Here is a 119,774-nt window from a genome sequence, read left to right on the forward strand (position 1 = left end):
ACGAAATTGTAGCTTGGGAGCCATCGACTAATCGGTGTTTTTGGTTCTTGGCAATGGCGGACAAATATAAAGTCAAAGTCAAAGTCAAAATATCTTTATTCAATTTAGGCTATAACAAGCACTTATGAATGTCAAAAAAAATCTACCACCGGTTCGGAAAAACCTCTGCTGAGAAGAATCCGGCAAGAAACTCAACGAGGTATAATATATATTTTTTTTTAAAACAGATTTTACAATATTATTAAATGATATGTATACTTACATCACAAGTATTTAACACAACTTTATTTTTAACACAGTAGGTTCGCTATTTGAAGGGATGCTAATGCGGATCGGAATTATTTCCAAATATCCCTGTCCATGATATAATCATTAACTTTATAATACGCCTTTGATATTAATGTCTTCTTGACAATAGATCTGAATTTTTGTATCCGTTTCATTTATAATATTTTTTTGGAATTTTATTATAAAAACGTATGCAATTTCCCAGAAAAGACTTTTGGTTTTAGCCAGTCTGTAAGATGGAACTTTAAGCTTCCCTGTGTTTCTAGTAGCCTTTGGCTTATCGACGTTAGTGGGAAAATCCAATATGTTCTTCCTAACATACATGATTATTTCAAAAACATAAAGCGACGGCAGGGTTAGGATATCTGTTTCCTTAAAAAAAGATCTTAAAGAATTCACGCGTCTTCAAATTATAAATTGCTCTAATTGCTCTCTTTTGTAAGATAAAAATTGACTCAATGTCTGCAGCAGATCCCCATAAAATAAGCCGTACGAAATAATGCTATTAAAGTAAGCAAAATACACCAACCGTGCCGTCGCCACATCGGTTAGCTGCCGTATTTTCCAAACTGCAAAAGCAGCAGAGCTCAATCTACCCGCGATTGCTGTGACGTGAGGTCCCCACTGTAGTTTAGAATCGAGCGTTATTCCTAAAAATACTGTTGATTTTACAAATTCAATAGTTTGACCATTTAACTTTATATTAGAAAACTGAATTCGAGCTAGATGATTTATCAACGAGAATTTAATACATTTAGTTTTCTTAGGATTACAAAAATTATTGGCAGCAAACCATGCGGATATCACGGACAGGTTTCATTGGGCCTCAATGAAGTCGGTATCTTTTCTACTAACTTGAACAGTAAAGACGTGTCGTCAGCAACATAACTATACCCGACTTTTGGCTTACCATATAAGTAAGGTCATTTACATAAATAAGATACAGGAATGGGGCAAGAATGGATCCTTGAGGCACTCCCATTCGACCACAGATCCCTCCGATACCGTTCCGTTAATCGCTACCTTTTGCTTTCTTTGTGTGAGGTAAGATTTAATGAGTTCTAAAGCGAGGCCACGAATGCCATAAAATTTAACTTACAAATTAAAGTATCATGATCCACACAATCAAAAGCTTTCGAAAGGTCGCAGAATACACCTATAGCGTCATGTGATTCTCCCAAGCTTGCAATATGAATTTAACTAAACTATGACCCCGCGTCTGTAGTAGACCTGAGCTTTTGTGAATCCGAACTGCTGTGGATGCATGATTTTATGGGTATTAAAATGCGAGATCATATTGCGTCAGCATTATTTTTTCGATATTTTGCTAAACGCTGATAGGGATGGACACAGGACGATAATCAGAGGGATTATCTTTATCACCTGATTTAAAAATAGGAACTACTTTACTATAATTTCATCAAATCTGGAAATACGCCTTCATCTATACAGCTATTAAATATAAATGCTTAAAGTTGGAGCAACGACATCTAAAATGGAATGTAGAACCTTAACTGAGACGCCCCACAAGTCTTCCGTTTTTTTTTAACTTTCAATAATCTAAAAGTCGTAATGATGTCACAGGGAGAGACATGCGTGAATTTAAAATTACTTAAGTTTGGAATAGATACATTTTGTTTTAAGAGCGATTCAGCTAACTTTGAGGAAGACGCGAGACATTTGTCGTTTCGTGGGGATTTTTACGTTGTCGTTTTCGATGGGGATGATCGAAAGACACCTAGTAACCTACTCGTACCTTCCTTCGAAATTAACCAGTTTCTTCTAGTACATTTTGGCAATAACATCAAAAGTGTTTTTTTTTTTTCGATATATCGCCTTTATTTGTAAAGCGCAAATGTCGCAAGTTTCGTGAATGCGCGTTAGGGGTGCCGAAAATTTGCATAAAGCTGTATAAAAGTAACTGGATCTCGCTTGAAGCGCCTAAAAATCGTTATGGCCGTTTCCGAGATCACTGAAATAGATAGATAAATAAACAAGAATTACTAGCATAGGTTTGGTTTTAACAGGTTGAAGTACGCTGGCCCACTGGAAAGTGATCCTAAAGCTGAAAACTTACAACTAAATATTAGAACTGAGTTAAATACGGGCGTTCCAAGCAGAACTGCTCCAACGATTGTCCAGAGCATGGCAGGTGAAAATTTATTTCATTTTACTTTAAAAGTAGATAAATATATTGAGGACATCAATATGAAGAATTCCATAAAAAATTATCTCTTTTTATTATTGCATCAAACTAAAACTGAAATATGCCAACAATAACGTTTTAAAGTTTTAAAACTACAGACGTGGTTTGCTGCTTAATTTTTTTAGTCTCTAGTTGCCGGTTGAGCTTAGCTAATGCGCGACATTTCCGGGTGGGAAACGTATTTCATGCGATTATTTAGCAATGTTAACGTAGGTATATAATAAACGTTCTTTAACCCTTTGAACGCTTTCTTATTTGAATGAAGTGATCAGTCATAGGCCAAGAACTGTCGCATTTTCGAAAATGACGAATCTCGCAGTGTTGTTCAAAGTAGGCCCCTTAAGTTGTCGCTGGCGTGGCCGTCCAAAGGTTCCTACCAGGTGCCTACCAAGGCACGACTGTACAGAACACCTTTAGGTGTTCTTGGCGTTCAAAGGATTAAACCGTACGATCATAAATGTGAGGTGCTTTTTATTTAGGTACTATCGAAGACAGTGCCAAGCACCTGGCAAAGGTGGGACACGAAAAAGGCGAGGCGGTCGAACATTTGGTGCAGATGATGAAAGAAGAAGGCGACACGCCGTTAGCGAACTTCAAGGGTACGAGCAAACGTACAAAGATGGCGCTCGAAGGTTAGTTTTTTTTTTATATTTGAGAATCTATCGATAGCGCAGGTCAAAAGAAATGTGAGCCCTATGGTGCCTAGGACCAATGACAACCTTGAACAAAAACCTACAACCGTTGACATTAAACCTATTGTTGTGCTTTACAATACTTTCAGGATTGAGATAGCTGACAGTCTTGTTAATGAAAAAGTAGACAAAGGAGCCTATGAGGGTGTCCGAAGCAAACTCACTGCAATGAGCGATAAGAAATCTAAACCCGAACATGCTAAAGTTATGCCAGGTACAAGGTTATAGCAGCGTTTCCACGAGAGATGTGCGAGGATGTGTTGCGAGGAATATGATTTCATTAACCAATAGAAACGCTTCATTTACCTCGCCTCGCCCCGCTCAGCTGTTTCCACCAGAGATGTGCTGTGCGAGGATGTGTAAATGAAGCGTTTCTATTGGTTACTGAAAAACACATCCCTCGCAATACATCCTCGCACATTATTGGTGGAAACGCTGCTTATATAATTAATAGGTACATAATTTATTTATTTTTATTCAATAAGTCATACTAACTCTGCTACTTTTTTCTTTACTAGCTGTTATCGACGAAACGTCAAAATTTTTGGCATCGCCATTCCCCGAAAGTAAGTAGTATTCGTTCTACTTGCAACCCATAAGAAATAGCCGAAAAGGATTTTTCGGTTTCTTCTGCACAAGTATGATACCTAACCTACATGTACGAGTATTTAAAGTAGTTAGGAGGTAGAGGAGGAGGAGTTAGTTAAGTAGTTATAAAAGGAAAAATAAACTATTCAACCCACGATTAAGTCCGGAAGCTCGGTCTGACTAGTTTTGATCTTCGTCTCTCGAGAGCCTAAGTAGGATAAATGTAACCATAGTTAAGGGTTTATCAAACTTATGGCTCCCTGCGAAAGTTTCTAGATGACAGTAAACCCCATCCCCCCCCCATAAAATTGGCTGTTGCAGAAACTAAGGTTTTTTTATTTCAATCATGATAATATAATATATTATTTATTTCAATAAAAGGTACAACAGGTAAGAAACATGTTACCAGTCTTGCAGCCACCATACGTAAATCTTGTCGCGAACCCGTGAACGTCGAATGGCGAACTTCTAGCTAGGGGTTCGCGTACCCCAGTTTGAGAAACCCTGCATTAGTTGAACTATTTTAATAATGTTTTTTTGGTTTACTAATGTTTCGGCGAATAACGTTTGGCAACCTGTTTAATTTCGCAACTTTTAATTTCCCAACTGTTTAATATTTCTCTCTATCAGTGAATACTTATTTCAGATTTTTTATAAAACTAACCTAACCTAACCTAAAGGGTTCTACACGATGGCTCTGAAATAAATCCTGAAATATTTACAGTTTTAAAGTTGGCGAAATAAAAAGTTGCGAAATGAAACAGGTTGCCAAACGTTACGTTGCGAAAAGGCAGTACTCGTTTTTTTTTTACAATTTAGCTACTGCTGAAAAACGTCGTGTTCTCGCCGACTTAATGGCGAGAAAAGGCACAACCGAACTGGCGAAAGAAGGCGTCTACAAGATTGACTACACCGAGGGCGGGAAAGAGTATGTTTTGCTTACCTACTACTGAGTTGCCTAACAGTTTCACAGTCCCGAAGCAATGTGCCATCCTTCTTGCGACACGTCCCCATAGTATTGATGTAATGAGTTAATGACATGAAACGCGAATAAATGTTCGTTTTGAGATACTTACGTCATTGCCATGAGGCATATGTGCCGCATGGAGATAACCGTACCAGTGGAACCACCCTCGAGGCACATGTGCCACAGTGGACACTACGCACGCACCAAAAGTATGCTGTTCCTGTGGAGATACGCACTTTTATGTCATAAACTTAGCGTTTTTAATAGAAATTAACTCTTTTGAAACGCTTTATTAAACGTGATCCTACATGGACTTGATCGGTTTTTACAAGCTTTTGTCTTCATGTCATAAATTTACCTATTTGTTTGTTTCAAATCTTACCAGTTAATTTTGACCCACTTCTATTTATGTATTAAAAATTAGTATACAATACCTGGTTTTTAATATGTTTCAGAATAATGAACGCACCAGTTGGAGTGACCGATTCCCATAACCCAGGAAAGAAAAAAGAAATGGAAGGAAAAATTAATGCCGCCATACCGGATAGTAAACTGCAGGATATGCTCAAAGGTAAAGAAGAATGAATGATGATCAGAATGAGGAAGGTAATGAATTAAATTTAATTAGAAATAACAATTTACACACACTGACTCATTAACTGGTTGCACTCTCTTTTAAGTTAAAATCTGCGATGCTTGCTATATCTACCAAACGGATTTCTTCTTCTAAGTTGCTACACTCTTGACAGTGGTTTTGGTCGTCGGTTGTCAATCCGATCAGTAACCTTCATGACGATTTTTTTGGGAAAATAGTGTGATGGTGTCCCCTTGCTTTCCATTTTGCAGTCCTGGAGTCTTGAGTTCATAGTTGGCAACAGAAAACACTGCTGCCCAAGTCCCCACTCTCACATTACGTCCCTTAATCTCCTGGTTACACGCAATGAACAAAATAAGTTCTAAGGAAGTAAACTTTTTGAATGCCGCTTATGTAAAATCACCTGCTTTAATATCTCCCACAGCGGAGCGTGCAAAAATATCTGACACATCTACTGGCCCTAAAAATAGAGTCGTATCAGATATTTATGCACCCTTTGTTGTGTCAGACATTGGTGCTGGTGACTGTACATTAACACTTGAATGCATAAACCTTGCCTTGCAATAGGTATAATGTATTCAGTATATTGCATTCAGCATATTACACGCAGAAGTTACAAGCGTTTATTAATAAGGAGGTAGGTAAATTGAAACTTATTTTTATTCAGCAAGCCGACATTCATTTATTAATTGTTTTGTAGATGCTGCTTCTGAAGGTGCAGCTCATTTAACTGACGTTGTTTATGGCAGAGGCGAGTAACAAAAGTTTTTTAAAGTTTTTACTAACTAAATAAATCTTAGCTGGCTTTACGTTAATTAATTTTCAATTCAATATTGCTAATTTAACTTTATGATTAAAGGCGAAGCTATGGGAGTCATTAAGCGTGGACTTGAAAAGGAAGGAGATAAAGAATTCTTAAATATTGGCAAATTTAATAAGACGCACAAAGGAGCTGCAGATATGTACGAAACTAATGAGTTTTTGTTTTGATTGATTTCTTTGTTATTAAGAGATAGATTGAATAACTTCTATTTATACTATGCCGTAAATTGAGGTTACTTTGCCCCCCACTGGGTAAATTGGTCCAATTGTGTATTTTGTTTAAATGTCTTGCAAGTCGAAGTCCCGGTACCCAATACGCTTCCCAATAAAGTGGCAACACTTAACTTTAATTTCTGCTCCAATATTTTCTTTTCTTTTCCTGTCAGACGCCACTACAGTGATATGACGGGAGTGAAATGATAATGATGGTGTAAAAATAAACCAAACGCCTTCTACGAATTACAAAATTAAAATTTAGGCAGGAGCATTGACATTATTAAACACGCCGGAAATATTGTTCCTATTAAAATTTTAATAAATATACTTATAGTCGTATTTAAAACAACATTATGACTTTAGTTTCAGCAATCAGCACGATAGTAGGAGTGATTTGAACTTTACATAAATACATGTGTGAACATACACACATCATCTTAAATAATTTTCAGCAATAAAACATAAGATTTCGAAAATTTAGCAAAATGAGCAAATAGTAATTCATTTTACTTTGTTCGTTTTCGTGACGTGTAAATAGGTACTTACTTATTAACCGTTCCTCATAATAATATAACTATTCGTAATAAACTATTTGTATCTAACAGTCTACCTATGTTCTACAATAAACATTTTTTCTGATATACGTAATATACTCAGATGCAAAAAATTTGGCCCACCCTTCATACAAAATTACCGATTCTGCATGCATACATTTGAGGGCCAGATTTTTTGGCGCTCAGTATATAATAATAATAAGTAATAATATTTATTACTTATCGAAAGAACAACTGCATTTTTTACATCACATCACTGGCCATGAGGCACATGTGTCATGGACGTACAGTCACCAGCATTAATATCTACCACAGCGGAGCGTGCAAAAATATCTGACAGGTCCTTCCAGCCCTAGAAATAGAGTCGTGTCAGATATTTATGCACGCTTATTGTGTCAGATATTGGTGCTGGTGACTGTACCAGTAAAGTCACGCATGAAACACACGTGCCTCATGGGATAGGGAACCTGTTAAACTAGTTTGCTAATGTCGTTCGGATCTTAAACCAACGGATGGGTTTTCTTTTTCTTTCTCATTTGAGCCTTCAGGAAAACGAAGAAAACCGACGAGTCCCAAGCTACCTATACATTAACATTATGGTTGTACTGTACTTTGTTTTCTCGTGTTGATATCAATCGTCCCTGTGATTACATACTGTGCGCGTCTTTTTCTCACAGATGGTCATGGTGCATTTCTTTGTGTATATCAAACCAAAAAGTTGCATCGAGCTTACGCTTCCCATATTTTTACTTTTGATTAATTTAAATGCTTCAGTGAATTGATTTAATTTTATCCACGTACAGGTTGGACAAAGCACCTGGGTTTGGAGGAGAGAATCCTAATGGAATTATTTTAAATGAGGTTTCTGACCGAATCGGTAATGTGGATAAAGATGCGGCATCTCCAGTAGCCATACAGCATATGGATAGTAAGCAAATACCCTGTCTCTTACTAATAACATTCACACTTTTTAATTTTATCGATTAATTATCCGCTTCAACTGAGCACACGTCATTGTTATTAACGGGCAAATAAATCTAAATTAATGTTCATAGTAATAAAATTGTATATTGTATATTTAACTCAATGCATGCATGAATGAATTGATAATTTTCCCTATTTAAGTCTAAGTACGCAAAAGCCAAATTGTCTATTATGTATTTTCTCTGTAAGTGAACTTTTATATCTTCAAACCTAAAACCTAACATCAAAACTAGTGTTATTAGTAACTAACAATAAAATTGCTTTTATAGCTGCCGTGGCTCTTTCATCGGGTTATATTGCGGACCAGGCGACTAAAGAATGTAAGTATCTACGAGTACCTACCTACTCCATTATAATATAGTAATATTAGAAGTAACGCTTTGTCCGACTGCCCTTAAAAATCTTTTAAGAAAACTAACTACAAATGAAATAAGTTACACAATTGCAAAACAAAAACACAAAATCGCCCATAATTCAAGAGTCAAGACTCTACCATTTCGCTACCTCCCGTTCGCGTGTGTTAACTTATACCATCGACATCTATGCGCATGTGCCGTAAGGTACAACGTAGATGTCAATGACTTAAACTAATTGCAAATCTGCAACTGCAACTGTACACCACACGTGGTTGCGATTTTTAGTTGATGGGAGTATTAGTCGATTTTCGTAACACACAGGAACCGGCGGTTGAAAGTTTCAGAGCCTCGCCCAGGTATACTGAAGAAGCCGTTCAAACCCATCGACATTACAGTACCCGACCATAAAGATTGCACATCGGTTTTTAGAAAGAGATTCGGCTAATTTCGGCTTCGTAGAACGTTGTCACATGGTTGTCACGCACTACTTATGTGACGTTTGTTAGTCGTTGTACAGATGCAATAGAGTAAAGAGTTGTTGAAACCTCCCAAAACTTTAAATTGTACGATGGCATCTTTAGAAAAGAGGGAACTATCCTTTTTCTAGTAGTTGCAATAGCTCTCTGTAGATATCCGAAGTTTACAAAGCCCATAATGGTGCAGTATTTATTTTATATAAAACGTCACTTAATAAATACGATGATTGATGGACGTTCGCCAGTGTTCGGATATCGTCGTGAACAGCCAATTGTCTTTTTCCGAAGACCGATGTGCAATCTTTATCGCCGGGTACTGTACGTTCTTTAGTTTGTTTAAGTACACTTTCAGCGCATTACTGAATGAATATTCCCATGACCGACTTTGTTTACTGTAGGTGGCCTGGATGCCAAAGGAATTGATGCGTGGGGTGGCGGTGGTGCGGGCGGCGGGTCACGGACAGGGATATCAAGTAGAGGTTCAGGTACCAGCAGGTTAGTACAGTGCTTTGCGGTATCTTTAAATATGGAACTACCGTGAGCCTCCCTCATAATGAAATAAACCCGGATAACTTTAGCTCAACTTGTTTCGGACTAATTCGTAGCCCTTCCTCCCGGAACACACGCCATGGCGGCGACTGCGGCGGAGTCGGCTAGTGTGCGTTTTGCAGCAGCCGCTGTGGCGTTTGCTCCCGGTAGAAGAGCTACGAATTAGTCCGAAACATATAGAGTTATTTGGGTGTTGACTGGATTTATTTCACTGTGAACTTTAAGGTATAAGTAGTTACAGATGTAGTGCAAAATGTTTTTCCATCGGGAAAACTCGGAATACGACGGCACCCGAAGTGTCAAGCTACTGTTACACATGCTAGTTACTAATAAGCATGCTCATGAATTGTTTACATTTGCTAGTAATAAGCATGCTAGTTTTAAGTATGCTCCTAAATAAGCATGCTGAAAACAAACACCTCTATACACATGCCTTTTGATAGCATGCTCTCTACCGGTTCAAAGACAGTGTTGCCACGGCAATTACCGTGTTCTACGGCTTGCAGGGCAAAAAATCTCAAAATCCACGGCCTACGGCTGCAACCCTGTGGCCGCTTACGGCTTTTCGCAAATTTTACGGTAATAAATTAATTAATTTATAACGAATTCACTTTTAGTAACTTTTTTTGCTTGCAACTCTCGTGGCACTACCAATTACTAGCATGCTCACGCAACACGCAAGCGCGTTCACACTTGCTTATTACCTTTTCCACTTCTACCCCCGCATCAACTAGCATGGTCAAAAATAGCAGGGTCTGCTATTAGAGAGCATGCCACTAAAATGCATGCTCGACAGCTAGTAGCATGTCCTGTACACACATGCTAGTAGGTAGAATTTGCTCGATAGTAAGCATGCTCTCGTGCTACTAACGAGCATGTGTAACAGTAGCTTTAATCAATTTGTATTAAATGAATGACATCTGCGTATTAATTCTATAATATGGAACTATATTATTCAGTGCCAAATGACAAAGTGACAAAAGTATATTTTTTATCGAGGGACTAAAATAAGCCAATATATACCCGAGGTCTTTAGCCACCCGAGCTTTAGCAAGGGTGTATATTTATCCGAGGGTCCGACGTTTAGATTGCGAAAAAAAAATAGTAATTTCTGTGAACGAATTAATGCGTTTCTTATTCCTCCAGCCCATAAAACTCATAGGTTTTAATAAACCTTTCTAGATTTCGGCGATGCGGATCATAATTTTCACTATCACTTGACGACATTGTACGAATAATATATTTCAATCGTTTATGATTTACGCTCTACAACAATTTCAAAGTTTTCGCGGTAAGTACTTTTTTTTCCAACCAGACACAGATAATATAACAAAATCGCATCGGCGAAATGGTCCATACACAAACTGGAATAAATAGAATGGCGCCACCTTCTATGCGGAAAAAACATAGAACTAAGACCACGTAGACTAAGAACGTAACATTTTCGTCATGAAAATGGTCCACACACCATTTTGGTATTTTATGCCAAAAACTAAGCAAGTACTGGCTGTTTGAGTTTATCTAAGTCACTCGAAATAAATTAAAAAAAAATAATTACATTTAAGTACTCCCTAGGGACTAAAGTACTCACTTTACTCCCGCCTCGTAAGGCTATATTGACCTACTTATAGAGCATGAGGAGTGAAAAAATGATTAGTACTGAGGCTGATTGAGAGAGCACGATAAATATGAACTTTTCCGATAAAGTACGAAGGAAAATAATATTGCACTACATCTGTACTTCATGGGGTAAAAGTCTATAGACCTTGACAATGATAGATCTTGACAATGGTTCTTACACGTACTAGTTCTTATGAATATCGATCCTTATGTATTTTTTGTACTTTCGAAGGAGACAGTTGGAAGAAGATGAAGAAAGACGAAGAACCGGTGGCAAGCGTTCCGTTGCAACTGGTAAGTTGGTAATTAAATGTGAGAATAATAGTAAATCATCACTTTGAAAAAATCTCGTATCTCAAATCAATACGTCAACAATATTGACCTTTGAACTAATGTTCATAAAGTTCATTTAGAAAAGTATCAATTTTGAGGTACGAGCTTTTTTCAAAGTTGTGACGAAATAATGTACTTGACCCTACATTATTTCGTCACAACTTTGAAAAAAGCTTCCACCAATGAAACACATAAAATTCAAAATCTCATAAATGTTTTGTTTTGACAGATAGAAGTCTGAATTTTTTACTGTACTTAGGTAATTTTATTGGGTATCGCGTGACATATACGGTACTCTTTAAGAATGTGTAGGTCATAAAAAAATAAAAAGTAAAAAATGGGAAGTTTTTGACTGTGTCCACAGCGGTGTGCAGAATGAAAGACTACATTATTTAACAATGAAAAGTGAAAACTAACTAATACAATCTGTTTCATAATTTAGGGACGTATTTATGTAATAGGTTTGATAATAATTAAATTCTATTCTATTTTTTATTCTTTTCTAAAAAAATGCACTAATATAATCAAACAGTTTTAATTACTTTAACTTTTATCAGTCTTATTAAGTGTGTCCCATGCGTAAATGTTTCATTGGTGAGTACCTAAGGTATTTTATATTAACGTCGAATTTTTGCCTACTAAGTAAATTGTGCCACTTTAACTTGTGATCTAGTCCGCTATAATATCAAATATATTGCATTTATAACCATAATTTAATGAAAAATCTACAAAAAATGCTTAAAATCCTTATTTTTGTGTCAATAATACTGAAAAAGCTCCGTAGACACGTGTTCCTCTACGTGACGCCAATGGAAACTGGGGTACAGTGAGGGGTTTTCAAGGGTGTCCTTACGCGATATAGTGCACGATCTGGCAACGTGGCACTTTAGAAATATCGCAATGTTTCACTGTGTACCTAAGTTTCATTGTTGGACACATACCCTACCTATTCGTAAATATTTATAGGATCAATTTTTGCCGCTGCAGGATTTTGTCCTGCTACAGATATTGTTTGAGTAATATCGTCTACGGTCAGTATAATTCGCTTCTTTGCGATAAAATTGTGCTATTTTCAAAGTTATGATATAACCAGAAGTAACAGTTTTGACGCAAAGGTGCGAATTATATTTGTACCGTGTCATGTTTATATTCGGTTTAAAGAAATTTAATTCTCTCAAAAGAAATTTACATTTCACTTAATGAGAAATCATGCATGTTAGTATTGAACGTTATTGATTTATTATATATTACCGTAGTATTTATACCGTCAGTATATAATTTTGCAATAATTGTTTATCTACCATCTATACATTTTGCTATTAGTAACGTCTAAGCATTTAGACATTTCGTACAACTCTGCACCGTTCTACTTACTCTTAAATAAAGTAATCCGTGCACTGTGGTAGAAATAGAGCAGGGACTCGCTTAAGCATAATTATTAATTTTCACGGTTACTTTTGTCGTGTCGTGTAGAATCGTATGACTCGGAGCGCGAGCAGGCGCTCGGCATCCTTCACAAGCAACTGCGGTCCAAGGGCAACGAGACGTTCTACAAGCAGCCGAAAACAGATCTATCTCACTCGCTGGCTTCCGATTGGTATTAACACCTCAACTCTTAATCTACGAATTGGGAATAGGTATCCTGACCGTATAATTTCTCGACCACAAGCTGTGCCATACTACCTACTTCTTCATTGTAGGTACATATTAACGGACGTCCCAAGAATTAAAGTTGACAGATTCCCATAAAGGTACCAATGCTTAGGGTTCGTTTTTCTAAGTGGTCGTGGTGTCTGCATTACAGCTTTCATTTAACGTTATCGACCTACCTACACTACAATCAAAAAGCTCTAAATAAGTATCTGTAGGTACTCTAAATCTAATGACTTCTACGGAAAACCTATCTGAGGTATATTAGTTCTCATTATTTTTTTTAGGTTATCGATGAAACCACCGATGAATGTGGTGAAGTCAGTCAAAGAATCGGGCGATACTGCTCGATTACACCAGAAGTTTGAAAAGAAACTGAACGCGCTCGTGGCCAAGAGCACGCCAGCCGCAATGAGAGACATTATGCAAGGTAACCTTGCAAAGAAACGATTTATAATAAGCCTTTATAACAAATTTATCCACCGAACGTTAAACGAATTAAGATAACATTTTTGTCTTTATTCAGATGTCGTCATTGAATCTTCACGGATCCTGTCGGAATACTTTGTCTCTAAGAGTAAGACTTGTTTTAGCAGATGTAATAGTTCACGAGAATAATTGAAGATGCTTGTTCATTTCTTGCTTTCCAATTTAGATTACAAAGCGCTTGTAACGGAGGGGCTAATAGCAGAAATGCAGAAACGAGGCAACGAAATACTTATTGAAAAGAATGGCAAGACCGAGAGTGCCTTCTTCAGCGCTCAGAGGTTTGGTTACAAAAAGCACCATAAAAATGTACAATAGGTAATATTACACCGACATAGTTACAGCTCCTGCAAAACACACGGTAGGTACGTACTTGCTAGTCAAAGGGATCAGCACTTAGCATGCCAAAGACTGTTCATAGAAAAATAAACAAATTCTTTAAAAACAAATAAACCTGCGAGTATTAAACGCAAGTTTCTGTCGTTTCTAAGGCACAATTTTCCTAGTTTTTTTAAAGTTTGTGCAAAGAGTTGGTAAGTGACTGTTAGAGCTTCGATTCAATTAGATCAAGTTTCCGTCGTCAGCTCACTAAATAATTATTTTTTACTATATAGATTGAAAAAGGCAAAGACGTTAGAGGTATCAGAAACTAATACCGCAATCGTCCCAACGTTAGTCAGAAAGATGGAGGATATAATTCGATGTCGTTCTATGGCTCGGAAATTAACAGCTTCAATGAAAGGTAAACGTTACGCGTTAAATTGAATAATTTAATAATTATATGATTTATGTGTAAAGGGCGGACGATGGATGCAATATGGTGACGAAAGCACAAGATGGATAAGACTTTTATTAAACTTCGATTAATATTGTTGTATAAAAATATACAGAAATTTGAGTAATGGTGATAATGTTGCTAATAATAGTGAAGTATAACTTTATGAATACGCACCCCTTGCGTCTGTAGATGTAAAGAGGTTATTTTCCTTACACATTTGGATAGTGAAATATAAAAGGAATGCACTGAAAATATGTTTTATAGAAAAAAAATACGATTATTTTCTACAACAATAAACAATTTTTCAATAATGTTCTCTTTTTAAAACCAATTGTAGTCATATCCATATTACGTACATCGTTTGACATAATTTTGACGTAAATTGCATAAGTACGTCATCCGCCCACTGTTTATATGTTAAGTATCCCTACCTAAATATCTAGGTACTTACTTGTAAATCATTACTATCTAAAAATGGAGATTTTTATCCTTATATTAAACATTTTAGTGATCATCGGCCAGTGAGTTTGATGTTGCCAGAATATAAATATCTCCTTCATACCAAGGTGTATGGTATCCTCTGAATATAATTTGTCCTTTGCAGATCACATCAAAGACGCGGCAGACTATCTATCAACAGTTGTGACCGAAAAAGGTGAACATTTTATTTAAGTTCCTTTATTTATAGAGTTATAGTCCGCATATCGAATCTAACTTTAGTATTTCAGCAGCTCAATATATGGAACATCAGATAATCGAACGAAACCATGATCGTTTGACATTTTATACTATACTGAGCGGAAAAAATCTGGCCCTCGAATGTATGCAGTAATAGGTAATTTTGTATGGAGACTGCGGGCCAGATTTTATGCCGCTGAGTAGGTATATATCTAGCTTTTGCTCGCAACAACGAAAATATAAGTTACCCTTTTTTTCCTATCGCGTGAGTACTTACTTATATCGAAAAATGTCTTCAAAGTGCTTCCCTATGACTCAAGTTGTGTCTGGTGAATTAATAGTACATTGTGTCTTAAGGGCGGTAAATAAGGAATTACGAACGAGAGTCTATTATGAAGCCCGCGATCGAAGACTGAGGGCTTTAGTGAGTCGATGTTCGTAATTCTAGTACCGCCCGTGCGACATACAATGTTTTTCATCACATTTCCGAGTAAAATTGTATATTTGTAAGAAAAACTAATATTTTTAAAAAAATTGCCGATACCGCTGATTGCGCTCTTGGCAGCACCGTTAACTCCGCAGCATGTGCATGGCGTGCGTGTGCAGCGCGCGCACGAGGCAGCAGCACACCACGCAGTAACAAACTCATAAAACTCATTTACCGACCTTGGGCTTCATGACATGAAAATTAGTACGGGAAATGACTCATTTACCGACCACGGGTTTCATGATAAGCACGTTAAGGTCGAGGGTTTTATTTGGGGGGTTGCAACCAAGGTAGCCTGCATGTTACGGCACTGTTTACGAGCAAGTGTGATGAAAAATTATTTTGTCTTTCAATCAGTCAGTCTCACTATTCTTACATAGGTATAGTATAAGAAAATTCTCTGATTTTATGTAATTTTTCAATGTGGACTATGAATCGAACGCATTTAATTTACCTGTTTTATAATAGCTATCTTTAGTAAGTACGTTGTTATGTTTAACAGATGAGCAGATTCAGGCTTACGAAGCATTGATTATCGAGATGGAAGCTCAAGGTGACGAGTTGCTGATCCAAGGCGATATTCCGAAGTCTTATAAAGATTGTGCGAAATAGTTAGTAACGCTAGTCTCTCCTAAATAACATCATAGCAGGTATATATTATAGAAAACAAATGTCCCGAAGAGGTGCTAAGAGGTAAGTCGTAGACACAGAAAGTATACCTGACAATCAGAGTTTTTCTCAATTACTTGATAGCAATCTGATGAACGCTTCAAAATTGGATTGTGGTTCTTACAACAACAAGCTTTTACAGAAACTTAGTTTGTCTGAAACTTGTTTTTCTATTGGTTGTTGTATGCGACAGAGGCGTGAAGACGGAAGCACTGCAGGTCGTGATAGAGCAGTTGGAGTGCGCGGGCGACGGTTTGTTGCTGCGGCATGGCGCCGCGTTAATGATTAAAATTTTGTTGGTCTTTTTCTGTCCCGGGCCCTGTTGGTGTTTCTTATGGGCATTGAGACATTTTTTTTTATTCCAGTCTTCGGTCGTTAACTTCGTGTCAAGATCTGATCGGGCTTTCGAATAGCTCACTGCAATCTACGACTGTGAGCAGACTGCAGGCTATAATGTCTAAAATACATACAACTGAATACTCGCAATCCGTCCTGTCAAGTAAGTTTAACTAGGACTATATATACGCTACTATAAAGTTTTGGTGCGTTATCGTGATAATTAACACAAATAATATGTAATTTGTAACATCTAAAGGCTCGTTTGTGATTATTGTAAGTTACGCAGTTTTGTTAAAAAACATCGAGGTTACGTACTTATTGCCAATTTATCGCTTAACATTTTTAAAACAGAATAGTTCTGGATAAGTATTAGACTAGAAAAAATTTAAATGTATATGAAGTAGGTATGCAGTACCTCTAATTCACCATTGCCGTAGATGTCCATGGGCAACAGTGATCACTTACCATCAGGTAAAATACTTTTCTTGAATTAATAGACCTTTGATTAATTCCTGTTTAATATTTAAATTACTGTTCCCAGGCGTCATAAGCGAAGCAACACGGTTGTTGGTGTCTTACATAATGCTGCAAGGTAAAAACAATATTAAATTTATTATTAATTATTATTATTATTGCATTTTGCGAATATACTTTTAGCTTTTTGTACGTTCCACGTGTTTCACAATGTGCGTTGTGTACATTTTGCGTATTTTAAATTTCGTTTCGAAGTGATAAATTCTATTTGACCCACTTCCGGTGGTCGGATTGACTTAAAATTTGCGAGTACAGTCAGCAACAACAAGCTTTTACAGAAACTTAGTTTGTCTGAAACTTGTTTTTCTATTGGTTGTTGTATGCGACACAGGCGTGAAGACGGAAGCTCTGCAGGTCGTGATAGAGCAGTTGGAGTGCGCGGGCGACGGTTTGTTGCTGCGGCATGGCGCCGCGCGGAAATCCAACGCGGACGGCGCTGACTTGCAAGTTTACTATTATGTACCATAGACAAAGATAAGAAAGAAAGAAAATATTCACTGCTTTTTACTTGTGAACTAGGTACCTTACCTGCGGCTTCGCTCGCGTTATCCAGTCGGACTGACAATTGAAATTAAATTCCGGGATTTCAGTAAATTACCAATACTGTTATCTTTTTTTTCGTTGTTTAGCCGCCTTAGGTGCTTTTATTTGCTTGTTTTTAGTTTGTTAATTTTATAAGAGGTGCTAATAATAATAGTGATGTTATGTTATTTTCGAATTTCTATTTTGTTTCAGGTTGCGTGGCAAGAATACTGACCAGTTGATTGTGGCTAGCGCTGATCCAGTTGTGGCGCGGAAAGTACAAATTAAATTAGACCACCTCATGGAAGGACATGTCCCTTCAAAATACAAGGATGTGATGGACGGTAAGAATTATATTCACATCTAAACCATCGTCGCTAGCCAAGATATCTATCAACTTCTGATTATGGCTTTATGAAGAATTATTTTTAGAGATTATGATCATGCATGCTTATTTTCAAGGTTGTTTTTATTATTATATTCGCAGATGTTATTGCTGAGACAACTATGTACCTCGCTGTACATCTTATACAACCACGTAAGTACTACTTCTAATATTTATTTTTATATTTAAAGCCACTTGCACAGTTTATGGTTAAAAAATAAAATCGTTAAGCCTAGATTAAGTAGTATTGATATTTCTATAAATTTTGATTACTCGGTGTGTACTTAAACCCGGGTTAGCAGTTAGGGGGAGTTTGAAAAAGTTAACTCTGGTCCGTGCAAGGCCGCTTCGTGATAAGTACAGGATAACTCTGTCTCTCGCCTTCCAGACGTGACGAAAGTGTGTAAATGCATGAAGAGCGTGTTCGTCCAGTGTGAGTTGTGGTGCGACGAGATTCTGCGGCGCGTGGCGCGGCCGTGCTGCACGTGCTCGCGACACGTGTCGGCGCAGGCGCTTTCCGACCTGGCGCCCGGCGAGCACGTGGCCACCGCGCCCGGCTCCATGCACGCCTCGGCGCCCGGCACCGACATAGCGCTCCGCCCCTGCCCCACCCGCTCCCGCATCTCACCCTCGGCCCCCTGCCCCGCGCGCAAACCCACCAGCGGCTGCGACCCCACCACCTCCTACATGCTATACTCGACGGAGTACGATCGCGAACGCCAGTACGTCATCGGCCCGACGCGACTTCCGCGAGTTCCATCTCACGAGTCTGCAGACGATTCACAAGGCCATTCCCACGTTCCCCATTCGTTTGTATCAATTTTCTCGCCCCAACGATCGGAAACCGACTGGTCCACCGAGTTTCCCCAACCAGGCCCCAGTACCACAGACGTGCAGCAGGTGTCCCGCGAGTCTTCACCCTTGTCTTTCTACACGCCGCTCGGCAGCACGAACCATTCGGAGGATTCACGTGAGAATAAACATTCGAGCTTGTTCTGGCAGACGCCCACCATGATGTATGCACGGATTAATTGGAATGATTCCCGCACTCAATTGGAATCAAGCAGTGACTTACCAAATGCATCTTCTCCAGTAAAAGAGGCATACAGCTGTCGTAAGAGATATTTAAATGTGTTTAATCCTTTTATATTCAAATGTACCGTTGTCCTTGTAAATGTATTAATTTTATGCAGGAGCACCAATCGTATCGACTGATCAGATGTCGGACTGGCACTCCATGATGGTCAGCTTGACTTGGAATGTACAGGCGTGGCGCAACTGGATACAAGAAACCATAGACCGCGCTCTCGAACATCACCACACAAGTAGTGATTCTCCAGGCAAGCAGAAATACACAAGTCTAGCTATTTTACCGAAATATTTTTGAGATAAAGAAAATCTATGTTTTAGCTATAACAGATGAGAGTTGGGGTAATTTCCGAAGGAGAATAGCTACAGAAGCACTTCAATGGCGACAGTATAACCTTTTCAGTCGTCAACTCACTTTACGTCTTGCTTTACGGTATAAAGATAAGCGAGTACGTTTTTTTTATTTAAAATAAATCTTACTGTCTCTTATACTCTATTATTTATTACTATGCCATTATTTTACGAAATGTGTGCAGATTGTGTCTCCCACTCGAGCAACGGTGAAGACTAAGGTTTACATGGAATGCCAGAAGGAGATGTTAGAAATCATTAACATGTTCAACAGATGGACACATTGGTTATCCGTCGTCGTAAGTAATGGAATGTTTATTTACCTACCCTTATATTGCGTGTGCGTGCGCGTGCGGTGTTCTACAGGAATGCTAATATTGGTAGCTGCTTTGTTACAGGTCAAGGAAACAGATTCATTACAATCTCCAACCAATGAAAACAACCCATCAAACGATACGTACGTGAAATATTGAATCCATTAAATATTCAACAATTAGGTAAGTACAACAATTAATTAGTGCCTGATTATTTTCTCTTCTACTCTTAGGCGATGGAATTATTTCAAGAACAAGGTGGAGGAGTATGCAGACGATTGGCTAAAGTATAACATGCATCTCAAAATCTGCTGGGAATACCAATACATGTCACTCATTAAAGGTAACTCCGAAATCACTTCACTTAAGAACTCCTTGAAATATTTACCACAGTTTTTCCTCGTATTGAAAAGTCATAGAAAAGTCAACTTGATTACCATTAATGTAAATTTATACTGCATTGAAATTATTCACCGATCTCTGATTAAGATTAATGTAAATTTATACTGCATTAAAATTATTCACCGATCTCGTTTTCATCGAAAAGCACAAAGGAACAGTGAAAGTTTGCACATGCATTTTGTCACCCTTAGGTCACTTATGACCTGAGGCCGTTTCTGACGCTCGCAATCGTAATCAAATGACAGATTTCGCCATTTCATTGCAAACGCGAGCGCCGTTAGGCAATACGGCCTCTGGATTGTGTCTGCGTATAAAAGGGTTTTCAACGCAGTTTTGACTCCTGACAAAGTTGACGAAAGTCGGCACTATACCTAATGTCGTTTGGACGTACAGTCAAGGGCAAAGATATCGACACGGCCAAAGTTACAAAAATATGTATACACGTCTTTATGCACTTAACATTAAGGCCGTGTATACATATTTTTGCAACTTTGGCCGTGTCGATATCTTTGCCCTTGACTGTAGGTACACGCGCGTTTGCGGTACTCGACGAAATGAAATGAAATGAAATGAAAAATGAAATGAAATGAAATTTATTTGCGGTAAATGTAGTACATTATAGTTAGGTATATGATGTTATAGGATTTTTGTTTCATACATTTAGTTTTTTTTTTTTTTCGGAACTAGCAGCCCGGTAATAAATGCGTTGATAAATAATTAATTTTCGTTCTTTATTGATGGGATTCAATAGATTGGTTGCCTACGTGGTGCAAAGACGGTCCAGTGTGGGTGGTAAGTGCGTGCGGTGCGGTGCCGAGTGGCGCGGTGGCGGCGGGCGCGGCCGACGGCGAAGCGCTGTGGGTGGCCCGCACCACGCACCGTTGCCGCGTGCTGCCCGCCGCGCTCAGGCCTTCGAGGCACTGCTGCGTGCTTTATGCGGACGGCGCGGTGCATCACTACACCAAGTATCAGGTGAGAGGGTAACTGCAGCGAGGTAATAGGTGTCCCGAACCATGCACACTATCAGATAAATGAAGCAGAGGATGCCCCCCTACCGGAAGTATCTACTGAGCGGATAATGTACCCTGCACACCAAATTTACTCCCTGTTTCACCATCCATTTATTAAATTTATTTGACGGATAAATGTGATGCTGTCTCAGTTTCTTTTATTCGAATAGACGGAGATCACATTTATCCGTCAAATAAAATTAATCAATGGGTGGTGAAACAGCCCCTTAGTCACTGTGAATGATGAGTAGTCGTAGTGGGTGATGGAAGAGTCACCAATCACCAATTAGTAGGTTTCACTCTGGTACGCGAGTGAGTTTCCTCCACTGAACAGTGATAGTGCAACGAGTTAGTTTTGAATTCCAAAAATTCACAATAATAATACAAATATTCTTTATTGATCACCAAAAGCATTACAGTGACATTAAAAAATAAAAAAAATCAGGTAGACAAACCACACACATGGCAACACACCACACACACGAGTGTTATTGACGCATACGCCATATTATTATACAAATGGATGTGTCCATAGGTGCTATGCAACGCGAACGTGGCGTGGGTGGCGTGGCGCGCGGGCGAGGTGGGCGCGCGCGCGGTGCGCGTGGCGTGCGGCGTGCACGTGGGCCGCGTGCTGTACCGCGGGTCGCACCTGCTGGGCGCCGTGCACGCGCCCGCTAACCGCTGCCACGTCGTCATCTTCGGACGACCCTTTGCATTCAACTGCTATGAGTTACTTGTCCTCACTGAATAGTCCACCCTTTCGAGGGCATTGGGAGACTGCGGTAAAAGTACTCAAAAGTTGTCTAACCTTAATACTGCGAGTGCCAAGTGCTTTCTATCGAAAGTTGTTTTTTGAAATTTCTTGTATGAAAACGAATAGTTACGTTTTAGCTAACTTATTTGATTATCTATTATGCAAATGCGAATCGCTTTGCATTATTTCATGCTTTTTGCTTGTGTGATGGCTAGAAGAGTAGGTATGCGAAGATATCAATCTTACGGGGCTTAATCTTATCGCTCAGTGAAATAGCAATTTACAGTGTTATTCGCAAATGTAGTGAAATGCACATGGTCAATGATTGCCGGTGTTTGTAAGATTGTTTTGTGCAGTGAGTGTTGCGTGAATGTTTAATTTTTGAGTTTTTGTTGAATTTCGGAAGAATATACAGTTTTCCATTCAATTGTTATTTTATTTCAATTTATAAAATCCCTCGTTACAAGTAATCAAGTGCAAAGATATCCACACGGCCAAAGTTATACAAAAATACGTATACACGACTTTATGCACTTAACATTAAGGTCGAGTATACTTATTTTTGGAACTTTGGCCGTGTCGATATCTTTGCACTTGACTGTACGATATAATAGTATCATCCATCATTTATCAGAAAAAAACATTAAGAAAAACTTAGTAAAAATAATATACCGTAATTTTAACTACTAATTACCTAATTAAATGTATCACGTTAATACAGCTAACTTTCGCCATTTTCTTCGGGAGTTAGTTGAACTCGCTCCAGAACTCCTTTTGTCCCGGACAGCCGGACCATGTCTCCCGTTTTGAATATCTCTGTTGCATTAGTGGCGCCCACTATACAGGGTAAGCCGTATTCTCGCGCTATTACTGCACCTAAGTAACATAAAAACAAAATATAATTGGCCTCTATTTAACAAAAATGGTGAACACACCTAGTTTGAATGACAATAAACATAACAATGGTAAGTAAGTAAATAATAGAGGTAATATGGAATGAAAACTTCATGTATGCAGATCATAATAATGGTGTTAAATGAAATCAAAACAATAATATCTAGGTAAAAAAAAATTATGATAAGTTACGCTAAAAATTAGTAGGTAATCGTTAGTTCATAGTTTACTAACCTGCCCCTAAGCTGTTTTAATTTTAAATAACTTGCCTTATGTTCAGTGTTTTAAATTGAAGCATCCTTTTTTTTGTAATTCTGTTTAAGTACAAATCACTGGCGCATAGATCTGCGATGCCGACTTGTGCTAATCGTCTTACCTACATAGCTTAAGTTTAATGTACCCACTTTGGTTTAATTTTTTTAAGTCGATATCTGCTGCTGTACGCTTATTAATTTTTGTAAATGTAGTGTTCTCATATAAGCGAACTGTTATAATTATTTATGAGAATAAAGTTCTTAAACCATTTTAATGTCTTACCGTGTGAAATGAGGCCTCCAAGTTCTGTGACGATTCCTGTCACCAGAGGGAAGTAGGGCGACCATCCAATATCAGTAGAATGTGTAATCAAAATGTCTCCTTGTTGAAGCTGACTAACCTAGAAAAAAAAGTAATGCTTAGTAATATTATAAAGTACCTAATAACTAAACGAATAAACATACTCAATCTAGCCGCAAACCTGTACCCTAAATCTGTAGCAGCTTTTACCTCGACTGTTACAGTCTTCAAAAACCTTACAGCGGCTTGTCCAAAACATGTGAAAGGTTTTGTTGTGGATGCTTATGGCAATCTTTTGGGTGGTTCGGCAGAACGCCTTCGTGCCGACGTCGTCCACAGTTCGTGTACATAACCACAAAAGGCGTCAACTGGTCAATAATGGTTGCCCCGCTACAAGCCTACTTGGCGAACGGTCCCTTGATTCGCATCAGCCCGAATCTGCCGGTGTTGAAACTCCGTTGTTAGTAACCCTGGAATGGTCTATCTAAGTGACTTACCTCAGAAAGCTCTTTAACTACACATGCCCTCGCGATGGTTTCACCGCCACACACTGAAGTGGCCTCTATCCGTGCATCGCCGCTCGTGACCGCGGGCCCTTTGGCTTGGAGGGGGCATAACCAGCCAAAGTTGAGCTCCGCAAATTTTAACTTGGCCCATAGCGGGTAGTATTGGTAGCGCTGCGTGGCTCTGGAATCGCATAATTGGAGATTTTGTAAATTTAAATTCAAATTAATTTATTTCGCAAGTTGGGCTATTTTGGAGGTAAGGTAATGGTAGTGTAGGTAGGTACGTAAAGGCGCTTGGGGGTAGGAGGACGAAATTTGTACTGGGCTCTGCTCTACATTTTATACACAATACAATTTAAGGCGAGTCGGGGCAAGCGCGCCGCAGGGGGTAAGCGCGAAAAGTATTGATACTGCACTACTAACGACATCTTACGGCGCGTTTACCCCTGCGGCGCGCTTGCCCCGACTCACCTTATAGTGGTAGTGGAACATCTTATCGCCTCGTAATTACCTACAACAGTAGGATAACTTCTTGAGACTAACTTACTTCTTCAACAATGCCGGGTTTCTAGTCTTAACGTACTCCAGCAGCTCTTCTACCCTGAAGTAATAAACAAGGTCGGGATGCGGCAGGTACCACTGTTTAACCAGCAGGCGCGCCATTCCGCGCACGGCCAGCCGTATCTTGTGGATGCCCAGGATTAGGTGAGCCTTGGTGCTCTCTCTGTGTCGTACCGTGCGACGGCAAAGAGGTAGAAGCCAGCCTAGCATCGTCCTGCAATGGAAATGTACATGTATACATCTTCTTCCTCGTTGAGTTTCTTGCCGGATTCTTCTCAGCAGAGGTTTTTCCGAACCGGTGGTACATTTTTTTGACGTTCATAAGTGCTTGTTATAGCCTAAATTGAATAAAGATATTTTGACTTTGACTTCTCCCTATTTTTGAGTGGTAAGGCATTTCCCCAAACTCGTTAATTCCGCGTAGCAAACTTTCCATTCGCATTTTGCCCCACTCGAATTTGATGTCGTTCGCGTTTTTCCCCATTCTTAATTTACTCCAGACGTATTTATTCCGTACATGATTTTTCCATTCGCATATTTTCCCACTGTATTTATTTATCGATAGTTTATTTTCTTGACGGGATTTTAAACCATTCGCATATTTTACCACACAAACGGAGAGGTAGTTAGGTATCTTCAGATGCCCGAAGGGCAAACTGCTCAGAAATAGGTTGCCCATTGAGACAAAAAGTGGTAAAACATGCGAATGGTTAAAAATCCCGTCAAGAAAATAAACTATTGATAAATATCGAAAATATTTGTTTTGTATTTTTTATTTCAACTCCAAATTTGTTACTTTTACGGGTATCCCGTGAAACCATATCGAAAATACAAACTGAGACATGGACCTAGTTTAACTTTGATGAATACGCGCTTTCGGCCAGTTAAGCTTAGTGAATTAGACAATAACCCGGACGCTTAGGTATTACCACGGTATCACAATAATACGTATAGCGTTACCTTGTTAATGATTTCTGAGGCGTTTTGAGTGAATCTATGATTTTCTTGTCAGTCCTGGTCTGCCGGACCTGTTCCTTAGCAGGTCGCATATTTTGCAGTACTTTCATAAGGTCGTCAGGCTTGATTACCCAAGGCTTCTCGGCTATATCGAACTATAAAATATTAACAAACATATTTATGTACTTCTTAAATCTACAAACAAATAATATTGAAAGGCGTTTACAGTAATGTCGTGTTCATAAACTTGTGAGCAAAAATTTGATCAAAAATATCTGAACACGAGTCTATTCTTAACGGCGTACGTGTTCAGATCGTTTGCTCACAAGTTAATGAACTCGACTGTACAACCAGAATATTAATGTCGCTCGGGAGTCGACAGTTTTCCTCGTTTTCCTGAAGATTCATATGATAATTAAAAGAAAACCGATTTTTGTTTCGCGTTCTACTAGTTCAAACAAGTTTAAATACAATTTTATTGAGGCGCTTTTTATTTTGGCTGATCGTGATTTTTCTGTTGAAGTAGGTATCTATGTCATATCTCACTCGGATACTTCCCTTACCTCCATAACGCATCTATGGCCGTGTTTTTCCAAAAAGTCTACAACCTCCTGGTATATTCCGGGAAGGTTTATCTTTAGCCAATCGAAAGCATCATCTGGCTTTTGTGCCCGGAAATCGTCGGCTTTTCCAGAGTCTACGATCTTGCGGGCAAAGCTGTCCAGGTACTGCGGTACCTCGGCTGACAGCACGTCTCCGGAATTGAGTATCATGCTGATTTCGTTACATTGCTCGGTGGAAAAGTCTGCAAAGAACGTGAATGTATTCATAATAGTGAAACCAATAGAAAAATAGGCTTGGATGTTTGTTATAGTTCTTATTTTAGACGACTCCGTGGAGTTTTGTGCAGGCAATATGCTTCCTTAGGTAAGTAAAGCATAGGAAGAAGAAGAAGTGAGTAGTTAAAAGAATTGAATGGCGATACCTTGCGCCCCCTCCAACAAAACGGTCATGGCAATAAACTGGCTAACAGTGCTGGCCGAACTCGTGCTCATGTGGTTAAAGGAAATCCGTTGTACATGATCGTCCAGCGCCACTAACTCTTTGATGTAAGCCGCCGCGTTGTCGGCCTCGAACATATCTATGGTCATGCGATCGACCTGCTCGATTGTGTCATCCATGTGCCATTTGGTAAAGAAGAGGCCCTGAAAATTGACAATAGGGAATATTACAGCAGTTCAGAGTGTAGCACTAGCACAAACCGTAAACAGTTTTTTGAGTATCTTATATGTCCGTAGGACAGAATGCGGGTGTTAATTATCCTAATATTGCATAACAGTTTTGGCATAACATAATTCTACATAACAGCGAACTTGCATAATTATAAAGAAGCATAACACTTATTTAGCATAATAATGAGTCCACATAATTGAGATATGCATAACATTATTAACTATAACTTAAACCATTACCAAATGAATACGCATAATTTTATCAAGCGAATGAATTAGCTTATTCAGGGCAAAACCGACTCTGTTTGGTTAGGTTCAAAAGGTAGCTACGTACGCTTCGCTCCCGCTTTAGCCTTCGATGTTTATTCTGAATGTGTATTTTTTATAATAGCCCAATAATGGATATTTTCACATAGTAGTTCACTTCTCAGATCTAATTGAATTAAGTAAATAAAACAATAATCAATTTTACTTTTAGTGATAATTTTTCACTTAATGTAACACTATATTGTTTGACAAATAAAATATACAATCTAATTAAAATAATCATATATTTTAACTCTTTATGTTTAAACTCTTTTATACTAATGCAAAGTAATGTTATGCTAATAAAATTAATGCCAACTTACCGTTATGCCAATCCACATTATGCGTATTCAGTTATGCGAATTAATGTTATGCGAATTAATAATTATGCGAAATAACGTTATGCTAATTTCAATTAGGGCAATTAATTTATGCGAATTAATATAGAGCCTCTTTGGCCACACAGCGTACTGATTACAATGAAAGAAGGTACCTTGACCATGCTACCGATCATTTCAATCTTGTCCATCCACTGTGGCTGGCGGCGATGTAACGCTACGCTGAAGATATGGTCGTCAGCTACTTTATGCCCGTGTACTGCCATCTCTATCATACGGATTCCCAGGTCGATCTCTTTCGACACACGACGGTACACTGACTGTAAAAAGGGTAAACTTATTTAAATTTCGATTTACATTCATTTCAAAAATAATATTTTCTCTGGAAATTGATTATCTTAATGAAAGCTATGGTGCTGGCATTTTATGGATAGTTAGTTTTAGTTTTTATACTAGCGTTTTCACCGCTATCAGTTTCCTGCAATACGTTTAAGAAATGAGCAACAGTTGGCATCAAATTGTTTTAAAAAAACCTTTAAACTTTTACTAAGTAGATTACGCGACAGGCCTAGTTGAACTCTTAGCTCGCTGTCCAGAAAAAGGCAGGTTAGTTTGTGTTGCATCAAGCCAGACCACAGGAGCTCTATCGGCGCCTACTACTAACAATTTGTGAGCTTGTCTATTCTGTGTACCTAAGGAATTTTATCACACTTGCGAGTTACGAGCGTGTTTTCTTTACAAATATCAGTCGCGGCGAACGTTACGTGATCGCCTTCATACAAAATACGCTCGCTACTCTCAAGTGTGATAAGGCCCTAAGTGCTACACAAAACAGAGATCACAAATAATAACTACGTCTTTACTTACGTTGTACAACGCCATGGCGCAACGCGCGTGCGTCATGATGATGGACCCGTCGTAGCCTTCGTTGTTGCTGCCGATTATGGCGTCGATAGACTTCTGCAGTGGCCGCTGCACCAGGTCGTAACTCAGCGGCGACAGCGGCTTTGGCAGAACCTTTCATCACACAGAAGGTAAGTTAACACGAGAAATATATGGTCAGCAAAATTTAAAAAAAAACGTTTGTGTTTGTCTATCCTTGTAAGACCCGCGTCAAATTTAAACCACGATTGAAACTAAATGTCGGATTCGATTTGTAGCATTCGAACATGGCGGATGTAGACATTATCTAAATTTGCTATTTCTGTTTCTTTGGCTAGTTGAAGTATAATTTTGATAGTGTTTTATGCGGCGATTAACCTTAACAGTGAACAGTGATCACAAAATTCTATATTGCTCTCGTGTCTGGCATTTTTTAATGCGCAAGTTGCCTCCACGTGGTTTCTGAAATTTTACTATCAAGTTGCAAAAACTACAATCACCGTACAACGTCCCTCTCAAAGAGAGTTTACGGTCAGAGTACTTATAGTAACCTTACCACTACCTTGACACTGGCGAAATTGTCCTATATTAATTAGGACAGGAAAGCCAAATTTTAAAAGAGAAGAAGAAACTAAATGTCAATCAGTAGAAGTTGACCTTAGTTTTGACGAATGTCCTAAATTTAGTACAGTGAGTCTTACGAGGCTAAAATAATCTTATAGGTTTCACTTGACCTTCAAAAGGTCCACAATTGCTAATATCTAGAAAGAAATTTGATAGGTAGGTACTTACCTCTCCAACGTTTGCGAAGGTGAGTAGTTCGTCATCCGACATGATGGGGAAGTCCAGTTCGTGCAATAGCTCTTCTTCCGTCCAGCGTTCCAGGGATGTGATAGGGCGCGCTTGCAACAGATAGATGTCATCCTGAAATATATGGTATTAATCATCATTAACGGCTCATAGCAACACACGGGTTAGACGTAGACCTCCCCTAAAACGTTCAATTATAACCTATCATGAACCTATGATGAATTATTCGGATTTTTGCCTGCAGCTAGGCTAGGTTTCACTACCGTACTTCGCGCAGGCGTCAGTCATTTCATCCTCACCACCTTGATGATTGGCAATCTAGCACCGTCCGCTTAAGCGAAACTTTTTTCCACGCACGACTAAAGTATGGAACCAGCTTCCTGGGACAGTGTTTCCGGAGCGGTACAACTTAGGGATCTTTAAAAAACGAGCCTATCAGTCTCTCAAAGGGCCGGCAATGCACCTGTGATACCCCTCGTGTTGACAGGTGTCCATAGGCGGCGGTGATTGCTTCCCATCAGGTGACCCGCATGCTCGTTTTCCCCTCTTATATAAAAAAACATTGCAGCCAATCGCATCCACCTCTCGCAAATCGCGTCGAACCATAAGGCCAATCGTGTGTGCTTAGGTATATTTTATCAGATATCTACGGTTTCAATGCTCGAATAGTATCTACTTAGTAATGCGCAGTACCTATCACCAAAAATCTATCTTTTTCTTTTTAGCAAAGTCTAATTCGTCGAGCGAACGTAAAAACTAACGAGAATACGAAAATTTATGTCAAGTAGGCTATGTAGGTAAACCAGTTTTTTCTGTTCCGTGGGTATACCTAATCCATTAATATCTGCGAATTGGCACGATAACAGGGCGATACTTGGTGATTGTTTGCATTAAAAACCATACCGTATAAAAAATAGTTGTGTGTGACATTACACAATTTCAAAACCATATCCATTTCTGACTATAAGTAGTGTTACCTTGCAAATAGCCCACTCGATGTCCCTCCCAGCTCCCCATAGCTCCTCCTGCGTCACTCCTAGTTTGGCCAGTCTTAGCGCTTCGCTCTCAGACATACACGGCACTCTGCGCTCTGTCTCAGGAACTTCCTCCATAGTGACGCCTGTCAAAATCGGCGCATAGGTATATAAAATTACTTTGTATAGCGATGCCTGGTGGGTGTTAGTTAATACAGTATGTCTAACGACTGTGTAGTTAGTTTTATGTATGTATTGTTGTTTTCTGTGTGCGGTCTAGTGTGAGCCTACTTTCATCATGTCAGCCGAAAGACGTCCACTGCTGGACATAGGCCTCCCCCAAGAGCCTACTTTATAAATGAAGAGCCTACTTACTTTATGAATAATTATAGTGACGACGGCAAGAGGCCTGACGGAATGCCGCTGGTGCCTTGGAGCATGGGTCGGCCGCTAGTTTGGGATGCCACTTGCGTTGATACCCTGGCACCGTCCCATGTTCCAAGCACCAGCGTCACCACTGGCGCTGCGGCATCCTCGGCTGAAAGCCTTAAACGCCGCAAATATGCCGAACTAGGAACCAGCTACATGTTTGCGGCGTTTGGTGTTGAAACCTTGGGGCCTTGGGGGCCAAGTGCGCGTCGGCTATATAAAGATTTGTCGACGCGCCTAATCGAGGCCTCGGGCGACCAGAGGGCTGGCCACTATTTCGCACAGCGTATAAGTATCGCTATACAACGAGGAAATACGGCCAGCCTTCTGGGCACCTTGCCCATTGACGGCGATTTAGGCCAAATTTTATACCTATAGTTTAATTATGTTTTATTATGATTGTTTTTGTTTATTCTGTTGAAAATAAAAATTTTGCAATAGTTAATTTTTCGGCAACCGTAATATCTCATTTTTAAAAAGCACAAAATGTAAAGAATGAATTACAATGTACCCACAAATTCTGTGAAATATTATAATTTACCATTTCCTATAGCAGATACACGCTGCGTTTTGGATCCGAGCTCAATGCTCGATATGGTGAGACTGTCGCCGTCGCGAGACACGACTATCGTGTCGGGTTCAACTGCGCCAGACACTACACTCTGAAATAAGTAATTACTAATTAATTTACCAAAATGACTTATTACAAAAACATTTTAAACGTATCATATCGGCTTTCCCCAATTTTCCTAAACTTTACCAAAAATATGGTCCTTTGTTCCGGACATCAAAAATAGTCCTTTAAACCGGATATACCTCTAGAATACGGTACTTCGAACTGCATTATTACTTGCAAAGTGTTGTTTTTATTAAGTATAAATACTTCATTCTTTTTGTAAGTATTCTGCCTTTCCGCATAATTATTGTTTGCCAAATGTTTCATTTGCCGATTGTTTCATTTCCCAAATCTCAATTTTCTCTGAATCCAAAAATTGTTCTGTGTATATTTTCTTATGCTTTTATAGGTTTATAGGTTAGGTTAGGTTTGTTTTATGAATGTTACGAAAAAAATATAGTTTCATAGAAAATCGTGTGTGGGGATATGAAAAAGTTTGGCAAATGAAATATTTGGGAACCGTGAGACCGTGTTTTTTTTTCTATTTTGCTATATACTTTGTCAATGAACTGACATAATTACTTATGTCGAAGTTAACGGAAATCGAGAAGAATACGGTGTACGTAAACACTCGTAAGGCATAAACTGACCTCGCCCAAGCCGTAGTTGGCAGTGATGAGCAGGCGTCGCGGGTCCCCGGCGGCGGGGTGCCGCGTGAACATGACGCCGGCGGCGCGCGGGCGCACCAGTGCCTGCACCACCACGCCGCCGCCGCACAGGCACTGCTGCCCGTTTAGCCTAAGAACAATGAGGGCAAATTGACACACGAAATATCGCAACGAGGGCTACTTGGCAGGCAAAATATCGCTAGATGGCATTAATTTCGCGAGGTTTTTTTAACGTCACGGTCTTGCTTGCAATCGGGTTATTAAATTAAATTAAATAACTAAATGAGCCAATAACAAGCAAGACCGTAACGTAAAAAAACCTCACGATACTTACGCCATCTAGCGAAATTTCGCCTGTCAAGTAACCCCCATTTGCTGCCATCTTAGAGCAACACGGGCTTCATATCCTACAGAATTGCTCTAAGGCTGCCATAAACTGTGACCGTATTTTTTTACGCTCTGACGTTTTCGATCGCATTCACCATGTCTTTCTACCTACCCTCATCTTACACCGTGTGACAGAAAGAGAAAGAAGAGGTGAAAACGATTGTGATTTCAAGTGTGTTAGACAGTAATGTGAGCATATTTTTTTGTTATACGCTTTCATTTTATATAGAGATAACATTGAAGTTCCCGCAAGCGCGCGATACACGAAATCTTCGCAGACATAAACTAATTTTTAAACTAAAGTACAAATTAACAAAACAAGAGACTTCGATATGCAAAATCAGCAGCCGACAGTCAGGCCGTGGTTTAACACTTTCACTCTCCCTCGCTTTCGCCACTGTCCACGGGTCGATACCTACGTCCGTGCCCGTGCATTACAGGTAATGCACATAAATGTACAGAACATTTCTGACGCCACGACGTCTACGTGACGTCAGACATGTTTGAGAACAAGTTTGCAGAAATGGCAGAGCTAGTTCGACGGTGCGTTACAATTAATTCACGGACAATTAAAGTATTAATAAATTAGATAACTAATATAACATCGCCAGAAATGGAGAAAGTAAGTTGATGAAGAAGACGACTAGGTACGTCTAATTTATGAGTCATTTAGACAAGTCTTTAGACATAAACGACCATAACTCGATATTACGTAAGAACAACACCTATTAGAATTAAAAAAAACTTTGTTATGGAGTGAGTTCACGTAATAATTAGGAACCTGCGGTAGGAGGCACTAGTGAACGCAAACATAGAGCCCCAGCACTTCTGTACGCCACGTAACACGTCTTCCGCCGCGCAGCCCAGCACTGTCTCGTTCTGCCCTGCAGCGGATAATGCTTCGCTGTCCTCTCCCACCGCTGTAAGAAAATAATAACGATAAAGATCGTGGTATACATACAATCGGCCTCCTATAAGATGTGCTTGATTACCAACTTTAACCTGTTCATTGGTATCTAGACAAAATATTTATTACCCATAGTCGGTGTCTTCAAACACGATTTTTAAGTTAATCCTTAATAACCACTAATTGCTAAAAATTAGTTAATCAATAATTATTACTCTTAGCTCGTTCATTGTGACCCTGCGACTGTAGAAGAGTTTGTAGGAGAAAAGTAATTACTAAAATTGCAAGATCTGCTAATGTAAAATTTTACGACCACTATCAGGCTCATACGTACCTGAAGATCTAACTGCAAAGCGTAGTTCAGGACCTAACCCTTGTTCTAAAGCTTTAGCTTTCAATTCATTGAGCTGCTGTAGGATTTCTTCCTTAACCTCTCCTAATATCTCTGTAGCGCTGAACAATTCTGCTGTCCTGTGACAAAAATATTAAGAATATAAAAAAAATGTTTTTTTTTTTATAGATTAGACACAGACTAAAGCTTCGCAAGTACAGAGTAAGTAGGCTGTTGCTAAACCAGTGAGCCTTTGGCTTTATCTGCACTTTTCATCGTGAAGTCACGGGGACAATCGCTGATAACTTTATTGTAAAAAAAGTGTTTTTTTTACTCAGGTATGTACCTAGTGCAAGTTTCTTTAAAGTGTGCCTCATCGTAATCTTCACCAGCTGCCTCGATTTTTAAAATTGCTTCTTTGAGATTTGGATTCACTTCGAGGTGCCTTTCCAGCGCTTTCGTAGTCAAACAAAAACCAGGAGGTACTTTGTAGCCCTGAAAAAAAAACGTTAAATATTATACACTAATTTCATAATTTAAGAAGTTTACAACTTAGTTATCTTATTTGACACATTCATTTAACATATACAGCCTACTAGAAAATTTGCAGCAGCATCTTCTTGGCAATGCATCGTATATGCTTGCCAAACGTGGCGAGTATTGGCAACCCCCTATGGGGGAGGCGTATGTCAAAAAGTGGACGTGCTACGGTAGATATGATAATGATGATTAATTTAAAAACAAATAAGCGGAGGTGCACTACACTATACGTTCAATAAACTATACGTAAAGTAAAACTTCAAGTGAAAGGGACAACTTCAAAACACGCACCTAGTTGTCTTCAGGGGGGAAAAGGACAGAAATTGTCAGAATGCTCTATATTACTAGGTACAGTACCTTCTCCTTCTGCGTGGAAGCCAGCAGGGCCAGCGAAGCTCCTTTGCCACCAACGAGATCAGCACAGGAGGCTGGGCGTTCCTCGAAAGCAGCGCAGAATGACACCGGGCCTACTTCGTTAGTGGTGTACCAGCGCAGCAACGGCGACGAGGCCAGGCGGTATAAGGGCTCTCTTATAACTGGAACGATCGTTAAATACATATAGAGGTAGGCCCAAGTTCAGATGGTTGAACGGCAACGGCGTCGAACAGGACACCAAGATCTGGGGGGTGAAAAGTAGGAGAAGGAAAGCCACAAAATAGATCGGACTGGAAAGATTTACTTCACCAGGTCCACGGCTGTAATGCTTCAGATGATAATGAAAGTTAAATGGCATTCTGTGCTTTGAGAGCATGAAAAATCCGTAACTTAGTAGTCCCCGCCCGATCTTAGAACGTAGGTACCTACCGTTGGACATATCCCAACCAACTATAACATGTTGTCTGACGGTGATGCCAAATTAGTCAGGTTAGAATGTGCGTGAAAAGTACAGTGAATTTAAGTATATATTTATCTAAATTATCAAGTATGTTTATCCGTTAATATGCCATATACTAACAAGCTTTGCTTATGAAACTACCGTGAGACTCACTCATATTAAATATAATGACCCGGATAACTCACGTCTTAAATCGAGTTTAGCTCGACATGTTTCGGGCTAATCCGTAGCCCTTCGTCTTCGGAGCAACGCGACTCAGCGGCTGCTGCAACACGCGCACTCAAGCGCGCGCGAGCAAGTGACATATATCATTATATTTAATATAAGCTTTGCTTAGTTCGGAACTATAGGTCAATCGGTGTCAATTGTCCCCATGATATTTATTTATTTATTTGACTTCTAATGAATTCAATTTTATTACAAATATAGTCTTACAACGGTACCAGGATTAGGACTCAATTCTAAGACAGAGCCAGACTCACCTGACGGTTCGTAGCCCAGTTCGATCACGCCGGTTCCAGGCTCTCCGTTGATCTCCACCACGAGAGTCCTGTACACGAACTCGTGCTGGTACGGCACCCCGCTGAACAGCTTTACTCCGTCCGAGTTTATTCTTAGCATTATTTTTAGGTCCCTATTTCTCGCTGAAATATTGCATTCGTGCATTAATTCAATATAAGTACAGTATTTAAAAAAAACATTCCTTTGACATTAGTCAAGTAAGTATTAACTTACTTCCAACATTTATCATGTAACTCTTGGGTATCCCTTCCGATATCTCACAAAAGTCTAGCATAACTAGATCGGAAGACGTAATGCTTTCCACTGTAAAGTCTGGGAACCTGACGCATCCGGAATGGCATCTGTAAAGAGGGTTTACGTTAATTTCTGCTAAGGTATCGACCACAAATCCGAATGGAAGAAGAGAAGGGTTGTTTGTTAGTCGATTTTTTTATGGTCCGGGTGAATAATTATTTGGAAAAATAGCCATGCGGCTACCTAACTCGGGCTACTTCTTGTTTCCAATCCTGAGGTTAATTACTAAATTTGTAATATAATAATACCTAACGATGTTCACTTACTGTGTTAGTACGTTTTTGTAAGCGACGGCTTTCAACTGAACAGCAGTGCCATCCCGCGCGGCGACGACAATCCCTACGGATCGTCTGATGCCCTGGTACTCGTGCGGCGACCAACTTCGCTCCTTCACCCCCCGCACTTGCAGGAATTCACTTGCGTCGACTACCCCGTCAGTGAACACTTCAAACCGACCCTGGACCACACCCCATTGCAGCCAGCTGCCGTCTTCCCATTTGTCTCTGAAATATTGGTATTAGAACAAAATACAGTTGTTGTAAAGTATGCCTGGATTACTGTGAAGAGCAAGTTCAGTGGCAACATTAGACAAAATTTGGGCGTCAGCTATATCACCTTTGCGAGGTCCCTATAGCAGCGCACAAGACCTATGGATGGAATAAGCAAGATATTTTGCAAGGCCCTATGATGGCGCACCACACATTAGAATTAGACGAAGAATTTTTTAATGAGGTCACGACTCACGTCGCTTTTCATTTAGGTATGTTTGTTATGTGTGGGGTACTCACAGAATGTTAGGCCAGTCGCCATCGCGCCAGGGCTCGAGTGCCAGCGCTTCCGCCGCGAGCTGGTTGCTCCAGTCCTCTGGGTGCCGCACCTCGCTTGACGCCGACGCCCAACTGCCACAGGAATGTCAGGATTACTTTGTAATTTGCTAAAGGGGCTCCTAGACGGGCCATATTTTCACTGCAATATGTGGCCGGCAACTATTGGTGTCCCTGTCTAACATGTGAGTAAGAGAGGGACACCAATAGTTGCCGGCCACAAATTGCAGTGAACATGGCCCGTCTACGAGCCGCTTAATACTAGCACTACCACTATCAGTAGTGTGAAGTGTACTGTACATATTTGCTGGGCAACCCGGAGAGAAGCGTGAACTACCTTAGAGGTGGGTACGTATGTCTTGGCGTTGGCGATTGCCCTGCTTCTAGTGGTGTGGCGTCGTAACGTAACACAATTCCATCCGGGATACCTTCAGTTTTACGTGACGGCAGTGATATGACAATTATGGCAAAGGGTTTGTACAATGAACTGTGATGTTCCATCCGAAGACTTTCCTAACTCACGCATACCTTCTCACTCTTCGGATTGCCTAACGATAATGTTCACTCTATATACACCAATACTGTTTAGGTGCCACTCCCTTTGGATGTGTGTGATTATGCGCTGAAAGTTCGCTAAAGACTAACATTTTCGAATATCGTCATGAGCATCCTCACATATCTTTGATGGTGCGTTTCTAAAACAAGGAACCAGGCAAACGAACCAACGAAGTTTAGGTTTTTCACGGATGTGTTTTATTATTTGTAAATAGTACATTGTTATTTATCATTCATTGTCCTCATTAAAATCGCGATTCTTGGTCGTTATAATAATAGACACCTAGTCGTTGAGTAGACAGATACGCTATAATCTCTAGCTGTTATCTCTGCACCTGTGGTTATTATTCAACTAAAAGCCACATTACTCTTATCGACGCATGAAATGGAATGGAAATGGATGAAGTCGCTTAGAAATAGCTAGCTTACAATAAGAATTTACAATTGATTGCTTACAATAAGGAGATGGTAAGTGCCTGTATAAATACAGGGCTGAATTAACTATAAAGTACAAATCAACGCACGTAAAAAGAGCTCCTGGCAGTGAGTACGGACCAAATTGGCGGCGGAGCAGTAACTAACTCATCTTGACAGGGTGGCTCCGATGGACCAAGCTACCCATTGGGATAGGTGCGTCAGAGAGGACATCATTATCATTATCATCTGATATACCTAAGTATATTAGTCGGTGCAATGAGCTACATATTAATGTAGTACGGAAAAATATTTACTAACACTTACCGGGGTCGCATCTCGCAATACGTTCAATTTAATTTACGTAAGTATATCTTTGATTAGTGCCCTTAGTGTAAGTTTTCGGTTACAAAATACGTCTCGATCGCTTTTCGTGTTTCCATACAAATTGAGATTTTAACGTGAACGCGATCGAGACGTATTTTGTAACCGAAAACTTACACTAAGGGCATAGTTCAATGAGTAGAGAATGTCGCAACTTGTCCCACTTCGGAATTTAAGTGTTACTTACACGTAAGATACCATTATAGGAATAGTGGTTGTTATGATTTTTGGAAAATTTCAGTTATTCTATTTACTAGGACGAAACAAACACTCGCCGCACAAGTTTCAGAAAAATAAATGACAGCATTTCATCCGTAAACAAAAAAAATACGCTCTCAACAAATATTTATTACCTCAGTCTGTTTTCTTTTTTAACCGACTTCAAAAAAGGAGGAGGTTATCAATTCGGTTGTATTGTTAAAAAAAATTGCGTTCGTCTAAAAATGCTTTCAATTAGGTCCCATAAGCACCAAATCAGGATCTGATGATTGGATCCTAAGGAAATCGAAGGAACTCTTCAACTGTTGTAGGGACGCCTATGGTAAATTTTAATATATATTGTAAGTTAAGTAACTCGTTAGAAAGATCATCGAATTTGTTTTGTGTAAGTGGAAAACAGAACTGATGAAAAAGACCACAGTTGACCATCGGAGTTACTACTCAGTAACAATTATTTCACGGGTTGAATTTCAATTACTTTAACACAATTGCTAAGCAATTTATGCTCCTCGTAATGCATATGGTGAAATAGAATGGATGGTGAAGCACCGGGACTCCTCAATAATGATCGTCTTTGCATCGGAAAAAGCAGTCTTTCGTAAAAGGTGACGAGCAGTTGATATTAAACTATTGGATCTTAGGTTATTTACACTAAAAAGCGTGATAAAAAAAAATTATAACAAAAATTGAACCGACTACAAAAAACCATGAAAATAATTTTCTACCAGTCTGAAGTCGGTCGGTGCGGTACGAGCCAGCAGGAGTGATTGCAGCCCAATATAAAGTGCGTAGGTGAGGTAGATGACTATAGGTCCACTCCTGCTGGCTCGTGCTGAGCCACCGACCGACTTCAGACTGGTAGAAAATTATTTTCATGGTTTTTTGTAGTCGGTTCAATTTTTTGTTATAATTTTTTTGTACTTACATGCCATTGAACTTAGCATGATGCGTGGTGTCCTCTCCGACTTTGGAGACGAGACCGTTGAAGATGATTCTCAACCGTTTTCGCGGTTCCAGGACTTGGATCTTGAGGCCGCCCGCGGTCCACGTGCCATCAGCACTGTCCCAAGCGCCAATAGCTGTGTCTGGGTGCTCTATGAAAGAAGGCTATCAATTATTTTACTTAATTTGACTTCTCGAACTACACTATACGTACATGGTGTGAGGAGGAGAGGTATTGTGTCCCTCTGCTACCTATAACAGGAAATATCGGACGAGACAAGATTAACTAAAGGTGCTTTTCCACTGGCGAGGCGAGACGAGGCGGGGCGAGACGATAATTGTATTGTATTGTAAAACTCTTGTATTGTATTGTTCTTTTATTGTACATAAAAACATACAAAGGCGAACTAATTAATTGCGAATTAATTGAAGTTTGAAAGTTAAGGTATGGAAAATTTACAGTCATCTCCTAGCGCATCTTTCGTAATAACGAATCGTGTTGCTGGATCCCATAGAGTATTAATAATATTATTAACTCAGCAACGAAAACACGAATCCGCGTGTCATCGCGCCGGTCTGTTCGGTAGCGGAATTTTTGGTGCAATTGGGTCTGTGCAATTGCAATTCTCGTCCCACCTTGTGTCGCCACGCCTCGCTGGTGGAAAAGCACCTCAACCCATTACAATAGTAGATTGTTCAACAAGGGACTAAAACAAGCCATAGCCGATATATAGCAGCATAGTATTTTTTTTTTTTAATAGGAAAGTATTTTTTTTAACTGACCAGATGGTCCCAAAGGAAGACCAGCTCCGTTCGCAAGACCGGCAGATTGCTAATTTGGGACCATTTCGTGACATGCATACTTAACTAAAAAAAGAAAAACATTTTTTTTTATTATTATTTTATTATTGTTGTTGGTTTTAGAAAAATATGGCGCTGTCCATTGGAGGACAATTTTGCCAGTGTCTAGTAGGTTTTGCCGTTGAACGGTAAAAATTCTAGAAAACGAAAATATGAGACGTAATGGTGGATGAACGAAGACAGCGCGAATTCTATTTTTATTATTATTCTTATCCATGTCATGTCACGAATAAATGTTTTCTTTCTTTCTTTCTTTTTCCATAGCAAAACGAGATGTTGCTGCTACCACCATCTTACTCGCTAATCCTGCCCTGAAGCAACAGTGCTTGCACCGGCGTGGAGAGTAAGACAGCCGGTGAAATTACTGGCACTTGAGGTATCCCATCCTAGGCCTCTATGTTGGTAACGCATCTGCAATACCCCTGGTGTTGCAGATGTTTATGGGCGGTGGTGATCTCTTACCATCAGGAGACCCACTTGCTCGTTTTCCATCCAGTCGATTAAAAAAAACTACTTTTCACTTTGAATGCGAGAAAAAAAACAACGGTCTATTCAAAATTGCAATATTACTTTTTAAAAGCGTACGCTCGGCTAATTGCTCGACAGGACCTATTCAAAATACAAATAGCAAAAAAAAATTGCACGTTTTTCTTTTCTTTTATTGTTTATGAAGTGACGCTCTATATGCTTGCATTAGTATTTAGCCAACGTTTCCAAATTGAAAACTATTTATAAAACTAATTGGACTATGCATAATAATATGAATTAATCCTTAATAGAATTGAATGGATTCATATTCGTAATCATTAATTGTTTCACGAAATTAAATCGTATTTTCTTTATATTTTTGCAGTTGTCATTTTGAGGTTATTTCCACGCCCTAAAAAACCTCCGTACACAAACACCGTGATTGGCTGTTTAAGGGTTTCCAACGTAATTTTTTTTAATACTTTAGTCCCTAGAGATTAATGAGAAGCTTTAGTCCCTATATGCAGAGACTAAAGTAGCATTTTAAGAGCATGAGAAGTGAAAATTAGTTTTAATAATTAAGCATAGTAAGTTGGAGTACGGGGTGACGCGTACCACAGTATAAGAAGACCAATTTCTCGTACAAAAGGTCATGACATTAGACTAGACCCATTCGGGTAAAAAAATGCTCGCAAAGTTCAAAGCCTTCATTGGCTCGATGACGCGCGATCAGCTCAGGTCGGCGAGCGTTTTCACTATTTAAGGTTTCCTGGCAGCACAGAGAATACTAGTTTACTATCGCCGTGCTCCAGGCCCTCATGTTCATGTATGCGTTTTACTAAACCTCCAACGGAACTGTTGAGATGCTTCGGTTGTAATATCGACAAGATAATACATAAACATCATCATCATGACAGCCGAAAGACGTCCACTGCTGCCTATGCCTCCCCCAGCTCTCTATGGCTCTCCACTCAGACCGCGGTCTTGTGCTTTCGCGATCTTAACCAGGTCGTCGCTCCATCTTGTTGGAGGCCTACCGACAGCTCGTCTCCCGATCCGTGGACGCCATTCAAGAACCTTCTCACATTAAAAATTAAAAAATATTTTTAGGCACATATTTATGTATTCTTGACAGTATTAGCTTCTGGTGCTGTGTCAGGTTACCCCACTTCTTTACAGCCAGCTGGTAAGTAGGTAAAAGAACTTACCTACTCGTGGGTAGGTACGGTACAGTTATCAACACTCTTTACTAAAAAGTCGTGGTTGGGTCTCCATAATGTTTCTGAATGATCAGATCTACTACTAATACTCTTGTATTGACGACTGTACCTAACTACATGTAACCTAGATAAGGGGCAAGTCAATGAGTGAATGCGACCAACGGCACGTAGCACGTACTTGGGTAGGTACCCAATTGCGCATTGAATACGATATCCTTACAGTGTGTTTATGTATACATAATTAATTATATTGTGTTCAGAATTAGGTAATTCTGGGTTCCTCTTACTCAGAATCACGAGCACTATTGATTTTGGTGAAGAAAAAAAATTACCCATAAAAAATTTGTGTCCATTTTGTAACGACCCATATAAACTGTATGAAAAAGTCTCAAAAGTGACAAAAAAATTAGAGACCTTTTTTTCTTCGTCATAATCAATAGTGCTCATGATTCTGAGTAAGAAGAACCGAGAATTAGGTCAGTACCTAATTAATTCAGAAAAAAATTAAAGCGTCATTTAAAGTGAAAATACCCAAATACGTCCCTTGGAGATTTAAATTAATATTTACTTATTGGGATAATCTTAAAAATATATATTTTCTCATTCGGAATGGCAACCGCATACTCGATCGATACATTTAAACAGGGTATCCCGCGCCTATACCACAACACAAGGTGGGAAAGTATCTTAAATATTGGAGATAAACAATTTTACTAAAAGAAGACTTCATTTTTTTTTTAACAATTTAAACTTCATTTCTAGACATCTACAATTTTATTTATTTATTTTATTTTATTATTTTAAGAACACATACAGTCGTATATTAATGAGTATACAGGTAAACCAAAAACAATATAAAGACCTAGAGGTTCATAAATATTCCTAGGTAGGTACTTAAAGTTATTTAAAACTAATGTGAGTACTAAAATAAATTAAAAATCAACAAAACTAGGTTCATTGAAAGATAAATGTTGACAGAAACACTATACAAAATGTTGCCTGACTAATTTTTTGAGAGTAACAAGCGAACTCGCAAATGGGTCAATATCATACAATTGTTCATTAATTAACCGAGGAACTCTTCTGAAAAAAGTGTGTTTTGTGTAGTTAGTACGAGCAAAACTGACATGGAACAATCTTCGAGGACGCAAGGAGGGACATGGAATACTAAAACTTATACTATTAAGAGATCTGGGCATCTAATTTCATTTTTTAAGATTTTGAAAAAGAACATCGAATCTAAATAAAGACGCCTATTTTGAGTGAAAGGAAATTAAAATATTTTGAAGATTGTAATGAATTATCAAAATGTTTACCAGTCTTGTAGCAGAGTGACTTTAGGAAAATACTTTGAATACGCTCTAACCGATCAATATGAATTTGGTACTGAGGAGTCCAAACCACGGAAGCAAATTCTAAAATACTTCTAACAAATGAGCAAAATAAAATCTTAAGGGTCTGTGGACGCTTGAACGGTTTACCCATTCTAAGTATCATTCCTAGATTTTTGTAAGCTCGTTTACAAATATTGTTTATATGAGTTATAAAATTCAATTGGGAGTCCATGGTGACACCCAAATCTCTGATGGAGGACACACGGGTTAAACATTTATCATTTAAGACATAATCAAATATAATTGGATCGATTTTACGGGTAAAGCTAATAACAAAACATTTATCGGTATTCAAGTACAGGTGATTATTAGAACAATAGTTAAGGAAATTATCAAGATCCTGCTGCAAATAGTGGCAATCAGCAAGAGTGGCGACAGCTTTATTAATTAAATTTTATAAAAGTTTTTATAAATTTTCGTCTCTACTTTAATAATTCCGAACAAGATAACGGTAGAAATGTCATAATTTTAAGCTGTTAAAATACTAGTTTTCTAGTCATTTTCATTCAACAAGAGTCGTTATCAAATGGGTAATTTCGGTCCCCTGAAATCCATTAAGTAATTGCGCAAAAAAATAACGTGCACTAAGGTTTTCTACTCTACCTACTCATGTACAGATAAACTGGATCAAATAAGTACGATACGAGGAAAAATACATACACGCGTGTGATAGAGTCTGGGTGTTATTTAACGTATAGTAGTAGGCGCCTAGCAGTCGTCGAGGCTATTGAGGGCGCGCCACAAATTAGTTCATCAACAATAAGTATGTATAAAATCAAAGCCAACGTACGTAGTAATTTATAGGAGCTCCCATCTCGCAGCTTCACGTATAAAGTTAGTTCCGCCAATGGTTTTCTCCCGAACAACTTGCGTACTCCTACGAGGATGGTGGCGCCCTCAGGAGATGAAGCCTTTATGCTGATGCCGTCCACGCCTTCGGTCGCGTTGTGTGCTCGGGGCGACTCGTCGAATTGATATTTTGATTTCCTCTGCGACTTCCATCGTCTCACTGCCCATCGTGCACCGAGGAGTTTTAAAGGGTAATTCCATCCTGTACACCAAAGAAAAAAAAACAATAACTTTCTACCGTTAATCTAAAAAAAAAAACATTTTTCAATTTAGGGATTCTTTTGCAAATCATTAGGCTTTAAAGTGTTAATTTTTGTTAAGAGGCAAGTGCCCCCTTCCTCCATAAGCTAAACTGTGGACTTAAAAAATATTTTTAAAAAATCATAGTGGTTGTATGTATAAGTATATTAAGTATTTACTTATTGAATTTAACAGGAAAACTATCACAGTCTAGTAGGCGTTACAAGCTAATGAGTACCTAATCAGTCGATCAAAATATTAAATATTTGCCGCAAATTAGTAGGTTTTTTAGCTCTACATTTGCAAATTAGTTTATGTCACTAAAAATGTTTAATAAAGAGCATATAGCCCATTAGTCTAGTCCCATTACTGACTGATGAAACATTTCAAAACGTATCTCGATGTACTAGTATTTATCGATGCAGGAGTTTACTGATAACGTCTTACATGACTACAAACAGATAAACAAATTATTAGTTTTTGCTGCCCATTAATCAAAAAGATAACAAACAATGAAGAATTGAATCGAGCACCTACCTGTTCTAGCTAATTATTCATGATTAAATTGTAAAGTGCAAATCAAAATTAGATGCCATGTTACATTTTATAGTCAAATTAAAAATTAAACAACATTAACATGTATCTATAATACGAGCAAAACATTAAAACATGTAGTTCGTCCTCGTCAATCTGAACAACATTAGTTCAGCTACTTTTAAAAATAATGGAGTCTTTGACTTTTCCTTTTTTTCATACAAATTAAATACTGCTATCAATGTACTTACGCCATCCTAGAACCCAAACCCAACTGACGTCGCCTGTCACGCTAGAAACATCAAGCATTTTTCTATAAATTGCTTCTTCGAATAAACTTAAAAGTGTAATAAAAATTAAAAAACTAATTATTTTTAAAAGTCGCTAAACTATATCGTTGTTCAGATTGACGAGGACGATCTATGTTTTAATTTTTTGCTCGTATTACAAGCCACACCCGGTATATCTAAGCAATGCCAAAAGTAAGTGACCCTACGTACGTACAACCCCCTGTCAAAGTCCATCAGACTCAAAATCGACCCTTCGAACAGTAGGTAAAAACGAGATAGTAGGTATTCGATATTTGTAAGAATCTCCTGATTGTAACAAATTAATATACGTAATTAATCAGCAAATACAAATTAAATTATGTAGGTACTCACCAGGCGATCTATAAAAGCCCCTCCTCGGCGGAGATTTCCTCAAAATTATCAAATACGCCACCAAGGCCGCGGTAGTCAAACCAGCCGGCAAAAGGAGGTCAAAGAAAAACATACTTAATGACCACTCACAATTATCTGGCGCTTGAATTTATGTGATCAATTCATAAAAAGTTATCGCGAGATAAGCCGGCGACGCGGGCGCATGTGGAAACTATATAATAGTTCGTGAATGACTGCGCGAACCGCCGCTACGATCTGATTTAAATGTTGAAGTGTTGTGAGTGATAAACGAAACAACTTTTATATTATACCTAGATGGGTATCTATCTGTGCGTTGTGAATGCATTAGCGCTGTGTGTGGGTAGATGCACAATACAAACAAAGCTGTCGTGACATAATTTTTAATCTGTTACAAACTACGATGGATACTTCATATTCGATGGATACTTTCATTATTAGTTATTGAGTACTTAGGTACATTCCTTTTAATGGATTATATTGACATTTTAATTATTTTATTGTTAAATTTTAATGAATGATTGCTCGATTTTAATGAACATTTGCACTTTAACCTGTCATCTCCCAGGATAACAGGATCAAAGGAATTTGGGCACAAACTTGTGCCTCTGGGAGAGGACAGGTTAAAGTATATAATATTTCGCAAACAGATCACCGGATCGAAAAACCGTCCTGACAACCCCCCAATGGTTTTAAAAGACCTCCAACGACACCCCACACTATAGGGCTGTCGAGAAAAAAAACCATTTCACCCCCACTTCACGTCAATGGGAGGTTACCTAAAGATTTTTTTTTATTTTACAACTGTCGGCGTAACTGAAAGAAAGAAACAAAGAAAGATTTATTTTGGCTCCATAAGTACCACCTAAAACTAAGACTAAAACTAGCACTAAAACTATGTTACTTGTTGACACGGCAGGATACCAAAAAGTGTCTCCACTCAGCATGTGTTGCCGCACATTATGTATGTGCGGGATGCTGGTTGGTACGCTGGTTTTCTGTGGAGCCCAAACTGATTATTATTTATTACTGCCTGATATTATTGAAATTATGGCAAATTAAATTACGCTCTTAAGTCGATGTATATTCATGCCAAATTACAGCTTTCTAGCATTGATAGTCTCTAAGCTTAGCCGCGTACGGACAGACAGACAGACAGATGGACAGACATAGCATGGCGACACTATTTAAGATAGTATATATAAAAATAGTTATCTACCAATTTATTATACTCGTACCTACAAGGGTGGAAGTTACTATATACATGGTGTGAGTTCTTATATTGACACCCAAGGAAGTAATAGACTAGAATTATATTATGTACTCTGTGCTAGAATTAATAGAATAAATAGTATGCGCTACAGGTAAGTACAGTCAACTACAAAGACACGGCCAAATTTCATTCATCATGAACCCATTGATCATGTGTTTGAAGTTTTGTGTGATGATACTGATGATGGATGTACGGTCTTCATCTGTGCATTAATATTATTTACTGCTTACTCGTACCTACTTTGTTTCTATTGTACGTATATTTACGAGTAGTTTAGATATTTTACTATGGTTTAGACTCTAAAATTCACAGTGCTTTAGTTTTACTCTTACCTATACGTAGTAATTTCATTGAATAAATAATAAATAAATAAATCATCATTTATCCCAGCCTACATACGTCCCACTGCTAGGCACAGGCCTCCTCTCAGAATGAAAGTGCTTGGGCCGTAGTTCCCGCGCGGGCCCATTGCGGATTGGGAACTTCACACCCACTATTGAATTGCTTTGCAGATTTGTGCGGGTTTCCTTATGATGTTTTTCCTTCACCGTAAAGCTCGTCAAATGTAATTTCGCACATGAATTTCGAAAAACTCAGAGGTGCGAACCGGCGTTTGAACTCACGATCCTCTGCTTGAGAGGCCATAGGTCAAACCGATAGGCCACCATGGCGGCTAAAGTTACGACAAAGGTCTGTGATGTACTTTCTCGACCTTATGATAAGGTAGATAGGTAGGTATATTGGTTATTTTTGGCCGTGTGGATATCTTTGTAGTTGACTGTACATAAAACCCAGTTAAAGAATTAACGAGTAATTTATCTATGAACTTACGTTTTGAGATCTCAAAAACTTTAAACCTATTTGGCCTTTAAACGCCCTTATGCCGAATTGCCAGTATTAAGACATTTTTTCTATTCAGTGATTTGTTTGCGAAATATTCAACTTTAAAGTGCAAATTTTCATTAAAATCGAGCGCCCCCCCCCCCCTCTAAAATCTAAACCGGTGGGTGGAAAAATTTGAAAAAATTCAGGATGGTAGTATATCAAACTTTCAAAGAAAACTATAGCGGTCAAGTTTGCTTGAGAATTATTAGTAGTTTATTTATGAGTAAATAGCAGCCTAAGGTATAAAATATACCTAAACTTGGAAGATTCCGTATAAAATACGAAATCCTTAGAAAAATATTACTTAATTTTTTCGTAATGGCTACGTAACCATATTTTGGGCGTGTCCGACACGCTCTTGGCCGGTTTTTAGGGTTCCGGAGCCAAAATAGCAAAAACGGAACCCTTATAGTTTCGCCATGTATGTCTGTCTGTCTGTCTGTCCTTCCGCGGCTTTGCTCAGGGGCTATCAATGCTAGAAAGCTGTAAAATTTTGCTCAGATATATAGGTAAACTATGCCGACAAAATGGTACAATTAAAAGTTAAAAAAAATTTTTTTTAGGGTACACCCCATCTAGACGTAAAGTGGGGGTGATTTTTTTTTCCCATCCAACCCTATAGTGTGGCACATCGTTGGATAGGTCTTTTAAAACCATTAGGGGTTTGCTAAGACGAGTTTTTGATTCAGCGATGTGTTTGCGAAATATTCAACTTTAAAGTGCAAATTTTCATTAAAATCGAGCGCCCCCCCCCCCCTCTAAAATCTAAACCGGTGGGTGGAAAAATTTGAAAAAATTCAGGATGGTAGTATATCAAACTATCAAAGAAAACTATAGCGGTCAAGTTTACTTCAGAATTATTAGTAGTTTATTTATGAGTAAATAGCAGCCTAAGGTATAAAATATACCTAAACTTGGAAGATTCCGTATAAAATACGAAATCCTTAGAAAAATATTACTTAATTTTTTCGTAATGGCTACGGAACCCTATTTTGGGCGTGTCCGACACGCTCTTGGCCGGTTTTTTTACGAAGCTTCGAGGTCCCGGGTTCGATCTCCGGCCGGGGCAGATATATGAACAATACAATACAAATTATTCTTTATTGCACACCATAAATCAGTACAAAAAACTTATAATATAAGTAAACACTTAAGATTCAGGGTAGACAATAGGGGGTTTTTAGTATTTAAGTACTATATATCTACTTATATAAGTATGTTTATCCGTTGCCTAGTACCCATAGTAGGTACAATAATAGTCAATAGAGGTACAAAGCTTTGCTTAGTTTGGGACTAGGTCAATGAGGGCTATCGCGTATGAATTCGCCACTAGAGGCGCTAGTGTAGCGTGAGGTCTCTGAAATGTCAAATCTCATAGTTTTTGGGTGAGGTACGCGGGTTTATTTATAATTAGAATACATTTGTGAATATTTTGCAATATCTGAAATTAATTATGGCAAATATGCGTTCCGGGGCAATGAATGTCTGTGTTTTGAGACAGTTTTGTCTTTCGGAAACCTTTGTCCTCCCTTTTTTCCGAACAAAACGGGGACTATACAACACTGTGGCATGCTCGATATTTTTATGGTACGGTTTTAAGGTGTATTAAATATGATTTTAATCTAAACTTTGTTTTCACGCCCGTAATAACAGACTTTGAAAGCCATACTTAAACCTCACGCAACAGTGCGCCATCTAGTGAGACAAAAAACGATAGCCCTCATTGGTGTGAAATGTCCCATTGTAACGTTGTGTTTTCTTCCATGACTCGAACTGCCCGAAATCCGATTAATCTGGCAATTATTTTAATATATTTTTTTCAGCTGGCAACAGGAGGGAGGATTGTGTTGACGGGGTCATCTCTGATTGGAGCATTTAAGTAAATCATTTTGTAGGGATGTCAGTTCAGGAATTTCTATCATGTTTCAGGGGAAATATAATTAATTTCAGACATTGGTGAAAAACATTTATTTAATTTACAATCAGTCTAATCTGATACAGAATCGAAAGCTAATAACATCTAGTGATAATTTGGCATAGTAAATGTTGTTCCCACAATTGGTGGGATTCGGGGGAAATTCTTAGGGGCTTTTCTTAGTCCAAGCTATGTTCACTCAGGCTTTGAGGAGGGCTGTACTGGAGTCTCCATTGTTTTTGACTTGGGCCTCCATCATGCGTGACCAAGATATCATTTTCCATCGAAGAAGAGACGAGGGTGGCAGCCTCTATTGTGAATTATTGTGGCTTCTTTGGCGCAAACGCAGCCCATTTAAATTGTATTTTTGTGCAGCAAGTGAACTGTAAGTAAATTTGGTTACTGAAATATTGGTTAGATTTGCTTTAGTCCACGCGGCATTATTTCTCATCCATATGGTTAATTTCAGCAAACGATTCCTTGCATGCGGCTGAGGGTGGGAAGACCAGCGTCGAGTTAATCCTGGGCTACAGTTGATTTACTCCGGTAAGAATCATACAGATCATTTTACCTCTTTGCCACATGCTTTTGCCTTTTTGCAAGTGTCTAATCGAAGCAATTTCTTCTTCCTTCCAGCCGGTTAGGGTTTATTAGGTTTATTAAGTTTATTATGATTATCAGGATCATTATGATAATTATTGTTATTTAATTTATCTTAATTTTGCACACATTTTCATCTTTCGTTTACTTACTACAGTAAAGTAATTTGTGGCATGATGATGCCAATGATTTGGGTTTAGACCTTGTCTTTTTGCACCTCCATTTGGGAGCTTAAGGTTTAGATAAACTCTAATTTCCGGGCTAGATATTCAATTCTGTGTTCTGAGAACAAGCCAATTTTCTGTAGCATCATTGCCTTGGCTGTGCCTTCTGCAACTAGCTTTTGCCACGTCTTTTCTTCCGTTGCTGAGACCAGAAGACTGTTTTGCATCCTGTGGGACCCGCGCGGCCAGCTAAGGGTCAGCACATAGAGACGACGCCCCAGAGCATCGCGCTTGTCTCACTCCAGTGGTCATCCTTCGGCTGCCGGACTGGTGTCACAGAGAGGTAGCTTCTGGCCAGGTCTGTAAAACATTTATAAATATGAATTAGGGAAGTATGATTTAAATTCAGTAGTTGAAAATTGAAATTGATGGCAAGTTTTGATTTCCTTAGGGACTAACACCATTAAGCTTAAATAAATTGTGAAACTAGCATATAAGAACCGCCTTCTGCATCACACCCGCTTGCGGCTGAGCTAAAACTATATTTGTAAATTGTCTGGTAATCTACTACAAGTGGTTTCACATATTTATATTACTTTACGCTGTATAGAGTCAAAAGAGCAATAAAGATTGTGTTTACATACTAACATTTTTCCTTTACATCCTTTAGATAGAGCCCTAATTATTCAGAGCACGCCTCCAGACAATATTTAAGCATTTTCAGTGTAGCAACAGCTACTTTCAGTTTTATTCTGTCTTTCCGCATTGCCCCTTGGCTGTTACCCACACCGGGCTTGTTTTCAGTACGGCACAAGGTGGCAATTGGCGCCCAACCGTTAATTTTGCGTTATTTTGAGTGCTTTGAGTAATTTTGGCTAATTTTTTTTGTGTAGAAATCAACTGCCATCAATTTTCAATAATTAAGATTCAGTTTGTCAGGTTGAAACCAAATATTACCTTTGAATGTAGAAGTCTAGCACATTTATGCCTTATTTCATAAAAATTTCACTGTTGTAGTTATTGTTTTCACTATTTTCACCACAAATTGATATTTATTAACATTTTTAAAGTAAAAGTAACCTATAAACTTTGTGAAAGCGAACAAACTTTCTTTGACAGTTATAAAGTGTCACTTCATAGCATAGCTTTCTATACTATACATACAGCTATATTTCAGATTATCTATGAAAGGAAACTTAGGTTTGTTCAACAAACTTCATTTTTTTTTAATGGTGAAAAACCCACTTTGGGAAACAAAATCATTGTGAAATATTGAATATTAAATTATAATATCATTTATGCTACAACATTATGACAAAATTATGACCTAGAATTATAAATTATGTGTGCATAGTGCTTAGACAGTTTGTAAATTATCTAACTGCATTTCATACCTAATAGCAGTGTATATAAACTACTACCTTTTATTTATAGCAGCATTTAATTTACTGCCATTTATTAATTACTGCCATTTTATGCAATTTAATTGTGTTTATTGCTACATTTGTGCCAGCAAATTGTGTTATTAATAAGAATTTGGGGAATGAAACATCATTCATAAATTTTGCTATAAAACTTTAATAAAAACTTATATTTTGTAAAATAACAAACATAAAACAATTTTATTGTTGAAACAAATTAAACAATAGTAATTAAAGTTTGTAAGCCATTAATTTCAATTCAATTTAGTACACAAACATCACTAAAATATGGAAAGAGTTATACAATTTTATTCACTTTTGAAAGATGAGTTGATTTATGAAGTTAAAATTAGGTCAGAAACGCCACTTAGTACTGTTGATGGTTTGAGAAAGCAACTTAAGAAGTTATTTGTTGAATGTCCTTCGGAGGCTATATTGGAAACTGACTTTGCTATTGATTCCGAGCTAAAAACAATTTCTGACAAGTTGATTGAACTGAGGTCATGTGTTGACAGGTATTCATCAACATCTGATAGGTACTCATTAAATAGGTCAAAGGCACTGGGTTATCATTTATATCATCGCTTGTTTAGAATAGATGTTGACTTGGATGTCGCTAAGCTTAGAGTTAAATCAGACCTTTCATCAGACTTAGAGTCACTGTTGGCTATTGTTGAAACTCCAATAACATCTCCAGGTACAAATGAGGACAACCAGATGTTTTCTTCACATTCACAACAACAATCACAACAATCACAGCAACAATTTGAGTGTTCCGGCGATAAGAATGTTTCAAAATGGGGTGTTAAATTCAATGGCATCACGGACGTCAGGTCATTCTTAGAACGCATAGGTGAACTTCAGTTGGCTTTTGGTGTTTCAGATTGTAAGTTATTCAACTCAGCGGCACAATTGTTTGTTGATAAGGCACTATTTTGGTTTAGAGGCATAAGGCAGGAAGTTTCAACCTGGAACGAATTAAAAGAGTTATTATTGAGGGAATTTGATCCAATTGATTATGATTATAGGTTATTAAGTGAAATTCAGTCTAGAACACAGGGAGTGGACGAACCTATTCACATTTATTTTGCGGTTATGTCTTGCTTATTTTCACGTCGTAAGGTACCGCTTTCTGAGGAAGCCAAGCTAGAAATATTGCTGCATAATATTAGGCCCAGCTTTTCACAACAGCTAGCGTTGGTTAACATTACCTCAGTAGCGGAACTGAAAGAAAATTGTCGTAAGGTAGAAGCAGCGCGTCAACGAGCTGAAATGTTTTCGGAACCTTCCGCGAGGTCATCCTCGAACCTACTTGGTAGTGAGTTTTTGTATAAAGGCAAAGCCAAGCCCATAAATTCAGTTTCTGTTCCCACTGCCAAGAGTTCCGAAAGTAAATCGCAGTCATGTTTTGCTTGTGCGCAGCGTACGAACGTTTCTGTCAATGTTCCCAAACAATCGAATGTTCCATCCACGCATTCGCGGGAACCCATTTGTTATAAATGCGGCAAAACACGGCATAATTTTAGGTATTGTAAGGCAAAACCAAATTCCGACAAACAAATCAGATGTTTTGGCTGTGGTATGTCAAATGTCAAAATAGCTACTTGTCCAAATTGTAGTATTGGTAATAACGCTAAAAAGGCTGGTTCACACTCTCAGACAAAAAACTGATAGACCAGAATCGTAGTAAAAAACATGTTAATAGTAAATCTATTTCAAAATTTTGTAATTATAATTCGATCGCTACGGTTCTGTTTGCACCAAATAAAGATGATGTTCGGCCATATTTAAAATTTAGAGTAAATAGTTTTGAAATTTTCGGATTACTCGATAGTGGAGCGTCAATTTCGATTTTAGGTAACAACGCTCATCTCGATTTTGTGAAATTTGGTTTTAGCATACAAAATACACAACCAACATCGTGTCATGTTGCAACTGGCGTGCAGGTCGAAACAATTGGGTACATTTTTGTTCCGGTAACATTTAATAATGTAACACATGTTATTAAATTTTTTGTCATACCCACTATTGTTTCAGACGTCATTTTAGGTGTAGATTTTTGGAAATGTTTTAATTTAGCGCCAGAAATATTCGACAACATTGACTACATTGTGACACCACAGACTTACTTTAGGAACTGTGGTATTAATTCAGAACCTGTACATACAATTCAGTCATACGATCATTTGACTACGGCACAACGTGAACTAGCAGACGCAGTAGTGAGGAAATTTAGGGACATTTCTTTTGAAGAAAAAGGGCTAGGTAGAACCAGTTTAGCTGAGCATATTATCGACACTAGTGATGCGCCACCGGTAAAAGTGAAACAATACCCACTATCACCGGAAAAACGAGCAGCTTTAAGTGCCGAGCTCGATAGGATGCTTCAGTTGGACGTAGTTACCCCTTGCGAAAGTCCATGGAATAACCCTGCGTTATTAGTGCGTAAGTCAAACGGTGACTGGCGTTTTTGTTTAGATTGTAGGAAATTAAATTCGGTCACGAAGGGGGACTCGTATTCTATTCCGTATATTCCACAGATTTTGGACAGTTTAAAAGAAGCGAGGTACCTGACGTCGATCGATTTAAGTTCCTCATTCTGGCAGATACCGTTAGCAGAAAGTTCACAGGAAAAGACTAGTTTTTCCGTACCGGGTCGCGGACTTTTTAAATTTAAAGTCATGCCTTTTGGGTTATGCGGAGCACCTGCAAGACAGCAGCGGCTCATGGATAGGTTGATCGATCACAACATTACGAGTGACATCGAAACCGGTTTAGCCTTCTGTTACATTGATGACATTGTGATCTGTTCATCAGATTTTCAGACCCATTTGGTACTTTTGAATAGAGTTTTGGAAAAATTGAAAATTGCAAATTTGACAATTAACTTTGCGAAGTCCAAGTTCTTCAGAAACTCCTTGAAGTATCTTGGATATGTCGTGGATGAGTTCGGGTTGCGTACTGATCCCGAAAAAGTCGCGGCAATTTTGAATTTTCCCATTCCGACCACTTCTCGGGAAGTCAAGGTATTTTTAGGGACGTGCTCGTGGTACCGTCGATTTATTCGAAACTTTTCGACTATAGCCGCCCCTTTAAATAAGCTTACGGCGAAAGGGAAGAATGTTCCTGCCTTTCGGTGGTCTGAAGAAGCAGAACAAGCCTTCAATTCATTGAAGAATGCATTGGTGTCGGCACCTATTTTGGCAGTGCCAGATTTTGATAAGCCTTTCGTTGTGCACTGCGATGCTTCTTCATATGGATTGGGTGGCATGCTTAGTCAGACTATCGATGGACACGAGCATCCTATCGCTTACGTCAGTCGTTCTTTAAATAAAAACGAACGTAATTACAGCGCGACCGAGAGGGAGGCTTTAGCCGTTTTGTTTTCCGTCGAGAAATTTCAGGCATATTTGGGCTCGCGTCATTTTAAGGTCATAACTGACCACGCGTCACTTAAGTGGTTCATGAACCTGGAGAACCCGTCAGGCCGTTTAGCGCGTTGGGGGTGCAGACTGTCTCAATATAATTTTGAAATTGAGCACAGGAAAGGCACCGACAACGTAGTACCTGACGCGTTGTCTAGGCTCATGAAGGTTGACGCTATTAACGCGACGAGCTCTAATGACGTTGTGAACGACCCGTGGTACGAGAACATTCTGAACGGTTGTAGGTCATTTCCTGCGAACTTTCCGAATTTTTGTATTAAGGACGGCTTATTACTTAGATTATGTAAGAGTAAATACAATTTACTTAGTGAATTCGACTGGAAGGTGGTAGTGCCGAAGTGCGACCGATTAAAAATTTTGAAGGAAAATCATTGCGAGCCTACAGCCGCGCATTTAGGAGTTTTCAAAACTCATCGGCGGTTGTCTTTGACATATTTTTGGCCTGGCATGCATAAAGATGTCGTGGAATTTGTAAAGGCGTGTGATGTTTGTTCCGCCTACAAGCATTCGCAGAAACGTACTCCAGGGTTGATGGGCCAGCCAAAAGTATGTCATAGACCATTTCAAGTAGTCTCGATAGATTTAGTAGGTCCACTACCGCGCTCTCGGTCGGGTTACACGTTTTTATTTGTAGTGACATGCTGCTTTTCAAAATATACTCTGATGTTTCCATTGCGCCGTGCAACTAGTGCATTAGTTGCCAAACATTTTGAGAACCATGTTATTTTGGCTCATGGGGTTCCTGAAACCGTCATAACTGACAACGGGGTCCAGTTTACGGGTTCAGAATTTAGGCAACTTTTGAAAAAGTACAGTGTCCCAAAAGTACATTTTGGCCCACGCTTTACGGCTCAAGTTAATTTGGTAGAGAGGTACAACAAAGTTATTATGACTGCAGTAGCTTCTTACGTAGAAGAAAACCACCGCTCCTGGGACGAGCACCTGCACCGTATTCAGTTTGCCATAAACAGTGCAGTAAACGAGTCCACGGGGTTTTCTCCATTTTTCTTAGTACACGCTAGAGAACCAGTCATAAATGGGTCATTCTACCGAGACACTGATCAAGAGTATAGCGTTAGCGTTCCACGGGAGGAATATGCCGGGGAATTTGGCTGTTTAAAGACAATTTTTGAGCAGGTTAGGTCTCATCTTTTGAAAGCGCATAGCACTAACTCTAAGTACTATAATTTAAGACGTCGTTCAGCTAAATTTTCAGAAGGGGACGTAGTTTGGAAACGTTCTTACGTACAAAGTGACGCACAAAAATTTAAGATGGCAAAACTCGCGCCAAAGTACGTAAAATGTAAAGTTAAGAAAGTGTTGTCTCCCTTAGTTTATGAATTGGAGAGGATGGATGGTCATCCTATTGGTTCTTGGCACATTAAAGACCTGAAGGCGTAAAAAACGTTTCCACTCAGCTAGTGAACAGTGGACGCGCGGCCCGCATTACGTTTTTTGATCGCCGCGCCGCCATTGTTGACTACGCAAGAGTAGACGTCACAGTAGCGGAGATGGTTCGAGCGGTGGACGCACGGCCGTTTGCTCCGGCTGGCTGCCGTGCTGCCATGGTTCGAAACACTGACGTTACTTGGATCACTTCCTTAAGATAAGAGCTTAGCATTTGAGTGTTAAATATTACATTATATTTAATCACAAACTGTAAGTTGTGGTGCACAGTCATAACTGTCGCACTACTACTGTAAGCGTGATGTATGATAGAGTATTTAGGTAGATATTGATGGATTCTTAGGGCGGCTCTATCTTAACTCAATATCATCAAGAGTAGTCTTTAATATGTGTACAAGCAAAGTTATGAATACCTTTGGTACCTTGGGTACCTCACCAAGTTATAATAGTTATGTCACTCCGTGTTTCGCATTCAACTTATCGGGTTTCCGTGAATGTGTGGATGCGATGTTTTGTTGCACGGTGATTATTTTGTTTTGGTATCTCGAGCCCGGGCGAGATAGATTTCGTTTCCTCAACAGAAGGTTGCGGATATTTTGGTTTAGTAATTCCTTGGAGACAATGTATTTGTATCCAAGATGTTTAGGTAATCTTGGTGAAGGGTTTTGTTCATATTTCGTAAAGATATTTTTTCCGAGATGTCTAGGTAAAGATATTTCGATACAAAGGTCTTGTTTATATTTCGTTAGGTTTTGATAGTGGTTATGAATTTTGTGTTAGGTTTCGCCCGGACAAGAAGAGACTATATTGAGGAATGCTGAACATCGGTCCTGGCTGTTGGTAATTAGCCTCTTCAGCACAACATTGCCGTTGTGCTGGAGAAGCTAATGGTTTGGTTCACGAATAAGAAAGGTTGCATTTTGGTTATTTTGTTTTTTTAGTATGATACAAAGGTTTTTGGTATATAACTCTACTGATCCATATTCTTGGATGTTATATACATTTTTGTCCTTTAAAATAGATTCAGTAAGCACAATCATAGTCTTATTTTTTATAGGTATTCCTTTAAACATTTGAGTTATGTTCTATAGCTACGCAGGTTGTTCGGACCGTGGGTTGGTTCTTGCATGGGAGATTTCGTTGAACTCCTAGGTTGTAGAGCAGAGCGCTGAGGGCAGCGTACGGTTCACCTACGTTGAACCTTAAGTGGGGAAGGGGGGTATTGTAACGTTGTGTTTTCTTCCATGACTCGAACTGCCCGAAATCCGATTAATCTGGCAATTATTTTAATATATTTTTTTCAGCTGGCAACAGGAAGGAGGATTGTGTTGACGGGGTCATCTCTGATTGGAGCATTTAAGTAAATCATTTTGTAGGGATGTCAGTTCAGGAATTTCTATCATGTTTCAGGGGAAATATAATTAATTTCAGACATTGGTGAATAACATTTATTTAATTTACAATCAGTCGAATCTGATACAGAATCGAAAGCTAATAACATCTAGTGATAATTTGGCATAGTAAATGTTGTTCCCACAATTGGTGGGATTCGGGGGAAATTCTTAGGGGCTTTTCTTAGTCCAAGCTATGTTCACTCAGGCTTTGAGGAGGGCTGTACTGGAGTCTCCATTGTTTTTGACTTGGGCCTCCATCATGCGTGACCAAGATATCATTTTCCATCGAAGAAGAGACGAGGGTGGCAGCCTCTATTGTGAATTATTGTGGCTTCTTTGGCGCAAACGCAGCCCATTTAAATTGTATTTTTGTGCAGCAAGTGAACTGTAAGTAAATTTGGTTACTGAAATATTGGTTAGATTTGCTTTAGTCCACGCGGCATTATTTCTCATCCATATGGTTAATTTCAGCAAACGATTCCTTGCATGCGGCTGAGGGTGGGAAGACCAGCGTCGAGTTAATCCTGGGCTACAGTTGATTTACTCCGGTAAGAATCATACAGATCATTTACCTCTTTGCCACATGCTTTTGCCTTTTTGCAAGTGTCTAATCGAAGCAATTTCTTCTTCCTTCCAGCCGGTTAGGGTTATTAAGTTTATTATGATTATCAGGATCATTATGATAATTATTGTTAGGGCTTAATTTAATTTATCTTAAATTTTGCACACTTTCATCTTTCGTTTACTTACTACAGTAAAGTAATTTGTGGCATGATGATGCCAATGATTTGGGTTTAGACCTTGTCTTTTTGCACCTCCATTTGGGAGCTTAAGGTTTAGATAAACTCTAATTTCCGGGCTAGATATTCAATTCTGTGTTCTGAGAACAAGCCAATTTTCTGTAGCATCATTGCCTTGGCTGTGCCTTCTGCAACTAGCTTTTGCCACGTCTTTTCTTCCGTTGCTGAGACCAGAAGACTGTTTTGCATCCTGTGGGACCCGCGCGGCCAGCTAAGGGTCAGCACATAGAGACGACGCCCCAGAGCATCGCGCTTGTCTCACTCCAGTGGTCATCCTTCGGCTGCCGGACTGGTGTCACAGAGAGGTAGCTTCTGGCCAGGTCTGTAAAACATTTATAAATATGATTTAGGGAAGTATGATTTAAATTCAGTAGTTGAAAATTGAAATTGATGGCAAGTTTTGATTTCCTTAGGGACTAACACCATTAAGCTTAAATAAATTGTGAAACTAGCATATAAGAACCGCCTTCTGCATCACACCCGCTTGCGGCTGAGCTAAAACTATATTTGTAAATTGTCTGGTAATCTACTACAAGTGGTTTCACATATTTATATTACTTTACGCTGTATAGAGTCAAAAGAGCAATAAAGATTGTGTTTACATACTAACATTTTTCCTTTACATCCATTAGATAGAGCCCTAATTATTCAGAGCACGCCTCCAGACAATATTTAAGCATTTTCAGTGTAGCAACAGCTACTTTCAGTTTTATTCTGTCTTTCCGCATTGCCCCTTGGCTGTTACCCACACCGGGCTTGTTTTCAGTACGGCACAAGGTGGCACCATGTTATATTTATTTTATTATATTATTATGCCCGTTCAATATATTATGACAATTAATGTTATCCAGAATAAAGGGCACCCCAACAATTGGCCGCCGAGAAAACGTTGCGTGTCACGTTCTCTGACACGCTCGCTCCGTGCATGGCACGCGACGCGACGTTGCCAAACCGGTCATAGCCGCGTATGGTAACCGTTATAGACGCGGTGCCTTGCTGTCACACACAGCCATCTGTCTGTTGCCAGTTCAACGAGACGTGCTTAGTCGTATACACGCTAACATGGAAGACGAAAAATTGATAGAATGTGTCCGTAAATACGAGTTTTTATATAACCTGCAACACCCAAAATATATGGATAGTGTGAAAAAAGAAATGGCTTGGAAAGAAATTTCGGGGCAGCTAAGACAACCGGGTATGTTTGTTACATGATTATTTATTTGAATACTTACCTAACTTAAAGTAGTTATCCAGTCCAATTGGTTTTGAGTCAATTGCAAGAAATCTAAAAATTGATCGCGTGCCTAGAGGCTGGAACTGTACTTATTTATATTACCTTCTAGGTTATTTATTAAACTCAACAAACATTCGTCATCTCGGCCCATGTAGGTAGGTATATACGTAACGTCTCTCTACAGGGTACAGGTCTCCATTCAGAATGAGAGGGCTTGGGGTGTAGTTCCCACGCGGGCCCATTGCTGATTGGGAACTTCACACACTACTTACATTAAATTTCTTCGTCGGTGTGTTTATTCACGATGTTTTCTTTCACCGTAAAGCTCATGTTCATTTTTAGTTAAGTACTTGATTGCATTATTTTTAATACTTACCTACTTTTATTATTTCAAAAAATGTTCGTGCGTTTGTTTAGCTTATAATCAGTAATTCTACCTTGATCCCTAACTATGTAGGTACTTAGGTACCTACAGACTGACCAACTTATCTGTGAATCGAAAAAGTATTAATGTCGTTTGCTAAGGTGTGGTATTGCTTGGTCAAATTCACAGATAAGTTGGTCAGTCTGTACCTTCGTACACTAGTAATTTTTAATAGTCAGCAGTACTCTTAGTGTAAGTTTTCGGTTACAACATACGTCTCGATCGCGTTCGCGTTAAAATCTCAATTTATATGGAAACACGAACAGCGCCTCTAGCGGAACGTTTGCGATGTTCGTGTTTCCATACAAATTGAGATTTTAACGCGAACGCGATCGAGACGTATTTTGTAACCGAAAACTTACACTAAGGGCACAGGGCTACTACTAAACTCGAAACTCGAAGTTCGAATCGTGCGGTCCCTCTGACACATACTATTTGATACGAGAGCGAGAGGGACGGTACGATACGAACTTCAAGTTTCGTAGTAGCCCTGCAGTTGCGCTTTGCCATTTTTAGAAAAAAAAACTGAGCAAAACGGCCAGTATTAGAAGGCTATGATTTTATTGATCACCTAATAAATGCGTTTTCGGCGACCTAATAAATAACAATATATTTGTTCCTAAAATAGTAGATCTGTCACCTAAATTGAATCACCAAATAATATAGAAATGGCTTCCTAAAAATTAATTATAATCACTGGAAAATAATAATTGATCATCAAATAATTGAACTGAAATTTGACGATAATGATATACAATTAATGAAATAATAATAATAATATCTTCTCACAAATTACACCAATTGACCCAGCTCCAAACTAATCTACATCATTTTGAAATTTACCACGAACTTTACGGTGAAGGAAAACATCGTGAGGAAACCTACACAAACCTACGAAGCAATTTAACGTTGTGTGTGAAGTTCCCAATCCGCACTGGGCCCACGTGGGACTGCTGCTCTGAGAGAAGGCCTGTGCCCTGCAGTGGGACGTATACTCATAGGCTGATACAAGTATTAGCAAAAAATGTTCGGTTCTGGCACTTCGCCGGCCGCTGCCGTGGCACGCTCGCTTCGCTCGCTCGGCTCGCGCACTGAGGGTCGCAGTTCTACCTAACACTCCGCCACGCTTCGCTCGTCGTCGTACCTAACCAGACCTGCCTTAGTAGAATAGGTAGAAGCATCGAATTAAGAACTGATCTATTTATTAGGTGACAGATCTATTGAAAGAGATCTAATGAAATGATAATGATTATGATTATGACATGTATTGATTGTGATTTTTAATTTTAATTTTTAACTGTAAATTGTATGGGTTTAAAAAAATGCCTAAATAAAAAAAAAATATTATTATTATTTTGGTGATCGAATTTTGATGATCGAACTATAATTTAGGATACAGGTTTACATTAATCTGATGACTCATACTTAGAGACAGATTTGATTAATTTGATGACCAATATATTTCTTAGGGATAGATATAATAATTAGGGTATCGCAGTTTAGTGGCAAATCTGAATTTAAGTGACAGAAAATATAGTTCCCGAATTAAAATATCTATAGTAACTACGCTACCTAACCTACCTGTTGTCACCTCGCTACAACTTTTAATCGGCGTATGCCAGGCGTATGCAATCGTAGCATATAGACTGGACACAATAAAAAAGGGATTTAAAAACAACCCGATTAAAACTGCATAGTGTCGGTAATCGACTAATCGAATAAACTCACGATTTTTGAGCAAACCACGGACAGCAGTGGGACGTATATAGGCTGGGATTATGATGAAGACAGGTTCATTAGAGAAAATTTTTTTGCTAGTGTCTTAATGTCAGTATTTAATAGTTATTCGGTAAAAAAAACTAGAAAAATTAATTATTATTTTACAGCTACAGCTTGTAAACAAAGGTGGCAAGGGCTAAGGGATGCATATAGAAGATCATTAAATAAGAAAAAAAGCAAAAGTGGACAGGCAGCAAAATATGTTAAGAAATGGAAGTACGAAGATGAAATGTCGTTTGTAGCTTCGTATTTTGTCGAAAGAAAAACTTATGACTCCGTTGAACCGCCAAGCGACGATGATGAAGAGTCTCAGAATCATGGTGCAGCAACTGAAGACCAGAATCTTAACTCGGACTATGAAATCAACAGTACTGATGCTGTGGATGTTGCTGTTTCTAACATTCCTACGGAAGTTGAAATTCAGTACGAAGATGATACTATAGTCCGTAATACATCCTCACAACCGCAACACGTTGAAGCAAAAAAAGCAAAAATATTTAAGAAGTCTAAATTTCCTGCACAGTCAGCATCCGCTGGGTTGATGTCCAGGTTTTTAGACACGCAAAGTATTATTCCACAACAATGTGAGCATGATGAAATAGATCGTTTCTTTCTGAATATATCTGAAACAGTAAAACAATTTTCACCTTACCAACAAGCAATCGCAAAAAACAAAATATTCAATATAGTTTCCGAAATGGAGTTACAGCAACTCGCTCCACCTAACTTTACTACAACTTCACCTCAATATGCATACGCATCTCCGGCATCAACTTCTTCAGGCGCTCGAGCAACTGCTACGCCCATGTCTACTTCTGAGTGGAATATTCCTGTTAAAGATTTAAAGACCGAATACATTTAGGTTGTTAGTTGCCTTATTATCTATCTAACACCTTCGCAATCACTAATGTTTTCGCCCCTTCTTTTTCTCACACGATGTATGACGATGGTAGAAACAGATGGTGAATATGATAGCGAGCGCTATTGAGGTAGACAATATGAAGGGTCCACGGAAAGAACGTGTCTAGTCACCTAAGCAACCTTTTGAGTTATAGCGGTTTGAAAGTTAGTTATCACGAACAATTACTATGGTTACCATTTATTTGAAAGATAAAAAAAAAATTATATTGTTTTCAGATTATTTAATTCAATGGTAAGTCATAGTACTTTGTGAGCTCTACATTTTGAGATTAAAATCTCAATTTTAAAAAAAGGTGACTAGTCATGTTCTTTCCGTGGACCCTTCATATATTATATACGGCCACGGGATGCATTTTCTACGTCCTTAAAAGCAATTATTAATATGTTCCTTAGATAAGAAAATGAAAATAATAAATTAAGCAATTACTTTAAGATTGTTTCACCGTTTTCATAAATGTAGGTCGTACTTACAAGGTGTTAATTAAATAACTGAAAACCTCATATACCCCAAGTTTTTATTTTATTTTAAGATAGTTTAATATTTTTGTATACAAATATATCTCATGGGATATTTTGTATGTAATTCTACTTGACTTGTAAAGGTATGTATCTACCTACCTAGCTGTGTCTAAGAAACTAGTGGTCCTGCGTTCAAATTCGATCCCAGTGAGGACATTATTTATTTGTGTTAGAGTTTTTAATTAATGTCTTCCTAGATGATAGATAAATATACTCAGCGGCACAAAATTTGGCCCACTCTACATACAAAATTACCTATTACTAACTACTTATGCAAATTTGAGGGCCAGATTTTTTGCCGCTCAGTATATCCCAGAGGTAAAGTAAGTATTCAGAATTTGATTTCAATGGTTTTGCCCTTTCTAACAAAACTGAGCATCGCATCTCGCATAATCTCTTTTTTTTTTTTTATTCCACTGGATGGCAAACGAGCAAGTGGATCTCCTGATGGTAAGAGATCACCACCGCCCATAAACATCTGCAACACCAGGGGTATTGCAGATGCGTTGCCAACCTAGAGGCCTAAGATGGGATACCTCAAGTGCCAGTAATTTCACCGGCTATCTTACTCTCCACGCCGAAACACAACAGTGCAAGCACTGCTGCTTCACGGCAGGATTAGCGAGCAAGATAGTGGTAGCAATCCGGGCGGACCTTGCACATGGTCCTACCACCTGCAAATCTACGTTGCTCTAGGTAGTTAGTGTTTGGTATTTTAATATTAAAAGCTCACGTATAAATAAAAACACTTCTATTAAATATGCTCATTTAATAACACTTATTTCAAAACTACTTATTTACAAACACCATTATTTACAAAATACCTACCTACGAAGCTTAGTGGCATCCAGCTACTTGACCGACAAATCAAAATGCCTGCCCTTGTGCGGACTCCGCGGAGTATAAAGTACCTAATGCTCGTTGTGACAAATTGGTTTTGAGCGAAAAGGCGCTAAACCCTCACTATTATTTTTAACTGCTTGGAACGGTGTCATGAGTTTTCTTCGCAGCCCAGCCTCAGCCGATGGTCCGTTTCTATCATATACTATATAGTCTTCGCGCGACCTCACAAATGGAAATTAAATGTCGTAAAATCAGGGTATCTAGCAGGCCACTGGACTGGTGCTCCACGGCCGGTCAAACGCCGGCCGTACTCATCGAAGTGTCTCCTGACGTTAAGTTGGTAATGAGCTGGCGCACCGTCGTGCTGGTAGTACATGTGCCTTGCTCTCTCCAATGGAACGTCATTGTCTTCTCGCCCCTGAAAAACAATTTTGGAAGAGTACCTATCCCTAAGAAAGTTCTAATAAGTATCATCATTTAGCCGTAGCAAAAGCACCGGCCCCAGAACGTAAGGTCTATTATTCCCGCCCAAACATTCAAAGAAAACCGTTGTTGGAACCACTGACATTAATTAACGTTGCAACGCAGCATCCGGGCCATTTCACAATATATAATGTTCGTATATCTAAATGCTATCTTGATAATTATTGCAAGAAATGAGAAATTACCTTAGAACCTCGAGTTTGACAGAATCCTATAAAGCCGGCCACACTCGCTAGGTTTTGCATGTGCAAGCAATACCGACTGAGTTTAGGGCTCAAACCTGCACACTCAATTCAAACCATCATGGCACCGGTCCGGTAGAGCAGGCCACACTAGGTACGCTAGGTAATAACCGATGGTTCATCATCATCATCTCAGCCGTAGGACGTCCACTGTTGGACATAGGCCTCCCCCACAGACCTCCAGTTGCTTCGGTTGGCAGCGGCCTGCATCCACCGTACACCTGCGGCTTTAACCAGGTCATCCGTCCATCTTGTTGGTGGACGTCCTACGCTGCGCTTGCCGATCCGCGGCCTCCACTCGAGAAGTTTTCGGCCCCAACGGCCATCCGTTCTCCGTGCTATATAATATATTAATAAAGCACGTATGACATGACCTGACGTGACTATCAACTCAAAAAATCAAAAAGAACAGAAAAACGGCCAGTTAGGTATGCAACCTCGCCAATAAATTAAAAAATAAAAATAATGTCTTCTCTTTTTAGGGTTCCGTACCCAAAGGGTGCCAACGGGACCCTAGTACTGAGACTCCGCTGTCTGTCTGTATGTCTGTCCGTCTGTCACAGGGCTCTATCTCTGAAGCCGTAAAAGTTAGACACTTGAAATTTTCACAGATTATGTGTTACTGTGGCCGCTATAACAACAAATACTAAAACTAAAATAAAGTTACAAATTAAAGGGGGCCGTCATACAAGAAACGTGTTTTTTCAGCGTTTTTTGGTTGCTAGGCATTATTAGCCGTTGCTAAGGCGACCGAGTCGCCTAGCAACGGGTAGCTATGTCGTTTGAGTATTTACCTTTAAGTTTGCGATTTTAATGATGTTTTATAAAAGCTTCGATAGTATAATATAGTGACTGTCTTATTGTGTGGTTTATTCGTTTTTGTGCAAAATTAATAAAGCAATTTATGAACCACAAACCTTAATGAAGCAAACTGTGATAAAGCGCTCGCCAAATCCATACCGTATTAATCACTATGTTTACCTATTGTTTTTTACTAAAAAAAACATACTATGTATTTAACACTATTTACAAGGTATATAACCCAGTTTAAAATTTATTCACACTAGTCGAGCTTCTTATTATTTGTTGTTGTTTCTTTAAAAAAATATGGCTCTGTCCATCGGAGGACAATTTTGCCAGTGTCTAGTAGTTTTTGCCGTTGTACGGTAAAAAAATTCTAGAAAACGAAATATGAGAGGTAATGGATGAACGATGACAGCGCGAATCCTCTTCTTATTATTTAATTACACTACATACGAAGTCCGCCGAATTTCCCGCGAATGAACAGAGTTGACTGACAGATATATTTTTTAGCCGCGCGCGGCAAGTTGCGGGCAATGGCTTCAGAAGCAAACAGCCAGAACCAAAGAGGATGAGAATACAAATTGTTTTTTATTCTAAATACCTGCACAAGTGCTTAAATTTCGACGATATTTTTAGAAGCTTTTCTGTAACTTGCCCTGTTTGTTTATTTATTTATTTATTGTTTGTTTTGCTCAAATCTTGGAAGCTAAATTTGACCCACTTCCAGTGGTCCGATCGACTTGAAATTTTGCGTACTTATGTAAATTTGGTGAAAATACAATAGTCTAGTAGTGACATCTTGGTGGTCCTGCCAGGATCGTCTCTGCAGGAGGGAACTCCTCAATAGCTAATAGTACCGACTTGAAATTTGGTACAGATATGAAGTTTAGACGACAGTGCAAGTACAGTCAACAAAAAGTACATTCGGCAAAAAAAGCTTGTATTAAAAATGATTTTTTTAAGAAAAACTTATTACAAGCATTATATTTATTTGCAGTGTACCTACCTAATGTTTGTTAGTGTGTTTGCTCGGGTGGAATCTTTCAACTCAAATTTGAAGTTCCAATCCAATCTTCAACCGATTGAGCTGAAATTTTACATGATGTATAAATCCGATGACAATGCAATATTATTATAACATGGTGTTGATCTGATGATAAATAGCTAGCGCGGGTGACCATATGAACACTGTGATAAACTACACGACCGCATCGAGTTTGGACTCGTTTGTCGTCTTGACGAGTCTGTAGGTACTTTGGTAACCAGAGGCATAAAGTACAGTGAGCAAAAAAAAAAACATATATTAGAAGAATTTCAAAAAAAACTTATGCTGAACTGTTTATGGAACCCATGAATGTACGAGTCCGACTCGCACTTGACCATTTTTTTATATTATATAAAACTAGCTTTTGCCCGCGGCTTCGCCCGCGTGGAATTCGGTTATCGCGCGCATTTTTGTGCATTTTTCGGGATAATAAAAAGTAGCCTATTTGCTATGTCACTCTCTGGCCCATAAACTATCTTTATGCCAAAAATCACGTCGATCCGTCGCTCCGTTTCAACGTGAATGATGGACAAACATACATACAAACACACACTTTCGCATTTATAATATTAGTAAGTAAGTAAGTATTCTCGTATACTGTAACCACGGAAAAGAAAAAACTAGTGTAAAATGGTATGAGAAACATTTTCCGACTTCCGATAATAGGACTTAAAAAGTTAAGTAGGTACTTATGTGAAAAAATGCGCACCCTACCACAGACCCTACTGACAGTAACCAATGGTCATAATTATCAAATTAAATACTTAAAGTATGATATATTAATTTCTGGATTTTATTTGGTTCGCCTATCTAAAATAAACTATAACTCAGTTTATTGATAGAAACTAACTGGTAAATTAACTTCAAGACCAAATCATCGACCTTTTTAATTATACCTACATACTTAATTTGTTATAGTACCTATCACTTCATCTAAATAACAACTGGCCTAAGGCCCACTTGCAGTAGGTAAACACATAAATCTCGAGTTAGCGTTAAGCTCAGTTTATTAGTCTCAAACTGTATGGAACTGTCAAGCTTAAGCCTGGATTAACTACTAAATCTAGTTTTTTTTTTCTTGCAAGACGTCCTAAGTAGGGGAAAACAGAGTAGAAGGCAGATTTTTTTCAAACTGCACTAAAAAAAAAGCTTTAAAAAGCTCAGTTTTTTTTCTTAAAACACGCTTACTATCTATGTTTGAAAAACAAAGACAAAGACGCTTGGGAAGTTCAGTAATAAAATATATACATGTACAAAAAAAATGGCCCATGATTCACTGTAACCCATGCCTGGATAAAACTGAATCAGGGGTCTGAGGTACAACGGATCGTACGGGATTCACTAAATTATAACTAAAAACAGCTAAAACTATGGTTTTACTTTAGTTAAATGTTTTTTTATTAAACATTATAAACTAATCGTGATCCACTGTGACCAAATTTAAATTGATCCGCTGTTCGCCAATGACAGAAGTTGTATAAATAAAAACGCATAAAATTTTACATTCGACGTAAGGCTGAAAGGTAATAAAATCCCACTTTATAAATCAAAGAATCAAAGTCAGAAAATAATTTAAATGATGTAATGGTGACATAAGCAGAAGCCAAACATGTTTGAAAATGGCGTAAAAATATACTTTTGTACTTACTAGGTGCCCGGTGCACCGCAACGTTACCTCTCGTTTCGATACTGAGACGATGACTAGTTAGGCAAGCTGGGGGATGTAAGAGCAACAACGTCGCAACCGCTCACGGGCGTGCGAGTAATGTGTATTACAAAAAACTATATCAAAAGATCCACTGATACCCATGATCCACTGTACAAACCCACCTTCCCCTTCCAAGTGGTCTAAGAAGAAACTGGTTTACATAGCAAGTGGTCTAAAAAGCAACATGGTCCTAACCCGTTTGTTTCGGAAACTTGAAAAAATACAGCTTAGGTTAGAGTTGCGCCAAGGCGCCAAGTGCCCCAGCCACGCGAAATAGAAGCTCCACGATGCTCCATCAACTTTGAGTCAATTATTTTTAGACCACTTGTTACTTAGACCAGCTGCTTTTTAGACAAAATGATAATAAATAACCCCAAAATATAACTTCACAGTTAAACGTTGATGTGACACATAAGAGAGGCATTTTTCACCTGCTTTTATTAAATATGTGTTAATTAAAAACACTGAAGTAAAAAAATAAAAAAAGCCTATCAAAAAACTTTGCACTATTTACTTCTTTCTATATTCTTGATTACCTTTTAAACAGTAAGTTATATTGAAAGTCAAATTTCACCCAATTAGGTACGGTCAAGGACTTTAAATCATGATCCACCATGGAACCATTTCACAGTAAACGTCATAGTGACATCGCATAACAAGGAAAATCGTAATGACTCTTCCTTTGAAAAGGTTCCATGGTGACTCTTGAATTAATTAAAGTTCTTGACCGTAGGTAGGTACGTGGTTTGATAACTTGAATTTTGTATTATGTAGATTATATGGCAATACAAGTACAGTCACTGCGAAAGCTTACATGTATCAAAAATGCAAATTTTAACTAAAACACTTAATTTTAATTTCAAAGAATGTAGTTGTTCCTACCATTATCCAATCATTTGGCAACGAACGTTTCAACAAATATTCATTTAACAAACAAATTGATCATTTCACAAACTCTTTATTTGACAAACCATCATAGGTACTTATAACAAATTATTTTTTATATAACGTTTTAAACTTTCGTGATTTTCACTCATAGTCAAAATATCACCAACGGGACTTATCACGCTAACACGAGTAATATTTACCTCGACGATTCGGCAACATTACAGTGGCCGTGGTCTTAACCAGCGTGATAAGTCCCGTTGGTGGTATTTTGACTATAAATTTTATTTATAAATTTAATTTTATACTTATATAAATCATTATTTGGCAAACTATTCATTTATTATTTTCGTCATTTGGCAAAACCAAGTTTGTCGTATCAATGTTTGGCAAAAACCTTTATTAAGAATAATTAGAGGCGCCTGTAAGTCAGGTAAACTTGGTTAAGAAATAGGTTAGGTTAGGTTAGAACTGAGACCCTAAGAAAAACTTAACTTCGGCCAGTAAGTAAGTTTGGTAAGGTTAAGATAGAACTTTGACCCAAAGAAAAAACGAACTGCTGCCAGTACAGTAGGTTAGGTTAGGTTAGAACTGCGACCCATAGAAAACTAACTACTGTCAGTACCTACAGTTGGTTAGGTTAGGTTAGGTTACGAGTATGTTAGAACTGCGATCATAAGGAATGCGAAACAAAAACGAGCCACGAGAAAACCGAACCCTACCAATTTAAAGATGTTATAAATGTAAATAGTTTGTCAAATGATCATTTATAAATTGATATTTTGTAAAATAACTAGTTTGAACTAACCTAACCAACAAAAAGTTGGAAAACCCCCGACTTTGTCACTTCAAAATTCAATAGGTATCTCAAAAACGGCTGAAATGCAGTATAAATAAAACAATTTTATGACTGATATAGATCTATAATATTAAAATAATCAGCATAAAAAAATAAAAATATTCAGGAAGTCATGTCACCAAGTTAAAAATAACAATAAAAGTTATGCATTTTGTTGAGCAATAGCAATAACATTATTCACTAGTCAACAACGACGAATAAAGCCTCAATTTAAATTAATTTACTACAAGTAAAATAAATTACTATAATAGTATTAATTTTGTCACACATGTATAAGATAATCAATAATAACCACTTAGCCACTAGATACTGAAGTTGAATTCCATCGTCCCATGATTGCTGGAAAAATTACACTTATTTCTCGACGTCTAAAGAATTCAGAAAAAACAGTACGCTATAGCGTACGCGTATCTACTAATTCCTTTTCATCACACTTGCTCGTAAACAGTGTCGTAACATGCAGGCTACCTTAGTTGCAACCCCCCAAATAAAACCCTCGACCTTAATGTGCTTGTCATGAAACCCGTGGTCGGTAAATGAGTCAATGCCCGTACTGATGGCGCTGCGCGGGCTCTTGCTGCAGGACTACATGGACCACATGCACACGCACGTGGTATCGCCAATAGTTGGAAGAATTATATTTTTTCTTTTACAAATATAAAATTTTACTTGCAAATGTGATGAAAACCATTGTATGTCGCACGGGCGGTACTAGAATTACGAACATCGACTCATTAAAGCCCTCAGTTTTCGACTTCGGGCTTCTAATAGACTCTCGTTCGTAATTCCTTATTTACCGCCCTTAAGACACAATGTACTATTAATCATAAAAGTATACATCAATTCATAAATATTATGCCAAAATCTTCACCAAACCAGTTTCAACAGTCATACCTAAATTGGTATAGACTAGTAAATCATTAAACACATTTTTACTGTATATATCGTAGCTATAAATACAGAAAGCAATCACTGAAACTGATTTCATGAGTTGTCATTAATAATTAAACCAGTAAAAATAATTGTAAATTTCAGCGTTATAAGAAGCAAAATGCATATTATATCTAGGCCGGTCACACATTGCATACGAATTCGATTAGTACAGTCAACAGTAGAAGTGGATGAGCAGTTATGGTGCTGAAAATGATGTACACGACTACTGCCGAGGTAATAAGAGAGTACGTAGATCATCTACTTTTGCTGCTGACTTTACGTAAATATATTGGGGGTTTATTGACGGCAAAATATCGCTAGATGGCGGCACCATTAACGAGAAATCCTTCAACTGTAACTTCAGTTACAGTCTTGCTTGAGATTGGCTCATCCTACTAATAATATTTTAAAAAGAATAGCGGGCGCTGTCCAAGAACGGTGACGTACCGTTAGTACCGTACCTTGGCTCTCAAGATGACGGGTTAATTTATTCGGTTCGTTTGCAATCAATAGATGGCGTTGTGCGAGCGAACGTTGTCCTTTCAAATTGATACCTTTTTAAAGCCAAACTCTAACTCATTTATTTATTGCGTTGCCATGATGGATAACAAGAATCGTGTAAGTAAATGGTTGTCATTGTATATTTCAAAAAATTGCACGGGCATAATTTACAACAGTTGAGTTAAGACGGCATTAAGCTATTTCTAATGCGGGCGAAGCCGTGGGTTATGGCTGGTTTAGTAATCAATTAATCCCAAACGTGATGCAAATGTCAAACAGAGTAAACGATACTTACGCCATCTAGTTCTAGAGTGTAGCGATATTCAATCTGTCAAAAAATCCTCATTATACTCATAACATAATAATAAAGTGCACACATTGAATAAGTTTACCTCCGTCAAATTGGCAACATTCTAGTGTTTTATTGGCAATTGGCAAGGTACGAATGTATTCGAAAATCTCATAAAGTTCGAATGATTTCGAACTATGGAACGCTACGTGGGTACAAATTCGCATCCAGTGTGCGGGTTCGCCAGCGGCCGGGCGTTAGGCAGTATGACCACAGATCTTACTGTTTAATGTTGTAATATTTTATATATACTGTTGATTTATAATTAAAACTTATACTATATCTTTCCTTTTCGACTAACCACGGGAAAGGCATAAGAAATAATTTGTCTTTGCCGTCACATCATATCTTTTAAGTACAAGTCAGAGACAGAATCGACTACCTATGTTGAACCTTTAAAAAAATATGATGACGTTCTTGGCAAGCATTAGCATTTCATGATGATAATAAAATTATTATCACAATTTTGTGAAACGGTTTCAGTTTATTTGACGGTACTAGTTTAGGTCCTACACCTTAGGAAAGACAAGAATTGCTTTGGCTCAGAGACATTTCTGTTGTTTCCCAAACATAAGATAGCTTACACTTACATTTTATTCTAGTGATTAAGTGGTCTGCAGTGGAATATCATAAATACTGAGTCATGGCGCCGACTTGCAGCACCATGGACAGCCTCGTTGCACAATAACTAGCTTCTTTACTACATTATCTTGTGTCTCAGCCTTATTCTTCTTTCTGCTTGAGAGGCTCGAGCTCCTCTGGGTTTTCATCCATGCTCGCTGCTGTGTCCGTGCGAGATTTATCTACTGGGTATAACCTAGAAATTAACAAAAAAAAGAATATGAAAATGTAACCATATTTTCAAAGTAAAGGGGGCAAGGCAAGTAGTTGTTCGGTAAAAAACATTTGTTCTGTCATGCAAAACAGGCCATAAGTACATCTGTTTGGAGTAAAGTCTGCTCATATTTCCTCATAAGTCCCTAGACTAATTCCTTATAAACTGAGGGTGGAGAATTAATTGTGTCATATTTTCTTCAATCAGTATGAATAAAACAAATGCGCATATGTATGTGTATCTGTCTGTCCGTTACCTCTTTACGCTTAAACTACGGAACCAATTCAGAAGAAATTTGGTATCGTGATCCTGGGAAAAACATAGTATAATTATGTAGTTTTTATCCCGGAAAATTGCCTAGTTGTAGCGATAAACGAATATTTGGCAAACGAATTCGCAAGCAAAAGCTAAATAGTTTCTTATAAAACCATCAACTTCCTTAAGCTATTTTCAATCTGCGTCTTGCAAACACGAGTGTCAAAATACACGTAAAATGAAAATTATTAGGTAAAGTCGAGGAAAGTGAATCAAGTAACAGGGTGCCAAAGAAATCATAGCAAAATTGTTCATGAAAAGGTTTCGCCTTGGTACGTGATTCAGTGTCCTCGACCGTACCTACAAATGTCATGACTGTTTACAAAAATGCCCGTTAAGTCAAACTTCTGAACAACGAACAACTCACCATCTCTGATACAAGTAGACCAGGAACACCAGATCGTCCCTGAAGCAGGCAACCCGGTGCGCCGTGGGCATGGTGATGATGAAGGCGAATATGTCGTCAATGAACGTGTTGAAAGCCTTGTACATGAAGGCACGCCACGGCAGCGCCGCCACGGAGCGCAGCCGGTAGTTCACGAACAGCTGCGGCAGCATGAATAGGAACCCGAACGCGTACACGCCGTTCACGATGCTGTGCAGCGCCCAAGAGTACCAGCTGGAAAATGGGTTGGTAGCAAGGTTAATGGAAGTTAATACCTCGCCACACAGAAGACACGTGAGATGGGGCGCGTCGTGGACGGGGCGGACACGGGGCGAGGGCGTCTCCACCTCCTCTTTTCTGTCTGTTTTGGATCGCGTTTATATAGCTGCGACACGCCCCCGTCCCTTGTAACTTCTGCCGCGTGGCTTGCGCCTTAGTAACTTTTACCGTTTCGCCTATTGACTAAGATTTACATGTGTATATACTGGAGCCCGACATAAGCTATCACCAGGGAGCGAACTTTTGGTGCGGCTAACGTAAAAATTACGTAAATTTGTATACAGAATGATATTGGCATTTTTTCGGAACTGCGGTATTGGAACCCCGGGGTCGCTGTCTGTGATATTCGATCCCGAACTCACGCGACGTAATATTGTTCGATCATCTCCTGCTGAACATAAACCTTTCCCATGACAAGTCACTAAGCTTGATCTTCAGGTCTTCTCTTGTACGAGTATTATCGCCCACGTTTGTCGGCACGCGGACACTTAAAACCAGTCTATGGGTCATTCATTATCATCATCACGGCCTATATACAGTAACAATCGTTAATTTGGGACCCACTTAAGATCGAATATCGGTCATTTTGTATGACAATTCAAAGGACTTTTTCACGAAATGGGTCCCAAATTAACGATCGTGACCGTACGTTCCGCTGCAGTGCACGGCTTCTCAGTAAAGATTGGGAACTTCACACACAACTAAGCCTTATCGTGTGGCTGACAAATAGCTTCTAACACTATTTATGATTTTTGAGAGGCGCGCTGCTAGCTACCCCCATCAAACTCAGCGGTCGGAGATGGGTATGATAAGTAACGTATGCACAATACGTTTCTGCATCATACCTCGCCACTTCCCAAGCCAATCTGTGCGTCTAGTCTACGGTAAGACAAAGATGTTATATCAAGTTCCACTGACCTCTTGTGTGGCTCATACACGAGCGAGTAGACGGCGCCGACGGCGCAGAGCGGGTACAGCAGCAGCGACAGATACCGCATGGCCTCTGCGTCCGCGCGCGCCGTGCTTCGCTCGCCGGCGTCCGCGTCGCTGGAACGCCACACGCGCACGCGCCCGCCCTCCCACGACACGTTTATGTGGAAGATCTTCGTTACCTTCCATAGCTAGAATGGACACGATTTGGTTCATACTGAGGATTAGAGATAGTACATTTTGCGGCATAACTCAACAATCACAATCTTCTTAGGGCTGGATGTTTTTAAGTAAACAATGTCCATAGATCTCCATCCGTCGTTAGTCAGTCAGTTACATTTTGAAAAAATATCGGATACGTATTTTTTCTTTTGTCAATCAAACAAAAATTATAGACATTTAGCCGGGTCCGTGTGACGTCACACCTACGTACCTACATTTTTTACTAAGGAGTGACGTCACGGGTCGGCACTCCGCAGGCCCGAACTTTGACGCGCTTCATTTTAGTAATTTTTGATTGACAAAATAAACAATATGTGTCCAATATTTTTTGATAATCTAACGGACTTGATAGAATATCATTTTAGGATTCTGTAGTCAACTAGGAACCCTTATAGTTTCGCCATGTCTGTCCGTCTGTCTGCCTGTCTGTCTGTCTGTCCGGGGCTAAGCTCAGAGACCGTTAGTACTATTTGGCATGAATATACATATCAGTCACGACGACAAAGTGGTAAAACAAAATAAAAAAACAAAAAAAATGTAGGGTAGGTACGCTCCCGTAGACGTAAAGTGCAGGTGAATATTTTTTTTCGGCTAACTATAGTGTGGGGTATCGTTGGATAGATTTTTCGATTCAGTGATGTGTTTGTGAAATATTCAACTTTAAAGTGCAAAATTTCATTAAAATCTAAACTGTTGCGTGGAAAATTTAGAAAAAATTCAGGATGGTAGTCAAGTACCTATATCAAATTTACATGGAAAATTATAACGGCTAAGTTGCTTGAGAATTATTAGTAGTTTAAGAGTAAATAGTAGCCTAAGGTATAAAATATATCTAAACTTGGAAGATTCCGTACACAATAGGTACGAAATCCTTAGAAAAATATTACTTGATTTTTTCGTAATGGCTACGGAACCCTATCTTGGGCGTGTCCGACACGCTGTTGGCCGATTTTTATTACCTCATTAGCTTAATTCTACTAATAACATAAATGCAAAAAAATGACAGTATGTGTGTGCGTCTTTGTTAAGTAGTTCCTTCACGCTAAAACAGCTAGACGGATTTAGATGAAATTTGGTAAAGAGATACCTACTTGGACATAGGCTACTCTTTATCCCGATATCTCGATTCCTGATGATACTCTTGAATGACATTTTATTTTTGATTTCTGGGACGAGACTGGCGGCGATTAAAAATGATACAAAACCATATCTCAGATTGAAGGTATAACAAGTTGCCACCTTTATATGTAGTCATAAAATAAACAATAATAATTTATACCGTTTTCGTGTAGTCCTTCCTCGAGTTATCTTATTAGTTGACGTAAATCATAAAAAAAAAACTTATAAAGTTCTGATTTCACGCTTCACTACTTGAAAATGTGTTATCACGATCACAGACATAATATTCCATTCTATCGTATTAAAATGGCTCATTATGGCTCAACACGTTCAATGGATACGTTTGAGCTGTTCTCGGTGTATTTTATAGGGCATAGAGTGGTTACATTTACGTAATAAATTTGAAGGTTTAAGTAACATTAATAATTAAATACAACTTTATGAGTTTTAACAAGAAATACACAGGAAGCTCCCTGAACCTGTTTATATATGTACGAAGAAGGTTAACTGGTTTAATTGTAGGTAGAACCGCTAGTAACAGTCTAACAATTGACGCGTGACGAGCTTGTGACGGGTGATTGCTCTAGTGCAATAACCTCTTAGCACTATGTTCAAAACTAAGTACTTAATATAAATAGTGTAACTGTATAATTTACTGCATCAGGAGTAACTTTATGATGGTTTAAAATAAATAAATAAATATCATGGGACACTTCACACCAATTGACCTAGTCCCAAACTAAGCAAAGCTTGTACTATGGATACCAGGCAACGGATAAACATACTTATATAGATAAATACATACTTAAATACATATTGAACATCCAAGACCCGAGAACAAACATTCATATTATTCATACAAATATCTGCCCCGGCCGGGAATCGAACCCCGAACCTCAAGCTTCGTAGTCAGGTTCTCTAACCACTTGGCCAACCGGTCGTCAATATTTATCTATAACAATGATTGATTTATAGTACATTAGCGTAACAAATACGAGTTTCGCTTCGGCCACATAATTCAAATATGTAGTAAGAAAGTAGTTAATCATGAACTGGATGGAATAAATAAAATGAAGCAAATTAAAATAATATTGCTGGTTTTTTTTTTTGCTTCTAATTGATTAAATGAGTGCAAATTACTGTGTTCCATGCCGTGGATGGTACACCAGCTGTCAGAAAAATATTGGCATAAAACACAGTTCAGCTACACACACTACACCGTATCATACCGTGATCGTAATAGAATAGTATCAGGCACGAAATGTAATGCAACACTGACAACTACATTTCAACAGCGTGTCATACCTATAAGAAGCGTCTTGACACCCTTTTTGACGCTCCTTGCATGGCATGTGACGGTGACGGTTGGTTAAGAAACTGCTGGTAGGCTTATAGTCTCATACTCTTCAATACAAAGAATATATTTTTGCCTAACACATTGCTATTATGGTCATGGTATTATACGGTGTAGCAGGTAGAGGCAGAGACCTTGACGCAGCAGGCAATACAAATCAAGAATATAGGCTGCGCAAGCTGCAATGAGGTTTCTGAGCATTACTACTTATCAGCTTCATTTTATATTATGTAGAGGGGTGATGGCGCATTCCGCATCCCTCTCCGTACCTCGCTACGTCCTCGTGAGATGTAAACGTAATTAAGCAAAAAACTACTTCATACTTCTTTTCAGTTTTAAAAAATATGCTAGACAAACACTTCCAAAAAAAGACTAAGAGCTCAATTGCAGTGATATACACGCACCAGCTCCAAGAGCTGCTAGTGTATTATTTCAATAATTATTATTAATAATAATACCTTCAGCTAGGTCCATGTCGAAAATAAAAATCTTTTCTTGGAGCGGCTCTATTAAGCTTCTAGCTCTAAGACTTTTAAGCCTATAGCTCCAGTGGTTTAGGCTTTGTGTTATCTGTCTTCTCATAAGTGAGTCACATTATTCTTTTAAAAGTATTAGGCAGTTACTTTATAAACAAATAAAAATACTAACCTCTATAATAGCACTAACACCAGCAGGAACCAGCACCAACAGAGATGTATGTTCGTCTAAAAGGTAGAAGAATATGACGAATTGCGAGAAGGCGCGCCACAGCACCGTTCGAGTGGACAGCCCGGCCAGTGAACGCTTCCGACGCCAGAACGATACGTCGTTTTTGAATGCCAAGAAGTCAAAAAGCAACTGAAATTAAAAAAAAAAATAGATCCTACTAATATTATAAATGCGAAAGTTTGTGAGTAAGTGATTACGTTGTAACTTTTTCACGCTGAAACGGCTGGACGGATTTGGATGAAATTTGGCAACTACGAAACAGAAATCTGTAAAATTTTGACAGTAGATGCTAGAACCAAGATTTTTTTCCCACTTTTTGCATATGAAGGGTTAATTTTGAGATACAATGTATAGTAAAGATACAACATTACTATGACAAACAAATCACAAGTGAACTTACATGACAACTGGCTATTAGAACTGTTGCTGACAGCAAGTACAAATTAGTATCAGCAAATATTCCTTTGACATCATCTACATCTTTCTCACTAAATCCAAGGCTGTGGAGTTGTTCTAAAGCCAAGCGTACATGCAGGGCTAAACGGAACGAGCCATAGGATGCCGGTGAGATGGTCACAGTGATGTTAGCCTCACTCATGCTACTATTTAAAAGCTGCAGGTTCGATAATCGGGATTTGAGGACATTGTGCTGAATTATAGGCAAAAATTTGCGATTGCGTAATCTGTAAAAGATTTTTGGAAATTACAAAACAAATAGGTACCCTAACACAGAAAATGAATGAATAATAAGACACATAAAATCATTCTTTAGTGCACTTAATGGCATAAATTTAAACTACTTGTGCAAAAAGTTACCAATTATAACCACATAAGTCCTCACATACATACATCATGAAGTACAAATGAACTGTAGAAATAACTGCCAAACGTGGAGAAAAATTTTTTCAATAAAATATGTTATATGTTAAATTTATTGAAATAATATCCAAAATTAAAAAAATATATATATTCAGCTCATAGGCATAGCTCTACGTAGAGCTATTAATATGTGTTGAAAAAAGTCAGGAGTTACAAGGTTAAGTGCATAGTACACTAAATATTAAAAAAAAATATACATAATATTTTTTCTCACCTTATATATGAATACAGTTCACCGGGAATTTTATTAGCTGGGAGATCCAAATCATCAGTTAAAATAGACAATGGTGCCACAGTAGTTATGTGGGAGAATGGCTTAACATGTTGCACTTTGGGTGTCTTCTCATCTGTCTGAATATTAAGAAAAACAGTTAAGTTATGAGTTTGTACCCTCACTGTATAATAAAATGATCAAGAAAAACATTACTTCTTACATTCTGATTCAACAAATTAAATGTGGCTGCTTGAGGCTCAGTATATGTGATCAGAGGCAGAGTGTGCATTGTTTCTGTGCGTAGTATTTCATCAAAGTTTTTATAAAGACGACCTTCGTCCAGTAAAACTGCATGCATGTACAGGGTCCCATTGTTGCGAGTCTTACGCGGAATCTTCAATGTGACTTCTCTGGAAATTTCAATAATATTAAAATTCAGTCGGGGGGCACAGAAACGAAAATCAATGTAAGCTGGAGCTATTATCACATATAAAAACTTTGTGGACACTCACATAGACGCCGGATTTCTGTAGTCAAAGTTTAAAGTAGTATGAACTTTCGTAACTGCTTCTGACGCGGGATCGCCATTATGTGGATGTTCTTTTACAGACGTGTAAAGTACTAAATGCTGAGTAGGATTTGAAGCTAAATATGATGAGAAACATCGTTCGCCACGACTACATTCCGGTGGAATGAATATTTCAGCTAAAGTCCATATAGTATTAATAACATAGCCAGCGAATATTAATATCAAAATTAAACTAACAGAAATATATTTCATTACGAATTATCTAAATGCGTAAATAATTAGCAATATTGAATCTTTTTCCTTTTACGTTTGAAAGGTTTCTCTCTCGATTTTGGTGCACCAGTTGTAATTTTACTTGACAGAATTGACGTTTAGGTTTTTGTTTGACGGGTGACACTATTTACCGGCAGTACCGGCACGGCTAATATCGACATAGAAATACCGACCCAATATTTAGTATATACGCCCCATAGACCTAAACACCTATGGACTAGAAATACCTACAAAATACGCGTGCATACCAGGGATTTACGGAGATCCGATTCCGTTTCCGTTAAGTCGGAACTTCCGTTTGATATTAAAAGTTATATCGGATGTCAATGCTTACCGCGTTGACTGGACCTGAACGGCGTATATAAAAAAAACAGAAGGCTAATTATGTAACGTTACTGACACTCGCGATCACAATCTAATGACAGTTTTTGTATGCGAAAACTATCATTTAATTGTGATCGCGAGTGTCAGAAACGTTACGCAATAGACCCTTTAGTGGACCTACCTTTAACAACTCGTCCATCTATCATTCAGGCTCCGATTCTGGTTCTGGTTCCGTTTCCGTTTCTGGTTCTGATAAACTAAATTAAAAACATCTGGTTCCGCTTTCGGTTCCGATAAAACCACATGCGTTACATCCCTGGTGCATACCTAAACAAGTCGCATAAAATTATGCATTTCAAAACCAAAATATTTGATATCGATATTCGAATTATTAGCGGCTAAGCTATTCCATGCTAATCTAACTTTGTTTACACAAACCTATTTGTAACTTGATTCATTATTCCATTAACCTGGTTCGACATCATAGCAGCATAGGGTTTGAAAATAGAACAGTGGAAAACTGGTATTTATTGGCATATACCGCTCTTTGTCGGTACCTTGAGCAGCAATTGTACCAATATTTTGTGTTTCTTTTTGGAAAAATCAGTTTGAAATTCACTTTTTTCATAATTACTTTGACTGCATATAGGTACAAGGAGATTGTTAATGTAACATTCGTTTGGAAATCATAAGGGGTAGGTAGAGGTATCTCCAAATCAGTAGTTACTGAAATATTGAAGATAAGGAAAACATTTAATATGTGCGACTATTGGAAGAATAATAACAAAGTTGAGGTTTATTAATTACTTTGCATTGTCTATTACCAGGAGGATAGAAAAAAGTAACAGCAAATTAAACATTTTTTAGTATGGCCACAATAATTACAAGAAAAAAATTGATTGGGAGTGAAAAGCACCTGCCAAAAACGTGTATATGGTGTTGAAAAAATCCTGTACGATAATTTAAACCACGTTAAGGCTACTGATAACTAAATACGATAAAAGTGGAAAAACATGTAACCGAATGTGCCAAAGAAAGTTAGGCTTGTTTCAGAGACTTGTACGAATTAAGCAGCGCGTGATTACCTTGTGCTGACTAAATTAAGCAACAACGTTTGAAATACCCTTTATTTGTAAACATTGAAAATAATACATAATTTTTTAAATTTACAAATTTATATCGCATATAGCGAGTCTGATAACGTCTAAAGTTCTGTTGAACTGTGACTCTGAATAATGCAACAAAACATTGTCCAGTTTCTTATGTCGTGGATTTATTATCTGCGCCTATGGCGTCGAACTACTTCCGCCGTAATACATAATTGGTGTGAATCTATCAACCATAAACGTTTACCTGTAAGCAACCAAGAGCCAAACGATTCTAACCACTCCGGCCCGCTGGATTTGCTCCCTCTAGCGTACGAATATTAAAGTGAAGCGATATGCCTGCTAGCCGAAAATGTATATTGACGAGCATGTCAGGGTAGGAATTCAGGAGGGTGATGATGTTCTCACCGACGACCTCGACGAGTAAGCGATGGCGACTTTGCCCAACCCATCCAAAGGTGCTTTCCATCTTACCAACTGCATGGCTGATAAGTTGAACGTGCTCTTTGCATAATTTTACTCCTAAATACCTGTGTATCACTTTAGATAGGTCGCTTACTTTTCGTGCACATTTGACAGAAGTGAAAACCGAGTGAACCTGATAGGACGTCTGCTGGGACTACGTGGGGTGCTCGCGCTGAACTTCCACCCTGGCCCTGGTATACTCCACCGCAGAATACTGTGCCCCTCGGAGCGCTCATACAGGCAAGGTCGACGTTCAGCTGAAAATGCGGATAGTCACGGGGACATTGCGTCCCACTCCATAACATACACCTTGGGGTAAAATCGGTACCCAACTACAGGTTTTACTAGAACTTATATACGATAATCGGATCCCGCGCAATAGTCAGCCGACTAGTAAGTGGAGAAAATTCAAAGCCAGTCGTTTGAAAAAATCCGCTCGGGTGTCGCTAATACTGTCAAGTGGGTTAAAGAACTGCTGTGCATTACCGTGGACTAAAACAACGTTTGCTATTTGTAAGAAACGCAGGACTGTATCTTTGAAAACCGTACGTTAATTATCTGCGCCTATGGCGTCGAACTACTTCCGCCGTAATAAGTACATCATTTTTAGGGAACCTGTAAAATTAGAGCAGCCATCAGTCAAAAACCATGGACGAAATTTACAGTTATTTCAGTTCTACTTATGTCGATTATATCAGCACAACACTAAAGAAGATTGTCAATTTTATTAAATTTAATGGAACCAAAAATACAACGTTAAATGGTGAAAAAATCTGCATATCTTTGATGGAAATGAAAAAAACCTTAAGAAAATTAATTATCAATATGTAAATAATAAATAGCATGAAATGGCACTATTTGTTGAAATAACGGCAACTAGCTTATGAAGAGTCAAAACCGGTTGATTTCTCGTTTTCCGAGAACTACACTGTTGTATGGAACACAAAGGCATATTGCGTTTGCATCACTTGATGTCCACAACACAAACCAAATTTAAAAGTATTTTTATAACACTGAAAATCACCAAAAACTCCGTAGTATTAGTTTACTTGACAGCTCACGTACCACAAAGCCTCTATCGCATAAGATGGCGGATGGCACGATGAAACGTCACTTCCTCGTAATGAAAAACCATTGGCGAGTATAGAATAAATAAATGTCATGCAGTCTTTTTTTATATGTCGACACATCTTAGAAAGAAAAAGATAGTACTTGTTTATTTTTATTTTTATATCGATTTTACACATATTTGCATAACAAAATGTATCTATAGTGGAATAGGGCCCATGTGTTTTTACTTGCTCTTGCTCTCAGACACGCCCATACAAATACATTACAAATACAAAGCCCTATACCACGAAGTGCAAAACTCGAACTTCGTATGTTGCCGTCCCGCTGACGCTTATGTCATTTAACACGCGAGTGAGAGGGATGGTGCGATACGAACTTCGATTTGCGAGTTTCGTAGTAGCCCATCTGGTGTCTAACTGGCAAAAGTTTCTATGGGCGTGAACACGAAATATTATGTCGGTTTTTCCAAGTCGGTATTGTACGGCTGGGAAATAGTGTCACCCCGTTTGACATTTTTGTTTTTTTCGAAAAATACAAAGGGATGTAGCTTATACATCTATACTTTAAAAAACCTAACATTAAACTATAAACTTTTATACATAATATACGATTAGTTAATGATATTGAACCGAAAAACAGATGTCTGGGATTATTAAATATAGCAATAGGATATATGGTGGTAAGTAACAACTAACAAATGATTCTATTTTAGTACTCATAAATTGACTGTCTTATGCTCTTAGTGCATTTCAAATAGTTGCGGCATGGCGATTAAATTTTTAGCTACAGCAGCAGGGCTACTATGAAACTCGAAACTCGAAGTTCGTAATAATTTGTATCGTACCGTCCCTCTCGCTCTCGTATTATGTAGTATAAGTGTCAGAGGGATCGCACGACACGAACTTCGAGTTTCGAGTTTCGTAGTAGTCCCTGGAGTACTTTTAGCGAGAAACGATAAACGAACCTATAGTTGATATTTCGTTGGGTTGGTACCGACCTTGTACCGACTTCGCTTGTTTCGGGTATAGAGAAAAGCGCTGGCAATATAAATATAATTTATGGGGGGCAAATGTATATTAATCTCCTGACTTATAAATTACGGTTTTCACTACTTCGTTGCTTAATGTGTCCCTATTTTATGACTTTCCATGCGTATTTGTTGATTTGCATAACTTAAAAACTTTAATAAAATGCTGACAGTTCATTTACTAATTTTCGTGACAAGCAACACTTACTAACACCTCTGCATGGGCGACGTAGGAACGTAATAAATCGGTGTCTCCTAGGAAATAATATTGATGTTTTGTAATGTTAAGGTAAATCTAGAAGTGAATTAATATTTCAGCTTTGTAACAGTGTATATATGTGTTTTTCAATGTTTAATTTGTGTAGTCTATGTGGCAATTGTGGCACAGTGTTTTGACAGTTGCCAAAGTAGTTATCAGGATATTGATTGATATTTTGTTTATATTTGCAGGATGAACGATATTTCTATTATAAAAAGTTTAAAAAAACAGAAGAGCTCGATTTGAATTATACGTAAAAGATGGTAGCAAGTGAGATCCCGTGTGGAACTCGCGATGGCCATGGACGCTAAAGACTTGAGGGCCGAGTCAGCGCTGGCAGAACGTAGCAGCGATGGCGGCGCCAAGTACACGCACACGGCGGCCGCGCTCCACTATGAGCGGGGCAAGCAGGGGCAGGAAGTCGCTTCAAATTCATTCAAAGTGGATGGGCAGGGCACGCGGCCGTGTGCCGTCATAGGCCCTGACCGGGTCGCACCGCCCCCGCGCGATGCCTTCCCCAAAAAAGCGCCCGTCGAGCCATGGCTCGGCCAGGACACCGTGTATCGGCGCCCACCTGAATACCCACACAAGGTAGTGGAATACCAGGACCCTACACGAAACATATCGCCCAGACAAACATTCCAAGAAAACATGCAGCGCATTATTATGCCCCCTGGATACAATGTAGTTAAACTTAATGAGGATCCTACATATGCATCCAAAAGCACTAAGTTAAATGTGCCTGCTGAGGTAAAGTACTATGATGTGCCTTATAATGTTAATCCAATGAGTAGTGACCAAAAAAATTCAAGAAATGTTGATCATAGTGTATCTAATGTCAACCCTCTGCTAGTAAAGAATATGCCCCATGGTTGGCCTCCCGGCAGTGTTAATGTGCGGCCCTTGAGGCAATATGGTGCTCCTGAAATTTACCAGTATTCAGACTTTGGTAGCTGTGCTGGTCCCCGTCCAACACTGACCAGGCATCACACAGGCCATGAAGAACCATCACAGTTGTATCCAGACCCGTACTATCATGATGCAAACATCCGTTTCAAGCCATACCCTAACATCAAGGAGAGGTATCCTCAAGCCAGGTATGAATATTTAGGCAATTTTCCTAACCCTTATCACCCACCCCATCCTTTTGCAACACATAAATATGAGTTGCCAAAATCAATGCCCCCACATCCATACCCTGGCTATCCCCAGGCACCTCTCAAGTATACTGATAGGATGTCAGAACCAGTCATGGATGGTTATCAAAGGTCTTTTAACCAGCAAGGCAATTATGGTGTTCCATTACGTAATCCGGTCATTCATCCAACCTATAGACCTGGACCAGGTAATACTCTTCAAAGTAAAATGCACCCATATCCGCCAGATGGGCCAAACAAAGCAGTGATTTCAAACAAACTACCTTATGACCCAAATAATAAAGTGCATGTTGATTATGACACTCGCCCAAAAGCCTATCCTGTAAGTGATAACTATTACCTCAATGAAATGTCTAGGCCATATCTTTCGAAAAACCAAATTATTTTGCCCAATTATCCACCTGGGAATATTCATGGAGTTGGTCCACCTCCACATCCATATTATTTAAAAGAAAATATACAAATGAAAAACTTTGAGTATGCTCAGTTGAAAAATTTGGATCCATCCATTTTAAATAACTCATTAACAAAACTACCTATGCAATTTTCGCCAAGCACTTTGGCAATTTCACCAGCAGATTCAAATGCCAGTAATGAAACTGGACAAACTCATGGAACACCTCAGGATGATTGTGGATATTTCAGCCAATCCTCAGTAACAAGTGTCAGAAGTATAGATAGTGTTAACAGAATACCAATGGATCCTTATGGCAGACCCGACTATAGGTATGGTCCTATAATTAGATCTTCCCCTCAGTATAAACCTGATCCCAATTGTAACCAAGTATCTAAAACTAAAAAGGATATTAGGCAGTTTATATCATCATGGAGTGAAGGAGATGATGAAATTATTGAAAACAGTTCCAGTAAAGATAATGTTAAAATTGTTCCTGTTGACACATACAATTATTCTAAGCATACCACTAAAAATCAAGAAGAACTATATGTCCTGGGATTAGTCAATGTTCCAAGGGAAGAGCTAAGCAAGTATGAACACATTCAAAAAGTGTCCAAGTTGCCAAAAAATATCAAGGGTTATAACAGCCTTGAGCTTCTTAACCAATTTGAAGAAGCCATTGAATCTTCAAACATGGCCAACATAGAGCCTACTAAAAGAGATGGACAAATTCAACAAAAAAATGTGGCTCACAAACAAGACACATTACCACGCGCCGTGTCACCACTCGATGTGGAAGCTAAGATAAGCCAATCAGTTATCCACAAAGATGTTGGCTGCAACTTTGAAATCAAGCCATGTAGTCCCAAAATGTTAAATGTTGAAGTAGCAGCCCCAGTGCAAACTGTATTGAATGAAAGAGTTATTGAGAAAGTGGCAAATCCACTAAATGTAAATGTAAAATCACCATTAGTGTTACAAAGTGTAACAGATGAAAATATGGAAAATATTTTGAATACTAAAACTATAAAACATCCTCTTGTAAGTACATCTTCCAGTTGTAAAATGATTAATAGACAAATGTTATCAGAGCCATCTGTAATAGATAATTTGAAGACATGTTATAGTTTGCATGATTTGGAAAGTAATTCTGGAGTGTGCTTAGCATCATTACCTAGACTTGACAATGATATTGAATTAAGTTTCCCTGAAGTTAATCAACAGTTCATTAATGCAAATAAAACAGAACCCCTACTGAGTACAGCTACATCCTTCTCAAAAGATCTTCCTGCGTTAGATACTGAGCGGTCAGAGAGTAATACTACTAATAATAGTGTTGCTAGTGCAGAATATGATATTCATTATCAGTTCTCTCCAAAAACCAGAATGGAAACCGATAAAGAATTTTCTAGACTGAGCAAATACAGAAAACTAAAAAAGAATATTGCAGATGGCAATGAAACAACACAACAAAGAGCTCAAGCTACAAGAGTAGACAGCGTTATTATTAAAAATCCAGATAATGTTCGAATACACGAAGAAAGTACTGATGCTTTATTTTCTGGGAGCTACTTAAGGAAAGATGACCAAGAATTTGCTATTAACTTAGCCTCACAGGCTAAAAATTCTGAAGCCATGTGTCAAAGTGACATTGATAAAAAATGTGTTGTTTCCAATAAACATAAGGAAATAGAAAACTACTCTGCAAATAATGTTGAACTATATCCAAAGGCGGATAATTTATTGCACAGAACTTGTAGTGTTGAGACAATACAAAATAGTGAGTTTGAAATGCAATCTCAAGACTTGAGCATGACTTACAGAGATTTATCTAATCGCTATTTGGAGAAAGCTGCATTAGAAATGCCGATGAATTTATCTCCACAAGCTAGATATTCGACGATTGATACAGAAGAAGACGCAAAAAGTGGTAAGCATTGTAGTAATAAACACAAGAATACTAAAATGGATTCCGAAAAGAATCTGGAAAGTTCTGACGATAATCAAACAAAAAAAGAACTTAAGCGCAAGATCGAGACTGAAATCAAAACATGTGAAACATTAAAAGAATCACCGCTTAAATATCAAAATGGACCATCATTATCTACTACTCAACTTACTGAAACACTTACAGTATCTAAATCTGAGCAAGAGAATGATGTTACTTGTAATAATTTAAATTTAAGCAAAGAAAATAGCGAGATAATCATTAATAGCTTGAGTTATACTGAGAAACAGGATTTAAACGTTTCGAGCTGTGATAGAACTGATATTGTTCCAAGTGCATTGGCACTCGACGAAATTGAAATGAAATCTTCTTCTGAACCTGTAATTGATAAAGTCCAAAACGTTCAGACTTTAGACTTAAATACAGAAATAAATCATGTAAGTAATTGCCTTCAGGAAGATAAGATTGTATTCGAGGGAAAAATATCTACTAATGAGAATTGTCAACATATTGACACTTGCATAGTAAATAAATCATTACAGGGAGAAATTAATTTAATACCTCAAAAAGATAAAATAAAACATAAAAATGAATTATCCATACCTAAACTGAAAAAGAATAAAAATAAACTAGATGGAACACGCCGAAAGCGAAGCACTGAAAATCATTCTTCATATTCTGAAAATGATATAATAAGTACTGGTAATAAAAAACCAAAGTTGAAATTACCTTCAAATAGTACAAATGAAATGGTTAGAAAATCTAGACTTTTTGGATCTAAGATGAAATCATTAAATGCAACCGTTGAAAAAAAAACTGAAATAAATACACTGGATGTATTAAATGAAAAAGATAATGAGGTTATACAGCGTGATATCGACTTGTCTGTTCAGGTTGAAGAAGAGAATATGGAGCAATGCGTTCTTGACTCAAATAAAAATGGCGAAAATACTACTCCTGGCATTAAAAACAACCAAGAATCACTAACAGATACCCTTAATAAAGAACTGTCACCAAAAACAATTGGAAATGACAACACTGACATCGTCAGTAAAAAAGAAAATAATGTTATGTCAGTAAACACTGTTAACGCAGTTCATGAGAATCATTTTCTGACTGATCTCAGTTTAAGTAAATCACTAATAACAAACAATGATAGCTCTTTCGAGGAATCAATTATGATGGCTGCAAACCAAGCCAGCAAAAATGAAATCGTTCAAAAGTTAGGAACTTCTCTTTTATCAAATGTATCCTTAACTGAGGGCGAACGGGGCCCTACAATTTGTCAAGAATCAAACCTAATGCAATCTAAAATTGAAAAAACTTTTCCTGTACTTGATACGTTAAATGAAAAATATAACATTTCTGATGAACGTTTCGAAACTGATAGTGAAACTAATACCGATCAAACTAAGGTCAAAAAAAGAAATGATCTTCACTTTTATTTAAAAGGTTATGTAAGAAAAGAACTTTTTTCACCTAGATTTCAAAACCTGCTTACTTTTAATGAAGAAGTTAGCACTCTTGCTAGAATCAATGTTTCAGAGAGTACTCGCGAAGAACCTGAAACGCAAATGAAATGTACTAATTCTTTAGATAGTACTTCAATGTTATATGATCATGACCAGCAAAATCGTAATTGTAGTGATCCGACTGATAGTGTAGATGTTATTGAAAATAAAGAAAATAGAACTAAAGACTATCTATTACCTGAAACAAACGAGCAAAATTTGAATGACCAACACCAAGAAAATGTTTTCAAATCTGATATATTAGAGCATTTTGGAAATGAAACAAAGGAAAATATAGAAATCCAAGATGAAGATGGTAACTGTAAGAAGGATCATGATGAAATGTTAAATTTAAATATTGACCATGAGAGTTCAAATTGTGTCATTGTAAATCAAATTGGGCAACAATTTAACAATCGTGAAAATAACGTTTTAAATTTCACCACGATGTTGAATGAGAAACCAGTAATTAGTGAGTCTGGTATTGAATTACATGAAAAAAATACTGTAGATCAATCATCAAATTTAGAATTTAGTATTTCTCAAACAGATATTAGCAAAACACATATAAGTGCTGATGATAGTCAACTTAAAAGTCTCATACAAGAAAAAGCTGTCTGTCAAAATAAAATTGAGTCTCCTAACATGGACCTTGCTAACGTTGACGACTCAAAAAAGGAACAACGTTATAATTTATGTGAAAGACCTCGCTTCTCACTTAAAAGATCTTTATCTGATTCTGCCTTAGACGCATACGACGGTGATGCTGATGAGTCTACGATGAAGAGATGTTTTATGTTGCCTAAGAAGCGTAATAAGTGTTATAACAGTAGTAATATAGATGAGTCCCATTTACTAAATATGATTCAGAACAGTAGACGAAATTCAATATCAACTACTTACAACGAAAACAATATTTCATTCTGCATATTAATTGATGACGACTGCATAATTGCAGAAGAAAATTTTGAACATGAAGAAAGTAATTTCACAGAACTCCAAAATGAGCCCTTAAATCAAACCCAAGCTGGTGATACATCTGATAATGAAAAATGTGGTTCACCGATCGTCAACAGATTAGGTAGTGAAGAAAGAAACTTAGATACAGATGTTTCCGAGTGTGATTTAGAGAAATCTTGGGTTGAAGATGTTGGCTATGAAGAAGTCATTGAGACAGAAGATATTGCAGAAAATATTGTTATTGGTGAGCCAGCAACTCCTAAAGATACCGATTCGTCAGATTATGAATCTGATGATGGAGATATGGGAATTTTAAATAGTGCTGCTGTAGATCATACCAATAAAGTTAAGCACATTTATGGTGACAATATGTGCATCAATGACGCCCAACTTGTTGATGCGTTATACCGCACACCTCAAATGGACGTAAATAAAAAACTGATGGATAGAGAATCTCAAAAAACTGAAAAGAGCACTAAATATTATGACAGCGACTCACTTGAAATGTTGCTTGCAGAGCCAATAAATAATTACCAACGTTTAGGATCTGAGCCCGAGAAAGAATTTGACAAATTGCCAAGTTCTATTCAAATTAATGAAACTCCTTCAGATAGTAAGGAGAATGATACAAGACATTTTGACGAGTCTGCGAATTTAGTATCAGACTCAATCATTCCAGCGACCGTAAGTGATCCAAATATAGCGTCACCTCGTCAAAAACTTTATGACATTCTTAACGATAGCAAAGTAGATTCATGTGAATCAAGTTTGGATAATGTGTTTAACTATGTACAAAAAGAAGATAGCTCATACACTAGTTCTTCGCCAGAAGTCTCATCAACAACGTCCGAAGAAAAGAATTCAAGTATTCTTTTAAAAATTTCTAGCTACAAAGGGTCCAGGATTTCCGAAGTGAAAGACTTAAGGTTTGATAATCGTAAAGAAAATAGTTGCAAATTTACAGAAAAGGAATATTTAAATCCTAATTATAATACTAGTTTAACCTCACATAGACCACTTATTACCAAAGCTGCACAAAAATATATCCCTCCAATAAAAGAACCTATTCCCGATTTGCGAGTGCAACTGCCGTTGCCTCAGCAAAGTCTTATGAAATTCCAAAAAAACAAAGTATCCAAAGAAGAGCCAAAGCTAAGCACTCGCAACGTGTGTTGTAATAATAACAACGTTCATCTAAATAAAGACATACCAAAGAAAGTTAAACCCAAATTTGAAGATGTTCTAAAAAACATTGATAAGGTTCAGTTACAAAAACATAAAGAAAAAAATAAAAAATCTAGAAAATATGTTCCGAAAGTAGTTATTAAGAAATCAGAGAATGGATCGCATTATGCAAGTACTTCCGCTAAGGATCCATTTAACCCTGATTTAACAGGACGAAAGTGGCAGCCATGGGTTTTCATTGAGAAAAATCACCTTATTGATAAAATGGCGCTCAGAAATAAAACAATGGCTGTGTTTAGTCATAGAAAGAAAACTTATGTCTTAGCTGAAAAATTTTGTAAATATAAATCGATAAGTAGCGCGAAATTTATTATATCCCAACCCTCAATAAACGATTTCCCTAAAGGCAACCTTAAATATACCATCAAATTGAAGCATGGTCACTGAACTAAGGTAGTTTGTTTGAAGAACGATGTCTCAGGGCGCCTCACATTATTTCTGACCAAGTAGTTTGTGCTGCCATTCAGCTGTAAAACCCACCTGATATAACTAACATTCCTTTGATTCCAATAATTTTTAATTTAGTTAAGTAGTTAACCACTTAGTTCACAAACTAACAAAGCCAAATTCTCTACAGTGTGATATGGGAAATCAAAATATTTAGGTATTTAATATATATTTGTGAAAATATTTTGAAGTGCAATTTGATCTGATCTGTATATATTTCGTTACAATGTTTTAAAGTTTATTAAAAATTGTTTTTCCTATAGTCATTCCATTTTGTATAGCAGGGTTACAAAAAACAATATATTTCAGATAAGTACCTGCACATATTATGCACTTTGATAGCCATAACTAGTATTAATTGTTTATTTATTACTTTACTTTAATATTGTTATTTAAATAATTGCGAGTTTATATAAAATATAGTTTGGAAACAATTTTATCATTGAGTTGTGCTACAGGGACTTGTTAATGAAACATATTGAAGTAATTAGGTATGTTTAAATGAAAAGTGTATTATTACGTAATGCGAATTCAAAGATTAAGAAAAGATATACCAGTAAGTAAAAAAATATGCATTTGTTTGAAGAAATAAACCATTATGCTAGGGTTGTCATATGTCCCGGTACGCCGGGACATGTCCCGGTACGCCGTCCCGGTTGGAAGCATGGTGTCCCGGCGTAATAATTAGCTGACTTTTATCTATCTAATAAAGTTCTATACTAATAAAGTAAAGAGAGCAACTATGGGACGCACACATGTTGCGGGAAACAGATAGTATATTATTTATAAAAGAAATATTATTAATAAATAAATTAAAATTTGAAGATTAGCCCTCAAATTGCGCAATTTTTTTATGCTATTTGTCACCATTGATATTAAAAATGGCACAGTAATTAAACGAAAAGAAATTTTACAAACTAACTTCTCGTCTTCAAATATACCTACTTAATATTGTATCTTTGCTAAAGTATCATGAAAATCAACTATGTAGCATGTACTTAGTTTAGTTATCAGTCTCAATTGATCAGTGTTTCAGCAACCTAAGTCCCTGAATTTTTTTTTATCAGGAAAGATATTATTTGTGTATGTTTGATATGGTCATATCTATGTTATGGAAACATTAATTAAGGAGGTATTCTTTAAACAAGTTATGTCATAACAGAATGGTAGTTAGTAATATTTGTTGATTTAGTTACTACTGTAAGAACTTAGTACCTAATTATTTATATGATTAAAAAACCGTTGTTGATGTGGTTAACAATTGCTCACGTAACTTTTAAGCACCAATAAGTGTTATGCGAGAAATGGGTGTTATTATTTTAGGCTCAAGTACAAACAGTGTGTACCGCTATTATTACTATATTATACTACCACTATATCATATAATTATGTATGTATATATAAAAAAACTTGATATGCTTGTTGTTGCGATGTTGTTTGTAAAGTTGTTTGTGATGTTGCAGCGCAATGGCATAGCGTAATAAACTTAAAGCGTGAAATAACCAACACTAATACTCAGAATTAATATTTTGCTGGAAAACACTCGCTTTTCTAGAAAATATTTTTATACTTACAGTTCTGTTTTCACCCTTTACGTAGCCATTCGCAATATATGGGATACAGTTTAAAAATTAAAATATATTAATTTTTAAATCTACTGGAATAAAGTGCCTGATGTAACCTGATGCCTGTCTAATAATTTGCAACAGCTATATTTTCTCGTGAGAATATATCATAATTATATTAGCATAAAACTGAGCTATAGTGCCTTTAACGAGCTGAAATTGTGCACCAGTACATTGTGTACCTACCTATTGTTACTATGTATACACTGACTATTTTAAACATTTTGGTGTATATCCACTGATCTCATAATCAAGGTACTCGCATTGAACATGTTAGCCTGATTGTGCCTAAGCCGTATTAAAGTAAATAATACGCTATTTTTATATCATGTACAGGGTGTTAAATAAAAAAATACCAAATAATGTGCTTTTATTAGAGTCCTGCATATATGTAATAGCAAGTGTCGCCTTTTAGAGCTATATATCGTACCTAGTTAATAAGTTTAAAAATGAAATGATTTTTCCATGTATCGAGTGATTTGTTTATATTAAATGAAGTGGGTTAAAAACTGATATATGTAAGTATGTTTTAAGTATAGATATATCTATTTAACTAGATTAAGCGGGGTAACTTTATTATATTAAAGGTCATGAAATGTACAAACGTATAGGGTTAGGAGTGTTCTAGTATCTCTTCTAGATAAAAAAGCATAATTTCATAAGTATGTATCTTTTGAGGCTGTACCTATTGGATAAATTTTTAAAATGAAAGTCTACTGTGGATCAGTCCAACTGAATGTGACTTTAGTTTGTCCCTTGTAAGTGTATATGTTTTTCGATATCCTCCTGGTGTCTGTAATAGAGCACTATTGAATGTATGGTTTGAGTTTTATTTTGAGCACGTTATTGGTAATTGTTATATTTTAGATTAAATACATTGTAACTAACTGTGGTTAGAACACTTTATTGTGTTAATGGTTATGGACTAAATTATTAGGAAGTCGTAAGAATTGTTTTGCGTTTTTAATGTTAAATGCATATCGTTTTATGCCAGTAACGCACGTGATAGTGTTTCGTGATAGATGTAATACCAAAAGTCGCACACTCGCTCTGCATAGTGTTATATCGTGAAGAGGGCGGTGTGCGGAATTATTGTTAACGGGAAATATTAAGTTTTCGAGTGAAACCTAGTTTTGAGAGTTGTTCTAATATTGACCAAATAAATGTGTTCTAAATAAAAAGCTTGCGTATTAATTGAATCTCTTTATTTTTCAACACTTATACAGGGATATTAACTTTAACAGCTTCCTGGCGGATAGCGCTGATGAGGTCTTGGTTTATGAGGAACACAAAGCGCAGGCCCGCTATCTGTAACAAACAACAATAAATAAACTTAGGAGTAGGTATAGGGTTACCAGGTGAAGAAAAAAAAACCTGATCTTCTAAAAGCCCTGAAAATTTGTCGTAATTTCAGATTTTTTTCTTAAGTGTCTGGCTACAGCTAAAAAAAACATTTAATAATTCGAGCATTCGCGCGTTTCAGGTGTGAATGAATGAATACATGGAGTGTATTCATTCACCTCCCGCGCATTATTTTATGTCTTCTGAAATTCTTCAGAATTCTTGAGATAGATAACCCGGCTGTGATCCTTAAAATAATCAAAAAAATTGAATAAAAAAAGCTTTAGTCGATCAAAAACTTGCAAAGTTTCGATTATTTTAATGCTGTAGGTACATCGCAATGTGCCACTGTAGGTTGCATGGGTGGGTAGTTAGGTGAATTGGTAAGCGCACTAAATACATTGATTCATTTTTAATTTTCGTGTAGCTCGTACAAAGTGAGGAGGTCAGTGCCGGTCGGCATTATTCAGTCGCGAGTCGTTAAGCGTCATTTACACATGCGAGAAAAGTCTGTAAGTAGCATTTACTAAGGGGGTTTGCACTGGGCGGAGCGAATGGGCATACCGTTTTATGCTTACCGCTTGGCGCCCCCGTGCCGCATTGAACGCGCATATAAAATGCAAGATGAAACGCATTAGAAAAAACTTTAGCATCTTATAATTGAGTTATATAACATAGAAATAATAACAAGCATTGGATTTTTTTAGACAATCAATTATTTATAGACTTAAACCTATTGTGAATTGTGAATAGTCGAGCGCCGCAATGTAGCGCTTTAAAAATGACTTAGTTGTAACCTGAGATATACATATCTAACAGACATGGCGAAACTATAAGGGCTCCGTTTTTACCATTTTGGCTACGGAACCCTAAAAAATTGATTTTTTTTAAACCGTCATATGGCACTAAAATATCTAGAAAGGTTGAAAACCAAAACAATGTAATTGAGCATAAATCATGCCAAGTTGGAATTCGCTAAAATACAGATTCAACCTCACCTCAATGACGCTGTTGTGATTGAGTTTCACTTTGTTGCCCTGTAGCACCGGCCGGCCGTCCACGAATATCGGCCGCTTGCCTTCCGAGGACATAAAGAAGTCCCCGGTGTTGCGGAGGCGGATGGTGGCCTGTTTGCGAGAGACCTTGGCCGCTGGCCCCTCCAGAGTCAGGTCCACGTCGATGGTGTGGTCACGCGTGCTGCGCCCCACTGCTATCTGATGACAAAATAATTAGGTATATATAAGTAACATGCGCTATTGAAGATGCCATTCTAAAACGGTGAAGAAATAGCTAAATAACGCGCGTTTAGGTAGCTTAGTATTCCAGCTTTAAACGCAGGTTTGAACTGCACTGAAATCACCATGTCGCTAGCTACACAAACAAAAATAATAACCAGCACGAACCCGCACCAGAAAACAGGAAACAGATTTGTTGCAATTTTATTTGACGCAATAGTTCAGCTTATGTAGGTACATTAAAATTAATACACTTGACGTTATTTCACCTGGAACGTGTTGGCCTAATTAATGCAGCAGCTTGTGAACACAGCTGTTAATTGATATGCTTAATTAAACCAGCTTAGTTGAATAGCACAAACAAGCAATCCACAACCTTGGTCGACGTACCGATGTGCCTACGTATGTCACAAGGTTCAAGAAAGACGACTAAATAGTGATGTACCTACTCTTTCTTCTGTAACTGATATGACGGGGCAGCGGGACCGAATCAGCACGTTTTCATCGCCAATCTTTTACTTGCTTAACAATTACGTGCTATAGGTACCTACCTAATTTGATAGGCTGAAACAAAACTTTAAAACACCAAAAACAAGGTTTATTGGTAATTTTAACGCGCCTTAACATTGACTAACATTGTAAGTGCAATATGCTGAAACCAGAACTCTATCGAAAGTAGTATCTAGTTAAAACAATTGTACATATGGACCTGTTTTCGTAGTCAGACTATGTAGCTACCTATTGGTAATAGGTAGTTGTAATTGAGGCGCAGCGCAAAATATACCCAGCACCTTAATTATCTATATAGGCAACGATTTTCTACCGTCAGCACATAACGCGGTTTTCAATGATTTGGTATTAACAGTAGAGCTGCACTATGATAATAATTACGTACGGTAATAATATCTGAGTCATATTTTAATATAGTTGATGAAATATGTCACGTTCGTTCGTAATACAGAGTTCATAAATTCAGAAAAATATATTTACGAAGCAGAAATACTTAAGCGTCCGTTTTTGCAGACTGTCTTGTAAAAAGGCGCTCATTATTGTAGTTGTTGAAACAAACCAGATAGTGTTGTTGACATGACAATTACAGTGATATGATAACGTGGCAGAGTTCTACGTTGTGCGTTTAGTACCGACCGCAAACCGTTAGCTAACCACCTCTAAGATTTAGCTCTTATTTGCACGTAATGTTACGTTTTCCGGTACAGCGAGGCCGTGAGGTCAAGCGATGCGTAGACTAACACAATTTTCGTTTGCTATTGAAAATATTCAGAATTTTCGCATTGGTGATTTGACATTGAGCGCTACCTACAAAGTATTTGCAGTGGTATTTGTTTTGTTAAGCCGCCCGCCGAGTTATCACCAAGTTATCACAGGCACGTGAGGTTTTGTAGAGTAAAACATCGGTCGTGTGCGGGTAGGTACCTATATAAAAAACATTTTTTAATGCCAAAAGGGTTGACCGCTGTGCTTAAACATTACATTTTATTTATTGTGTACAAAGCATTAAAGAAGAGAAGTAAATGTACGTATATACATTATGAAACTCTTTATTGTATAGAAATAGAGTAACAAACACAATTTACAAAACGTTGAGATACCTCTACAAAGGCTAACTAATATATTTAAGGGATCTTTACCTTTGAGTGTATGAAAGGAGCAATATAAAAAAAAAACACTGATAGATCACATTAACGAAAAAAAAAGACTAGCGCCTAGAGTTAGGAAATCCGCAATTATATCCGGGATATTTGGAAATAATTCCGATCCGCATTAGCGATATTTCCCTCAAATAGCAAACCTACTGTGTTAAAAATAAAGTTGTGTTAAATATACTTGTGATGTATAGATATCATTTAATAATATTGTAAATCTGCTTAAAAAAAAATACCTCGTTGAATTTCTTGCCGGATTCTTCTCAACAGACGTTTTTCCGAACCGGTGGTAAATTTTTTTGACATTCATAAGTGCTTGTTATAGCCTAAATTGAATAAAGATATTTTGACTTTGACTTTGAATTATAGGTAGTTACAGTTAATTTCATGAAGTCAACAGACAATTACCTACTCTAAACTAGAATATTTATAAATTTATAAATATATAAGTAATATAAACCCACCCAGTTGGCGTTCTAAATTAGTTTGGGTAGGTTAGGTCTACTTTCTTTTACATTTACTTACGCTACAAAGTATTCAATGGTTGTTTAAAACTTATTTTTTTAGTACCACCGTCGGCGCATTGACGTGTAGTAGGTATAGTCGAGGTCAAATACTATCTTTACATTTCAGTACCTCTTGTCACTCCACGCATTCTGGCAATTTTATACAAAAGTTCAAACACGAAGTGACAGCGATAAGGTAGTAAGGTGTAAACATGTCTTAGACTTCGAAGACACCTACATATGACAACATTTAAGCAATATACACAAAATGTTAATTAAATAACTGAAAATCTCAAACACCCCAACAGCCTTTTCTATTAGGTATAAATTGGTTTATTGTATTTATTGTCAAATACCTTAATTATTTAAAAAAATATTCGAAAGTTTTGCGAAGTCAGTTAATTCTATTTAATTTCTAACTCTTCTCTTACACTCATAATGTCATAATTTGTACCTACTTATCAGTTGCGCTTCGCCGTTTTTAGAACAAAATGAAACTGACAGAAAAAACGGCCAGAATTAGATTATGTAAATAGTATGCAACCTCGCTATAACTTTTAATAATAATAATAATATATATTTCTTTATTCAGAAATTAATCCCATTACTTATTACATTTCATTACACATTATTTTACATAAATTGAATAAAAAAGATCGGTTTTAAACACCACTTGTATTTTCATTGTAATTGTAACTAACCTCTATGGATTCTGTCCGAAATAAATGGCTTATTATTATTATTAAAGGGGGTTTAAGGTCTCTCCCCATTTCACCGTATCATGCCATGACCGTAATGGGAACGTATCAGACGGAGTGTCAAACGGAATGTCAAACGCATAGGTACATGAGTACATGACGCAGGACGGCGACGGTTGGTTACGAAAAGTGATAGTGGGCATATTCTCATGGTCTATTCCATTTAACTAAGGAATTTTCGTAAAAAAACTATTTAGGTACTTACTAAGTAGTATTTATATACATAAGTTTGTAATACCTACATTTATTTTATCTGTAAAGAGTTAAGTTATCAAGACCTCTTATATTTCAAAAAATATTATTAAAAGCGTTATAAACATCATTATCTTATGTTATGATTTATGATGTTTAATTTTTCACTTGCTATATCAAACTCTGAAGCAATTTTAGACTATCCTGCTAAATATTTCATTATTATCATTTTATTCTAAGTTATTATGGAAGTTAAACTACTATTTAATTTTATTTTTTTATGTTAAACCTACTCAACTGAGTCACGCTGTATACGGACACATATCTATAGAGCAGTTGCATGTAATATTATAATGTATTTAGTTGTATTTTCTATAGCAGCCTAAGGTATAAAATATACCTAAACTTGGAAGATTCCGTATAAAATACGAAATCCTTAGAAAAATATTACTTAATATTTTCGTAATGGCTACGGAACCTTATTTCGGGCGTATCCGACACGCTCTTGGCCGGTTTTTGTAATGCAAATGGAGAGTGAACCAGAAGTTGTTTATATAAAAAATAAAGTACATTATATTTGCTCATATCGCTCTTTTTATTTATCGAATGTACTCTTTAGTTATGCGTTTAAATTAAATTCCATCCTTATCCCAGCCTATATAAGTCCCGCTACTGGGCACATGCCTCCCCTCAGAATGAGAGGGCTTGGGCCGTAGTTCCCACGCGGGCCGAGTGCGGATTGGGAACTTCACACACACAAAAGCTCGTAGTAAATTTCAAATCTAATTTAATTTCGCACATGAATTTCGAAAAACTCGGTTTGGAACTTGAAACCCTACTTTCGTCATACTTTTCGATACCAAGAATATATTTTGGCCAGACACGTTCCTATTACAGTCATGGCATGATAGGGTGTAGTGTAGGTAGATAAATTTAATCGGCGTATGTATTCGTAACTTTTAGACAGGGCATGAAAAAAAGCAACTTTAAAATATGGGTCCATATCGGCTCGCATACTTATTGAAAGTACGATTGTAATGTTTATCAGAATGATCGTTTGTCATAACTGTTTTTTCTCTGAATCCAATAATTGTTTAGAATTGTTATAAAACAAACCTAACGAACCAACAGTTTTCTATAGGTGACCATTTAAAAATTTCAGGTTTCAGTGGGGAAAAAATATATTATGATTCGAAACGATGATTCGAAAGTTTGCGAACTTTTCAACTTCGGCGCTCCCTTAAAATATACTTAGTGTAATCGATTCTACTCTCGATTCTCAACAAACTACTTTCAGGTTTTCATTTATTTACTTACCACCTTTTTTTTTAATAATAAAACAAACTTTATTGGCGACCAGGGTCCATAGATTGTAGTACATAAATCTTATTTTCCAGGAATTAGTAACATACTCGTACTTTTTATACTCAAACATAAATCTTCAAAAAAATCAACATATTAACTTGGTATAACACCATAATATTTTTTTTTTGCGAAATCACAAAGCAGGGTCATTTACTTACCACCTTGTATAGATGAAATCTCAGTTGTGAATCGGAAAATATTGTTCTCTAATTAATCCCATAATATGGAAAAAAAATATTTCTATTTACTCATAGGCCAATAAAGGCTAATAATAATTGTGTTCTAAGTAAAGTAAGGTGATGATGGGTGACAATAAGAGCACTACGCCCGACACGAATCCGTGAAAATACGGTCCGGAGTAGACGTAGGACTATTTATTTGGTGGAATAGGATTACGGAAATCGAATCTAGTGCGTTAACTACCATACAAATACCTAGTTGTACGACCATTTCAGACAATATTTTCTCGGAAATCGAATCGATCGTAGTGTGAAATCGCTCTAAGTGTGTATATAGGTAGTAAAGAATTGTAATAAGCACTAGTGCTCACTGAAAGGTCAATTTTGAAGCTTTATAGGAAAACCAGGCTTCGATTAACAACTTAGGGCCTGTTTCACCACTTATGTCAAATTTTAAGAGACGAATATCTGTGAATGCCGTCCCTGTTTGTTCTATCCGAATAAACAGAGACGGCATCTCATTTAAAAGTGATCAGTAAAGCCCGGTTCTCGTTTATCTGTCGTGTTCTGTGTTGTAGTCGTCACAACACACTGCATCAGATAAATTTGAACCCATATAAACTGTATGGAACCGATACCGTTCTGATGCGTTACGCACGGCACGACACAACACGACAGATAAATGTGAACCGGGCTTAAGAGCCTTAAGCACACCTATTTTCAACGCGCCGTCGACACGCGCGTTTTTTTATAAAAGTTTTTCTTTCTTTAATAGAGAAGCTGTAGGTACAACTCGCATATGTTTATTCGTAGCGTTTAAAAAACGCCGCGTGCAAAGACCCCAAATATTGTCAGGTGACAAGCAATAGTTACTAACTACAAAAAAAGATTAATGGAACATTATCCTTATGATGCTTAGTTTGATTATCCCTCTTGACTTTAAGTGGTCATTATATACGCACTAGCGTCGCTATTTTATGAGATCTGTGGCTTTAAAACCAATTTTCATACCTCTTGCTCGCTCTTGGGAGGTTATTATCGGTTATCGGATCTCTTGCTTACAAGTCGCTGTAAAATGCGAGCGAGAGATCCGATAAACTCCCAAGAGCGAGCGACAGGTTAGACAACGACCTGACCTGGGTGGCTGGGTGAGGACCTGGGTTCGATTCCCAGCGCTGGTCTCTTTTTCTGGTTTTTCTGTGCATCCATGTCTCAGTTTGTATTTTCGATTAGACAACGGAGTTTTATTTATGACTCCAGAGCTCAGATGATAGTAATGCTGGTATACTTAGTGACCTTTGCTTGTCATCCGACAATAATATGTAAAAGTACTTAAGTAGTGAAACAGGTCCTTAAAATTTATTATTGCACGTGATATTACCAGTGATTGTAGTAAATGGCATTACTAGGTGTCATAAATTAAACTTTTTGAGATATAGTTCATACAACCATAAATACCATCATCAACCCAGCCTATATACTTCCCACTGCTGGGCACAGGCCACCTCTCAGATGAGAGAGCTTGGGCAGTAGTTCCCACGCGGGCCCAGTGCGGATTGCGAAGCGAACTTCACATGCACAATTGAATTGCTTCTCAGGTTTGTGCAGGTTTCCTTACGATGTTTTCTTTCACCGTAAAGCTCGTGGTAAAATTCAAATGTAATTCCGCACATGAATTTCGAAAAACTCAGAGGTGCGATTCGGGGTTTGAACCCACGATCCTCTGCTTGAGAGGACATAGGTCAAACCACTCGGCCACCACGACTTATTAATACCATACGTGACCATACTGATACATTAAAGATACTTATTGTTTGTTTGTTTGTATCCTTGGAACCACTGAAGCGATTATAAAAAAAATACTACAGGAAAACTACCTATCTATCCTCTATGAGCATGTAACCAATATACATTTTTATCGAGGGTAATGCAAAGTTCCTGCAGAACGGATGTAATTTATAATTATTTTTTAAATTATATAAAATATAATTATTTTTTATTTAAGGCCTTCTCTTTTTTATAACACATAATTTTCTTCCAAACAAATGTGTGCAATTGTTAAAAAGGTATTAAAAACAACTCTGGGTGTTAGACGACCTTACTTCTTTCACATTTCAATAAAAACAAATTCGTTTGTATTTTATCTTAGGGACGGGTATAAAAATAAGCTTAGGTATATAATCGAACGACTGAAATTTCAACATTATAATATTTATGCAAAATTTATAAACTGATCCGTATAAAAAATATCAATATGTAATATCATTTAATGAAAATTCCCGAATTCGTGAGGCATATCCATATTCAGGTAACGGTCACCAAACCAAAATGGCGGTGCTAACTTAATGCGATCACTACACATATACTCCATCCCCCTCCCCTTTAGGCTGGCAACGCAACGGCAGTCCTATTAATGCTGTAGGTGTGATCGCTTACCATCAGGTGACCCGCATGCTCATTTGTCAGCAATTTGATTTAAAAAAAACGCAGCGCTTAAAAGGCTTTCAAAGTGCAATAATAAAATCAACTCGAATGATTCAACAACTCAAACTCAACTACCGAATAATGAGAAATTATAAACGTATCGAATTAACAGCAAGATAAAATTGCGTAGCTACCTACCGCCCATCTGCAACTTAAATATACTTGTGTCGCCAGCTACATAGTAAGTATTAGCACATTAGTGCGAGGGACGTGTTGTTATCAATAATTTATTGCGTTAATTAAACATTTAGTTATCAAGGCACCTACTTGTGCTTCACGCGCGAACACATTGCATCGCGACCAAGTAAAGACGTACACGTATGTATCGGATTCCACGTGATGCACGACTTTTTTTTTATTACAACTTTTTATCTTATTATGTAACTAATGAAACTTTATATTGGCATATGGGAAAACATTAATACGAATAGTTTATCTGAGCGTTAGTTGAAACACCTAAATATGAATTACCTATAAATAGCAATCCCTGATTATTATTTTAGTCAAGGGGACACAGAACTGGGCCCAATTGAATAACAAATTACAAGCAAATAGTATTAGTGAATTTCAATACAAAATCGCTAATACTGTTAGTTTGTAATTTGTTATGCAATTGGGCCCAGATTTAGTTATTTTATTAATACTTTGCGGATACATTATCTCATAATTAAAAACAAACGACTGCCTGACAGAATAAACATTTGGCTTTGTCTACTAAGTAACGTGACAAAGTTGAAGAAACTTTTCAAAAATTTCCTGTGTGAAGATAACGGTTGCGTCAATTATCATGTAGTTGTAAATTCCAAGTAGGTACTCTGAATTGCGGAGCACCTGAATATGAACTGTGACGGCATCCGGCTACCACAGTTAGCGGAGGCACTAGCTTGTAAACACGGGCAAGCATTCGAAGAAAATAATGACGCCTAAAATGCAAAACGAAAGCTTGGAGTGCAGTTTACACTAAGAGCGCCCGTTTGAATTGTTTAATTTTCTGTAATACCAGCATTTCTATATTTATGCATGCGTAATCTACATACCGATTTTGGTAAATAAATATTTGCAAGCACATAAAGATAATAGTTTATTTTAAACGCCCTTCCCTTACGATATTAATATTTTCTTACTCTACTAAAGACAGGGGTTAAGCGTATGTTATGTTGTCCTCAATGTTATCAGACGTTGCTCGCAAGTATTTGTTTGCACATAACATTTACAATTTACAATAATACATAATTGTGATTATTATTTAACTCCAGGCGAGTTGCGGGAAAAATACCGATCGATTTACTTGTCCCTAAATAACTGAGTCAGTAGTTACAGGCACTAACGACGCGTGGAGACCAGCATTGGATATTATAATGATATTAAATTACGTATTGTACAAATGAGCAGCTTGATGTGTTTGCACAGATATTGGATTTGTTTGCCATCAGTCAATGTGAATTCCATAATTTTTATTTTTTGTAGAGAAATCTAATGTGGTCGAATTAACTGTTGCGGATGTTTTTGCTGTTCTTTCTCACTTAAACATATTTAAAGTGTATTTATATTAGTTGTCTATCAAATAATATATGGATGAATAATATATCTAGTAATATATTATGGATCTTTGTTGTCTGAATAAATAAATGAATTTATTATTATTAAATAGAAATCCGGTCGCTATACTATTTCGTTAGTGCATTTTATCCTACGAAAATCATCCATCATGTTTTAGTCAGGTTGATCTTAACAATCGCATGTCGCATAACGCTACGTTCCGTTATCAAGACTATAAAAAGCCACATGCGCAGAATTCGACAATTTCGAAACGGCAAATTGATTGAAACTGAGATGACTTTAGGTAATAAAATTTGTAGGATCGTATAACAAAACTGCATATGCATAAGTACCATGAAACTAAGTAGGTAGGTACTCGTACAAAAGAGATCTCCAGTCCATATTTGTGAAACTCGAGTCTTCGTTATGTTACCTACTTACGAATGGCCATGGCAATGTGAAATATAACGTGTTAATGTTAAAATAGAATTTTTTAATGTAATTTTTATCTACTTCTTTAGATCAAAATATAAGATTCCAGCGAATCGTTCGTTGTTGCGATATGCTATCCTGATAATAGTAATAATAGATTCATTATCATGTCATAATTTATAAATTTGTTGCACAAACGTTGACAAGGAAATAGCTGGTACAGTCGAGTTCATAAACTTGTGAGCAAAAATTTGATCAAAATTATCTGAACACGACTCTATTGTTAACGGCGTAGAAGCGTGTTCAGACATTTTTGAACAAATTTTTGCTCAAATGTTTATGAACTCGACTGTACTTAAATATGACTTATTGTTGCCATTAAACAAATTTATTGATTTTGAGTGGAGGTACTAGTTTAAAACGAATAAAATAAAAAGGTAAAGTAAAGTTGTGTAACAAGTCGATTAAAGAAACAGGAGGTAATAGAAAACTACGAGTATACTATACTAGATTTACAGATTAACATAGGATACTTTTTAACAATGGAAAGAGCAAAGTTTCCGCGGTATGAAGGCGAAGTTGCGGGTAACAGCTAGTTCACAAAAAAGATCAAAATAATATTTGTAATTTATAAGTTATACGGTAAGATACTCAGCTATTGTCTGTCAGTGATCACATGGATATAAGGTCAAATAACTTCGTAACGTTAGCAACACAATAAAACACAACAAATTAATGAATTGGTTTCGCATCCTTATTTAATTGTCGTAAGTTTGAAAAGCATGAACACGTTATTGATCGATTACAAATAACTTTTTTCAGCGGTCATCGTTACCTTCTCCGAACTACAATTATTATTTATCATTACTTACGCATCCGATTTTCAGAATCAGTTATAAGTAATATTTTTAGCAGCATTAGCTTTTGTCTTCTAACCAACCGTCAAATAGTGTATTACAAAAAAATTGGAAATGATAGTTTTGTGCCACTAAATACTTTCATTTGCTCGCACATTATGACGCAACATGTTGAAGTTGAAAATAAATGCACGCAGAATAAGTATGGTAAACATCATTTTGGCTCAGAGTCAAATATTTTTCACTTGAAGTCTTACACCTACAGCGTCGGCGAAATTAGATCCTGCGTTTTCTTCGAACAATATAGAGTAGGTGGCTTACTTATCAATAATACGATGCATTAATAGCTCAAACCTGAGACAGCTTGCCTAATCACATATGCACTTTAACAATTAATTGTTGAATGATACCGAAGGAAATGGACTATCACACTCAAACTTAGCCGGCAGATCCACCGGACATTGACCAAGTTCCTTCGATATTCCATTCTCGCTTCTCTGAATGTTTTGGATACTCATTACACGGGCTTTAGCAAAACAAAAGGATTGTTTTAAGTGATGTTGTGTAAACATGCGACGTTCAACACTCCGATTCTCAAAACATTAACACAATGGGGTTACCTGCCGACGTCAGCGGCTGCATGCGCCCGCACCACTAAGTGCAGTCGCACAAACGACTCAGTAATTTTCTTTGCGCCCATTAATTCTATTAGCAATTTTTATTCAAATATTAACTTGAAAACGGTGTGCTGAATATGAATAATACAAGAATATCGCTTCCGTCGAAAGCATAAAATGTAATATAACAGTCATACCGCGTATTTAACTGATAAAGGACGATAAAGAGAACCCCAAGATCGACAACAAGAATTACGTAAATCCACGTTACAGATAAGTCGTTCGGACGTGTCACAATAATGGTAAAGCAAGCAGCTTTAGAATCGATGAATGGGAATGAGGGCAATCAATAAGCATCGATATGTAGGGCTGATAGTGAAAACGACAAATCATACGGTGGCTCCATACTCCGTACGCGGCCGGGTCATTACGGCTGGCCTTGGGCTCGTGTCAGGGGTGGCACGAATACATTAACGGACAGGAGAACGCCACTCGATTATGATATGATACAGTCAACTTAGTTCGGCACACTTTTAATTTTATTTCAAAGAACAGAAACATGAACGGACTTCAAATTTGAATGGAATTATAATTGCTAAATGACTTCTATAGAGCCAGTATGAAATAAACCTAACCAGCAAAAAGATAGAAAATCTCCGACTTTGTTACTTGTTAGTTTAATATCTCAAAAACGGCTGAACCGATTTTGATGAAACATGTCTAAGAACCATCGCTAGAAAACCTCATTTCAAATAAAAAAAACCGCATTCAAATCGTTCACCCGTTTAGGAGCTACGGTGCCACAGACAGACACACAGCCAGACACACATAACGGTCAAACTTATTACACCGCTCTTTTTGCGTCGGGGGTTAAAAAAAAAAAATCCAAATTTGTTTGGAAATGACGGAGTTGGGAATCTTTCTTTTTGATGTCGCACTGAATCAAAAATCGTTAGAAATACCTTTTAAGAATAACTGGAAACTGTCGTCTTCAGAGATTACTAGTGAACGACTGCAAGCACTGCAGCTGATGGAATAACTAAGTACTTCATTATTGATCTAACTTATGTTTTTAACGAGAAATGAATAAATTAAGGCCCGGTTGCCTATTGTGTGTAAATTTAATTTGACATTTTGTTCATTGCATATTAAATCATTACGCATAACACGAGAGTTTGCGCTATTTTCTTTTATTTCATATTTTCAATTATTATTGCTATTTAATGCTGCTGTGGGGTGGGGGACGAGGGGTCAATTATTTTGACGTTATCTACAAAATTTCGGCCGTTGAATTCGCAAAATTAATTCAATGAAGGTCAATGCATACTAATACGGAATATTCAATAACTAATCTACAATTAAAACAACTTATTCCACTCGGAAAACCACAGTTTAAGTTATTCAAGGTCAAACTAACGAGACATGACGTTTGTGCCCAATTTAAATATACATAATAAACCATATTTTTTCGGCCTACCTGAATAAGTTTAATTTACCTACGCCAATATTTGCAATAATAATTAATACTTCGTGTCAAGATATGGGCCGATTGCTAATTAGCGTTAATATTCGATAGAAGAAATTATTTATTCCGAAGAATGTTAATAACGTACGCAAATATCGAGGCTACTTTTCGCACTTCATCGTAGGGATACCACATCTTGATTTTTTTATTTGGCGCTATTTTATTATTCTCATCTTTTATTTGGTAAAGTTGCGCAGCAAGTAATTTATGCAACTGCTTAGTTTAATCCAATATTTAAGGTTTATTTCAGGTTGTTGAAATTAAATCATGAACTTAATTTATGGAAACCGCAAATTTTATCAGACTTATTTCAACAAATCAGTTAACTAATGCATTATGTTGTCCATCATTAATCGAGTTTGAAACACTAACACTAATTTTGCATAACATTCTATATTTCACCCTGTACAATATAAAGACGACTAAGCTGTTAAAGTTATTATCAATTTTGATTTGATAGCTAGGTGTAGTTAATCTAAATGCGACTGATTACAAAAAAAAAATTGATTAGTTTGTTAACATTTTTTTAACGGTACTTACATATAATATGAACGACTCTCAGACTCAATCTTGTATATTGTTTCGATAATTTATCTGTTAGGATCCAAATATGTTGTAAAGCTTGTCTAATACTGCATGATTCTTGTATTATGTGTTTCAAAATTTACGAATCAAGGTTTCACGTTGGGTCACAAATGCAACGGATAGTAAGTACAACATTGTTCTAAATTATACATTTTTCTGAGAAGGCGTAGCCCAAAACTGGATTAGACTATTCCTGAATTTGCCAATATGCAAGAAATAGCCAATTTTTACTGAAGAAAAAATGGATCGGTTGAAATTGATTTTACTTCAATTTTTATGAAAAATCTTTATAATCTGTCTTTTTCTTTACTCTATTTGGTCTAAGATGAGTCAAATGACACATGACGATTATGTATTGTAACCTACGAATTGTAACTTTGTGAGGCGGTAACTATTTTTTTTTTTCAACAGATATAATGCTTGAAGAAATGAAATCACATTAAATTAAAACTGCTGATTGTTCGAATATTAGAACTCAAATTTGCTAACAAATTGTTAATTTACTGCGTAGGCACTGTGATATATTAACTTACTTTCTTTAATGAACACCCTTACAATGTTGTTTCAATAAATCGGTTATCGGTAAAAATAAAAGCGGTAAAATAAACGAACTTTTTATTAATTTGCAAGATTGTTCGTCAGAGTCGGAAAGTGACACTCTAAGTGTTGAATAAATTATATTTTAAAATTCAAATAAGACTTTCAGTCCGATAGGGTAACGGTTAAACCAACAAATAATGCTATTGCCACATTTAACACTAGGTACATGCAAAAGTATTGATAGTTTGCGTAACAGTAAGAGAGACTCTAGTTCCGTCAGTTTGGCATCTGTCATTTGAATCATGTTAGACAAATGGAATATAAAACGCTTTTTTTAAAACCTTTATCAATTGTTCTATGTATTTAAAGATAGCTTAAAAATTGTTTTCTGTTCGATAATACCCATTGTCAACCTTTAAATAAAAATAAATAAAAAGTCAAATACCGTATTTATGTTTTTTTTTTCTCGAGGGTGATTTGGTAAGATCAAACGACATTATAGCGTTTTCAAATTGAAAGTGCCATGGCAACTTTGTCCACAACAGATAGGTCGTCAGTGTCTGACATTGACTGACAAGCAGATTAATTGCTCACATGGACGATTCTAATTTATAAGAATAATATTGACAACACTATCAAATTAAGCGTCAACGTGATCGGTTGATATTTTTAGAGCGGATCAATAAGTCAACTATACTCAAATTGAACTAAATTCAAATAATTTTGTAAATTCTATATACTACAGGTAGGTATGGAGTGTATCAGCAGGTACTGTATACATGTATTGTAAAAATAAAATTTATAAACAATGTAAAAAGGAAATAAAAAAGTAACAGTAGAACAGTAGTAGTTCACTTTCTATGTATTTCCATCCTTTTATATTTCATGCATTTTTCAATTGTATTTTTTTTAGTTTTATTGATTTATGTTAATTTATTTCATTGATTTCAGGTTTTATACAAATTAAAAATTACTTATTTAAAAATTTAGTAACTTTTTTGTTTGTGGCTGTTGACACTGATTATTACCTTGGTCTTAGACGAAGGTTTTACTTTATGCACTAGAGCATAAAAAGTAATTTTATGTCGCCTAGATCCATCATAAACACGAACTTTACGAGCATGAGCAGTGAAAAAGTCATTTAACATCGCTTTTTTACCTGTAAGACATGTGGGTTAAAAAGTAAAAAATTTGTCGCCAGATCTAAAAATCACAGAATCACTAGTCTACAATGAATTATAAATAACGCAATACGGAGATTGGCAAAAAAAAACATGACTATTGTATGACATGACAATCTAGTGCTGCTGCCATCTAGCGGGGGTTTCTACATGTCGCACGATTAGTCAATTCCAAGCATTTGTCTGTAGATGGCGTTGTTGTAAGGTTAGCCTCCCGTCGTGAAGGATGTTTTGGCGAGGATATCCGATTTACGTTATTTCAGTAAAAATCATTCCAGTTGCATGATATTGCGGGCCGCTACGTTAAACACTTACAAAAGACAGATTGAGCTCATTAGTGCAGTGTCATGATACCTACTGGAATAATATAAACCGGACTTTACGGAATGAATATTTATTGACAGTCGCGACTGCGCAAAAGTAATTGACGGTTGGATGACGAATATTGTATACATAAAATATAAAACCAGGGCTCATTTGCATAACAAATTACAAGTTGATAATATTAGCGATTTTGTATTGAAATTCACTAATACTATTTGCTTGTAATTTGTTATGCCCAGTTAATGCTAGTACTTAGAGAATTAGTCTTAAATTATCTAAGTGCTAGTAGGTGCAATTCTTTTAACGGGTGACACTATTTACCGGACGTACAATACCGACATGTTATTTTTGTTGACACGCCCATAGAAACTCTTGTCAGTTTGACACCAGTTTGTATGGGCGTGTACACGAAATATCGGGTCGGTATTTCCATGTCGGTATTATCCGTGCCGGTAAATAGCGTCACGCCACCCCTTTTAACAACCTGACAGCACTCACTCTTATGACCATGAGAAAAAAAGTTTTATCCATCACATTCAGTTTAGCAATCCTCACGCTCAAACGACTAGACAGATTTGGATGAAATTTGGTGTCTATATAGCTGGACATCTAAAATAACACATAGGCTACTTTTTATTCCAATAATCCCAAGACATTGCGATAAAATCTTGAAATTACAACCGCTAGGTTTAGAATCATTAAATGTTGCATGGCTGTTTTTAATACAAAATCAACGAGAACCCCAATATATAGTTCTTGGCAATTCCCATGGAATTTAGTAAAACCTGGGAATTTCAATTCAACATTCAAATCTTTTAAATTACGTGTGCGAAGCCGCTGGTAAAGTATGTATGTAAAACTCTTAATTGCACAAAAATAAACAACACAATTGACTAAAGTTGAGATACAATCATTTATTTGGTGCCCTACCACAAGTATCTACTTTTCTATGCAACTAGTATGAAAAAGTGGATACATATGTTAGGGAACCGACCGTACAAAGGCGAATTCTAAAGTGTAGTGTATACATAAGCCAGAACTACTGATGTGCCAAAGAAAACTTTCCAAAATAGCGGAATATTTCATATAGGAAAATTTCGAAAACTTCTCACAATTTTTATGGGGTATTGAAACTTTCCGTTTCTGAAATTTAAATTTCCAATATTTATTGTGTAAATTTCCAGAAATTTCCGAGGACTTTTCCAACTTTTCAGAAGCTTTCCGTAACTTCTGTAGCCAGAACTATGTCTCACCTCTCGTGACCGCATAAGGTACCGCACGAGCCGCCCCCTTAACACAGCGAGCGTGTTTTTGTCTAGTTCCACGTTGCCGCCGGCGACAGACTGCACCAGCACTTGCCAGCGACTTAGCGAGTTCTCCAGCAAACGGATGTCTTTCTTCTCTATTCTAAATGAATAAAATAAAAAAATAATGCAAACTACGGGACATTAGACACCAATTGACCTTGTCCCAAAGTAAGTAAAGCTTGTATCATGGCATGGGTAATACAAACAGCAAAGGGTGTTACAAACTTAAATACACATTAAACACCCACAACTGGAGAACAAACATTTGTACTTTTCATACAAATATCCACCCCAACAATGGCTTTGAAGGACCAGATATTTTAAAACCATAGGGAAAACCTAGAGTTGCATGCATTTGTATCACCACAGAAAGCTATTTTGCGAAATATTCAGCGATTGTATATGTAATAGAGCACATGGAGCGCCATCTATCGTGACTGTTTTAAACAAGTTTCAACAAAAGCTTTAGTTAGGCCAAGTGGCACTTTCTTCAAGGGCTATGTTTAAAATATAAACTCATCTTATCAATTTTATCTGCAAGGAATGTATACAGTAAAAAAAAATGTGATACACTTGACTATAATATCACGTTTTTTTTGATAATAACAGAATCTGGTATTAAAATAGAATCTATGACGGAGATGGATTAATTGAGCTTATTATGAATTGATGATTTATTATAATAATTCCTCATCTATTCATTCATAACGCGCGACAATAAATGTTGTAATAGTAGATTGGTAACCAAGGGTCCAAAGTGACCCATTTCACCCGAGATATTTCTGGCGCTCGAACGAAGTGTGAGCGCCAATAGTTCGAGAGGAAATGAGTAATTTCACCCGAGTTAGACACTCTACTTTTCATTTCGAATACTCCAAAAAAAATTAGAATAATAATAAATTGAACTTAATTATATCCAACCTCCAACGGTAACTTTTCTACTGGCCACTTGCCACGGCCGACTATAAAAAAAATCGAGTTGGTCACGACCAAGGAGCTTATATACAAAACTGGAGGTTGAAGGTAGTAGGAGGTATTTTTTACCTGTCAGCTAGCTGCATTTCAATGTCAATACCATCTTGTTTATAGTCTGGCAGCTCTGAATCATTAATTGTATCCTCAGCATCCGAAAAAGTCAAAATATTGTCATCACCATCTGCAAAGTGTGATATAGGAACTGTCAAGTATAAAATACTGTAAGTAAAAAATATGTAGCTCAAGTGTTGGAATCATTTATACCAGGGATGGGAAACTTTTTCCTTCGCGTGCCAATATTATACTAACGAAATATATGGCAGACCAAGTTGTTGCATTTTTGGCTATGTTATTTACTGAAATAAAAATATTGTTATGTATTTTTTGAAACACTAATTTGGCCATTGCCAATGAGAATGAAATTTTGTAACAATACGAAATCTTCTCTTGATTTTTGTTTGATGGTCGCGGGCCGGATTTCAAGCCTTCGCGGCCGGAGATGGCGCGCGGGCAGCAGTTTCCTCATCCCTGATTTATACCCTCGACTATCAGTCGTTCTACTAGCGTCATAACCGCTATCAACCTCCTGCCCTCTCGCATATCACCACAACTTTGAGTGAACTTTATAAGCATAATTTTGATTAAGGCATCAATATGGATATTTTCGATATGGTTTCACGGGATACCCGTAAAAGTAACAAATTTGGAGTTGAAATAAAAAATACAAAAAGACTCCAAAAAAACCAAGCATAATTTGATTAAGGGTCTATTTTGCTGATGTAGTGATTTGAGATAAGTATGAGAGTTTTTTTTAAAGAGCCTATAATCTATTTAAATATTAGGTTGCCAGCAGACTACATATTTTTTTATAAAATCCTTATGCTCAGTATGACTGATTTCTAGAGACTGGTAGAAGTTGAAACATTGGTACGGCACCATAGAGAGTAAAATCTTCAAAGTACCCTGGTTTGATAATTCCAGCCTCCCCAGGGATCTTCTCGTGTGGGCATTTTGTGTGTGGTCTGGTCATTTCATTAAAGTGTTTTTGAATTTGATGAGTTGTACAATCACCTTTGAGTTGTAATAAGACTAAAGACCTTATTCATTTTCTTTTTGAATGTGATCAGAATAAGGACATCAGAGACAGGTATAATTTGGATGGTATGGGCTTGTTTAATGGAGGTGTAAATGTAATTCTAAGTCGCACACTGTCAGAAGAAACAATGCTGATTTACAGATTCATTAGACAGTCCTTTGCTTCCAGAGATGTATAACGTTCCAGAGATGTAGTTTCAGTGCAAGAGTAGTGTGATGTATATAACTGAGGCTCCCCATGAGGCTGACATAGTCACATTTGATGTACTAAAGCCTCGTTAAAATAAAATACTAGATAAAAAAAAAGTTGAAACATTAATAGAACTACAAATCACATTATTTAGAAGATAACACACAGTCATCACTTTTCGGAATCTTCCTTTCTTACAATAAGCATAACCACAACTTACTCTTAGGCAGCGGCTGCACTGTCTGGTCGGGCAGCAGTTGATACTGCTTGAGAAGCTGCCAGTGCGCCATCAATGATTTAGCTGTGCGCGACGGATAGAATACGCGGGGTTTTGCTCTAATAGCTCCTGGAATTTCTCTTGGGTGGGGTGTGAAGTCTGTAAAGAAATAAATATTTATGTTCACCATATATTTTAACGGCTTAAAAAAAATGCTTGTCATTTCAATCATAAATTTAATGTTTAGTATATAGGAAATTTTCGTATGATGTTATGATATGCCCCAATGGCATTGTAGACTGTGAAGAAATGTTTATGACTCATAAATTATGACTGTCACATAAGTGCAATAAAAGGGTTAAAATTTCTTGATTGGCATTAATTGACAAATAAAATAAAATATGAAGCAAGTACACAAGATTGAGGGGCTGTTTCACCATCCATTAGTGTTAACTGGCAGTTAGGTGTGATGCTGTCTCTATTTGTTTTGTTTGAATAGACGGAGACGGCATCACATTTAACTGTCGGTTAACGCTAATCAATGGATGGTGAAACAGCCCCTGAATATAACAAAATAGACTAAAGTCATACACTGTTCAGAGTTCCAAGCAACTCCTCTTCGGCAGTGGAGTACAAAGCTTGCTGTTGCACAGCAGCCACCAGGTCTGGGTGCAGGTTCCGCATCGCAGCCACGGCCACCCTTGAGATCTCGGTGTTGTAAAGCAGTGCATACCAGCGGGACTGGAGCTCGCCTAATGTGAAACGGCAGGAGAACTTAATGCCTCGGTGGACAAGTCGCAGGTCATTGGTCTGAAAAAAGGACAAAGTAAAGGATTTATTTATCGCTTTGGGACCAAATTGTACAAGACCAAGAAATATACAGTTTTTTTATTACACTACATGGCAAATAAAATTAAAAATAACAGGGCAAGTTGTAAATGCAAAAGTGTAACAAACAAACAAATTAATAAAAATACACAATTTTGCATTTATAATATTACCAAGGATTACCTGTTGCACTCCCAGTATAAGAGCCAGATCATCAGTTGGTTTCCATCGACCCAGATCCTTCGTAGACAACTGACTAAGCTGGCCCTTTCGTCTCGATTTCCTTGCCACACTGGGACCAAATGTAAGCTTGCCTGAAGTTCGACGACGTTCTGGTGGTGGCGCCACGGTAGGAGTCGAGGGCGCACTTACTAATGGGAACTCAGGCAAGTGACTGGTATAAGACTGTGTACGCATTCGTTTCTCACTCTTGCCTAAAGAAGCACCCGGAATCCCTAGACTGTATTCTACCAATTCATCGTCAAAACGACGGCGCTTAATAGATCTTGATGAACTAGAATAGAAGATAAGCAATTATTTAGGTAATTATCGCGTTATGAGGCAAAGTGGAACGATCATATTGTAAGCTTACCTCCGTCGTTTTGTATTGTCTTGAGGATCTGTAGGCGTAATTCCAGGGTATTCATTGCTGTCTGAAGCGTTAGATGGTGTTGGTGGAAAATCCATTATAATTAATGAATTAGTATCGCACAGGTTCAATCTCTGTATATTGTTATGATTATTTCCACTGTTATTTATTTCCGTCACAAAACCGTGAGAAATACGACGGTACGTAGGCTATTGGGCTAGGCCAAAGCGTATTTTAGGCTAGGCTAGTCAGTCGAATCGAAATAGAAATAATCGAATTGGCTTTTTGGTTCGTGAAATACAGTATTTTATATTTCAAAATTTAACACTTGGTTGTCAAGCAGTACGATCCAAAATTGATTACAAAAAGAAGTAGAAATAAAATTAAATTGTGGAAACGAGAATCTCCGCGCTACACAACACAAGTTGCCAATGCCAAAATAAAACAAACAAAATTGACAGGTAGGTATAGTATAGTACGAATAAAAAAAAACACTGTGTGAAGTGAAATGATCGTGAAAAGGAACGTAATACTACCATAGACAATGTTTTTCTTTGCGAAAATGTTTCAGACTCTGTTTTTGACGATCCATTTTGTTCAACATTGTTGTGTAGACGAACCTTTAAAAAAAAAATATCGACTGTCATAGGCGTAGGTGACATGAGTACAAAATTTGGAGGTTATTTTATTCTTTGATTAGTACTCTCTGATTAGCAGCGAAGTACAAATTCACGAAAATATAATTAACTATGGCTAACTTAGTGCGTGCCATTGCGTTTAAACCATCAGGAATATTAACGAGAGGTTTCAATAAAATCGTTATCACGGATGATGGTTCTACAATTGTCGCGCTTCACAGAGACCAAGAATTTCCTTATGAGCACTCTAGGCCACTTCCTGAAGAAACTAAGAATGATTCCATACTGAAAATGTCTGACTACCAGGAAGTCCAGAGGTATTTAAGGACATGACTCCGGAAATGGCCAGGCAACAATTATCTAGTACAACTTTGACTACTAAGCACCGCTGGTTTCCAAGAGCAAGAGATAAGAAGGCTAAGAAAAATGAAATGGACAGGCCATTTTTGTAACATTACGGACTTTTGTAAAATAAATCTGAAATTAGTAACCTGAATGTATAGAAATGCAAACTGTTAATGTACCATCAGCCAAATAAGTGGTCTGCCAATTTTTAAACAATTTCCTATCAAATGAACATGTCGCTAACGTCGAACTTTTAAGTTGACAGACATGTCTATTGGCATTATTGTTATTATCAACTTTAGCATGGTAGACCACATATTTGGCTGATGGTACCTACCTATAAATTTTATTTAGGTGATTATAGATTTTAGCCTTACTGGATAAGGTAATTGTTTGCATTTGTAAAACATTTTGTAGTATAATTATAAATAAAAAAGAAAAGAATTTGATTTGAAATTTATTAAGAATAAAAAAGTTTTTTCAAATAAATTACTTTAATTCTCAGTACATACATATCTTGAATATCTTACAGCCTACATTTTTCAAATTTACTTATTATATTCATTATCTTCAATGATAAACAGAGTATTATAGAATCTTAGATATATTTACTTAACTCAGGTCCCTAATTTATCATGATATATACTTAAACAGATCAGCATCATAGTAATGAGTAGCCCCACACAGATTATATTGTCTCCAAGTGAAATCTATACATCATCACAATCATCAATTCCTGGTTTTACTTTTTGTCATTTTTGTATTTTGCAGAGCTTAAAGGTGTATAACTTTTCTCTCCAAACAGTATAACTTGCATAGGAACTAGCCACTAAAATCACTTTCCATTAATGCCCTAACAGAAAAGTTTCTCTAATAGACTATGAAGTGACTTAACAAACATTACTTTTAAATTCAATAAGGGTATGAATCTAATTCATGAAAGCAACCCACATTTAGCTACAATACAATGTTTATCACAGTAACAAGCAAGTCACTTAACTCTACCATAAATTTATATTGTTCTCCATCACATTTTACTAGCATGATCAAATAAATAACAATAGTGGTAACAAAATTAACAATAATCCATAATAATACATAGTCTCATTATACCTATTTATTTTTAAATTATTCTGTGTTGATTATATCTTAGTATTATCACAATGTAAGCTTCTATTAGTGCTTTTGCTTAGCACTTAAAACGGTGATTATTTTTTAGTAATAGTTAATTAACAAAAACAATAAAAATTACATGAGCCAAATGAGAAATTTAATAGCATAACAATAACTTCATGAAACCAGCATGCTCATAACATACATTTTAAAAGTAGGGTTCATTGTGACCTCTTTTGTAAGTTGGCAGTCTAAAATAGACCCTTAATGGTGGCACACATGTGCAGCCAAATGGCACGCGTTGGCAACTATAGCAGGTTTCGGGACAATGTGCTCAGTCTCTGTGACACTCACCTACGCGGCAATGACACGCTAAACTAAATACGCGTACCAATTAGACAGCTCTCGCAACAAGTGCCACCAAATCCAGTCTTGAAGAAAACTTACTACTATAAAAAAATAGTTGTCACCCCATTACTTCAGAAACATTACTTTACAAACATTTGATAGTCATTCAATGACTTAAGGCTAGAAGACTTGTACTATGTAGTCAAATAGTTTATTCTAATTTATAGAAGCTTTAACGTCTTACATATTTTAGATGTACTGGACATAATTACTGTGTTAATAGTTAATACTATAACTAAGCACAAGAACTACTATAAAAAAATAATGTTTATCATTGGTTCAAAAATAAAATGGCACACGAGAACATTGTAACTCAGTTACTTGTAAAAATCACAATTATGAACTCCAAAAATAGAGTGCGGCTGCTTCCATTTACGCTGACTAATCTGATTTTATCAATGGAACTGAAAACAGTCATTAAATTTCCATAAAATATAATTTTCAATAGATCACACAGGTCAAAAACTTTAAAAGCCAGTGTCCATGTTGAGATTATGATATGTACAATCACCACCAGATAGAAGGGAAAGCTGTTCAACATAATGACTTCATCTTGAAAATTTACACTAATAGTACATACCTATAAGTAATGATAAGTTAAAACCAAATTGAAAATTCTAATTACTGTTTAAAAGATTATCAAGAATTAAAATAATTATTAATTTATTATTATTTATGCCTGGTCCTACCGGCCCGCGTTGCTCTAAGTGCATGGTAAGTGAAATAAGTTTAGCTTAACCACTGTATCTGATGGCTCTTGTATATCCTCAAAGCATGCAATCACTGGGCACATTAGCAAGTTCTCTTCAGTAGTGATGGCTGTAAGATCGATCGAGACTGCGCACGCGGTCTCGCCCGAACTTGATATCACACGAGAGACTGAAGAGCGGCTGCATGGGGGTTCTGGGTCAGCGGATGCGGGACACTCTAAGTTCTCGGTCGAGCATTTGCAGCTGACGGATGAAGCCCTCGTTGGGGTGGATGTCGCGGCGGGAGCGGACCAGCGCCATCGCCTCTGTGAGGGACATGCCGCGTTTGATCATGAGAAACGCTATAGCGCAGGTCGCGGAGCGAGACACACCCATGAAGCAATGGACGAGGACACGGCCTGAAGGAAAAAAGGTTGTTGAATTGATAAGGGACATGAAAGAAAATTGATTATTATTATTATGGTTAGTCTATTCTGTCCACTGCTGAATAGAGGCCTTCCTCCGATACTTCTACTGCTCTCTGTCCACAAGGGACAATCCTTCAAGAAGTTGTCCAGTTCAAAGAAAATTAAATAAATTATTTTTAAATAATGTGGAATTATATTTTTGCCAACAAAATATCTTTCTATCTAATACCTTTTAACGAGCAATTTCTTGTAAGCAATTCTTACATATGTAAATCTATATAATAATTTCGTCAAGGGGTACGGTAGACTCGAACGAAAATGCACATCAAATTGAAGAGCGTAAAAAATTAGTCAATCCGAGTCGACAACTTGTAGGCGGAAAATT

The 119,774-nt window shown here is 37.5% G+C and overlaps 6 protein-coding genes, 2 long non-coding RNA genes and 1 pseudogene across 11 annotated transcripts; 4 read left to right on the forward strand and 5 right to left on the reverse strand.

Annotated features, from left to right (window-relative positions):
* Nucleotides 1-3,098: 3,098 nt before the first annotated feature.
* On the forward strand, nucleotides 3,099-22,015 carry LOC141438169 (uncharacterized). 3 transcript variants are annotated; one of them, XM_074101900.1, is made up of 31 exons: nucleotides 3,099-3,126; nucleotides 3,276-3,400; nucleotides 3,705-3,752; nucleotides 4,594-4,702; nucleotides 5,197-5,312; nucleotides 6,037-6,087; nucleotides 6,196-6,298; nucleotides 7,732-7,856; nucleotides 8,182-8,232; nucleotides 9,143-9,239; nucleotides 11,146-11,207; nucleotides 12,720-12,843; nucleotides 13,184-13,326; nucleotides 13,423-13,473; nucleotides 13,552-13,663; nucleotides 13,997-14,124; nucleotides 14,765-14,815; nucleotides 15,828-15,936; nucleotides 16,360-16,493; nucleotides 16,875-16,925; nucleotides 17,199-17,310; nucleotides 17,603-17,733; nucleotides 17,877-17,927; nucleotides 18,163-18,888; nucleotides 18,968-19,114; nucleotides 19,185-19,312; nucleotides 19,400-19,513; nucleotides 19,613-19,671; nucleotides 19,762-19,871; nucleotides 20,682-20,902; nucleotides 21,476-22,015. In XM_074101900.1, exons 2-31 carry the CDS (start codon nucleotides 3,355-3,357, stop codon nucleotides 21,692-21,694), a joined length of 3,729 nt encoding a protein of 1,242 aa, XP_073958001.1. In that variant the 5' UTR covers nucleotides 3,099-3,126; nucleotides 3,276-3,354; the 3' UTR covers nucleotides 21,695-22,015. The 3 variants fall into 3 exon arrangements, with proteins under 3 accessions (XP_073958001.1, XP_073958002.1, XP_073958003.1); XM_074101901.1 differs by having other exon boundaries at nucleotides 19,194-19,312; XM_074101902.1 differs by having other exon boundaries at nucleotides 18,163-18,744.
* On the reverse strand, nucleotides 21,566-45,088 carry LOC141438168 (rifampicin phosphotransferase-like). Of its 2 annotated transcripts, XM_074101899.1 has the most exons (25): nucleotides 44,808-45,088; nucleotides 43,313-43,573; nucleotides 38,563-38,731; nucleotides 36,030-36,140; nucleotides 35,508-35,744; nucleotides 35,161-35,288; nucleotides 34,908-35,069; nucleotides 33,948-34,126; nucleotides 33,397-33,545; nucleotides 33,054-33,190; nucleotides 32,594-32,732; nucleotides 31,408-31,555; nucleotides 30,683-30,803; nucleotides 29,716-29,858; nucleotides 28,721-28,852; nucleotides 27,914-28,063; nucleotides 27,202-27,366; nucleotides 26,156-26,375; nucleotides 25,734-25,975; nucleotides 25,174-25,325; nucleotides 24,200-24,427; nucleotides 23,644-23,833; nucleotides 23,129-23,246; nucleotides 22,392-22,573; nucleotides 21,566-21,651 (listed from the first exon to the last, which is right to left on the reverse strand). In XM_074101899.1, the coding sequence occupies exons 1-24, from the start codon at nucleotides 44,917-44,919 to the stop codon at nucleotides 22,419-22,421; spliced, it is 3,948 nt and encodes a 1,315-aa protein (XP_073958000.1). In that variant the 5' UTR covers nucleotides 44,920-45,088; the 3' UTR covers nucleotides 21,566-21,651; nucleotides 22,392-22,418. The 2 variants fall into 2 exon arrangements, with proteins under 2 accessions (XP_073958000.1, XP_073957999.1); XM_074101898.1 differs by lacking the exon at nucleotides 21,566-21,651 and having other exon boundaries at nucleotides 22,113-22,573.
* A 4,542-nt stretch (nucleotides 45,089-49,630) lies between these two features.
* Nucleotides 49,631-55,301, reverse strand: LOC141437761 (uncharacterized). The gene is made up of 3 exons (XR_012452418.1): nucleotides 55,216-55,301; nucleotides 50,620-54,908; nucleotides 49,631-50,022 (listed from the first exon to the last, which is right to left on the reverse strand). It is a non-coding gene; the product is annotated as an uncharacterized lncRNA (long non-coding RNA).
* Nucleotides 55,302-59,032: 3,731 nt separating this feature from the next.
* On the forward strand, nucleotides 59,033-62,979 carry LOC141438172 (uncharacterized). Its single transcript, XM_074101904.1, has 2 exons — nucleotides 59,033-59,325; nucleotides 61,675-62,979. The coding sequence occupies exons 1-2, from the start codon at nucleotides 59,193-59,195 to the stop codon at nucleotides 62,427-62,429; spliced, it is 888 nt and encodes a 295-aa protein (XP_073958005.1). The 5' UTR covers nucleotides 59,033-59,192; the 3' UTR covers nucleotides 62,430-62,979.
* Nucleotides 62,980-69,108: 6,129 nt separating this feature from the next.
* On the forward strand, nucleotides 69,109-72,087 carry LOC141438080 (uncharacterized). The gene is made up of 2 exons (XR_012452449.1): nucleotides 69,109-69,596; nucleotides 69,657-72,087. It is a non-coding gene; the product is annotated as an uncharacterized lncRNA (long non-coding RNA).
* On the reverse strand, nucleotides 69,961-79,829 carry LOC141438079 (lipid scramblase CLPTM1L). The gene is made up of 8 exons (XM_074101747.1): nucleotides 79,412-79,829; nucleotides 79,120-79,309; nucleotides 78,900-79,036; nucleotides 78,207-78,489; nucleotides 77,747-77,935; nucleotides 74,392-74,594; nucleotides 73,177-73,428; nucleotides 69,961-72,476 (listed from the first exon to the last, which is right to left on the reverse strand). Exons 1-8 carry the CDS (start codon nucleotides 79,678-79,680, stop codon nucleotides 72,383-72,385), a joined length of 1,617 nt encoding a protein of 538 aa, XP_073957848.1. The 5' UTR covers nucleotides 79,681-79,829; the 3' UTR covers nucleotides 69,961-72,382.
* A 3,979-nt stretch (nucleotides 79,830-83,808) lies between these two features.
* On the forward strand, nucleotides 83,809-93,303 carry LOC141438081 (uncharacterized). The gene is made up of 2 exons (XM_074101748.1): nucleotides 83,809-83,983; nucleotides 84,145-93,303. Exon 2 carries the CDS (start codon nucleotides 84,248-84,250, stop codon nucleotides 91,556-91,558), a length of 7,311 nt encoding a protein of 2,436 aa, XP_073957849.1. The 5' UTR covers nucleotides 83,809-83,983; nucleotides 84,145-84,247; the 3' UTR covers nucleotides 91,559-93,303.
* Nucleotides 93,304-94,431: 1,128 nt separating this feature from the next.
* Nucleotides 94,432-116,212, reverse strand: LOC141438082 (microspherule protein 1-like). The gene is given in 9 exon segments (XM_074101750.1): nucleotides 94,432-94,551; nucleotides 95,583-95,798; nucleotides 111,821-111,974; nucleotides 112,919-113,030; nucleotides 114,355-114,459; nucleotides 114,462-114,510; nucleotides 114,943-115,161; nucleotides 115,363-115,693; nucleotides 115,772-116,212. Coding segments are annotated over 9 exon segments (1,371 nt in total). The 5' UTR covers nucleotides 115,867-116,212; the 3' UTR covers nucleotides 94,432-94,461.
* A 2,364-nt stretch (nucleotides 116,213-118,576) lies between these two features.
* LOC141438464 (dual specificity protein phosphatase 13B-like) overlaps nucleotides 118,577-119,774 on the reverse strand; it is a 7,812-nt pseudogene continuing 6,614 nt past the window's right edge.

Source organism: Choristoneura fumiferana, chromosome 18 (assembly GCF_025370935.1).
Source record: "Choristoneura fumiferana chromosome 18, NRCan_CFum_1, whole genome shotgun sequence".
NCBI lineage: Eukaryota > Metazoa > Arthropoda > Insecta > Lepidoptera > Tortricidae > Choristoneura > Choristoneura fumiferana.

What these genes read in the sequence shown, in the direction of transcription:
- LOC141438169 (XM_074101900.1), top strand. Translation starts at nt 3,355, where the DNA reads ATGAGCGATAAGAAATCTAAACCCGAACATGCTAAAGTTATGCCAG. An exon ending in ACATGCTAAAGTTATGCCAG is followed by an intron (nt 3,401 to 3,704) that starts GTACAAGGTTAT and finishes TTTCTTTACTAG; the next exon opens with CTGTTATCGACGAAACGTCA. An exon ending in TATAAAGATTGTGCGAAATA is followed by an intron (nt 15,937 to 16,359) that starts GTTAGTAACGCT and finishes TTTTTATTCCAG; the next exon opens with TCTTCGGTCGTTAACTTCGT.
- LOC141438168 (XM_074101899.1), bottom strand. Translation starts at nt 44,919, where the DNA reads ATGTTTTTCTTTGACCTCCTTTTGCCGGCTGGTTTGACTACCGCGGCC. An exon ending in CTTCCACGCAGAAGGAGAAG is followed by an intron (nt 33,546 to 33,947) that starts GTACTGTACCTA and finishes TTTTTTTTTCAG; the next exon opens with GGCTACAAAGTACCTCCTGG. An exon ending in TTTGTTGGAGGGGGCGCAAG is followed by an intron (nt 25,976 to 26,155) that starts GTATCGCCATTC and finishes CGTTCTTTGCAG; the next exon opens with ACTTTTCCACCGAGCAATGT.
- LOC141438172 (XM_074101904.1), top strand. Translation starts at nt 59,193, where the DNA reads ATGGAAGACGAAAAATTGATAGAATGTGTCCGTAAATACGAGTTTTTA. An exon ending in GGGGCAGCTAAGACAACCGG is followed by an intron (nt 59,326 to 61,674) that starts GTATGTTTGTTA and finishes ATTATTTTACAG; the next exon opens with CTACAGCTTGTAAACAAAGG.
- LOC141438079 (XM_074101747.1), bottom strand. Translation starts at nt 79,680, where the DNA reads ATGAAATATATTTCTGTTAGTTTAATTTTGATATTAATATTCGCTGGC. An exon ending in GAACTGTATTCATATATAAG is followed by an intron (nt 78,490 to 78,899) that starts GTGAGAAAAAAT and finishes AATCTTTTACAG; the next exon opens with ATTACGCAATCGCAAATTTT. An exon ending in GTGTATGAGCCACACAAGAG is followed by an intron (nt 73,429 to 74,391) that starts GTCAGTGGAACT and finishes CCCATTTTCCAG; the next exon opens with CTGGTACTCTTGGGCGCTGC.
- LOC141438081 (XM_074101748.1), top strand. Translation starts at nt 84,248, where the DNA reads ATGGCCATGGACGCTAAAGACTTGAGGGCCGAGTCAGCGCTGGCAGAA.